The sequence below is a fragment of the Pleurodeles waltl genome, chromosome 4_2, assembly GCF_031143425.1.
Source record: "Pleurodeles waltl isolate 20211129_DDA chromosome 4_2, aPleWal1.hap1.20221129, whole genome shotgun sequence".
In the NCBI taxonomy this organism is placed as follows: domain Eukaryota; kingdom Metazoa; phylum Chordata; class Amphibia; order Caudata; family Salamandridae; genus Pleurodeles; species Pleurodeles waltl.
The window spans coordinates 321,762,994-321,907,172 of NC_090443.1; the positions used below are offsets into that span (position 1 = coordinate 321,762,994).

Genomic DNA, 144,179 nt, shown 5'->3' on the forward strand with positions numbered 1-144,179 from the left:
GACGGTGTGAAGGGTGTGAGGGTCCTTCCCTCCCTCCATTGACAGATTGACTCGCTTTATGCTAGCAAGCCCCTGGGACCAGGGGCTCGCCTTGAAAAGTACTGTATTTCCCCTTGGAGTAGACTAACCACGTTCTTGGGAGCTGCAACCGGCCTGCTCGATCTCCAGGAAGGAGGAGTTCCTAGCTGAGACCCCCCCCCAATCACAGAGGAAGAGGCCTGCACTGCAGAGGCGTGTTCCCCCAACCCAGGATGGAGCCGGGAGAGACTGAGGGCACCCGGAATGATGGCAGCCGGAATGCTGCATTTCCCTTAATAAGCGCACCGGGGCTCTGACGATCTAGGCAGCGGGGAGCTGCATTGCTTTGGAAACCACATGCGGGACCCTTGAGGAGAGGACGCATGCACTCCCTCTGTGACTACGAGGTCCTGGTGGGCCCTGGCGAGGTGTAGAAATTTCAGTGTTTTGGCCCTCAAAGGGAGAGTCGCTGCTCTACACATTGGATTTACCATATTAACTGCAATAGGCATGCAGGAGCGCTGCATTCTGTGTACAATAAGGGGACACTGTCGGCCAGATGGAGTCGTTCCTTGGTATGGGCCTCCATGATGATGTTTTGGCCTCCTTAATACTAGGATCGCAATGATATGTGCATTTTTGGGGGGACTGAGCAATGTAACAGAGTAATGTTTCCATGATAGGTGCCTCCAAAGTGATGTCTTGGTATTCACGATAATGTGTTCTCTATGACATGTGCATTTATGATAATATTGACAACCTTACTACTGCCTGTGTTGCAGAATCCCAGTAACCTATCTTTTTTCTGACTACTCCTTGCTGTTGCAGAGTACTAGTAACCTGTGTGATGATCTGACAACTGCTTGGGTAGCAGGGTACTACTGATACATGTTGAGTTTGGTTTTATGCAATACAGTTTATTTTTATATAACTTGTTGTGCTTCCTTTGTGGGGTATTTATTGTGTCATGTGTTGTGCAAACTCTTTACACATTGCCTCTGGGATAGGCCTGACTGCTTGTGCCAAGCTACCAAGGGGATGAGCAGGGGTTTTCTTGGGTGTGTAACTCCCTCACCCTGAGTAGTGGTCGGTTGTGCCTGGCATAGGTGCATACCCTAGCCAACCAGAAACCCAATTTCTAACAGTTGCCCAACTCAGCTATGTCTTTATGGATTTCTCTTAGGTATTCCTGGAGATCCGCCTGGATGGTTCAGATTTTGTCCTTTATTTCTTTAAGGGAAGGCCTGCTGCTGGCTGTTTGAGTCAGGGGCTAGAGCTCTATAGCTTGCAATGTGGAGGCCTCAATGTGCCTTTCCGTGTGCAGGAGTGCTGTTGCTGCTTACCGGGAGCACCAGCGGGGGACAAGGTCCATTCTGCCTGCAGTTTGTTGTCCTCCTACTGTCTATAACAGTACTACAGGCAGTGCAGTGGTGCTGGCACCGCCCATTCCAGATGGCACCACCGCAGGCTATTCCATTACATTAAGGCCACCACCGCTCCAGAGACCAGAATGGAGATCCCAGCTACTACCCCGATCCATGAAGAATGCTGGGGAGCCGTCTAAACAAGAGATGGGCATCAAGGTGATGCTGTCTCAATGGGGCTCACTGGGGCTGGAGCGGAGCAAACTGGACACAGGTGTACTCCATTCCCTAGGCTGTGTTATTTGTTTTAAGATAATAGTGGACATTGGGAGTCATGCTTTATTAAGGAAAGGACAAAGCAGTTAAAATTAAAGGACACATTGTATTTTCTGTTTGGTGATAGCATCACATCCACAGCCTTTGACAGAAGGTCCCTGTTTTAGGAGCAGCCAGGTTCACGGCAGACCAAAGTTTTTTTTTTTAAACAGATATGATATTCAGAGCCTAACTAAATCTCAGAAAGTCAACTTCCAAGCAAAGGATCTTTCCTTCTTTCAAATGTTGTATGAGTCCACGTGGATGGCGGTTCAAATTGGGAATGGATGAGAGTTCATAAGGCTTTTACCAACTGGGGTGAAACAAGGTTGTATTTTGCATTGTCCATATTTACAATTCTTTGGAAGGTCCAGCGAGATTGAGGGGAGGGCAAGTTACACACGGAGTGTTTTGACTCAAATTGTTTTATCTACCAGCTTTGATGGAGAGTCTTTTTTAGGTGCCTATCCTTAGGCTTCTGAATGTGGATTCAAAGTGGTGAGTAGCAGGGTTTTTAACAGACCACTGCCATAAGCATTGTTATTCATACAGACCACGCAATGATAGAAAATACATCTTACAGATTAACTGTGATTTCAAATGATGGTCCAAGCATACTGAAAATATTTCTGATGTTTTATAAGGAACTGAATATAATCCAATGGAGGTGATTGTCCAGTTGCATACTCTGGGTATTTTCACTTGTATGTGTTGGGTAATTTCATCTGATTATTGGACATTTTTGTGGGCATATGCTGGAAATGTATGTGCATAGATTTTGGCCATGCCATTGTGCGTTATTCGGAAATTGTGCTAACTTTGACAATTTTCATGTGACGATGCTTGGCAAATCTGACTGATACTTCTAAACAAGGATACCTCACCTTTAGACTATCCCTAAGTAACAGATTAGGGGCCAGATGTATCAAGGTTTTTTGCATTCGCAAACGGTGCGAATGCCTGTTTGCAAATGCAAAAAGACAGTTCAGAATGTATGAAAGACATTCTGAACGCAATTTTAAGGAATCGCAAAAATAGCGATTCCTTAAAATTGCGACCCTGTTTAGAGAGTCGCAAATTGCGACTCTCTAAATAAGAAATCACAAATAAGGATTCCTTATTTGCGATTTCTTAGCACATGTATGAAGCCATTCCTAAATGCGATTTGGGCATTTAGGAATCGCTATTTACCACCAGGTTGAACCTGCTGGTAACCATGTGCAAAATGTAAAAATGCATTTAAAATGCATTTTTAAAATGTACATGTAAAGCACACATGCCCTTTTGGCATGTGTGCACCTTACATGTCTCCAAAAAACGTTTGGGGTGCAGCAGAGGGGGCCTTAGGCCCCCAGCACCCTGGGGTTTTGCATTTCCAAAATTGCGATTTCTGGTTAAGAAATCACAATTTTGGAAATGCAAAAGATTTTCAGATATGGGCCAACAGGAACTGTATTTTAAAGTTAATTCTTGCAAACATCATATCTTTATTACTGTATGTTGGATTGTTCTCATTTTCTACTTGTTTTACATAGATAAATATTGGCTATTTTTCTAAAACTGGAGTGATGTCCTTTTGTAGTGTTTTCACTGTATTACTATGTGTAATGTGTAAATGCTTTACACATTGCTTCTGAGATAAGCCTGACTGCTCGTGCCAAGCTACCAATGGGGTGAGCAGAGGTTATCTGAGCTGGGTATCTCCCTTATCCTGACTAGAGTGAGGGTTCCTACTTGGACAGGGCGCAAAAAGTGACATTTAGCTTATAGGTACCTGGGTACACTTTGTACACAGACTAGGGACTTCCAGGTAAGTCAAATATGTCAATTACGGGTATACTAATTTCACTACATTGAAAGGGAGAGTACATGCACTTGACGCCTGCTTACCAAGGGTAAAGTGAACTGAATTCCATGTGCTCTAGATGCTGTACTGAGCGGGTGGATTTTCTCCATATGGTTTGGTCTTGCCCAGAGATGCAGTCCTACTGGGACACTGTGGCACAATACATTGCTATAGCCAGTGGCCGGCACATTCTAAAAACCCTGACTTATTGTTTGCTGGGCCTTTTTCCTTGACCCTGGCCAAGACTGCTGAAAACTAAATTCATTGACTTGGGATTGCTGTTGGCACACTTGCAGGTAATGATGGCCTAGAATACCCCTTGAGGTCCGAGCCTTGCCCTGTGGCATTTGGAGGTAATCAAATAAGCAGAGTGCAAGGACACAGCCCTGGAGAGGTAAGCATGGCATGGACTCCGATCACTGAGCCATGAGCAAGCATGGGACTGCCCCCAAGTGGATGACTTAGATGGTCTCTGATTGCTCCCGGACAGTATGGAGGGAGACAAATTGTGAACCTGTGAACCCCTTCCCACTGACTTTGCATGCTCACAAGGTTTACATATATCCCCTTTTTGCTAACCATACTACAGCCTATTCCATTTGTGTTATTGCGCAAAATAAAGGTAATTTTCATGGAATGACCCTTCTAGTGTGCTCCTTTTGGAGCTTTCATGTACATCCGCTGGTTAGCATATTTCAGAAATCTAGTTTGATATGCATTTTTTCCTGTGGTCATATTATATATATATATGGAAAATGTCACTTACCCAGTGTACATCTGTTCGTGGCATGAGACGCTGCAGATTCACATGCTGTGCACATCCCGCCATCTAGTGTTGGGCTCGGAGTGTTACAAGTTGTTTTTCTTCGAAGAAGTCTTTTCGAGTCACGAGATCGAGGGACTCCTCCCCTTTCGGCTCCATTGCGCATGGGCATCGACTCCATCTTAGATTGTTTTCCCCGCAGAGGGTGAGGTAGGAGTTGTGTATTATAGTAATAGTGCCCATGCAATGGAGTAAATATGTATGTACATAATGTGGTTTAAAGTGATATATTTACAAATTTACAAATGTTCAAGATGAACTTCGAAACGGCTACAGGCTCCCGGGGAGGCGGGTGGGCGCATGTGAATCTGCAGCGTCTCATGCCACGAACAGATGTACACTGGGTAAGTGACATTTTCCGTTCAATGGCATGTGTAGCTGCAGATACACATGCTTTGCACAGACTAGTAAGCAGTTATCTCCCCAAAAGCGGTGGCTCAGCCTGTAGGAGTTAAAGTTGTTTGAAATAAAGTTCGTAGTACTGCTTGTCCTACTGTGGCTTATTGTGTTGTTAACACATCCACGCAGTAATGTTTGGTAAACGTATGAGGCGTAGACCATGTGGCTGCCTTACATATTTCAGTCATTGGAATGTTTCCTAGAAAGGCCATAGTAGCACCTTTCTTCCTAGTTGAATGTGCCTTTGGTGTTATAGGCAGTTCTCTTTTTGCTTTGAGATAACAGGTTTGAATACATTTAACTATCCATCTGGCAATGCCTTGTTTGGATATTGGATTCCCTGTATGAGGTTTTTGAAAAGCAACGAACAGTTGTTTTGTTTTCCGTATTTGTTTTGTTCTATCAATGTAGTACATTAAAGCTCTTTTGATGTCTAATGTATGTAGTGCTCTTTCAGGTACTGAATCTGGTTTTGGAAAGAACACTGGTAGTTCTACAGTTTGATTTAAGTGAAACAGTGATATGACTTTTGGTAAGAACTTTGGATTAGTTCGTAAAACTACTTTATGCGTGTATTTGAATAAAGGGTTCTTGTATGGTAAATGCCTGTATTTCACTTAGTCTTCTTAGAGATGTGATGGCAATGAGAAACGCAACTTTCCACGTTAAATATTCTATCTCACATGAGTGCATGGGTTCAAACGGTGGACCCATGAGCCGTGTTAAGACAATGTTGAGGTTCCACTAAGGAACTGGTGGTGTTCTTGGTGGTATAATTCTTTTTAGGCCCTCCATAAAAGCCTTTATGACTGGGATCCTAAAGAGTGAAGTCGAATGCGTAATTTGCAGATAAGCTGAAATTGCGGTGAGATGTATTTTAATGGATGAAAAAGCTAGCTTTGACTTTTGTAAGTGCAGTAAGTAGCTTACTATGTCTTTTGCAGATGCGTGTAAGGGTTGAATTTGATTATTATGGCAGTAATAAACAAATCGTTTCCATTTATTTGCATAGCAATGTCTTGTTGTAGGTTTTCTAGCTTGTTTTATGACCTCCATACATTCATGTGAAAGGTCTAGATGTCCGAATTCTAAGATTTCAGGAGCCAAATTGCTAGATTCAGTGATGCTGGATTTGGGTGTCTGATCTGTTGTTTGTGTTGAGTTAACAGATCTGGTCTGTTTGGCAGTTTGACATGAGGCACTACTGAAAGGTCTAGTAGTGTTGTGTACCAGGGTTGTCTTGCCCAAGTTGGTGCTATTAGTATGAGTTTGTTTTGACTCAATTTGTTTACTAGATATGGAAGGAGTGGGAGAGGGGGAAAAGCGTGTGCAAATATCCCTGACCAACTCATCCATAACGCATTGCCCTGAGACTGATCCTGTGGGTACCTGGATGCGAAGTTTTGGCATTTTGCGTTTTCTTTTGTTGCAAATAGATCTATTTGTGGTGTTCCCCATCTTTGGAAGTAAGTGTTTAGTATTTGGGGTTGAATCTCCCATTCGTGGATCTGTTGGTGATCCCGAGAGAGATTGTCTGCTAACTGGTTCTGAATTCCTGGAATGAACTGCGCTATTAGGCGAATGTGGTTGTGAATCGCCCAATGCCAAATTTTCAGTGCTAGGAGAGACAACTGTGTTTAGTATGTTCCTCCCTGTTTGTTCAGATAATACATCGTTGTCATGTTGTCTGTTTTGACAAGAATGTGTTTGTGTGTTATTATCGGTTGAAAAGCTTGCAACGCGAGAAATACTGCCAGTAATTCTAAGTGATTTATGTGAAACTGTCTCTGTTGAGGGTCCCATTGTCCTTGTATGCTGTGTTGGTTGGGGTGTGCTCCCCACCCTATCATGGAGGCATCTGTTGTTATTACGTATTGAGGCACTGGGTCTTGGAAAGGCCGCCCTTTGTTTAAATTTATAGTGTTCCACCATTGAAGCGAGGTGTATGTTTGGCGGTCTATCAACACTAGATCTTGAAGTTGACCCTGTGCCTGTGACCATTGTGATGCTAGGCATTGTTGTAAGGGCCGCATGTGCAATCTTGCGTTTGGGACAATGGGTATGCATGAGGACATCATGCCTAGTAGTTTCATCACTATTTTGACCTGTACCTTTTGTTTTGGGTGCATGGCCTGTATTACATTGTGAAATGCTTGTACCCTTTGTGGACTTGGAGTGGCAATCCCTTTTGTTGTGTTGATTGTTGCTCCTAAGTATTGTTGTACTTGACACGGCTGAAGGTGTGACTTGTTGTAGTTGAGTGAGAAACCTAGTTTGTGAAGGGTTTCTATGACATACTTTGTGTGTGTTCCTGCATGTTGGTTTTTATTAACCAATCGTCTAGGTTCGGGAACACATGTATTTGCTGTCTTCTGATATGAGCAGCCACTACTGCCAGGCATTTTGTAAAAACTCTTGGCACAGTTGTTATCCCGAATGGCAACACTTTGAATTGGTAATGTACCCCTTGGAATACAAACCTTAAGTACTTTCTGTGTGAGGATGTATCGGTATATGGAAGTACGCATCCTTTAGGTCTAATGTTGTCATGTAATCTTGTTGTTTGAGCAACAGGATTACGTCCTGCAGTGTCACCATGTGAAAGTGATCTGATTTGATGTAGATATTTAATGTTCTGAGATCTAATATAGGTCTTAGAGTTTTGTCTTTTTTGGGTATGAGAAAGTACAGTGAGTAGACTCCTCTTCCTCTCTGATGAATTGGTACTAACTCTATTGCATCTTTTTGCAACAACGCCTGAACTTCTAGTTGTAGAAGATCTATGTGTTGTTTTGACATGTTGTGTATTTTCGGTGGGACATTTGGAGGGAATTGTAGACATTCTATGCAATAACCATGCTGAATAATGGCTAGGACCCATGTGTCTGTTATTTCCTCCCAGTTTTTGTAGAACTTGGTTAGTCTCCCCCCCACTGGTGTTGTGTGTTGGGGATTTGTGACATGTAAGTCACTGTTTGTTTTGTGGAGTTTTGGGACTTTGGAACTTCCCTCTATTCTTTGGGAATTATCCCCCTCTATATTGTCCCCGAAAAGTTCCTTGCTGGTATTGGCTCTGATAAGTGGGCCTTGTTTGTGAGGTTGTGGGTTCAGTGCTTTGTCCTCGAAACCCCCCTCGAAATTGTGATCTTCGAAATGTACCTCTGCTCTGTGGGGAGTAGAGTGCACCCATGGCTTTGGCCGTATCAGTGTCTTTTTTAAGTTTCTCGATAGCAGTGTCCACCTCCGGCCCAAACAACTGCTGTCCGTTAAATGGCATATTCAGCACGGCTTGTTGTATTTCCGGCTTGAATCCAGATGTACGCAGCCATGCATGTCTCCTTATTGTTACTGCTGTATTGACAGTCCTAGCAGCTGTGTCTGCTGCATCCATTGCTGACCGTATCTGATTGTTCGAGATACACTGTCCTTCCTCTACCACTTGTTGCGCTCTTTTTTTAAACTCCTTGGGCAAATGTTCTATAAAATGTTGCATTTCGTCCCAATGAGCCCTGTCATATCTCGCCAACAAGGCTTGTGAATTGGCAATGCGCCATTGGTTGGCTGCTTGTGCCGCCACTCTTTTCCCAGCCGCATCGAACTTACGACTCTCTTTGTCTGGAGGTGGTGCGTCTCCTGAGGTGTGTGAGTTCGCCCTTTTGCGTGCTGCACCTACTACCACAGAGTCTGGTGTTAACTGTTGTGTGATGTACACAGGGTCTGTTGGTGGCAGTTTATATTTTTTCTCCACCCTTGGAGTTATTGCCCTTCCTTTGACAGGCTCTTCAAACACTTGTTTGGAGGGTTTTAGCATTCCAGGTAGCATGGGGAGGCTCTGGTACTGGCTATGTGTGGACGACAGTGTGTTAAATAGAAAGTCGTCTTCAATTGGCTCTGTATGTAGGCTAACATTATGAAACGCCGCTGCCCTTGACACCACCTGTGTGTAGGCGGTAGAGTCCTCAGGTGGTGACGGTCTGGCTGGATAACAGTCGGGACTGTTATCTGACACTGGCGCATCATAAAGATCCCACGCGTCTGGATCATCCTGACTCATCCCTGTATGAGTTGGGGATTGCATCATTGGTGGAGTGGCTACCGGTGATGGCTGTGGAGAGCGTTGTGGAGATGGTGGCGGGGTTACTTGTTTAGCCACCTTTGCCTGTGGCTGCTTGTCTTTGTCTTGGAAGGCAAGTTTTCGTTTCATCCGAATAGGAGGGAGAGTACTGATCTTCCCTGTTTCTTTTTGGATTTGGAGCCTTCTTTGTGTGTAATCTGGCTCCATTGACTAGTTCCTGTCCAAATCTATGTGTTTTCATTTGTGAGGACAGGCCTTGTTCCTCTGTGTAGGAACTTGTTTTCGGTTCCGAGGCCGGATGTTTCGGTACCGAAACTTTTTCGGCTGCCTTTTTCGGCTCAGACGCCACTTTTTTGCTCTTCGGCGTCGTGATCTCTCGGTGCCGACTCGCCTCTGTGCCGCTCTCTCGGTGCCGAGATTGCTCTGACCAGGTGTCTCGGGTCGTGTCTGCTCTGTGCCGGTATCTCGACCGGAGTCGGATGACTTCGACACATGCATGCCCTTTTTCAGTGCCAATGCTTGGTCACCTATTTTTCGGGTTAAGCCATGGCCTGCTGGCGGTGGCGTCCCCTGGGCTTTTATGGTCTTTGCGTGAGTTTTGTGTATCGACGTCTTACTCACGGTTTTCAGCGTCTGTTCCGGTTCGACCTCTTCCGAGTCCGAATCCTCGATGGAGAAGGCTTCCTCTTCTTCTTCCATCTGTTTTTGTCCTGTCGGCACCGACGCCATCTGTAGTCTTCTTGCTCTTCGGTCCCTTAAAGTCTTTCTGGACCGAAATGCTCGACAGGCCTCACAAGTATCCTCCTTGTGTTCTGGAGACAGGCATAAATTACAGACCAGGTGCTGATCTGTATAAGGATACTTGTTGTGACATTCGGGGCAGAAGCGGAATGGGGTCCGTTACATTAGCCTTGAAGACGCACGTGGTCGGGCCGACCAGGCCCCGCCGGGGAATCGAAAACCCAGAAGGGCCACTGGAGCTCTTCCAAATTCGGTGTCGATCTGTTGTAACTAACCCGATACGCAAACAATACCGTTGAATTTTCCAAGATTTTCACTAACTTTCGGAACCGAAGCGCGGAGCGAAAAGGAACACGTCCGAACCCGATGGCGGAAAGAAAACAATCTAAGATGGAGTCGACGCCCATGCGCAATGGAGCCGAAAGGTGAGGAGTCCCTCGATCTCGTGACTCGAAAAGACTTCTTCGAATAAAAACAACTTGTAACACTCCGAGCCCAACACTAGATGGCGGGATGTGCAAACCATGTGTATCTGCAGCTACACATGCCATTGAACATATATATATATATATATATATATGTTTGGCATTGAGGCTGCATTATCTCATGGCTTGCACAGAAACACCAAGCTGAACTGAGGTATGTATTGCGAGGAGAGCTCGGCCTAATGCCGCCTGAGCTGGTCACTTCTGTGTAGCTGGAGGGAGAGCTCGGCTGTCTCTGCCAAGTTATTGTACTAGGCAGCATAGGTTTGCTGTTTGTTCCAGTAATGACTGTGTAATTCAGGGGATAGTTCTGCAGTCTGACCGAGCAAGACCTCTTAACATTGGGGTAGCTTTATCTGTCTTTGTCAGTGTAACCTGACAGGAAGTTGTACTTGTCCCAGTGCTTAATTTGTGCTAATGTTTGAGGGCCGGGGCTTATTCTTCTGCCTCAAGCATTTGCTGCGAGCAAGACACATATGGGAAAGACGGAGAAGGGGAAAAACGAAAAAGCGTCATGAAAGGGAGAAATTAGAAAGCTGCAAGAGTGAGCTGAAGGGGCAGGGAGTGGCTTTATATGGATTGAAAAGGCCCGAGATGGTTTCAGAATTACACTGCTCCAGTATTCTGTGCTCTCACATTTAACTGCTGCAGCCGCGTGTTTAAGAGGAGGGCTTTGAGCACCGGCACCTTTTTATTTACAAAATAAGCACTGAGTCTTGTCCGAGACCTCAGCTAATAGAGCGTGTCAAAACGGGGAGAGCTCTGTTGTATGACTTTGCACCTTGAGGGTCTGTGCATCCACTTGGGTAGCCCTACTGTCTTGTGTTTACAGAATCTCTGTGTTGCCTAAGAGATTACTCTCTTAAGTGAACCATGAGCCTTTAAGATCTGAAATTCACCAGATATAGTTCTATGTGAAGCTTGAGCTTATAGGATCTGGGTAGCAAGTGGAACACTGCTGTCTGAACTCTTAATATCTATGCGACCTGCTATCTGATACCTGAGCTTATAAAATGAGCAATGTGAGGGAAAGCTCTGCTGTCTGGAGTCGCTTCCAAAGCAATTCTCTACACAGGCAACACCAAACAACGTCTAGGTTTTAAATATTTTTATTGTTTATATCTTTTGTATTAATTCATATTCTTTTCCCTGATGTCCCTTTCAGGGTATAAGGAAATGCTCAATCATTTACAAGAACAATAATCTGTAACATTTACACCTCGATTATCCGTACAAAAATCTATGTTTAAATTAATTACATAATATATTTGGGATACACTGAGGATATGTAGGGGAAGGGGGCTTTGGCTGAAGCCATAAAGCCTAGAATTACCCCCAGCCCCAACATCCTCTTTGCTAACCCACAAACAAGATTAACAAAAAGTATTCCAGCTTTACGTCGAAAAAATATGGAAGGACATAATTTCAGACCTTTCCCCTCAGCATTTCCTGAACTCTGTCCTTTCCACCCTCGCCTTACAGCATGCCCTCACGCTCATATTGCCCCCTGCTTTTGCCCCATCCCCTCAAAAGCCCTTCTGTGACGTCATCTATTGTTGCCCCCCCTATCACCCTCAGTCATTAATGCCTGCCCATGCTTCTTTATAGCTCTCTTTTCGCCCCTTGGACTTTCATGCTCTTTGTCCTCAGGAGTTAGTTCTTGCCTTCCCTGGCCACATTTTCATATTCTCTTTTTTCCTGCTTTCTCCGATATTGTCATGATCTTAGCAGTCCCTACTTTCGATGTTTCTTCTCCCTTAGCAATTCCTGCTTCACCTATCTCCCTCTTCTGCAGTTCATGCTCGCTGCTTTTCATTTTTCCCTTCTCCTTTCCTGCTCCTCGTTTTGATTTTGTCTTTTCCCCAACAGTAGTTAACACGGTAATTATTTCCACTACTCTAGCTCTCGTCCTCTCCCTTCTCTTCCCTACTGCCATTAGCAGGTCATTCTTTCAGTCACTCCAATTCGCCTGTCTTCCCAGAGTGCCCTACTTGTTTCTATTCATTTAACAGTCCCTTCAGTCATTTTACCATTTTTTTCACTACCCTCAGCAATCCCTGCTCTGCAGTTCTCTCTCGGTTTCTTGGGATAGTAATTACGGTTACTTGACCGGAGGCCCTTGAAATTTCTCCAAGGCAAGTTTCTACTTTCTGGAAGAAAAAAAAACAGAAGAACGAAATTGAAGGGTCTGCAAACGTGAACGTCCTGAATTCAACCGCCCCACCACTCAGGAACAAGCCAATGCATTCTGGGATACTTGCTATAAATGGTGCAGACGTTTTTTAGGGGTCTTCTAGATTTTTTTTCAGTGACAACCAATTCAATGGCAACCATTCACTGCAAACGACATTATTTTAACTTACCCAGGTGAAGGGAATAAACTAAATTCAGTGGTTATGCCGAGGAGTCAGGATGGCTGTGCCAGTTTTTGGCAGAGGTTGAAGTGCTATATATACCTTTACAGGTCAATATAATTTTACCCGTTAAACATGGATAACCCGTTTCTGTCATGAAGGCCATTAGGCCACAGTGATGCATCCAACTGACATTAGAGAAAATATTTCGATACCAAGATTGCCACTGCATTGTCAAAATGATCTACACTGGGGGCGAGTCAGGCATCCTAATGTTAGAGCAATTTCCCTAATCACTAGATGGACCCGCATTTGAAGCATGTAGCTAGTAAAGAGACGGAATCCTCCATATAGCTTCTCATTGAAATCAGCCCAAACCCTCCGTTTCTAAGATGACACCGTATTTCTAACATAAATATTCTGGAATAGCGATGCATTTCCATACCATTTCAAAATGGCTACTCCACTTTCAGCACAATGATTAGAAAACGCCAAGATTTTCGATTGAAGGAAGTGCAAATCTAATTCCAAAATGCCAGTCCGTTTTTTTCCAGATGCCTGTGTTTCTAGAGTTAATGAAGTTTTGCAAGTGTGTCACTTTGAGCAGATATCATCCATGCTCATCAGAACAGTCACACGATGTTTTTAGCAGATCCACTCTCGTGGTGTGGCTAAGGCACGAGTGGGCTGTTCGTTACTCAGTACATATTATCAGAGGCACCCAGAACTGTCTAGTGCTGATGGGAATGGCTGAACCAGTCCTCTTTTATCCCTGTTAACTACTCCCTGGCTTGATAATGGGGGAATCAAAGCTGAAGGGACTCTTATTGGGAGAGCTACTTGAACTGGGCCAACTCCAAAAATCTAGAACAGAAATTTAATGTTTAGGTTAGTGGATTTCACAAGTTGGTTTAAATATTCGCCTTGGTTAGTGTGTGTGTGAAGGGGCTGGAATAGCTGTTCTACTTTTATTCAAAGCTGTTCAACTAAAATTGACCCGCATTGTATAACATTTTTAACTTTGTCCCAGGTAGTCTCCTTCATTTAAAATTATTCCAAACCAAGGTAGACAAGCCCTTGAGAAGTAGATCTCCCAGCACCTTCCATAGATGCACATGCTGAAAATCCCATCTGGGCAACAAAGTATAATTCAAGCACACGAATCTATAAAGGATACCCATCCTGGAGAACTTGAGTTACAGATAAGTACAATATTCTTCACTTCCAGTGAGTACTGTTAAACACTTCTAAACCCATCCTCAGAATGCATTGGTAACATTAAAATCAAAGTCCTTTCACTCAAATAAATAACAACACTTAAGCTTTCAGTTGTCAGAGCAAAAAAATGCCTTGAGCTGCTGCACCCTGCCTGTTGTGCGGACGAGGGGACAGTGGTTTCCCTTACTTAAATAATTTGTTTTTGCAGTGCTAAGTTTACCCGGCACTCCTTCAGTGTGCGAGTTACAGCTGCCACGAAAAAGGCCTGAATCTGCTATTTTTTTTTTTTAGGCAGATCAATGCATCGAGAATGCTTCCAACTGCGCTCTGCCCACACCCAACACAAGGAACTTAAGGGGCAGTTTCTCTCGTTTCCAGCCTCCGTGATGCTCCCTCTGAAAAACAGCCTTTCACCCTAGTTCTGAAAAAAGTTGGCACTTTGCATCTTTTTTCCACCCTTCAAGTCGGCCCTTGTTTCAAGCCTAGACATAATCAGTGCAATTCATGCCATTGGTGGGATTGAGGATAAACTGTCCCCCACCAAACACGGTGACGTCCCGGTCTCTCCCGACCCAAATTCACAGACATAAGACAAAGAACAAAATTATTTTTCCCATTTTTTACCAGTTCCCTGTTGACGTGACTTCTCGGCAAACCTCCACCAGGAACCTAATTAATGGACGTACAATAATATATTTTGCACAAATAGAGTAGAAAACCGGAGAAAGAAACCAATGAGGCAAATCCATAGTCTCCTTAAAAAGGCAAACAAAAGCAATAAGTTAGAAAAAAAAAGACATTATTTTGTCCTTTCATTAAAGGTGTCGGAGACAGAGCAAAGGCAATGTGGGAGAGTAACATGTTTGACATCTCTCTCGAACAGTGTCCTCTGTAGCAGCATTCGCACGTCCTGTGGCCTCTTGGAAGTTTGATTCAGTTCATAAGAGGCTAAATAATGCACGATGGACTGAAGGAACAGTCTCCAGTGGTTAGAACAGGGAATTGTGGGACAGAGCTGGGAACAGGAACATACTGTGGAAACAGCAACCTACCAGCATTGTGGAACGGCTAGGCCTGGGTACAATACAGCACAATAAATTATACATAAATATGTCATTCATGCCATCGCGAAGAGTGTCGGCTACCCCCTACTTTGCAATATCACCAGATGCCACAACGTGCAGCATTTTATCCCACTGCTTCTTATTTATGATGGAGGTGGAAAGGCCTTCACCAAACCCCACACTCTATTTTCGCCCCCATTTCTGACAAAGGGAGCAAGGGTTCAGTCTAAATGCTCATTCACTTTTATTTTTCCACTTCCTTTGGACGGTGCACACTAGTACTATTGTCAAAACGTTTAGCGTCTTCCTCTCGATCCCACAAAACAGTACCTCACAAATTCGCTATTGTACAAAATGAAGAGCGTTTTGAGGGGAGGGGATAAGGAAGGAGAACGCTGCCATCCCACACAAAAAAAACTATTACTTATCAGGCGGTTTGCAGAGTAGCTCTTTTGAGTAGTAACTGTTTTGTGCAGTAGCTGTTGGTGAGAGCTAGAAATGTGTAGATTTTTTCTGGTTCCCTTTTTTATGTGAGTTGTAGCTAGCGGGAATTATAGGATAAGCTATTTTCAAAGCAAATCTTACAAAGCGGGGGAAATGCACAGTTCCATCCCATGCCTCTCAAATTATTGCTCCTCTTGCTAATTACAGAGGAAAAAGAGTGGTATGGATGGTCATGTAAGGAGACCGAGAGGGAAGCTATTAAGGTTCAGTTCAGACATCTGGTCTCTTTTCTAAATACTGTCCCTGCCAGCCTCATGTGTCACATAGGAAGAATAGAGTGCTCATACTCCAACTGCTGTCCTGATTTTGATTTGACCAGTTCTGCTACCAGGTGGCATGTTTAAGCGTGGATCCCTTTCCTTTTATTGTCATGACGATAAATTCTGCTACATTTTTTAGGACAAATGTTGCCCCAAATAGTATAATATACAGTTATCAAGATCCCTGTTGGAGAATCGAATACAATGACTCCCTTTGTGGTGGTGGGACACCCATGTTCTTTGTGAGGGTGAAATGAACAAGCTTCCAGTGTGTATGCTCAGGTTTCCAATCTGAGGAGGAAGTGCTCAGTAGTCCTGTGGGTAAGAATGACATGTTGGGACTCTGTTGCATGTGTAAGCTGCTTGCGCTCCCTGAGTGTGAAACGTGTAGGCTCGATTAGTTTGTGTGCTCTGTGTGAGGGTGAGACACTCAGGATTATAGGGCATTAGACTGATTGTGCTACTAAGGCAGGCAGCCTGTCAGAAAATTTCTAAAGCGTCTCTAATGTGGCAGAGCCCATGGCTTATGTGGGATATTAGGCATCTACATCAAAAACAAACACATCCAGGAGCAGATCGCCTGTCCCTACCACTTGCTCTTTTACATTCCAGAAGAGGATACTTTTTCACTGGTGTCACAAGAAGAGACAGAACAGTCAGGGAGGGAGCACTGGGTAAAGGAGGGCGGGTGAGAACCTGGGCTACAGGATTCAACTGTGACAAAGTCACAGCACAAAATAAATTAGGTAAACTTGCTTAAGTTTAAAATGGTACTTTTTAATGTTTTTGTTTGAAGGGTAATCTTTGTGGAGTGGGGCGGGGAGTGTCACATTATGTTGTTTGTAACCTTCTACAATCCTAGGACCCCAGTGCTCTTCTCCTTTTAGGGGGAGATTGAAGTGATTGGGAGAGCCTCGCCTGGAATCGCGTGCCCCATTTCTAGATATTTCTTCCATCCTTCCCCTCAGTCTACCTCTCCTTTTCCTACCTATCTCTAGAGCAGGACTGATCATGCATGTGCCAGAACTTGCTCAGAAAGGGACAAGACAGACAGGTGAAGCCTTTCTCAATGGGTGAGAGCACCACCCTTTGGAACACAGTCTGGATCTTGGTCCCTTTCAATAGGCCTGTTGTTTCAAGATGTCTTATACCTGGGGACCACCTTGATCAATACAGTTTGATCCGAATACACCCCATTTCACTCATGTTGGACTTGAGACACTGGAGCAATACAGAAAGAAAGTGGATGAAGAGAAGACCTGCTGCAGGCCAGGACCAATTCCATCGCTTTTCAATGACTTCTGCTTCACCTCGTGCAGCAGTGCCACAATTAGTGCCACAAAGGTAGCATGGACATCTTCATGTAGTTCTACCTACACACCGCAGTTTTAACCTGCAGCACCTCCTCTTATTCACAGGGTGCCCAGACAGATTTGTCAATGGACCTCAATTGTGATCTGTAGCACCCGTTGTGACCTGTAGCACCCACTGACTATTCCAAAACTGGGATCCACACTGTGCTGGTGCACTTCGGTCCTGAACTACACCACCCATCAACTATTCCAGCTCCGGAACGCACACACAGTTGTGCTAATGCTTCTCCAGCCCCACCCACACTCCTTGCTATCCATCACTGAGAAGTGGACAGGGCTCTTCTAGTGCACATTAGTCATGCCCTGCAGAACCTGTGCTGTTTCTTTACAAGGATCTACAGACAGCTGTGACAAGGCACTGCGAGCCTGATCAACAACCCTTGCTATTCTAGTACTGTGTCCCTCTCAACACGGTCAGTGCACCTGAATCCTGGCCAATGGCACCCTTGCTATTTCAGAAAGTGGCCCACATTCATCTCCATCTTGATTAACAACCCCTACTGCTTTTGGGATCCGCACAAGACTCTGCCTGTGCACCTTAAAGGTATCCACCAGTACCCCTTCCGTGTTAGTACTGGGACCTACGCACAGGTCTGCCATTGCACCTCCATCCATGCAGACTTGTCATATTGAATTATTTGCAAATACGACTGAACATGTGTGATGCAGCTTCCAGGATTTTGGGGGTTTCAGTCAGCACCACCTAACTTGGCACGGAGGCAGATTCCACTCTGGATTCTCCAGTCAGACCGGGATTCACTGGCAGACCATTCCGTTCTTTCACCGTCAGTGTGCCCCACCTGAAGTTTTTGTTGCGATGGACGGAATGGACCAAAAAGAACAGCCCAAAACCCTTTAATCCATGAACCCACTGCTGGTTCCCTGTAACTCCTCCCACCTTCCTGTGCACCAGGAACTGGTCACCCTCCAGGCTCGGCCTTCTCATAAGGGTTCTCCAGCAGGTAGCGGAACCGTTCGAAGTTGGTCAGAAAGTACTTAGGTGCAAACATGTGCTCTTTGGGGTCAGCTGGGGGATACTCCTGCGCGGTGCCGTCAAACCAGCCTCCAGTGCGGATGAGCTCACGGATGTAGCCAAGGTCCCGCTTGTCAGCATAGTCCCCCCAACGTGGGAAATCACCATTTTGGGCCGAGATCAGTTTGAAGTAGATGCCCTCTGGTGTGAAACACCAGGAGCAGTGCCAGCCAGCAAAGTGCAAAGCGCTACCCAGGGACCACTGAACTAGGATGTGGCCGGTACGGTTTTCGTATTGCCGGAAGCCTGGCATGGTATAGTACTCTCGGCGTCGAAGCTTGATGCCATCAGTGGCGTAGACCTCCCGCAACATAGCCACCGTGCAGCCAGAGACCACCTCCAGGGTACCCGGCTGCTTCCAAAAGAAGCCATAGAGAGATTTGCGCATGTGGAAGGCAAACGGTTCTGTCCAGCCGTCGTAGAGCTTCAGGAACAGCACGCCGTCTCGCGCTGGAATCTCGTCAGCGTCGTCAATGATGAAAATGTCGTCATCACGCAGATTCAGCAGCCTGCTCATTCCATTGTGCGTCAGGAAAGTACGCAGGTAGTCATCGGCGATCCAGCCATCTTGCCGCCCCCCATCGGGGAAGTGGTCCAGAAAAATATAGACCACCTTGCGACGTATATAGTCAAAGGAACCGTTCAGTAGCATCTCCCGGAAACGCAAAGGCCGGGGTTCACCGTAGGCTGTGAAATTGGACTCACACACCAGGAAGGCATCCACGACATCAGCCAGCTCATGGAAGCGGGCCGCCAGTAGGTCGAACTCATGGTTTACATTGATGGCGTTAATTACACGGCGCGGGTGAGCCCGCGGCGTCAGACGGTCCTTGGTGGGCAGGTTGGAGTACTGCACCACTGTGGGCACGCCACAGCTGGGTCCGTGCCAGCCTGGCAAGCAGGGGCACTCCACGTGAGTCTTCCGCTTGGTCCGGGAACCACTCAGCTGCCTTCGGGCAGGTTGGCGGCCAGATGGGCGTTCATTACGATCCTCTCCATGCACCCCAGTAGGAAGCCGATCGAGCGTCTGAGTGCCTGGCTTGAAGCAGAGGCCCCCAGCCTTGGTTCGCACAAAGTACTCGGTGGTGTCCTCTGGAAGGTAGAGGTGTGCCTTGTGCAGGTCCGAGAAGGCAGCAGGGTGCAGGGGTTGCAGGAGTGGGGGATTTGGGTACAAGGGTGTTCGCAAAAACTCTGGCCCCACTGGGGGTGGGTCCGGCTCTGCTTGAGGCGTGACTGGAGCGGTCAACCATAGGAAGCCAAGGTTGGGGCTGAAGACAGTGAGATCACGGGGCAGGCGGACGTAGGAGAGAGCTTTGAGGAAATGCAGGAAGGAGATGAGGCTGAGGCCTGCCATGCAGAGGACGAGGAACCACTTGTGCCGACGCATCTTCATCCTGTGGAAGAAGCACACAAAAGGTCATGGCCAGAGAAATAACAGTGTCGCTACACAGACAAGCAAGTAACACTCGGAGAAATAATATTTACAAATTGCGCTCACGAATAACATTCTGACTTCAGAAATGTGGAGAAAGGGTGTAAACAGACTAGCATCAGCCTAGCAGCCATCGATATTGCAACGTCTATAACATCCCTTCTTCATATGGACTCACCTAGTGTAAGAACTGCCAATTCGAGTGTATTAAATAATTACTTCTTTATTTATTCAAGAAACATCGCAGAAGGGAGACAGCGCTGCCGTTCAATCCTCTCCAAACCGTCTCTCTGCACACCGTTCTCGAATACCTCGTAGCGCGTGCAGAATCCCCAGCGCGAGGCAATCGAGAGCGGTGAGCATTCTATAATACTACCGACACTACATATCTTCTCTCTTTACAGTAAAAACAATATGAGGATAAACAATGTATGTATTCCTATAAATAAAACAATTGCCTACAAATGAACAGTAAAACATTACTATAAATAATAGTCAGTTGAACATTCCAAAACGCGTATATATAGAACATTGCTATGAATAATAGTCTTTTAATTTCTTTGGTATCACAATTTTCCTGCCAAATCTACTACACCTTCCACTCCTATAGCCGATTGTATCCAAGCCACTAGAGTCTCTGGAACTGCCAGGTGATCTCAGGTCATTCGATGGAATATGGCGATCATCAGAGCTCCCTGAGTCCACTCTATGTTGATATTGATGAACATGTTCTGCTCTTCCCTCATTCCCCTCTTCCAACCATTCTTTCCACATACGACTCTTCGGAATACCAATCACCGTTCCTGAGTCAACTCTGGAATTCTTACACAGTGACAAAGCAGATATATGCCACACTTTACCATCATTGAGTCGTGCTGAATTATTGTACACAGCAATTACTCTCATGGGGGAAGAAAATTTACTTTGTCCTTTAATAGTGTGTTTATTGCTCTTGACTCTCACAATATCTCCAACACACAACCTAACCTCTTTGCACTTGTGTATGTCATCATAATATTTCTTATATTTATCCTGAGCTTTCCCAATATTTGTCTTCACCTCTTCCGGACTCCATTCTACTCTTTTTGCAGCTTTAAGCCAACCAACATTATCTTTTGACATGGGAGTTTTTCCCCTCATGAGTTCAAACGGACTAGAATTAGTACTGTTACATACAGCAATCCTAAAAGCCCACAGTGTTTTCCATAACTCTATTTTCCAAACTAAATTATTGCAATTGGACCACTGAATCATTCCTTTAAGTACACGATTGAACCTTTCTACCGAACCATTACCTGCAGGATGGTAAATTGAAGTAGTATGATGCTTTATCCCATTCCTTCCCACATACTCTTGGAAAGCAGAAGACGTAAATTGTGTCCCATTGTCCAACACAATACATTTTGGTAAACCTTCTCTTACAAAAATGTTGTCCATAAATTTGATGATACTGCTTACATCAGCCTTCTTTACAATTCCTACCTCTGGCCACTTAGAAAAGTGATCTACAAGTACTAACAAGAAAGTCTGCTCTTCGCCTTCACCAACTGGTCCCATGACATCAATACCTACTCTTTCCCACGACATGTTGGGAGAAGGAATGGGATGTAAAGACGGTTTCAGCATCACATGCGTTTTATCTGCATTTTCACAAACAGGGCAATCTCTCACCAACCTTTCTACTTCCTTATCTATCCCCGGCCACCAGTACCACTGTTTCACTCTATTCTTAGTTTTACCGATGCCTAGATGGCCTTCATGGCTAATCTCAAGAATTTTCCCTCTTAAGGTGAAGGGAGGTATTACCTTCCCATTCCTAATAAATAGACCTTCTTCCATAGATAATTCGTCCTTTACTTCCCAAAAAGGTAACACATTTTTATTAATCATTTTCTTTAACGGCCACCCTTTATTAATTAAGACACTCAATTCTTTCATTACCTCATCCAAATTCTGCTCTGTATTCCATTCATCTCGCGTGATACCTTTGCATATACCTTCCTCCACAATAGCCACCCACATGTCTTCTTTCCCATCTTCAACAGTGTTCTGAAACTCTTCAATATTGTTGGATGGCAAGGGCATGCGGCTTAAGAAATCTGCGACCGTATTCTTCACTCCAGGTAAGTACTGTACCACATAGTTGTAATCAAACAAACGCACAGACATTCTGGCAAGCCTAGGCGAAGCTTTACACAACCCCTTCGTGGTTAAAACTTTCACCAAAGGTTTGTGATCACATCTTAAAATGACTGTAGTACCCCACACATACTGTCTAAAATGTTCCATTGCCCATACACATGCAAGCGCCTCACGCTCAATAACTGAATACTTCTCCTCAGATGTAGTCAATGAACGTGAGGCAAAAGCAATGGTATCTTCATACCCCTCCTTATTAATTTGGGTGAGAACTGCTCCTATTCCTTTGCAACTAGCATCAGTTGTAATAACACTGCTAAGACTTGAATCAAAGCCTTGCAAAGGTGGAGCATTGCAGATATCATTTTTCAACATGTCAAAAGCATTTTGACACGCATCTGTCCACAAAAACTTATTTTAAGCAATTGCCTTAAATCATACGTTTTCGTGGAAAAGTTATTAACAAATTTGGAATAGAATTCCACTAAACCCAGAAAAGCACGGACCTCATCCTTATTGTGAGGATTAGGTGCCTTTCTTATTGCAGACAATAACTCTTCCTTTGGTTTAATTCCCTGAGCAGATACAACATGCCCCAAGTAATTGACATGGTCACAAGCAAATTTGCATTTACTAAATTCTGCCGTCAGACCCTTTTCATCCAACGTATTCAATACTTTTAATAAAGTTTGGTCATGATCATCCCTTGACCTACCCATCACCAGGATATCGTCTTGGAAGACCATTGTATTATCTATTCCTGCAAGGATTGAGTACATTAACCTCTAGAACATGGCTGCTGCTGACGCCAAGCCAAATGGTACTCGCCGGAACCTGTAACACCCAAAGGGTGTAATGAAAGCAATCAAGTCCCTGCTACTGGGATGTAACCGTACCTGATGATAGGCTGCTTTTAAATCAATAGTAGAAAACCATTTCATTCCTCTAGTGCGTGATAGCATTTCACTAATATGCGGTAAAGGGAATTGATCAACTAGTATATACTTATTAAGAGCTCTTAAGTCAATGCATAATCGTAAACCCCCGTTGGCTTTCTTCACCACAACTAACGGGGCCACCGACTCAGAAGATTCAATGGGTTCTATAATTTTCTCTTCTTGTAGTTTGTCCAATTGCATCTTAACATCTTCCTTTAGGGGAATTGGAATGTTTCTTACTTTATGCACTTGTGGGACAGCATCTTTTTTTTAAATGAATAAGGTGCATAAAGCCTTTCATTTTTCCAATCTTCCCCGTAAATACTTTAGAGAATCTCTGCAGAACCAGTTGATCAATTCCTGATCCCTTTTCTATGGACAATACAGGTTCAGGATTATTTGGATCCAATATTATGCCCAATTTCCTCTGATCAATCCATCCCAAAACGGAAGGACCAGTGACTGCAATATACAACTTTCCGGTCATTTGTCTGTCCTTATACTGGAATTCCAATTCCTTGTAGCCTAACAATTCGATAATTTCACCAGTAAATGTCTTGATAGTTATGTCCGGTGAGCATAACTCTTCACCCACAACAAGCTTGAAACTCTTTTCCCACACATTTTGATTAATAATAGTATATGGAGACCCTGAATCAACTACAATATGCAAAGTCACACCTCCCAGCATAATCTCACAGCTTGGTTTTTTCATTCTATTTTTCTCTTCTTGTTTCGTGCAAAGAATAGTATCTTCATCAGAAGAATTTACACACAAAATACACATGTTCAAATCATCATCCTCTGAAGAGTTTGTGTCTTCGAGATCCAGGATTTTGCTACCTCCACTCTTCCTTAGACACACTTTTTGGAAATGACCTACAATTCCACATTTTAAACATTTCTGTTTCTTTGCCGGACACAATTTATCATTCGCCAAGTGGTCATAACTGCCACATCTGTAACACTTCTTTCTATCATTCGAATTATAATTCTTAGATTCTATTCCTATTCTTCTTATGCTTCTCTTTTTAGAATCTTTACTGTGTTTTTTAATCCTTCACTCTTGCAATTATGGTCTCTTCACCTTTATTTTCACTTAAAACTTCTTTCGCACACCTTCCCGTTAATTCGGCTCTTTTTACAATATCAATGACTTCCTGCAAAGAGCTTTCTCCTTTGGCCCACAGATTGTCTTGAATATTCGAGTTTGACGATTGCATAACAATTTTTAAAACATTGTTCCTAGTGGTGCAGTTTTAAACACGTATTTCTATTGTAGGGATTGTGTCATAGATGCCTTGTGAATGTGGAACACCACCCTGACATGTGAACCCTTTGTAGCCCAGAACATATAATACACACTATGCCCAAGTAGAAATATTAATGCAACGAAAATATGTTTGTGTAACACACTCTTGCTCAGCTTGAAACAACATTGAGCCACAGCATTAGTGATGCTCATCACAGAAGCAATGATCAGATGGTAGTGGCTATCGGAAGTACTGTGCTGTGGTTCAAAAACACCTTAAGTATCACATAACTCAACTGCTGTGTTCCAAGAGTTAAATGCCACAAAGTAGTTTTTTGCTGAGGAAAATGCCCATCAGAATATTTAGTTTTATGAAAAAAGTTCTCACTTCAGAAAGGAAACGGGGTGGTAAAATCAACAATTAATAGTAAAATCCAGGAAAGTATAGTTAGAAAGCCTAGAAAGGTGAAGGTGTTAGCTACAGGTGCACACTGGTATTTATTAAAACTTTTATACAGCAGAATACTCCCCTATGGAAGACTGTGGCTTATCATATTGGGTCTAGATCATGTCCACAGGTTAGCTGGTCATAGAATTTGCCATTTGTGGAATCAGAATATTGTGTGGTAATCACATTCAGATAATTTTTTTGATAGTCTTGTATCTTACTTCTCAAGTCACCGTCCTTGTTACTTGATGGCATATAACTAAGTCTTGCATATTCTTTGAAACATTTTGAAAATATTTATTTAAAATCTGCTTTTTTTTTTATATACATAGGCACAGAAAAAATGGCCATTGCTTGCACAGCATATCGTGCTTTTGTTTTTCTAAACGATAATACTACAACTTTAGTCTTATTAAAACACTGAGTCACTAGTTGCTCTTCTCGATAATTGCCAGACTCGTCAAAAAGCCCAAATACTCTCAAAGCTATGTCTCATGAAATTCAGAGGAAGAGTTCACTTTTTAATAACACGTAGAGTTCCTCAGAACTCTGTTCTTGACAATGCATAGACCAAATCAGAGCTCCTTATCGATAGCAAACATACTTTTGAGAAGGTATGAAGCTGTCCATGGCTGGAAGGATGCAGCATGTAGAACGTCCTTTATGTGATATGTTGGATAAGGTGTGCAAGAGTGAGATACATGCTTCCAACATGGTGTTGGGTGTGTGATTGTGCATAAACATGAGAGGTTGCAGAGAGAGCAAGAAAGTAGTTATTTGTGTGTGCCTGCTTTCTAACTTACCCAGACAAGCCCCAAGCAGGTTCCCAAATTCTCTGCTTCAAAGGAACATTTGGCACACCAATTCTTTGTAGTATTCTGCAACTGATAGAGACTTCTAGTTTCAGATTCCTTACCTTAGACTTTTCCCAAGGCGTCAGATTGGATCCGGAGATATTTTGTCTAGCAGTACCCTTGTGCATTGGCATCGGTCGACCTCTGCGCAGTGACGTCCATTCTTTCTTTCCACGTCACATGCTGATCCGGAGAGAGCGACCCTGGTCATTTTTAGACCAATTTCAAAACTTTTGTAAAGTTTTTGGTGATATTTTTTTTGGTGCATTTGGGATGACTCCTAATACCAGTTTCAAGCCTTGTGAGGCTTGTCACCGCTTGATGTTGGAGATGGATCCGCACTTGGTCGGTTTATTGTGCCTGGGGTGCAAACACGACCTGAAGTCGTGCTCCGTGTGCCAGGCCATGCACCCGAAGGTCTTTAGGCTTGTGGCGTCACGGCGCTCGACACAGCATCGCACCCGCTTGAGAGGAAGGACTCGAGACCGCTCGCAGTCACCACCACTTGTCGTCCTCCAAGTCTACAGGTCACTCTGGTAAGAAGAAGAAGAAGAAGTCGAAGAAGGCTAGGCATTCTTAGGCTTCATCCTGTCACACGGCTGATGCAACACTGGAGGAGGAATGACGTTCAAGGCCTCCATCCTTGGAGCCTACTTCTGGACACGCTCCGTGTCGACTTTCCGGGAGCCGGGGCTACCCCTGCCCAATTAAAAGAATTCATGTGTCCCATATTTGGGCAGTCCGAACCCCCTTCGTACCTATGTGCCCTGGTGGTTAGGCTGTGGGTGCTTCAGGTTCAGCTCCAGCCTTCGAGGCCTCCTCCGGATCTGCTACGAGATCCGTACCGGCACCGGTCGTACCTTTGAGACCTTCCCTGGCACCAGCTCGGTCGTCGACGCTCCAGACAGCGCTTGTGCCCACGATCAACATCAACCCGATCCCAATCCCCAAGGACTCTAAGTCAGATCGCCACCCTCTTCTTCGATGGGGTCTATTTACCCCAGGTTGGATTCAGACTCTTTTCTACATGGGTATGAATATCAGGAAGAATTGGAGGGGTCCCTGGACCCTTATGAATACCGAGATTACCCTAACATGGACTAGGCACAAGATTTGGGCGAGGCCAGTGGTCTGGATACTCCTCCAGATGCTGGCATGCTTTCTCCTCCTACCGTGGATATGGCAGAGGGGTCCACATATTCTGTGGTGATCAGAAGGGGCGGCCCAGTCATTGGCCTCAAACTGCCTACTGTTGAAGTCAGGCCTAATCTCCTTACGGAAGTGCTTCAAACCGGGGCTTCCACATCTGAGCCTCTCCTTACTTTCAATGAAGCCCTCACTGATGTCTTTCTGGGTACCTGTGAACAGGACGATCCCTTGCCCTCAGCCCACCCCAAATGACCCACAATTCCTGTCCCAACACCCCACGCCTGAGAGCCTTGTTATCCAGGCATCCTCGTCATCTGGCGCATTCCATTCCGCACCTCCAGAAAGGGAATTAAAGAGACTGGACCAACTTGGGAAGAAAATGTTTCTTCCTCCAGTCTGGTGTTGCGGTCAGCGAACACTGCATGCCTTTTGGGCTGTTATACTCACTCCCTGTGGGATACGGTCGCACACGTATTGCCGCAGATACCGGAGGAGGCCCAGGCTATCATCTCCAAGGCAGTAGCTGATAATAGAAACGCTTCAAAGTTCACTATTCGATGTGGGCCGGACATGACCGACTTTCTGGATAGATCGGTTGCGTCCACGGTGGCCTTGAGGCGCCATGCCTGGTTGAGGACATCTGGTTTCTCAGGGATGTCCAATAGACCCTTATGGACATGCACTTTGATGGCACCTGTCTCTTTGGAGAAAAGGTGGACTCTGCGCTTAAGAGGTTCAGGGACTCCCAAGCTATGGCTCAGTTTCCTCAGCCTTCCAACTGCACCTCATCCCCAACAGTCCGCCTTTCACCTTTTTTGTGGCCATAGAAGGGGCTCCCTATTGCGTCCCTTTCCCAGCCACTGTGCACCCATGCTGTTCAGCCCCTGCGTGGCCAGGGAGGTGGAATCCCACAGCCTCGTGGGACAGAGAACCAGAGGTCTGCCCAGTCCACCCCAGCCCCTGCTGCAGCCTCCAATCCTTCCTAGTACACCCCCCTCATCCCAGGCTGGTTGGCCCCAGGATTCGCCATCACCTGCCCTACTGGGAATCCACCACTATGGACATGTACGTTTTGCAGATCGTCCAAAGGGGCTACTCCCTTCCTTTCAAGACTGCCCCTCCAGCTATGCCTTCATCCCACGGCTACTTATCGGAGGATCATCTGGCAGATGTGTCAGGGCATGTATTTATATTCTCTGAAGACTTGAGCCTTGGCCAGTCGTAATTGATGGAAATCATTGTGTGCAGAAAGGACAATGCCAGATTGGCATCCATTTATGCTTACATTGCTTAGCTAATGAACTGGGACCAATGTTATATTAATTGTGATTATAACATTATTATTTTAAGATTTCTCTGAATGTACTTAGGGCTAGGGAGTATGTCTCCTCTGTCTATTAAGGCACTGGGTTCTATTGAGGGAGAGTAGAAGTACCTGGTAACTTGACAGGCTACAGCATAGTGGAAACACGTTGTGTGGTTTGTGCCATCAAAGCAGAATACTACGAAGAATTGGTGTGCCGGTTGTTCCTTTCGAGCGGAGAATTTGGAAACCTGCTTGGGACCTGTCTGGAAGAGACAGCAGATGCAAGCTGCGTCAAGTACTCACATCGTCTTGCAAAAGCGTCTTTCTCACTTCTTTTGCAGTTTATGCTGATGTCGCTCTCACCACCTCAGAGAACTTGGATTTTGGCCTGCTGACACAGACAAGATTGTGGTAAGCAGGACTGCTTTTCGGGGTAGTGGTTGAGTGCCACAGCTCAGGAAGGGTCGGAACACTCACACAACAGGACTGTCTCCCTCATGGCCTTCCAGTAGCCTAGTTGCCAACATCTCAAGTCGGTCGGGGACGTACAGCTTTACGGATAGAGGTGAAGGTTGAGCAGAATATTGTCTATGAGCTGACTCAAAAGATTAATCTGCTGCAATATAGCATATTACTCATCAGCTGTGGCATACAAATATTCTGGCAAGCAATGGGGCTGCACTTTGGAAACAGAAATGCAGAGCATACCAACAACCGCAAACGCATTCACAGAAAATAATCAAAAAATAACTAATTACTTTCTAGTCGCTGCCAGCACAGCACATATCTCATTTTAGATCCCATGAGTGAGCAGAGGAGTTAGGTTAGGGGATCTTTTCTAATGTAAACTGGTAACTGGTAATGCTCCACAACACCATAGTGCATAAGGTCTATTATCAGTGATTATCTTGGAGGAAGACCTTTGGAGTCCCTATATTGTGCTGACTCCATGTTCTATCGTATTAACTGCTTTTTGGTTTGTGCAGGCCTTTCTTTCTGGAACACGACTGATCGGGAACAGAAACGCAAGATAGTTGCTCTCACTTTGCTAAAAGTTTGAACACTGAACTACCAGTGATCAAGAGAGCAGGAGTTCATTGTTCAAACAAACAGTCAGCCTTCATGAGAAATTGGTGAAAAGAGAACTAAATAAATGGAGGGAAATTACTTCATTAACCAACTTTATTGAAGTAGGTAGAGTACCCCATAGTAGCAGAATATATATTATTCCTACTTTTGAGAATCCCAACCCAGAATTATTGAAAGAATTGGCAGCATTTACGAAATCCTCAAAGGAAATGATTGAAATGCTCATAAAATATGCTAAAATTGTTCTTGACTATACACGTCAGGAACTGGAGAAAATACGCGCTATAACTGAGCAACATAAAGAGGAACGTTTGAACAAATAGGAGGAAATCAAGTTGAAGAAACAGCAACAAATTTGAAGGTAGCTTTGATGGATTAAAACAAGACCTAAAAGTTAGCCAACAGCAGTATCAGGAACTTATTTCCACTGGCTCAAGCTTGAATATTAACTTGGATTCTGTAGCTCAAGCAGAGAGTGCCCCTTTACAGTTGCATCCTCTGACCTATCAAGAATTTCAATTCTTAAAGCGCAGACAGGAAACACCACAACTAAAGAGATCAGGAGGGCCAACAATGTGGCAATAACATGCTTCATCAACTCCCCATGCGCCGCAAGATTTACAAATTGATCCCCAGCGACTCCAGAAAAACTGTCACACAGGCCACCATCCCCAGCAGACTGGATTAAGGAAACACCCTGTACCTGGGTCTCTCTGCACCGTTGCTCTGCATTCTCCAAACCACCCCCAGCCCAACAGAGAGCTCAGATCAGCCAACCTCGCCCTCGCATGTATCCCCACAATCCAGCGCACCCGAAGTGTGGGGCGTGCCTTCTCCTACATCCCAGCCAAGAACTGGAATGAACTACCCACCTACCTTTGAACCACACCTCACCCTAGCTGGATTCAGGTGGAAGCTCAAGACCAGGCTATTTGAGGACGAACCATTCTACCTGCAGAATCATGTCACAGCTCCTGGATACCTCCCGGGGTGATAAGTAGCGCTAGTGCACAGCTTTATTCTCCCAGCAAATAAGACGTGGCTAACTCTCAAACCAGTATTTTACCTATGTGGGTCGTGCAAAGCTGCAACAATTACAGTTTCTACTTATCACCCACAGGCAGGAAACAAAGTATTACCAAACATATTACCTGCACTATTGATTTTGTAGTGCTTGTATTGGTGTGCCCGCGTAACCTGAAATATATTGGTAGCACAAAACTGCAAGTAAAGCGGAGGATTCTTGAGTACAAACATGCCATTACCAACAATGATCCCAACTGCACAGTTGCTAGACATTTTTACTGGCACCATAAAAATAGAAGTGATCTCTTAAGGTACTTTGGAATTGATATGGTGACCAAAAACAGAGGTGGTAATGAAGAGAAAGCCCTGAGAGTGGAATGGAATCACAATACATCATCAAATTGAATTCCCAATACCCATTCGGCCTGAATGGGGATGAGGAATTAACTGTACATATAGGTAATTAACCTATTCCTGTGTTTTAGATGTTCCTCATGTTTTCTGGTTAACAATAATCACTAAGAGCACTCATTCACAGTTTTGCACATAGTGGGACACAAAGGGGTTTTAACCACAGGATGGCCATTTAAGGTAGAGTATGGACTGGTGATTGAAAGACCGGCACCAACACAGTGACATAGAATACAAACTAGTAAAATAATTTGAAGAGATATACCATAGGGGCTTACATGGTATCTATCCCAGCAGTGAATCCCACATCATTGATTTATAAGGACATTGTATGAGGGACATAATTGGTGTACCAAATTTTATTCAATGGGGTGGAAGTAGTGATTATAAGGAGTATGCCCAGATATTATTTGATGAGTTGGAATTATCCTGTTTTTTTTACCTGGCTGTCACGCAGAGAATAATATGGGATTATGCTATGCAGACATTGCTTGGAAAGTATCTAGGGTGATTCATTATCAAGTAGTTAACAGATTTGCTTTTATTTTTATTACATGTCTTCGATCACATTAACCGGGCACTTGCCCGATATGCACTCTCGTACATTTTGGAATTTATGTGTCCCTCAGGCCGTTCTCATACAGGCCCTGACACATCTGCCCCTTGGTTGAGTTTTGGTATATACACATCTTTGTAGTGGATATTTTTTGTTTCCAGTAGAGGGGTACATGTGCTGCCTGTGCCCATTTTGATGGAGGGATCTTATTATTTATACAGGCCCAGTAGTTTTCTAGTCATTCCTGGGTCTACACCCCCTTTTCCCTTCTTTTAAAAGTCAAAATTATGAAACATGTACACATGGAGTTGGACTAGAGTTCACATTTCTTTACACATTTTTACCATGTTACACACAGGGTCCAAAAAGCTCCCCGACATCTGTATTGTATATTCTGTGAAGACTCAAACCTTAGCCGATTGTAATTGATGGAAGTCATTGTATGCAAAAAGAACAATGTCAGATTGGCATCTATTTATGCTTACATTGCTTAGCTAATGAATTGGAAACAATATCATACGTTTTATGAATTGTGGTTATAACATTATTATGATTTTAAAATCTTCCCTGAATGTACACAGGGAGAGGCTAGTATGTCTTCTCTGTCTATTAGCACAATGGGTTTTATTGCGGAAGAGTGGAAGTACCCAGTAACTTAACAAAGGCTACTGTGTAGCCGAAACGGATTGTGTGGTTTGTGCCATTAAAGCAGAATTCTGCAGAGAATTGGTGTTCCTGTCAAGCAGAAAATGTTGAAACCTGCTTGAGACCAGTCTGGGGGAGAAAGCAGATGCGACCTGCACAGAGCATCCACGTCATATGGCATGAGTGGCTTTCTTGCTTCCATTACACTTTCCAACACATAGGTAATCATCTGCAATTGCAATATTGGTGGGAAGAGCAATTTATTTTAAGTGTTCTTCAGAATTCAAGGAGATTGATTATATTATATGTGCAGGAATTAGGTTCACATGGACGAAAAAAAGAGAATCCATCTGTATGCTACTTGTTGACCAGTGGTACAAGGCCTCACAGAACGCAAAGTTAGGATGGCTTAAGGTGGTCTCCGTATAAGTCGAGAAAGGTTGTCGGTAAATGTCAGGTTATATAGTGAGGATCTGTATGTCAGGAGAAATGTGCACATGTATGTCAGCAATGGGGACCATTCTAGTGATGGGCAGTCCTCCATCCATTTGGTGCAAAAGGGAATTACTGTGGACAAAAGCTAGATCGCCACCAGTTTTTGGTTTTTATTGTTTAATGTATCTTATGTCCTGGAGGGATCACTTCATCTAGAAAAGGGGGCGCGCCATCTCAAAGACAATTGTCCTTGATGGAGTAACAGCTGGTCAGGGCTGGGGTGAGATATTTGTCTGGCTTTTGAGTTTCTTTCCGATTTGTTACTGTAAATTGTTCTTTATCTGTGGAGCACCAAGATTTGATCTATCAGAGTCCACTTACTTTGGTGGCTTGGTGTAGGGCATCTGGAATCAACCACCAGATTACACCTGTATTATTATAAAGCGTTGTTTTATGTCTGGAACATCTTACACCATCAACGTCAGACTTTTAATTATCAGCTGATTGTTAATTAAAGATATGATTCGTGCTTCTGCCGCACAGATTGCAAGAAAGCATCAGAATAAAACATGAATACCACAGAAATATGGTAAAATAACATAGCAGTAGATCTGCCAATTGTCATAAAAATCCACTTGTGGGACTGTATGTGTCATTGTCAATTGAACGCACAGTTAATAATAATACAGAGTGGTGCCGGCCTTGTTCGTATCACATGAAGTAAAATAAATGTCATAAGTTTGCTTTTTCACTCCATCCAAAATATTCGTTCTGTCACATGCAATGATTAAGGCGAATGTAGGTCAACCAAGTGCCTTAAAAAAAAAGTGATGTGCATAATAAAAGCAGTGTTTGCAGTAGAGTCATCCTGGTATAATTACACAACCTTTAACACACTGTAAGCAGGCGAAAAGCTATACGAAAAATTATTTAGTGGGCTTCATTACTTGCCAATATTTGGTGGAAACCTCTCAAGACTATCAGGGTGTTCTGCAGCCCCTGCCCACCACTGCTTCCAGCGCCTCTATCCTAGAGCCAAAAACCTCGGGCGCAGGAACGCCGGACCACTTGTGATCCGACAGAGCTATATTCCACCTGCGCATATTTTTCCTTCAGTCTTAGAATCGAGGCCAATAAACTGAATTTTCTGAAGAGCGTTTCAACTTGAGAGGACCCGATGCAATTATGGTAACCAAACCACGGTAATTTTTTTTGACACTGTCCCCAAAAAAGTAGCCGTATTTGATTTTTTTTTGTGACACTCTGGCCCCCGGTTGCTGCTGGCACCAGACCTGCTTGAAAAGAGGGATGGCGTTTGTTCACAGGACCCCTGGAACTGTGGTCAGCCAAGTATAGGAGGATGCAGAAATCTGAGAAGCTGAACTCCCAACCAGCAGCTTAGAGCAGTGGTCTTCAAACTTTTTTATGCCATGCCCCACCTCCCAGTGGGTGTGGGGGGGTGGGTGGGAATTTGAGCCCTCTTCAAATTTTTCACAATTATTCTAATAAATTGCCATTGTTTAAATATGTCTAGACTTATTTAAACATTGCGGCAAAGTTCTGTTACTGTTTTAAAAATACAATCAAATACATGACACCTAACATAATATTCTCGTCAGGCAGGCCTTATTAACTTGTAAAAGTATCTACAGTATGATTATTATTTTTTTGGGGGGGGAGGGTTGATGACTATTTGGAGCCCCTTCCCTTTTGACACATACTCCCAACTTAGATATATATGACAAAACATGTTAGTGATGGACCATTACAGAGTGGTTTGGTGATCATTTTTTCAGCTTCAAATAAAGACCTGATATCAGCATAATGCTACTTTTGGCCAGAGCCTGGCGTCGGCACCTGCCCCTCCCCAACCTCCCAGTTTGAAGGCCCATGGCTTAGAGGCTCCTCACGTTTAGTGTCCACTAAAAACCCAAGGCGCCTAGTACTTAGAAAGAGATGGGGTACAGCTGCCCCTAGCACATGTAAACAGTAGGCTATGGGTATTTGTCTGAGAGGCTGGGCGATGGAAGGGGAGTGGAGAGAGGAGGATGCACTTCCTCACTGTCGTACAGAAAAGGAACGAGAGGCTCTATGCCTCCAGGATCTGTATTAGGGTCTAGCCCCAACACTATTTCTTTTAACCTCTTTTGTATGGGTACATGGACTTTTCATCTACCTAAGTGATGGTCTGCCAAGACCGCAGTAGAAAAATCCGCCATGTTTTCAATATTTAGGATTTGTTACCAGGGTACCAGAGGTTTCTCCATCGAAGTGGGGTATTTACAATGGGAGGAATCACTTTGGGGAGAAAACCTCTGGTGGAAATACCATCAATGACCATCACTTCTGATGGGATTCATGTCACCAAATGTGGGCACTAGAAACGCACACACACAGTGCGGAGTGAATCGTCAGTGCCCATATATCTTGTCAACCTTACATGCTGCAGGCTGGTTTATTACATAAATGTTTAAGGCACCTGCACGTTTTCTTTGGGCAGATTCTCTGTAGCACCGTCCGCTCACCAGGCCATTTATTTTGTCCACAGCACAGTGCACAGATGCACACCCCTAGATACCATGGAAAGATCTCACCACCCTACCAGCCAACCACCCTGATTACAGCTTGCCTCCCTCAGTCTACTAGCCATCTAAGACGGATTGGAGGAACATCCCTCAGTTTCCGAGACTCAAGCTTGCGGATCTTCCCCGACCACTCTTCACCCAATGTTGTTCATGCTCGATGACTGAGCCGAAAAACGCGTTATCCACACTGTCTTCGGCTGTGCAATGAACGAAAGAAATCCCAAGCACACTTTGTTGCAACGACCTATATATGCCCTTCACACTCCATCAGCAGTTCAGGAAGTGCTCTGCAGAAGCTGAAAAGCAGTATGGGAGCTTACAAGTGACAAGTTACGCGACATAACACAGGAAAAGGGAAAATAAGAACAACATTTAAAATAAGTAAAGCTCCAGTTGCTGCCAAATGAAGCTTCGTGTTCTTCAACCACAGCACCCACATAAAACACTAGCACTCAAATTATTAAAAACTCAACCATGGTTATTAAATATACTATTTAGAGCGCATAATTGCGTTGTAAAACCTTCATAAAAGTGACAGGGAAAAAAACATGGTCACCCTGCCGTGCACGACTTTAAAGCGTATAGTTTTTATCATAGCACCAGGAAATGCCACGCTCTAGTCCAACTACCCTAATTTACAGCCTACAATTACCGCATCTAACATGCGTGGTTCTTCTGCCACAAACTGACTGGCAGCCGCAGGCAGAAAATGTCCGGCCGGCCGATACGGCGCTGCACTAATGTGAGCCGAGAATATGCGTTTCCTGCTCTAGGCTGATCTCTCGCAGGTTTTTTCTATCTGGAAGGGTCCTGCAGTTGGCTTAGTGTAAACGAACAATGACGACAAATGCCGGTCCCAGGAGACCGTGAAGTGCTAATGTCTACAGAAGTAGCTATGAGGAAAGTATGCGATTTCAGTGCAAGGGATTGGTTGAAATGGCTTTGATAGAAACGTTTACATGAAAACAGGGACCATCCACCCTTTACATTACATGGCCTTTTTTGGCTTGTATTTTTGTTAGAAACAGTCGAGTTTGACGCCACTGTTGCTTGAACAATATTTTAGGACTCCATAAATTATCAATTCTACTCCAGTCCGACAATACTTGTGATTAGATGTCTTTCACAGATCCTTGATAAGTTATTAATGCTGTTTTTTTAAAATCAATTGTTTCATTGAACATTTCAACCAAAGGAACGGGCATGAGACAAGGAAAGTCTGTATTCTAGGCAAACAATGACAATTTTACACGTTATTAAAAAAAATCCTGTGGTTTATTGTCAGATGCATTCTGACATTAGGATGTCAAAGGTAAAGATAGGACTACTGGATTTGTGTGGCAGGGTTGACTAAATTTTGCTGCAAGAACAGGCAAAGTATGCGACATAATGCAACATTTTTGATAGTATTTTAATTCTTTATTTTGTAATTTTTACACATGGTAATACTGTCTAAGGGTTCACCTCATTATTACCAGTTTAACAACCAAATACAAAATAAGCAACTGAAAGAGAACCAGATATCCTTTGCAGAGGACCTTCCAACGCACATGAACAAATGCCTGCCTCCATTTTTAGCAACTTTTGAGCCCTCTGGACTGAAATAGTTTTATGGGGTCAAAATCTTCAGATGATGCAGCAGAAACAGATATGTGGCAATTATGTGAATAAGGAGCAGAATTGCAAAGTTCTAGTGGACCCGGGTAAAGGTATAGGTGAGGTACGAAATACCTTTTGAGACTGAGTGTAGAAATTACCCATCTCCTGGGATAAAAGTAGCATTACTAACAGTAGCTTTGTTGTCGGAAAGCTCAGAATGGACTAAAATGCTTAAATGAAAGAAGAAAAAGATAATTATCAAGTGAGATAATAAAACAGTATGTGATCGATCAAACAGAGGAGAGACAAGCATTGGCAGAACAATACGTCTTGCTTTTGAGACCTATTGGCTTTGCCAATGGTTTGTGGCCACGCTGCACCGCATCATTCATGCTGTGCAGCATGGCTAAATTGTTAAGTAAAAATAGTACATTTACATGGCTGCCTGCAATACTACATGCCTACAAAATAACACAGCTGCTTTTTTCATGTTTTTAGTTGCCAATGTAAGTCGGATTCGTAACTAAAAACGAAATAAAACGCATAAAAACGTGTTTTTTTACCGGCTTGTCAGAAGTCTTTGTCAGGCTTGCAGCACATATTTAACGCAGGGCACATGTGGGGTACCCTTAACTCTTTTAGCGTTTTTTGCCAGGTGTACTACGTACTTGTTTGTAAGTATTAAAATTAATATAGTCAAAAGAAAGAGTCAGCACGGTATCTGGTGCCATCTAGTGGTATGGCCAGATATGCTGCCTTATTTACAAATCTATAAATTGGAAATGCTGAGGAAACAGGGCCCTGGAAATAGCTAGACCTTGCCAAGGACAGGATGTTCCATCCCTCCCTGCAATGAAGGAATAGAACAGGGGCAACCTGAAGGTAACGTTGAAACATAGCTTTAGTATTTGTTAGTGCTTGCGGACGTTCCACAAAACACTACCAAACCATGACCGGGCATATTGTATTGCCGCCAAGTCCTGGAACTCTCTCCCCACATCTCTACGCCAGACCCAGGACCTCCTCACCTTCAGGAGACTCCTCAAAACCTGGCTCTTCGACCGCTAACTGCAGCACACCTCCACCCCCCCCCCCCTTCCCCCCAGCGCCTCGAAACCCTGACCGGTACATAGCGCGCTTTATAAATATCGTGATTGATTGATTGCAACTTCAGGAGCAAAGTAATAGTGTAATTCCACTTCTATGATTTCTCTAAATGGACTTTGTCAAACTTTGACATTATGTGCATCGATGAGCCTCTGGCTGATTGACAATGCCGGCACGTATAGAGATCAGAGAGGCCTAATATTTTTTTTAATGGCAATCCATGAGGTAAATTGTATTTACCTCAATCTGGATCGGGCAAATGAGGAAGGTATTTATGGTTCAAATGGAGGTTTGAATATGTGGTTAGTGCCCAGAATGTCTAAATTCAGATGTAGATCTTTGATCCAACTTTTTTTAATTGTGATGTTGAAATGTAGGTGGGGGCGTGGATGCACTTGTAGATTGCAGATGATGGGTGCTCTTTGACCAGAATGCGATCATGAATTTTGATAGTTCAGTTGTTGTGTGGGAGATTTACACATTACATTTTGTTCTTAACTTGTCACATTTGTGCGCATTCAAAGACAGAGGTCAAATGTCAGACTCTGTCTTCTGAGGAAGCTTGGTGTTTACTTTTCTGTCTGATTTTAAAGTGAGATGACGTGACAATCTTGTGGGTTTAGCATGTTATTATTTCTAGCAAACAACACAATTTAAATATCTGTATATTAACTTAGCAAATATTTCAGACTATATCACAATTAGAAAAGCACAAATGAAGCACCTTTGTATGTAATTTTGAAGTGTGGTAGAAACATTTAATACGATCAAAAATCAGTGCTCTGCATTTCCACACATTATCGTTGCTGCGCTGTATAGTTTTCAGGAAAACTGTATGTCTATGCAAATGTAATGATGATTTCAATTGAAAATGTTTTGTGTGTAATGGCAGTGCACTATCAAACAATGAATACTCCACTCTGCACCACTCTACTCCATGATACTTCACAATGCTCTGCGACACTCCACGCCACTCTAAGATTCTCCACTTTACAACACTCTATGCCACTAAACTCTACACCTCTCCATGCTACAACACTCTACTACTCAACACTACACTACTCCATGACACTTCACTCTGACACTCCACAACACACTACACTATACTCCCCTCCATGCTATGCCACTCCATTCTACAACACTCCACACCATGCTGCTCCACAATACTGACACTCCAATCCACTCTACGATACTCCACTGTACAACATTCTGCGCCACTATACCCCACTCTTTGCTGCACCACGCTATGCCACTTTACGACACAGCACTCCATGACACTTCACTCTTGGCCACTCCACAACATTCTGCGCCACTATACTCCCCTCTGGAATTTTACTCCACTCTATGCTACTCCACTCCACTCTATGATACTCCACAACACTCTTTGGTACATTATGCCACTCACAATAGGCCACTCTACTCCACTACACAATACTCCTCTTTGTGACACTACTCCATGACACTCTATTCCACTCTGCGACACTTCACTCCATGCCACTTCGCTCACCACTCTATGACCCTGCATGCTACTCCACTCTACAGCTCTCCATGGCATTCCACTTCACTCTATGCTCCTCCATTCTACGACACTATGCCACAGTATTCTACCCTCCGCCTCTCCACAACACAACAGTCTACGACATAACAACACTCCCTGGCAGTCTATGACACTCCACTGTATGTCTCTCTACTCTACAACACTTTACTCCACTCTGTGATAGCACCACCCCAATATACAACACTGTGTCCCACTCCACTCTGTGCCACTCGATGCCATGCCAGTCGTCTCTAGGAACAAAGTTTTAGCCATGCAGAACAGCAGCCACGCTGGAATACAACATGGCTAAAATACATTGGCAGAGTCAATAGCTCTTGCATTGGTGAGACCAATTGGCTTTACCAATGCTGGTGTACTGTTGGTTTCCTGATATCACCACAAGCTTTGCCTGCTGGAAGCACAAATGCATTCAGTCTTCCATACCTTGGAAAGCATCTACATACCATGTCCTTACAGGTTCAAAGCTGCCCCGAATTGCAAATGTGGTCCACTGTGTTTTTTTTCCTGTTTTTGTTATTTTTTTCGCTATCCAATTGGCTTATGAGGGCCACTTTAATATTGGTGCATGGGCTTATGTTGTACCCTCGTCTGACCTTGGGTACGGGCGATGCTCCCTGATGTCAGTGAATCACTCTTTCAGCGTTCGATGCAGAAACTAACCTTCATTTTCTTTCATGGCAGCCTGCGTGCCCGCTTCCCTTGAGATAGCTGGGTTCAGTTTCTTTACAGGAAACGAGTAACCCACATCCTCTGCACAGGTACTACAATAGACTATGGTGGTGCTGGGGCCTGCAGCGCAGTGCTGCCCATAGTTTTTTGGAAAGCATGATAAAAGCTTCTCATTCTTTAAAAGATTTTTTAATTCGTTCCTAGAATTTTTCTGGAGTTTCCAATATGAATATTTTTTCCTTCAAACAACAGTAAAATGTAACCTCATGACTGGGCATGTATGAGGGCCGACTGGATCGTTGCATTTCCTCCTATGATGTGCATCTTTTGGTCTGGGGCACAGATGGCAAGTGTAGCATTTTGTGAAAATCCCAAGCAGTCAACACCATCTGAGTGACTTTTAGTCATGGCATCAGGGCAACCCGATGCAGGAGTTAAGTAATAGGAACTGGTCTGCCTTCGCGGAGGCAGGATGGATAGCATGTCTATGCCTGTTCTCGAACTCTGAAGAGGACGCCAGTGGCTTAGTCTTTTAATCCCTTGCACGCCATGGACGTAATGGTTACGTCCAGGGCTGCGCCTGTGAGGTGCCATGGACGTAACCATTACGTCCATTTAACAGCCCTCGGGGAAAGCGCTAGCGCTCCCCAGAGGGCCGCTCCCCCCAGGTCAGGGCTGGAAGGGGAATCCCTTCCAACCCCCGCACGCCCATGACATCAGCGCGCAATCGCGAGCTGACATTATGAAAGGGAGGAAAGACGCATTGGAAGCCATTTGCTTCCAGCGCATCTTTGGGAAAGGAGGTAAGTTTTAAGTTTTACCCCGGGGTGGGGGGGGGGGGGGTGATCCCTGTGAAAGAGGCATCGAGGGAAAGGAAAGGGTTTTCCTTTCCCACAATGTCTCTTTGAGCATTCCTGCTGCCCAATGGTGATGCGATCGGGCAGCAGGTATGCCCACTATACAGCAGGGAATTAGTGTGTGTGTTTATTGAATGGGAGAGCGACCCCTTGGGCAAGGGTCGCTCTCCTTTAGGGGGGCAATGCATTGGCCTTATTTTTAGGCAGAAAGCCACTAGACACCAGGGATTGTTTTTTGTTGTTAGTTTTTTTGTGTTGGGGGAGGTGCCCCCTTGGGCAAGGGTCTCCCCCCAAAGGGCAAAAAGTACTATTGGCCTATTTTTTTAGGCCTTTCTGCCCGCCTTCGGGGGCAGAATCCACTTACCGCCAGGGATCATGTGTGTGTGTGTGTGTGTGCTTTGTGTGGGGGAGGGTGGCCCCTTGGGCAAGGGTCGCTCCCTATAGGGGGCAATGTAATCTAGGCCATTTCTGCCCCCTTTGGGGGCAGATTGTCCTCGTTTTTGTAGGCCCTTCTGCCCCCGGGTGGCAGAAACCATGAAGACACCAGGGATTTTTTTGTTTTTTGTGTTGGGGGGCGCCCCCTTGGGCAAGGATCACCTCCAAGGGGCAAAAAGCGCTATTGGGCAGTTCAATCAGCCTATTTTTTGTTTTTTTCAGGCTCATCTGCCCTCAAGGGGGGCAGAATCCACTTTGCGCCTGGGATTATGTGTGTGTTTTGTGTAGGTGGGTGGTTCCTTGGACAAGGGTCTCCCTCCAAAGGGGGCAATATATTCTATGGCATTTCTGACCCCCTTTGGGGCAGATTGGCCTATTTGTTTTAGGCCCATCTGCCCCCAATCAGAGAATACTAGACACAAGGGAACATTTACAAATGGTTGGTGGCGGGGTGTTTGTCAACTGGCGAAGCATTTGCATTTATGATAATAACAGTTTATTTCTCCTTTTTGTTCTAGTTCAAAACTTTTGCTTCCTTTGCTGTGGCTTGTTGCAGTTTTGGCAGTGGTTGTCCTGCGGTATGCGTAGTTGCATGTTTTAGGTAAGTAAATAAATTTACTCCAAAGGAGTATTGTTGCTATGCATGAATGACATGTTTGTAGGTGGTGTACTGAATGCAGGATTGTGTGTCTTTAAATTTATGCACAATGATTATTGTGTTGTCTTATGTCTGATTTGCTTTTTTTCTCTTTTTAGTGGGATATCATTGGTGATTGCTGTGGCTGTGCAAAGTAGTTGCTGGTGAGTCAAGCTTTTTCAGGCAAGTGAGCAATATAATTTTTGAGTTTATAGCTCTTAGTGATAAAGCTACACTTTCTTTGTTACTTATCTTACACAGTGCTGGTTATTGGTGGTGCATTTGTCCAGTTAATTTCTTTAGGCAGGATCATGGCCAGCCGTAGGATGGCCGCTCAACAGGTTGTTGGTGTGCTTTTTGAGTCGTCTTCTGACCATGATTATGAGAATGACTCTGCATTTGAGGCAGAGGAGGAAGTGCAAGATTCTGGAAGTGAACTTTCTGTCAGAGAGGAATAATCTGATGATGAAGCCACTCTCAGTGCTGATGAAAGGCCTGTTTTAGAGGAGGACACTGATGTGCCAATGGTACAGGAGCCAGTGGCTGAAAGGCTTCCCATTGGAAGACCTGACACGTGGGTTGCACTAAACATGGGGCAGCCACAATTGCCTGCGTTTACTGGTTTCTCAGGATGTCTAGTTATTACAGAAAACTTTTTGCCCGTCAACTTTTTTGAGTTGTTTATGGACAATATATTTTGGAAGAGATTGTTTAGCAGACTAATTTGTATGCAGAGCAGTATTTGAGGGACAACGCTGCCAGACTTAGGCCACACTCTAGAGCTAGGCGGTGGATTCCCACAAATCTGGAAGAGTTGAAAAAGATCTTGGGTTTAACTTTCTTGATGGGGCTGATAAGGAAGCCATCACTTTTTTCATATTGGTCTGCTAGTCCTTTGATGGCAACTGCTATATTTCCTGCCATCGTGAGTCGTAACCGGTATGAGCTTCTTCGGATGTTGCATTTTGTAGATAATGCTTTAGCCTAGCCATGAGATCATCCTGATTCTGACCGTCTTTTTAAGATTAGACCTGTCCTTGATCATTTGGTAGATCGTTTTTCAGAGATCTATGTTCCAGGCAAAGAAATATCAGTAGATGTGTCTTTGGTCCTGTTCAAGGGTTGTTTTTTTTTTAGGCAGTACATTCCTAGCAAGAGGGCACGATATGGCATTAAGATGTATATGCTGTCTGAAAGTAGTACAGGATATGTTTATAATTTCCGGGTCTACACTGGTAGGGATTCGAATATTTACCCCCTGGTTGTCCACCCACTTTTGGAGTTAGTGAGAAAATAGTGTGGGAACTTGGTAGACGACTGTTTCACAAAGGTCACCATTTATATGTAGATAACTTCTACACTATACTGTAGTTCAGTTGTTCAAGGAGTTTTTCAGAGTGGACACTGTTGCTTGTGGCACAATCCGCTCTAATCGGAAGGCTATCCAAGAGAGCTTGTCTGTTAAAAAAAAAAAAAAAAAAAAAAAAAAAAAAAAAAAAAAAACTTGAGAAGGGACAGTGCAGTGCCTTGCAGAATGATGAGCTACTAGCTCTGAACTTTGTAGACAGGAGGGATGTGTACATGCTAACTACCATCCATGATGAGAGTCTTTCACCTGTGGCTGTTTGGGGTCAAGCTGCTGAAGTGTGGAAACCTGTGTGCATTTTAGACTATAATAAGCACATGGGTGGTGTTGATAGAGTAGATCAGAGGTTGGAACCTTACACTGCTGCTCGTAAGTATTATGTTTGGTATAAAATTAGCGGTTCACCTGTTCCACTTGGCAAATTTTAATGCTTTTGTTGTGTTCAAGGATAGTTCTCCAGAGTCAAGGATGACATTTGTGAAATTTCAGGAGTCTATCGTAGCGAGCCTTGTGCTGAAACAGGCAGGAGTTACTAGAGAAGCAGTGGTGGAGGATGTGGATATATTGAAAGATCGTCACTTTGCTGAGCACATTCCTCCCACAGCCAAAAAACACTTTCCTGATAAGAGATGTAGTGTCTGTGCTCGAAGAGGTATCAGGAAGGAGACTAGGATGTACTGCCCTGATTGTCCTTCCTTCAAAGCCTGGGCTGCGTTTGGGTGGCTGTTTCAGGAGCTACCACACACACACACACAATAATGATTGGGAAACTCCGTGAGCGTAAACTGCTGTTTTATATTTTTGTATGTTCAGTTTCACAGTTGGCATTACTGTCATGTATTTAGTTAGAGCTTTTATGTTTGTAGTTTTGTACTTATTTTTAATTAGAGGTTTCTTTGTTGTTTAAAAACAAAAAAAAAGTGCTGGTGGTTTGAGTGGGGTGGGGTGGCGCTCGGCTGGCGGTGTGCGTGGGGTGGTGCTCGGATGGCGGTGTGCGTGGGGTGGTGCTCGTCTGGCAGTGCCAGCCAAACGCCAGTCCACACACTCATCAGCTGGTGCGATTGCTGTATCAGGCATGTGGGCATACGAAAGTGATGAGCCCTTGAGTAGCGCTGTCTGTCGATGCGAGTGTTGTAATGTGCTGGTCCCGTGGCTGGCGACGTGAATGGTCTTGTGCATGTCATGTATGGAAGGTGTGTGAATGGACTGTAAAGCGGTTGGTGCCTTGTTGTGGCTTTACACTCACGAGCTGTGAGTCATTGGTTCAGTTTTTTGGCCTTTCAGTTATTAACAGTGCATTTCATTTTTGTGAAATCTCTTGTTAATGAAATTTGATCCACTGAACCATCACTCACCCTCGTGCCAAATCCAACCAGTATGGGTGGTAAAAATGACAAAACCTGCTCCTCTGTAATCAGGCGTCACAGCACATCTGTGACACGCTAGGTGTCTCAGTGGGACCCCGATGATGAAGCATGCCACCAACTTGTTTGGTGGGTGAGGGGTCTTTTTAACATAACCAAAGTGTGTCTCTTTTCACAATTTTAGTGTTTGGAACAACACATAAGTAGGTGGACACATCAAATTGATCTATTGCAAACCTACCTGTGTTTTGGGAGTGGGCACCTATGTTTTTGGTCCCGGTTGCGGCCTTTATCTAGGGAAACCTACCAAACCCAGAAATGTTATAAAAATAAACACCCCTAGGAGTCCAAGGAGGTGTGGTGCCTGGATCCCCCAACACTTTCTTACCCAGACTCCTCTGCAAACCTCAACATTTGCTTAAAAAAGCATATATTCCTCATTTTTCTTTGTAGGATCACCGCTGCGGCACACATTTCCTACCTTCCAGAGTTCCCCTCAGTCCCCCAAGTAAAATGATACCTCACTTGTGTGGGTCCCCAAAGCAGAGTCAGCCTAAAAGATGTATAAAAGAAAAATATGTGCTTATCAAGTCGCTGTGCTATCCCCTCAATCTCTACAGGTTTTTGGCATTTTTCTGCTGCAGGCACCTGGGCCACCCACACAAGTGAGGTATCATTTTTATTGGGAGACTTGGGGAAACACTGGGTTGGAGAAAATTTGTGGCTCCTCTCAGATTCCAGAACCTTCTGTCACCGAAATGAGAGGAAAAAGTGTTTTTGTGGCCAAATTTTGAGGTTTGCAAAGGATTCTGCATAACAGAACCTGGTCAGTGCCCCACAAGTCAACCCATCTTGGATTCCCCTAGGTGTCTAGTTTTAAAAAATGCGCAGGTTTGCTAGGTTTCCCTACGTGCCAGCTGAGCTAGAGGCCAAAATCTACAGCTAGGCACTTTCCAAAAAACATGTCAGATTTCAATGTAAAAATGTGATGTGTCCATTTTGTGTTTCCTGTCACGAGCAGTAGGCCTAACCACGCAAGTGAGGTACCATTTTTATCGGGAGACTGGGGGGGAAATCAGAATAGAAAAACAAGTGTTATTGCCCCTTGTCTTTCTCTACCTTTTTTCCTTCCAAATGTAAGACAGTGTGTGTAAAAAGACATCTATTTGAGAAATGCCCTGTAATTCACATGGTAGTATGGGCACCCCGAAATTCAGAGATGTGCAAATAACCACTGCTTCTCAACACCTTATCTTGTGCCCATTTTGAAAATACAAAGGTTTTCTTTATACCTATTTTTAAGTTTTTATATTTCAGCAAATTATTTGCTGTATACCTGGTTTAAAATGAAAACCCATTGCAAGGAGCAGCTCATTTATTGGCTCTAGGTACCTAAGGTTCTTGATGAACCTACAATCCCTATATATCCCCGCAACCAGAAGAGTCCAGCAGATGTAACGGTATATTGCTTTAAAAAAAAATCGGACATCGCAGGGAAAAGTTACCGAGTAAAACGTGGAGAAAAATTGCTGGTTTTTTTACCTCAATTTCAATATTCTTTTATTTCAGCTGTTATTTTCTGTAGGAAACACTTGTAGGATATACACAAATGACCCCTTGCTGAATTCAGAATTTTGTCTACTTTTCAGAAATGTTTAGCTGTCTGGGACCCAGCATTGGTTTCTCACCCATTTCTGTAACTAACTGGAAGGAGGCTGAAAGCACATAAAATAGTAAAAATGGGATATGTCCCCGTAAAAGGTAAAAATTGAGTTGAAAAATGGGGTTTTCTAATTCAACTCTGCATGTTCCTGAAAGCTGGGAAGATTGTGATTTTACCACCGCAAACCCTTTGTTGATGCCATTTTCAGGGGGAAAAAAAAAAACCACAAGCCTTCTTCTGCAGCCCTTTTCCCCCCATTTTTTTTTTTTTTTTAAAAAACGAAATTTTCACTGTATTTTGGCAAATTTCTTGGTCTCCTTCAGGGCAACCCACAAAGTCTGGGTACCTCCGGAATCCCTAGGATGTTGGAAAAAAGGACGCAAATTTGGCATGGGTAGCTTATGTGGAAAAAAGGTTATGAGAGCCTAAGCACGAACTACCGCAAATAGCCAAAAAAAGGCTTGGCACCTGAGGGGAAAAAGGCCTGGCAGCGAAGGGGTTAAAAGAGCCTACTTTGCGGTTAAACCTTTGAGGTATATACCCCTGGAGTAACTGGCTCTGGGTCTACACTTTATCCATATTCCACAGACAGTGAAGCAAGGACCTGTAGCAGACACAAACCAACCAAGCATTGGCAAAGGCAGTAGGGTCTTATCTTCATGACAAATTGGTTTTGACAGTGGCTTTTAGCCAAGCTGCACACAGCATCCCGGATGTTGTACAGCATGGCTAAAATTGGAATATTAAAACTTAAAAAAATAAAATAAAAAAAAATGCCTTTGATGCGAGCTCTGCGTCATTTTACAGGCACATGCACACGCATGCACACTCCTACAAACTGATGCAGGTTTTTTTTCTTTTAGTTACTGATCGATAATTTAAAGTGGAGATGGAGCGGGGGTAGGTCGACAACGCATTACGGGTAGGGCAGGAAGCCAAAACATGGGGGGGTAATGGGGGTGGCGGGGGGGGGGGGCCAAGGGTGGGAATCCAAAGCAACACAGGAGAGGGTGAGCCAAAGCAACATGGGGGAGAGTTAGAGGTACGGAAAGTCAACGCGGAACTCGCAGGTGGGGAGAATCACCTCTGTGGGTGCAGAGACAACAGAGAGAAGCACATGGGTGAGCACAGAAGGGGAGGGTGTGGGGAGAAGCACTTGGGCTCAGAGCTACAAGGAGTGCGGAGGAGAACAAGGGAGAAGGCTCAAAAATACACACACACACACACACACACACACACACACACACACACACACTTATGGAATACTAAACATAAAAGAAAAAAATCATTTGAAAAGCAAGCAGTGGAAGTGGAGATATCAGCCAATCAAAGCAATGATAAAGAGGCAGTGCTGCATGGGAAGGACAACTACAAGACTGACAAGCTGAGACACAAGCAAGAAGCAGGCTCGTAAGAGAGACAGGAAAGCCAAATAGGCGGTCTTCAAGCCCTTCTGTGAAGTTAGTAAGCTACATTATGCCTCGCAACACGGAGTATGCACGGTCTAGTTGGCTCGACCTAACAACCCAGCAGTTGGACATCTGTATTTACAAATGTTGAAGGACGTGAGTAAGACCTGTTTATGCAAGATGCTAATTTACACCCATATGGCCTCTCAAAAATTGAGTAACTGGTGTCCTTTACCACACTCCTCCGTCACTGGCACCAAAGTCTTACATGCTAAAAAGTGTAGGAAATGCCTGTTTGAATGTTTGTGGAACTTTGCTTTTGCTACAAATGTCATAGGTTTTCCCTGATCAACCAACTAAGTTGGGGGCAACCCCTCAAGGGGAACCATTCAGCCCAAGGTCAATGAATATCAGAGATTCAGGGGCCCCTCAATATATTCTGGGGAGGGGAGTCATCATTTTGCGTTACACCACTGCTGGGGGCGTTTACTTGTAAAAGAATGTGAAAACTACAACTGTGCTGACTACTCAAGAGTGAGTAAACAGCTAATTATTACCCCCCGTGAATTTATGCCTGTTTTAACTGTATGAATCAGGTGTAAATGTTGCTGTGAAACTTCTGACTCCTTCAAGGCATGCTTCAGAATTGCACTCTTACACCTCGAATAACCCTTTGCAAGTTCAGTTCTGATTTTTCCGATGTAGTGCTTTGATCCCGTCATGGAATCAGGTCCTGTGTTAGCGGGGAGCCCTACTGCGGTGTAGAACAGTTCTGCCCTCCCTCTCAAAGCTTGGCCTCCTCTTCCTTAAAGCCGCACTGCCGGTATTCCTGGAGAGGCAGAGAGCATACTGGGATTGGGTAGACCTATTGGCGAGGGGTCACTCCGGTGCGTGGGGTGCCAAGACTCCCGAAATAGGGCAGAAGCAGTCGTCTGCCCTATCCTGCCCCACCCTTCTTCCTCTCGCTCACATTAGTTGCTGGTCTCTACTGGCCCAAGGGGGTTTTGTGGTCAAAGAAATCGGCGTGACCAACTGCACACTGCACCATCTTAGTGCATAGTCTTGGAATATATTAACTTTTTACAGTGCTTAAGTAAGAGCGCTCTATTAGGAAATAAATAGACAAGGAGAAATCGCAGAGTTTATTGTGGAAAAAAGTTTTGTTGTTTTCTTTTTTTTAAATACCAAGACTTTTATTTTGGTTTTGAGTTTCCCATGGGTTTTTCCGTCTTTGTCATTTCCTGTTTTTGCTGCTGGTATATTTTTGGCTTTAGGAATGCGGGGGCGGTTTCCCTCAAACTGGAAGTGTTTTTTTTTTTTTTTTTTTTATACATAAAGATTGGACAGCTGTTTATTCTATAATTGTTTTGAATCCAGGAATCGAAACGAAACTGTGGATTTTTTGTGCGAGCGCTCTTACTGCAATCGCCATTTTGTTGCTTAAGAAGGATTTTAGTCAGCACGAGCCTTTTTCATGCAAGTAGCACTGTTTCGACAATAGAGGCAGTCCGTTCATATAGGAAAACCAGAAAAATTCGAGAGAAAAAAAGGCAAAATACATGGTAAAAAGGAAGGGCGCAGATTTGCTGTCATGGTGTCCGAATATAGGTAAAGTCGTGGAACACAAGTTCTGAAAAACGGATAAAGCAGTGGGTGTCCGCTCCAATTGCCGTGTGGTGCCCTTGGACCCGACCTTGAAATCCGTGGGTAAATAAGGCAGCAGTAGTCCTTGGGGTAATGTCGTAGATTATGCAGGCGCTTGTGTGGCGCTATGTTTTGCGGTGCACTCACAAACTCACGGAAAATGAGTGAATCGACACAATGTTTCCCGCCATATCTGAACATTAACCTGGCACTCTCCGGACGCAGCAGACAAATGCTCCTGCTGCTTCTGTCCGTATGACTCTAAATATTCATTTCGAGCTTAAATCAGACAGGATAATATCAAATAAACGTATCCAGATGAACATTTCCCCACGCAGCACAACCACGGCATAAGGAGAGGAGGCCCGGAATAAGTATCCGACTGCTCTCCACTGCCTTTTCTGTGGGAGCAACAGAGGAATTATAATGCTTGTCCTGGAGAAAAGTAGCCAGGCGGACATATGTATTCAGAATTGTTGGAAGACACAATGTGTTGCCTGCTGGAGAGCATGTTGTCGGAGCCCTTCTCCGTTGCGCGACAACCCATACGGGAATGCATGAAGGTACACCACCATTATTGCTAATACACTTTTTGCTGCCTTGGAAAAGGTCAGGAGCCCGAGAAGGCTCTCGTGGAAGAGACATGGGCAGTGACTCAGCGCACAACACAAAAGTACGAGGCCAAGCCTTCTGGCTTGCGTGAGGGTAGACAACAGCAGGACACCGACAACACTAAGAGGATTATTTAGTGCCAGGAACACAAAAAGAAAGAGGAGCCTGCGCCTACTACGTGAGGAACAAGATCCGAAGCCCGTGGGCTGCCACGGTACCCGACAGCCTGGGGAGATGGCGATCCGGAGCAGTGAGAGGCATTCATGCGCGGTGACAAGGGATCCTCTGTGCCGAGAGGACAGAGGGGTGGGGAGGGTGTGGCTGCTCTGCGGGCGACTGTTGGAACAAAACACGAAAAGCAAAGGCTGGAAGGAGTACTCGCGCGCCATACAAATAATACATTTACCTAAACCTTAGAGATAGGGCAGAAGCGTAGTGTTCAGGCAGGCGGACAAAGAGCCGAGTGACTCATTCATACCACAGAGCAAGAGCGTGGGACTGCAGGGGCGGATTATGCATTCATTCAGTCGACAACGTGCCAGGGCCAGCTACACCTGGAAGAAGAGGCACTCTGGGCCTAGCTCCTCAGAGAGCTAGCATCAGCCTGTTTGTGACAGTGACAGCCAATACCTACTGGGTATTCCTCGGGGAGCCAGTAACAGCCTCCATACGATGGAGGCATAGCAAAGGTGTACTGTGTACTCCTCAGAGAGCTAGTAACAGCTTGTGTTTTGTAGGGAGATAGCCAAGGTGTACTATATACTCCTTAGAGAGTTAGTAACAGCCTGTGCGTCATCGGGCGATAGCCTAGGAGTATTGTATTGTATTGTAATCGTATTTATATAGCGCTTACTACCCCTGACGAGGCGTCAAAGCGCTTTTCGATGAGTAGCACGCTACTCCGGTACCCAAAAGAATTAGTGATGGATTAGTATAATTTAATAAGGAGTACAGTTTTAGTATTATTATGAGTTAATTTGAGTTGCGGATATGAGAGTTTGTTAGTTAGATTGACTGGAGTAATGGAGGGGTGGAGGAGGAAAGAAATCCAGAAGTGTTAATTGGGAGTTTATCCTTCATTTACTCTATCCAAAGGCTTGAGATGAATAAAAGGGGGAGCGGAGGGGAAAGAGGATGTGGAAGGGTTAGGGAGAGCATAGTAGGAGGGTGAGATGAATGCAGGAGAATTTAGTAGGGTTGTGTGGGAGGTCACAGAGGTACAGTGAGGTTTGGTGAGTTAGATGTGGAGGTGGAGGGAAGAGCTTAGGCAGAGATGTTTAGGAGATGAAAGTGGTCGAAGGGATTTGGGATGAGTCCGAGTGAGAATGGAGGATAGTTTGATAGAGACATGACATAAGAGTGATGAGTAGATAAGTGTGATAAAAGAGAGCAGAAATTCATAGATATCTAGTATAACAACCCAAAAAACCAGGAGCCATGCAAAGATCCACAAACATGCCAGGCACAGAAACAACATATACACATATATCTATACATTTATACACACACACACATATGAATACAACACACATATGCACATATAATACATAATTAGAATCATGGGTAAAAAAGACTTAGTCATCCATCCATCATCCTGGTAAAAGGCGGGAATTCCTTTACCTACTTTGAGGGTGGACGGGGTGTGGCTCAGCGGGCGGAGCTTACAGGTGCTTTATAAAGGGAGAGCCTTCTACTCTGTGTCTCCAGCAGAGGAAGATAGAACCCGCGCGTCTCAGTCATATACAGATTACGCTCCAGTACATCCTCAGTTCACCTCCAGGAAGGATTCTAGATCTTTTCTGCTATGGGATCTCTGAGCGCACAGCCTTGCTTTATCTTTGCCAAGTCCAAGAGTTAGGGTGGCTTGTCCTTTCCAGAAGGTGAGCTTCAACTGCGGCATCTGCTGCGTTTATATTGTACACTAGGGGTACGTGATGGGCCATGGGGTAAAACGTCTCCAGCAACCTTGTGTGCCTTTGGCAATGTTATTGTTACTAGTGCGTCTTTGTGGAGATGTCCTCGTGCTTCTGAGCATCAATAACGCACCACGTGAATCGGCGGTAAAAGCAGTGGGGTCGTTTTGGAAAGATGACCATCATCCTGGTAAGAGGCGGGAATTCCTTTACCTACTTCGAGGGTGGACGGGGCGTGGCTCAGCGGGCGGAGCTTACAGGTGCTTTATGAAAGGAGAACCTTCTACTCTGTGTCTCCCGGAGAGGAAGATAGAACCCGCGCGTCACAGTCTGATACAGATTACGCTCTAGTACATCATCAGTTCACCTCCAGAAGCTAAGCTTCAACTGCAGCACCTGCTACGATTATAATTGTAAGTACTTCCTTTGAGGATTAGTTTCTGTAAAATGAGCATCGTGGCCTACTCAACCGGAGTATTTTCTACGAGTATGTCAGTAAGCGTTACCTAGCATGTTTCATACGCCCGTTTATATTGTACACTAAGGGTACGTGATGGGCCACGGGGTAAACGTCTCCAGAAACCTTGTTTTCCTTTGGCAATGCGATTGTTACTAGTGCGTCTTTGTGGAGATGTCCTCGCGCTTCTGAGCATCAACAACGCACCACCGGAATCGGCGTTAAAAACGCATTGGGTCGTTTTGGAAAGCTGTCCATCATCCTGGTAAAAGGCGGGAATTCCTTTACCTACTTCGAGGGTGGATGGGCGTGGCTCAGCGGGCGGAGCTTACAGGTGCTTTATGAAGGGAGAAACCTTCTACTCTGTGTCTCCAGGAGAGGAAGATAGAAACCGCGCGTCACAGTCAGATACAGATTACGCTCCAGTACATCATCAGTTCAACCTCCAGGAAGGATTCTAGATCTTTTTCTGCTATGGGATCTCTGAGCGCACAGCCTTGCTTTATCTTTGCCAAGCCCAAGAGTTATGGTGGCTTGTCCTTTCCAGAAGCTGAGCTTCAACTGCGGCACCTGCTACGTTTATATTTGGAAGTGCTTCCTTTGAGGTTTAGTTTCTGTAAAATGAGCATCGTGGCCTACCCAACCGGGGTATTTTCTACGAGTATGTCAGTAAGCGTTACCTAGCATGTTTTATACGCCCCGTTTATATTGTACACTAAGGGTACGTGATGGGCCACGGGGTAAACGTCTCCAGCAACCTTGTGTGCCTTTGGCAATGTGATTGTTAGTAGTACGTCTTTGTGGAGATGTCCTCGTGCTTCTGAGCACGAACAACGCACCACCGGAATCGGCGGAAAACGCGGTGGGGTCGTTTTGGAAAGCTGTCCATCATCCTGGTAAGAGGCGGGAATTCCTTTACCTACTTCGAGGGTGGACGGGGCGTGGCTCAGCGGGCGGAGCTTACAGGTGCTTTATAAAGGGCAAACCTTCTACTCTGTGTCTCCAGCAGAGGAAGACAGAACCCGCGCGTCACAGTCAGATACAGCCTACGCTCCAGTACATCATCAGTTCACCTCAAGGAAGGATTGTAGATCTTTTCCTGCTATGGGATCTCTGAGCGCACAGCCTTGCTTTATCTTTGCCAAGCCCAAGAGTTACGGTGGCTTGTCCTTTCCAGAAGCTGAGCTTCGACTGCGGCACCTGCTACGTTTATATTTGGAAGTGCTTCCTTTGAGGTTTAGTTTCTGTAAAAAGAGCATCGTGGCCTACCCAAACCGGGGTATTTTCTATGAGTATGCCAGTAAGCGTTACCTAGCATGTTTTATACGCCCCGTTTATATTGTACACTAAGGGTACGTGATGGGCCACGGGGTAAACGTCTCCAGCAACCTTGTGTGCCTTTGGCAATGTGATTGTTACTAGTGCGTCTTTGTGGAGATGTCCTCGTGCTTCTGAGCATCACCAACGCACAATCGGAATCGGCGGAAAACGCGGTGGGGTCGTTTTGGAAAGCTGTCCATCATCCTGGTAAGAGGCGGGAATTCCTTTACCTACTTCGAGGGTGGACAGGCGTGGCTCAGCGGGCGGAGCTTACAGGTGCTTTATGAAGGGAGAACCTCCTACTCTGTGTCTCCAGGAGAGGAAGATAGAACCCGCGCGTCACAGTCAGATACAGATTACGCTCCAGTACATCATCAGTTCACCTCCAGGAAGGATTCTAGATCTTTTCTGCTATGGGATCTCTGAGCGCACAGCCTTGCTTTATCTTAGCCAAGCCCAAGAGTTAGGGTGGCTTGTCCTTTCCAGAAGGTGAGCTTCAACTGGCATCTGCTGCATTTATATTGTACACTAGGGGTACGTGATGGGCCATGGGGTAAACGTCTCCAGCAACCTTGTGTGCCTTTGGCAATGTGATTGTTACTAGTGCGTCTTTGTGGAGATGTCCTCGTGCTTCTGAGCATTAACAACGTACCACCGGAATCGGCTGTAAAACGCAGTGGGGTCGTTTTGGAAAGCTGTCCATCATCCTGGTAAGAGGCGGGAATTCCTTTACCTACTTCGAGGGTGGACAGGGCGTGGCTCAGCGGGCGGAGCTTACAGGTGCTTTATAAAGGGAGAACCTTCTACTCTGTGTCTCCCGGAGAGGAAGATAGAACCCGCTCGTCACAGTCTCATACGGATTACGCTCCAGTACATCATCAGTTCACCTCCAGAAACTGAGCTTCGACTGCGGCACCTGCTACGATTATAATTGTAAGTGCTTCCTTTGAGGTTTAGTTTCTGTAAAATGAGCATCGTGGCCTACCCAACCGGAGTATTTTCTACGAGTATGTCAGTAAGCGTTACCTAGCATGTTTTATACGCCCGTTTATATTGTATACTAAGGGTACGTGATGGGCCACGGGGTAAAAAACGTCTCCAGAAACCTTGTTTTCCTTTGGCAATGAGATTGTTACTAGTGCGTCTTTGTGGAGATGTCCTCGTGCTTCTGAGCATCAACAACGCACCACCGGAATCGGTGGTAAACGCAGTGGGGTCGTTTGGAAAGCTGTCCATCATCCTGGTAAGAGGCGGGAATTCCTTTACCTACTTCGAGGGTGGACGGGGCGTGGCTCAGTGGGCGGAGCTTACAGGTGCTTTATGAAGGGAGAACCTCCTACTCTGTGTCTCCAGGAGAGGAAGATAGAACCCGCGCGTCACAGTCAGATACAGATTACGCTCCAGTACATCATCAGTTCACCTCCAGGAAGGATTCTAGATCTTTTTCTGCTATGGGATCTCTGAGCGCACAGCCTTGCTTTATCTTTGCCAAGCCCAAGAGTTATGGTGGCTTGTCCTTTCCAGAAGCTGAGCTTCAACTGCGGCACCTGCTACGTTTATATTTGGAAGTGCTTCCTTTGAGGTTTAGTTTCTGTAAAATGAGCATCGTGGCCTACCCAACCGGGGTATTTTCTACGAGTATGTCAGTAAGCGTTACCTAGCATGTTTTATACGCCCCGTTTATATTGTACACTAAGGGTACGTGATGGGCCACGGGGTAAACGTCTCCAGCAACCTTGTGTGCCTTTGGCAATGTGATTGTTACTAGTACGTCTTTGTGGAGATGTCCTCGTGCTTCTGAGCACGAACAACGCACCACCGGAATCGGCGGAAAACGCGGTGGGGTCGTTTTGGAAAGCTGTCCATCATCCTGGTAAGAGGCGGGAATTCCTTTACCTACTTCGAGGGTGGACGGGGCGTGGCTCAGCGGGCGGAGCTTACAGGTGCTTTATAAAGGGCAAACCTTCTACTCTGTGTCTCCAGCAGAGGAAGACAGAACCCGCGCGTCACAGTCAGATACAGCCTACGCTCCAGTACATCATCAGTTCACCTCAAGGAAGGATTGTAGATCTTTTCCTGCTATGGGATCTCTGAGCGCACAGCCTTGCTTTATCTTTGCCAAGCCCAAGAGTTACGGTGGCTTGTCCTTTCCAGAAGCTGAGCTTCGACTGCGGCACCTGCTACGTTTATATTTGGAAGTGCTTCCTTTGAGGTTTAGTTTCTGTAAAAAGAGCATCGTGGCCTACCCAAACCGGGGTATTTTCTATGAGTATGCCAGTAAGCGTTACCTAGCATGTTTTATACGCCCCGTTTATATTGTACACTAAGGGTACGTGATGGGCCACGGGGTAAACGTCTCCAGCAACCTTGTGTGCCTTTGGCAATGTGATTGTTACTAGTGCGTCTTTGTGGAGATGTCCTCGTGCTTCTGAGCATCACCAACGCACCATCGGAATCGGCGGAAAACGCGGTGGGGTCGTTTTGGAAAGCTGTCCATCATCCTGGTAAAAGGCGGGAATTCCTTTACCTACTTCGAGGGTGGACGGGCGTGGCTTAGCGGGCGGAGCTTACAGGTGCTTTAAAAAGGGGGAACCTTCTACTCTGTGTCTCCAGGAGAGGAGGATAGAACCCGCGCGTCACAGTCAGATACAGCTTACGCTCCAGTACATCATCAGTTCACCTCCAGGAAGGATTCTAGATCTTTTCTGATATGGGATCTCTGAGCGCACAGCCTTGCTTTAGTTTCCAAAGAAACTATAAATAAATAGAAATATACAAATAATCTGAAAAAAATAATTATCCACATAGGCATATGCAGTTCATAGTTGTTTGAAAAAGGTGGTTATGAAGGAAAGAGCCAACTCTTGAGTGGTTTCCTGAAAACAAGAAAGTTATCTGTGGCTCTTATAGTTGGGGGTAATGAATTCCATAGTTTGGCTGCTTGGACGGAGAAGGATGTACCACCTACGGTCTTTTTCTTGTATGGTGGTGTTCTAAGGCGGGGTGCCAGTCTTGAGCGGAGGGTTCTTTGTTGGATGTATTTGGTAATTTTCTTTCTGATGAAAAGCGGTCCTGTTCCATGTATAGCTTTGTGGGTGATACAAAGCAGCTTGAAAGTGCATCTTCTGGCAACGGGTAACCAGTGTAGTGCTCTCAAGGCAGGGGAGATGTGGGCTTGCGGCTTTATATGTAGTAGTAGCATGGCTGCGGAATTCTGGATACGTTGTAGTTTTTTCATAACAGATAGAGATGATCCATGGTAGAGGCTATTGGCATAATCCAGCTTGGATAATACAAGTGAGATAGTAGCTTGCACCTTGTGTGGAAATCCGAGGTGAGGGAAAATGCGTCGTAAAGTCTTTAAGGTGATGAAGCTTGTGCGTGCTAATTTGTCTACTTGGGTATTCATAGTTAGTTTGGAATCCATGGTGATTCCTAGGTTTTTCACTTCCTTGGTGTATTGTCCAGGTGTATTGTGTACTCCTTGGAGAGCTAGTAACAACCTGTGCGTCATGGGGCGACAGCCAAGGTGCACTGTCTAGGTGTTTGTGTACTTCTCGGAGAGCTAGTAACAGCCTGTACATCATGGGGAGATAGCCTAGGTGCACTGTGTACTCCTCAGAGAGCTACTTACAGCCTGTGCGTCATGGGGAGACAACCAAGGTGTACTGTCCAGGTGTATTGTGTACTCCTCAGAGAGCTAGTAACAGCCTGTGCGTCATGGGGCGACAGCCAAGGTGCACTGTCTAGGTGTATTGTGTACTTCTCGGAGAGCTAGTAACAGCCTGTGCGTCACGGGGAGATAGCCTAGGTGCACTGTGTACTCCTCAGAGAGCTACTAACAGCCTGTGCGTCATGGGGAGACAACCAAGGTGTACTGTCCAGGTGTATTGTGTACTCCTCAGAGAGCTAGTAACAGCCTGTGCATCATGGGGCGACAGCCAAGGTGCACTGTCTAGGTGTATTGTGTACTCCTCGGAGAGCTAGTAACAGCCTGTGCGTCACGGGGAGATAGCCTAGGTGCACTGTGTACTCCTCAGAGAGCTACTTACAGCCTGTGCGTCATGGGGAGACAACCAAGGTGTACTGTCCAGGTATATTGTGTACTCCTCAGAGAGCTAGTAACAGCCTGTGCGTCATGGGGCGACAGCCAAGGTGCACTGTCTAGGTGTATTGTGTACTTCTCGGAGAGCTAGTAACAGCCTGTGCGTCACTGGGAGATAGCCTAGGTGCACTGTGTACTCCTCAGAGAGCTACTAACAGCCTGTGCGTCATGGGGAGATAGTAGCTCTCCGAGGAGTACACAGTACACCTAGGCTATCTCCCCATGACGCACAGGCTGTTAGTAGCTCTCTGAGGAGTACACAGTGCACCTAGGCTAACAGCCTGTGCGTCATGGGGAGATAGCCAAGGTGCACTGTCCAGGTGTATTGTGTACTCCTCGGAGAGCTAGTAACAACCTGTGCGACATGGGGAGACAACCAAGGTGTACTGTCCAGGTGTATTGTGTACTCCTCAGAGAGCTAGTAACAGCCTGTGCGTCATGGGGCGAAAACCAAGGTGTACTGTCCAGGTGTATTGTGTACTCCTCGGAGAGCTAGTAACAGCCTGTGCGTCATGGGGCGATAGCCTAGGTGTACTGTGCACTCCTCAGAGAGCTAGTAACAGCCTGTGCGTCATGGGGAGATAGCCAAGGTGTACTGTCCAGGTGTATTGAGTACTCCTCAGAGAGCTAGAAACAGCCTGTGCGTCATGGGGCGACAGCCAAGGTCCACTGTCCAGGTGTATTGTGTACTCCTCGGAGAGCTATTAACAGCCTGTGCGGCATGGGGCGACAGCCAAGTTGCACTGTCCAGGTGTATTGTGTACTCCTCAGAGAGCTAGTAACAGCCTGTGCGTCATGGGGCGACAGCCAAGGTGCACTGTCCAGGTGTATGGTGTACTCCTCAGAGAGCTAGTAACAGCCTGTGCGTCATGAGGAGATAGCCTAGGTGTACTGTCCAGGTGTATTGTGTACTCCTCAGAGAGCTAGTAACAGCCTGTGTGTTCTGGGGCGATAGCCTAGGTGTACTGTGTACTCCTCGGAGAGCTAGTAACAGCCTGTGCGTCATGGGGCGATAGCCAAGGTGCACTGTCCAGGTGTATTGTGTACTCCTCAGAGAGCTAGTAACAGCCTGTGTGTTCTGGGGCGATAGCCAAGGTGTACTGTCCAGGTGTATTGAGTACTCCTCAGAGAGCTAGAAACAGCCTGTGCGTCATGGGGCGATAGCCAAGGTGCACTGTCCAGGTGTACTGTGTACTCCTCAGAGAGCTAGTAACAGCCTGTGCGTCATGGGGCGATAGCCAAGGTGCACTGTCCAGGTGTATTGTGTACTCCTCATAGAGCTAGTAACAGCCTGTGCGTCATGGGGGGACAACCAAGGTGTACTATCCAGGTGTATTGTGTACTCCCCAGAGAGCTAGTAACAGCCTGTGCGTCATGGGGCGACAACCAAGGTGTACTGTCCAGGTGTATTGTGTACTCCTCAGAGAGCTAGTAACAGCTAGTGCGTCATGGGGCGATAGCCTAGGTGTACTGTCCAGGTGTATTGTGTACTCCTCGGAGAGCTAGTAGCAGCCTGTGCGTTAAGGGACGATAACCTAGGTGTACAGTGTACTCCTCGGAGAGCTAGTAACAGCCTGTGTGTTCTGGGGCGATAGCCTAGGTGTACTGTCCAGGTGTATTGTGTACTCCTCAGAGAGCTAGTAACAGCCTGTGTGTTCTGGGGCGATAGCCTAGGTGTACTGTGTACTCCTCGGAGAGCTAGTAACAGCCTGTTTGTGATAGAGTGACAGCCAATGCCTACTGGGTATTCCTCATGGAGCCAGTAATAGCCTTCATACGATGGAGGGATAGCCAAGGTGTAACGTGAACGTGTCAGAGAGCTAGTAACAGCCTGTGCGTCATAGGTTGCAGCAAAGACATGATCACTCCTCAGAGAGTTAATAACAGCCGTTGTGTGATGGGCGATAGAGGCCCTCTGGACACTCCCTGGCTAACTAGCAGCAGCCACGCGATGGGCCGAGTGAGAAGACCTTCATTTGCCTGTGGAAATCAGGGCTGCCTCAGAGAGTGAGGGAGTGTAGGCGTAGCAGAGAGCGCGAGGGATTGTCGCCGAGGCTCAGAGCGCGGGGGAGTGTCACCTAAGCAGAGAGTGAAGTAGTGTAGCCCAAGGAGAGAGCGAGGGAGTGTAGCCAAAGCACCCTGAGATAGCTAGTAAAAGTCCACTCATGAGCTGGCAATAGCAAAGGCATAGGGAGAGACTGTCCGTAATGCTAGTAACAACCTACGTGTGATGGGGCAATATTAGATGTGTGCCGGGTGTACAGCCCACAAGGGATGGGACCCTGCTACCAATGAGAAATGTAGGATATACAGGGGTTGGCTTTTTCACCCGGGATCTAGTAACACACATGACAGTGGAAGCACACCTAGGATCTAGTGTCAGATTTTAAGATGGAACACTGGGACAGATATGTTCGGAGCACACCTTGAATTTAGTAAGGTGTAACTACACATGGGGTGCAAAAATGAGCAGAGAAAGGCACCCCGAAATCTAGTGACATGTCTGTGTGAGAACACACTAAGATGTCTTGCCTGATATCAGGGCGCACGCCCACCTGGGATCTAGACACAAACAGGAGCTGGAATATGGTGACGTACATGGGTAATTAAACGCAGACAGAGTCTTTGAAAGGCATTAGGGCGAGAGAGCACCTGGATTCCATTTCTAGAGACCTGGATGAAAGCACATCTAAAACCTTCGGATTGAGTTACAGACATTGTGGCTTAAGCATAGCCACCAGAATATCCTGCCCCATCCACATCGGGGCTGCTACTCTTTTCCACTGTCCCAGACATAGAGCGTTATTCTATAACAATACAAGTGTAATCCGGTGGATGATTGCAGATGCCCCACACCAATCCACCAACCCAACTGATCTCTGATAGACCAGCTCTTGGTGCTCCACAACTAAACACTTTACAGTAACAAACAAATCAGAAAGTATGTCAGCCAGACAAATATATCACCCCAGCCCTGACCAGCTCTTCCTCCATCAAGGACAATTATCTTTGAAATGGTGCACCACCTTTTCTACATGAAGCCATCCCTCCAGGACATAAAATGCATCAAACAGTATGGATGGAGGACTACACAGCGCTGAATGGTTGCCATTGCCGATTTACAAGTGCGCATTTCTCCTCATTGCCAATTTACCAATCTGCATTTCTCCTGACGAGTACAGCCTCACTCTATTACCTGGCATTTACAGACAGCCTTCCTCGACTTTTACTGTGACTACCTTAAGCCATCCCAACTTTGCGTACTTCAAGACCTCGGTCCGCTTGTCAAAAAGCTGAAAACAGATTGTTTCTCTTTGTCCATGTGAACAAGCTCTGGAGCTTAATTCCTGCACATATAATATAAATACTCAATCTCCTTGAAATTCAGAGAACACTAAAATAATCCATTGCTCTCCCTATCAATTTAATTACAATATGCAGATAATGACCTGGGTAGGTTGGAAAGTAGGAAGGTGCAAATAACTATTCTTGCACTCTTAGCAACATCTCATGTTTATGCACAATCGCATACCGAACATGATGCATTTCGAACTCACTCACCTTATCCAACAAATTGCATATAGGACATTCTGCATGCAACATCCTTCCAGCCATGCACTCCAAGGAGGCGCCCAGGTACCGGATGCAAATTTGCCCAAACCCCTTTCCTCATCTCTTTCTCCCTCCGGCAGGCAACCTTAGAATATACCACTAAGAACTAGAGCAGCTACATGAATAAAATGCTTAGTGAAATAATGCAATGACCCGCCACTATGGTATCTCGCTCTCACTTTATTCAGACCTCATATAGTACTGACTGCTGTGCTAGAGTGTCCACAGGGTATAGGATTTTGTTGCTCCAGGAAGACGGAAATTATTTACTGGTGGATTAGAATTGCTGTCAGGGTATGTTTTTTTTTTATGACTCACGGAGGACTATGATCAGTATTTACCAGCAGTTCTACAGTGTTTCTAGGGTTTGGCTTCCATCACTTCCTGAGTGACTCTGAATAATCTTTACTGAGGGGTTAACTGTGCCTTTTATGATTGGGGTTTCATCAGTCCTGTTTAAACAGAAATACGAATCGGAGGGGTCCTGGGCTGATACATTCTCGAGGCTGGGCATGTATTCCTTCCATTACAGAAGATACCGAGTAGCTTAGCAGTGCTTTTCAGGACCTGGCCTCATTAACTGCTGGGTGGTCTCTATCAATTCCGGGTGATTTAACAATCCCTGCAGGGCTCTTGGGTGAACACATTACCTAGAGGTGGCTCAGCATTGCCTCCAGTGCTATGCTTCTTTCACTCCTGGGTAGACTCCATGCAGTATCACTCTCTTTAGGTACATCCACTGCCTCGTCACACACTCTCTGCAGCACTTCGTGTTTAAGTGCAACTAATGACCCAAGTATTTGAACACTGCGCACCCTATTCAATATCTGCCATATAAAGCAAACTACATCCAATACATGGGGATGTTTGCCAGCCTGTAAGCAAATACAATTACACTATCAATACATCAAGGTCCATGACAAATCAGAAAAGGAACTTATTGCTCTTTCAAGGACTTGGCCCAGGAACTCTGCCCAAGCAGAACTCCTGAAGCTCTTCAACATGCTTCACCCAGCAGCAGATAACAATACACTTAAGAGAACATGTACATACAACGCCACAGCAACAAATCAAGTAAACTCTAAAGCAACTTTGAAAACAAAACTTTTGAGACTTCTAATAATTCACCGAAAAAAACAACAGCACTAGATATAGACTAGAACAATATAAAGACAAAGGACCCCTAAGAACTTTCTCAGCTCAAAATATTTGAAGTCTTCACACTTCCTGATCACCTCAACCAAAGACACTTTGTACAGAAACACCACCAGCAAAGGCTCCAACTGAAGGGAAGCACTCTCAAGTGGTAAGCACTGCTTTCATTTTCATGCCTGATCTATCAAATCGATGTTCTCTCGACATCGATCACCTCTTCACCAAGAAGATGAACAATTTTAGAACCTCTCTGAGAAATACCAACTAGTGATTCACCTTGCCTACAATCTCACTGTGACTTACACCCAAATAGGTAGCTTCCAAACTCCCTCTCACACACCACCCTCACCCACATCCTGGATGCCATCAAGTGCACCACCTACGAAGGCTGTACTTTTGCCACATCCAAAGCTGGGCTTCAGTAACCAAGTAATGAATTGTTTGAAAGGCTGTCAAAGTCCAATCGTTATACGAGGGCTGTAAAAGCCTATCAGTAATGTGAAATGAAAGCTGCACCAATGACCTGACCAATGGTGTCACAACACGACTGTGAGAAACGAATCCAAAAGACACCAAAGAGTGTTGTGTGCATTCCAAGTTTAAAATGGCACTGGCATTAGTTACCGGTCCAAATGACCTGAAAAACACATGAAAAGAAAGAACCTGAATGGGTGAGTCTAAAGTTTCTGTGTGAACAATGACAGATTGCTTGCCAAGAAGATCTGGCATGAATTTATACCATCATTGGCACCTGGCTGCCTGAATGTTTCTTTGAGTTACAGAACTGCATTTGTCTTGCCATCTGTAAGCGACTTTGTAGGGCAGTAGAATTTCACAATTTCCTTTAACTTATTTGCGTCGAGGCTTTGCTTGATTTAAAGATGATACATAGTGTTGAACAACATCCTGGTTTCTTCTGATGCAGTCAGTGCGAAGTCCACCTCTGAGATGGTCTTGTTTCCCAAGGCCGTAGACTATATCAAATGGACATTTTCTACACTCATTGTAATTGAACAAATGCGATAGTGCACTAACAAAGGGGATTTCTATAATCAATTTGAGAATTCTCAATGGATCCGGTGTATGTTGCTCGAAGATCAGGGGACCATATCGATGATTTGTTTTACCTGAAATAGTGAAGCATGGTAAATTTCTCAGTAGTTTCACTGTTGTTTAGGTAAACCCTTACATATTTATGTCTAGCGTCCAGATAGCTTTAGCTGACTCATCACACTCAGGGTTTCAAAAAAATCATAATTAAAAAAAAACATAAATCCAAACCTGCTAAAAAAAAAAAAAAAAAAAAAGTCACTGTGTGAGGAGGGGGTGGGTCGTTTTTCCGAGAATTGCCTGTGGAGCACTTCTTGCCCTTCTCCCAACCAACCCTTAACCACCCACTCCTTAAAAAAACAAGCATTTGCAATGCAACGGGTCTCGCATTAAGTCGAGTTAGAGCTATTAGCGTTGCAAACTCCTAACTGGATGATTGCGCTGCGAAATAAAGAGAAAAAGTAGTCTAGAAACCATACGGAAAACATGGAGCCTCGAATGTTTCCAGTAGTTTACAGTTGCTCTTGAGGAGGGTTAAACACCGGAAAAGGCATGATGTATACATGCCTTTCACAAATGAAAACAAGCGGATTTTAAAAGGCAAGCCCACAAACCAAAAGTGACTGACATAACATGGACGTGGTTAAAATCCTGCTAAAGAGAGATGGAGCGCTTTGACCTCGCCCCTAAAAAAAATTTAAATTTTTTAAAAAAGAGCTTTCTGAGACTGCTGCTGCTGTCCTGCAGTGTTTTCATAACACAGCATCTGCTACTTAGAACATACAAAGACGAGCCGGAAACCCCAGTCAGAGTGGGGATTTCCAGCTTGCCTTCCCTTTCACCATGTGATATCGGTTCTTCATTGGGTGAATGTATGAAAGAGGCAGTATTGTGTGACACATGGTGGAACAGGGCAGGAGACGGTGCCAGGTTTGAAAATATGTAAGTCTGTACAGGGGATTTTGGTCAGCCCTCTTTATCCATTGGGCTGTTCAAGTGTCAATCGTATTTTTTCTTCCACCGACCACAGCATTCAGTTTGAGACAATAGATTATTTACTTTATCCTGTGGTTGCCATGCACTGTGAGTGATGGCATTTTGCAGGAACCCATATACACAGCTACCCGGAAAAAGTGCAGTACCCATGGAGAAGCTGGGCCACTTCCTTTTGCTAAATTATTTCGCACACAGCAGGTTTGTAAAAATAAATAGAAACCAATATTGCACTTGTACCAAGACAAGACCAGTTGGCTTTGCCAATGCTTGTTTTCTGTTGATTTGGGTACAGTTTAGTAAATGTTAAATTAATTTGCATAAATACATAAAATTAAACGAACATCACAGCAAGAGTAGTACTAGAGAACGGGGAAAGCAAGATGACCACCAGAAATTGTGTCACTGCCTTAGCAATTTCTCTGAAGACATATTGTACCATGCATCCCATAGATGCTGCCACAGAAGCCACTCAAAGTTCCAACAGGTCTGAAGTACCACCTCCAGCCATGAACCTAGAACACAGTGTCCTGAGGAGATGGAGCGATGCAGTGGGTCACCCCGTTGTTGCCAGAATACAGTTCAGTCTCTGCGGCCTAGTGCACAATGCCATCTATAAAAACAGTCCACTGTGTACAAGTTGCGGTTGTCTGCCAGTAATTCCTCTGGCCTGGAAATATATCAATGCCTACCCTAGGATACCACGGAAGGCACACTGCAATGGACCAAGATGAAATATGTAAATCAGGTTAAGTTCAACATACAATGTAGAGCGAAGGACTTTGAAAGGAGTCACCCATGACTGCTATGAAAGCAAGGAAAGTATGCAGCGAGAATTACTCAGTGCTGAGTTGAAATAAAGCACTTTTCGCAGATCTATACTGAGGGCTGATGGGGCACCAATCATCATGGAATAATCGCTAAGCACTTGCAGTGCTGAGAAACAGCACGTCTTGAATCAGCTTTCGGCAATAAACCCTACAGTATGCCTTAAAAAAGGCTCTCAGACGCCTGGTGTTACTGCGGGCATCTAAACAAAACTGGTGATGAAAGGAATAGGCGCTCCGACAGCAGGCATTGCACAGTACGCAATCAGAGCTCAAGTACTCAAATGATAGCACATAGGCTTGTGGGAACCATGCCTGTGACTCAAAACCAGCACAAGTGGTCGAAAGGTCCCCTGCAAACAATACAAGTACCACACCTATACCCTGCCCAATTAAAAATGGTGGAAATGCCCGTTGTGCTCCCCCTTTTCCTACCTCTCCTGAGCTTCTCAGAATGCCATGGAAAGTGTCAGCAGTGAACCTACACACATCACTCCTCAAATGCCAGTTAAGCCTTAGTGGTACGAAAAGGTCACCAGCACCCAATGCTTCCAGCACTTATGATAACCATGAATTTCAACAGGATGGCACAGCTATCATTTCCATGCGTCTTCTGCTGTCCACGAGCATGCCGCCTGTTCCACCTGTCTTTTGGAAGCCTAATCCATGCCTCGGAGCATTCTCGGAGTTCTAGACTACTTTCCTCGGGAAGGATCCGTTTTGCTAATTGCCATAATACATTGGAATGAAAATCGGAGAATCCAAGCCCATATCACCTGGCCCTCTAGAATACAAAAACAATGGTTTCATGGAAGAGGATTTGTTGGGGCACAGAGTTGAGTATGAAGGGAATGTGATGTGTTTGTAAGCTGTTACCGGGATGAGCTTGCAAGAAAATATTAGGTGACTGTGCCACTGCAGAATGAGTTGGGTTTAATAGTCTGGCTTGACAGCACAGCTGTTGCTAGACAATTATATGAGAAAGCTACATTATGTTATCAGGATTTGTAAAGCACCTATCATCCGAGGGGTATGCAGGCGCTGGAACAAGTGTGAAGGTCATCTGCAGGGTGCTAGTTGAAGAGACAAGTTTGCAGCTTCTTGCAGAAATCTAGAAGCGAGGAGGAGGCCCTTATGTGTAGAGGGAGGCTGTTCCTTCTTTTAGGTGCGAGGAAGGAGGCTAGGCCTCTTGTTCTGCCTTTAGGGATGTGAGGTGTGTGCAAGAGTGTGTGATGCAGAGCCTAGGTCTCTGGTATGCTGGATGAAGTGGAGGCGGCAGCTGAGGTAGGCTGGTCCAATATTGTGCAGTGCCTTGTATGCGTGTGTGAGGAGTTTTAATTGGCAGTGTTTGTGTATTGGCAGCCAATGGAGATCTCCAAGGTGAGATGTGATATGGGTGGGGCTTTGGCTCCACCCACATGCTTGCAGCCGGAACATGTTTTGACTGGGCAGACGTTGTGTGCTTCCACAAAAAAAGTGCTTGCCTCCCACAAAGCTCATTTTGTTTATTTTTCCAGCTTCTTGAGCTTGAATTTTCAGGGGCACACACATAGCATGGCAGTGCTATTAAATTGACTATGCCAGTACTTGCACTGATTTATGTTTACACTTAAAAGCGCATCTCGACCACTAGCCATTTGGGCGATTTACAGTGCAACAGGGTTGTATCTAATGTTGAAGATGAAGAACCATAGAATCACAGAGGCAGTTTCTGGCGTGGATGACAAGCTAGGTCGAAAATGTGTGCCATCAAGTGGACACTAGGTTAGGAATTATCTTAGTAAGTCTGCTTTGAGTTGTCTGAAAACTGTAAGTGGACCTGGTGTTCTTAATTTGGAGGGCATAGAGTCCCATCCAGAAATTGCTGCTTCAGAGAGGTAGATTTTCTTTTTGGAGAGTGAAGTTTCTGAATTTTGGAACTTTCAGTAGCAGGGAGTTTCGACTTCTAAATCATGTTGAACCTACAGAGTTCATGAGTAGGTCACCTCTGCATGGTGGCCTGTTTTTGTGAATGACAAATGCAAAAAGAACAAATGATGGACGGAATGCTTAACAATGCAAACATTCACCCCAAGTCACAAAGATCTGGGTTTAATCCATCGTGTTTTTTTGCTCACCACGCTACCCCAGTTTGGACCCAGCCATATGCAAATCAGTCTTGACCCTGTTCCCCATGGGAAACAGTCCAGTCCGAACTGCCAAGCCAGGTCCTCCTTGGACCGGAAACAAGCATCCTAGGACCAGTTTACAGGGATCACCCTTCATCAGGTAGGCTAGCTTGAATCTGGTGGCGCAGTGAGTATGGGACCTTCGTCAGGGCATACCCTTTCCACTAGGGGGACAAGTAAAAAAGAACAAATGATGGTCGGAATGCTGAACAATGCAGACTTTCACCACCAGTCACAAAGATCTGGGTTTAATCCATTGTTTTTTGCTCACCACACCTGTTTTTTGTGGACTAGGCCACAGAACATGAATTGTATTCTGGCAGCAACGGGGAGCCAATGGGTATCCCGGCCACACTGGATCAGCGCCTCAGGATATCATGTTTCTTTTCCTGGGTGTTTTTGTTACAAAGCATTTTTACCAGGTGTGTTGCCAACTGGGGAATTTATAGCAAAACAAGACTAAAACTCAACTTTAAAAAAACTCGGTAGTTTGTCCAATGGAAGCTTGAGACTGGTAGTATGGCCGAGTGTCATGCCTAACTGGGACCTACTTGTGATGGGAACAAACGTAAGGGTAACAAATGTCCATTGGCGAGTATGTGAAGGACCTAAAGGTGAATGTTCAAAGGAACAAGAAAAGTGAGTGTGTGCGCGTGCGCACAGTCACCGTCAGTATGCATACAATATGGTAGCAGTGTGTGCGATGTTACGTATGTGCAAGAAAAAAGTGTTCAGTGTACTAAAGGATTGAGTGCGCGTGTAAGAAAGTAGCTGTGGGTACTCTGGGAGGTCAAGGGTAGTTTTTTCAGAAACAGGGGAGTTGAATAAAATGTGAGTATGTGCATGGGTCACATTCTGTCAGTAACGGTGGAAAGGCTCCTCACTGTTCTCGAGTCACGCTGGACGTGTAACCTCACTGTTAAGGTGATCAGATGACTCCATGGCACTGAGACACTACCTTTTCATTCCTGGCCTTTGTGATTACATATCATTGTTATCGGGTCCAGTTAGTTCAGCCTAAATAAGTTAACTGGTCACCCGTCTGACTGTACTAGAGGTGCACTCAGGACCTTAGCGTCGGGGGGGGGGGGGGGCGTTTTAGGTGTTACACTACACCCCTCTAATAAATGTGTTTATTGGTAAATAGTTGGGTTCGGGTGCTTTCAGTCCGGTACAGTGAGGTGTCTGTCGGATTTCACTAGGAATGTTTACATAAACGTACACACACTCTACTCTCCCTGTCTGTTTTAAAAGGCTCCAGATTGGTTAATTGACAAATTATTGTATTTTCTCTCACTTGGAACTCCTAGCAATACGGATCCGTCTCCCTTTCCACTGTTCCATAAGGCCCCTCTCATGCGCCCTGCTTGTTGTATAATTTAATTTAACGTTGTGTGCCAGTGTGATTGTTGTATAATCTGAAGCTCTCTCACCCCAAATCCCCAGTGTTACTGATCAATCTACGTCCCTGGGCGCACTCGGAACTGAGCGAGGAGCGGCTCCAGACGGTGTGGTGGGGAAAACTTATCTCTGAGCCCGTATTTTGCCCAAGAGAGCCACCCCCTGCCTCCTCTCCTGCCTCGCACCTGAAGGCGCCCAATGCCGTGGGAGGTGGAAGTAACCGATTGTGATAAACCTTCCCCAAACCCTGGGTCACAGCTCTCCTACAACTTACTTCATGGACCTGCTTGTCGCATTGCGTCGCTTGTTTGCCCATGACAATGTGTCCTTGCCAAAAACGCGCCGCATTAACTCGAATTCAACCACCGCTTCCATCTTGGCGACTGCCTTGGGTGTTTATTTCACTCTGGCATTTAATTTGTACCACTGACAGTCGCCCCTCGGAAGTTCCACCCTGTCCCCTCCCAGTTCAGCACGTTACATCCACGAGGCCTCACGTCCCCAATCAGGAACGTGGTCCAGAAAAGCCGCGACAAATTACCCTACACCTGGCACCAGGCAAATGTGGGCACCTCTCAAAGTGCTTGGGGAACGAAATAGGTGTTCATGTTGGAAAAGGTTATCGGAATTAAAATGGCCAAAATCAAAACAAACAGTTCAAGTTTTTCCTGTGCCTCACTGTTGCAGAAAAATAAACGCCACGAACCCTCCTTTCAGTGATAGCCCCGTCACCTAATCTAATTAATTTCATTGGAAGCAAAGCAAGACTACAACATCCAGAATGCATTAGGTGATCACACAAACGTTCAGGACTAGAAACATTGGCCGTGGCGGTGGAGGTGGTCAGCCGAAGGGGATTGACTTTAATGGGATCATACTCATGTGTCGCACTCCACACGCATTCAGGGACCAACGGGTTCACAACTATGCATATAATCTTTCGCACCAACGCCCACTTAACCACTCCAAAACCCTTACCTTGCCCACAGGCACCCCCGAGACGCTCTGCACATTGTCCCTATGTCCAGTTGGAAACATCAGGGTGGTCCGTGAGAGGTGGACTGAGCAGACGTCATCCAAGGCAAGAGGCAGGACAGCGAAGCGATGGCTTCCATGCGGAAACATGTCGAGAGGCGGCGCGGCACTGCAGTGTGAGCCCCGGGTCGAACTTCAGTTTGGCCCCGGACTTCGGATTGGCTGATAAACCATAAAACTATAGACAAGCAGTCTTCTTTTATTGCGGCAGCCGGTAAGTACAGCAGCCAGCTCGCAATAGCACAACCCTGCAAGCGCCTTCAGTAACCAGGAGCGTTTTCTTGTTCAGTAGCTCCCAGTTAAAAAAAAAATGGGTTACCATTTCCTCCAGACGCTTTGCGATCTTCAGCAGTGATGATTCTCCTAGGGTGGAAACGAGTGGACCACCTATCTGCTGTTTTAATACCAAAACGCAGCCAGAATTGGAATAAAGTGGGCTTAGGTGCCACTGAACCTGCTGCGCTGTTGTCAGATATTCCCAAGAGAGAAGGAAATGGCGTGAGTGACAGTGAAATACACTTTTAGCATCGCCCAGAGGGGGTAGCGCTAATGCCAGAGTTCTCCAGTTTCCCAAACGCATATATAAATAGCTCAGCCCGGGAAAGGGAAGGGGGTGTTGCTTTACAATCTTGGACTTGTATTCTTGTCATCACATTAGAAACTCAGGACTACAAGTCACAGAATGCAAAGCAAAAAACGTGGACTGGCGGGCTCAATCACACGCCAACTGGGAATAGTTCAGAGCCCATAAAAACATCTATTTACACAGCCAATTCTTTGTAAAAGACAGGTCTAGCCCCAGCTGTATATTTCGTTTCAAACTCGGGTTCTTCCATTTCCTAGCGCCTCCACTTTTCACAGGTGTTTAATGGACCGTGTCTAGGGTGGCCACTTCTTTCCATGTCATTATCTACGCTATTTCCAGTTCTGAACGTTTGTATTATCACCTGATGCATTCTGGGGTCTGTAGTCGTGATTTGCTCCATTTGAACTAATTAGATGAACACACCAGTATGTAATCATTAGATGAGCAAACGTGCAGGACTGGCCACAGTAGCCGATATGGCCTGGAGTGAGATGGTAACACTATCCATGCCACGCAGACTACCACCGCCACCCGCGCCTTTTCTGCCAGATGCGCAAAGCATGCTGGGCCCAGTAGTCTTACATTTCCTATTATAAATACGGTCCCAAGAGAGCCGCCGAATAACGCGCGACTGCTCGAAAGGGAAGACGTTGTCCCGCGTGACCTGCGGCCACCTAGCAGCTGAGGGAGATTAAGTGTCCTGTCCCAGGATCACACGTGTCAAGGGAGCGGCCGACTTTATCTTGGTGCTGAAGTACTTGTGTTAATATTTGTTCGGTGCTTGAAATGAGAATTTAGCACACGCCTGGGATTTAAGCAGGTGTTTGAGCTCTATCACGTTCCTCGGGAGTCACTGCTGCCCTGCGTTTTCTTTCATAAGCATGATGATTTCCAGGTACTTCCCAACTACTCCACCGGCCCCCGCGAAGAAAGAGGGGTGGTTGTAAGGCTGTAGATCCCCGTTCTTTGCGTTATAATACGTGCCTTCCTGAGGACCCTTACGTTCACGCATTTACGAGCCATGAATGTGAATACGGCACGCACGATGGAAGCAGGGATCCCCAGGACGGGCTGCTGCCCCCCGCTATTAAAGTTAGGGTGGCACAGATCTCCAGGTCACTGGGACTTTCTGCCCCGTCCTGGTATTAAAAGTAGGGAGGCACAGCTCTCCAGGTCACCAAGACCGGCTGCTCCCTCCTGGTTATAAAGTTTTTTTTTTTTTTTGGTGGGGGGGGGGGGGGGGGGGGTGTACAGATGTCCAGGTCACTAAGACTCTGCCCCTCCTGTTATTAAAAATAGGGAGACACAGCTCTCTGGTTACAGGGACTGACTACCCCCTCCTACTGTTAAAATTAGGGTGACACAGATCCCCAGGTCCCTGGGACAGGCCTGCTACATTGTTAGAGTTCTCAAGCTCCCTAAATCCATGCCTGGGTAGCTCATCCAGGGTTTCACTTTGTATGCTGAAACCTATATTACTATGCATTCTGGACCTTATAGTCCTACTTTATTATATTACAAAACTATAGCTACACGGCCCAGAAGGCAGATCAAAAACCTGGAAAGGAGGAGGCACTTCAACTGGGGAGGCCTTGGAGCTCTGTTCCTCATATTAGGGGCACACAGCTCTAGGGGCCAGATGTAGCAAAGGGTTTTTCCCACTCTGTGTCAATGGGAAAATGTGTTCGTAAATATGGCCCCAGGTCACTAAAACAGCGGCCACTAGCCCTGGTCTGAAAGGTAGGGAGAGCTCAGAGCTCGAGGTCACTTGCAACCGCTGGCCTAGTCAGTCACTAGGAAACAGGGCACGCTTGGTATTAGGGAGCAGAGCACCAAGTAAACTGAAAAGATGGTCTAGTCAGTCACTAGGACAGAGTCCACACCTGGTGTTAGTACACAGAGCAGACCTTGAGGTCACTTGGAACAGCAGGCCTAGTCAGTCACTACGACACAGTGCACAACTGGTGTCAGTACACAGAGCTGGAGGTCATTTCGAACATCTGGCCTAGTCACTAGGACAGAGTGCACCCCTAGTTATAGTGCACAGAGCAGAGCACTGGGCCTTGCGCAACAGCTGGTCTAGTCAGTCACTAGGACAGAGTCCACGCCTGGTATTAGTGCACGGAGCTGCAGGGCATCAGGGCCGCTTCCCGGTGTTACAGGTAGGGGGCGCACAGCGCGCGAGGTCGGAAGGGGGAGGCTAGGCCGCTCTTATTAAAACGCTAGGTTACTTATTGTCTGAAGGCAGTGCGAGCACACGCCCTTTGGACTCTATAATAACCAACCCTGGGCGGGAGACTAACCAGGCCTCACCAGCAGAAGCCACTTGAAGGCGGATAGAAGACTAACCAGGGAGGCGCGCCGGAGTCCGGGGCCTCGGGAATGGGCTTGGTTGTCGTCATTGCCACGTTAGAGGCAGGCGATTGTGCCAGAGGAGGCTGCAGGGTAATTCACGGCTGTTGAAATTTGAGAAGAGTTACGACAGTGGTGAAGCGTGCGAACTGCCCGTACTTAATTTGTAAAAATGAAAGTGCCAGGGCCCTGGGCACTCTGCTGCAAACCAGCAACACCCACAGCTCCTGCTGGCGAATGGCAGTGCGAGCATCACCGACTCGCCATCGGGTTTGAAGTGTGACGTTGTGCACTATTGCAGGTCATCCCAAGCTGCAAGGATGCCTGGAAGTGCGAGTTGCATCATGCTGGATAATAAACGGAAGTGTTACACAACCGTGCCGAGCACCGACAAACACGGCACAAATTAAGCACTGCGAACGGCCAGTGATGCGAGCAAGGGGTTCCCCCCGTCAGTTAGCTCAGTTTCTGCGTCCTTCATGGTGTAAAAAGCCCAAGGTTGTGAAAGGGCACTCACTATGGAGTCCAGACGCTTCGCCGTGGTCCAAGCGCGCGGGTCCCTCGCTGGGCATTTTTTGGGTTGCCATCCCGCAGACAACTGAAACTGTGGGGCAGCTCTGCACTTTTCAGACCAGTTTCACTGAACACTGGGGGTAAAAACGCACGTATTACAGGCAGTTCAAAAGGTCTGATATTGTAATGTAAATAGAGTCTATTAATTTTTAAAATGTATATGGTATCTAGTTTCTCTACTGCACCCCCCCTTGCATTTTTCCATTCTGTTTATTCCCCTAGACTGTCATAATGACCTTCTTGGCGGGGACAATACGAAGAAAAAATGAGAAGTTCCACAAAGCTCTCACTCTTAGGCTGCAGACACAGAGCTAGACAGGTCACAGAGATGCACATTACCGGCTCAGATGGCAGTGGTCTTAATGTCATCAAACGCATAATCAATTCAATTCAAGATGATTGCTTACAGTGAATAAAACCATCGCAAAGTACCACATCAAAAATATAAAACCATGCGTAGATTAAAAAAAAAACAAAAAAAAAAAAAACATTCCCCGACCAGCGATTTTTGGTTAGGGCATAAAACCAGTTAGTAAGTCATGATTAATATTCCAAATGTAGAATTAGACATGCAAACCAATATCAAGTATCTATAAATACACCCCCAAAAATGCTTATGGGCTGATTATGTTCAAAATAGGAACTCAATGTTCCATAAAAACCAACCCAATGGGAGTCTCACAGACACCTGGTTCATATCTATTTTAGCAGCCCCCTCCTTAAAATTGTGGCAAAAAGCCACTAACCAGTACATCAGGATATCCCTAGCCAATCGTTTTTAGTTATATAAAATATGTTACCCTGTTACCTACAGTTTTTAGAATGTTTTCTAAAAGTGAGTGTGCGGAAGAGTCGCAGTGTGCATGCAGAAAGTGTCGGCCTGCTTCCTCCAGCGGTTAAAACGTTTTCTAAAATGTAGGGCTACAAAAAGGGAGCCTAACAAACGCAGAAAGAGTCAATGTGCTTCGATTGGGATAGAACAAAATTGGGGACAGCATGGAAAGGACGCCATTTCCACTGCCTGACTCCGTAAATCATTGTAATGACATTTTAGCGCAGACGTGTGCAATATATTTTACAAAATGGCATGAGAGTTGCGGGTGGTTCCCGATCTGTCATATACGAAAGTTTTGAAGTGTGATTATAAGAAATATCTGCGCGCGTCAGTCAAGTTTGGGCAAACGCACAAAATGTATGTTGTTGATTCTTTCTGTCTGGATCGACGACTGAATTGCATTGTCCATCTGAACGTCCAGAGTGGAGACAAGTCCTTTGAGGGAAGTTCACCCATCCTTACCCTCGTGTATTTTACCTTCTAGTAATATGAAAACGTGGCGTTCAGATGAGTCTGTGGTTTTAAACAAACACAAGTCATTTAGCTTCCAGGCCTGAGCTTTCTTGGATTTTTACCCTGTGGACAGGAGTGTAACTGACCTGTTTACACTTGCTTAAAAGACGGGCCTGTGAGCCTGAGCGCCACAGTGGAGATAGCCCGGGGCACAGGATAAATCCTCTAACCAAGGGGGTGACTTCTTACCGAATCTGACTTCGGCCCTGTTAAGTGAGGCCAAAGAGGGCTCGGGCGCTTGTTCCAACTTTTTGCATAAATGTAACAGGCTTGGCTCACTCGGCCACATTCCAGGCGAACTTGTGACAAATACAATATGATATAGGATTATTTTTTCTTTGGTAAAACAATACAATGTTTTGGAAGCAAAACAAGCCTAACCAACGTAGTAGATGAAGCACCCTCAGGCGTTATGAAATAAAAGGAATGGCATGAAAGAGAATCTCTCAGCAATAGGTCTTCAGACCTCTACCTGAATTTCAATCAGTTTGGGCCAGATGTACAAAGCAATTATGCAATCTCAAGCCCGGCAGTTTGTAAAATCACAGGGTTTACCATGCAAAATGTCTGCTTCCTATTTACTAAACTCATTTTTTGAGTCCATAAGGTCTTTCTGACTCACACAATGGATTTTTCGATCTATTCCTAATCGCAATTAGAAAGGGGATTGAAAGGGGCTTCTCCTAGTTTCGAGCTGCAATGGTATAGATCGACAGTTTGTGACTGCAGTTGCGCTTGCTAACTACACTGTGTAGTGGAACAGAGGCGGACCAGCTCTGGCCTGGAAGCGGCACCCCCTCTTACATGTGCAAAGATGGCGGGCTCCTAAGTGCAGCAGGCCATTATAGCGGAAAGCTCAGATTTGGGGTTCCTTTTGGACTGCACTGGGAGGCTCGTTTCTGTAGTCGGAGAACGAGCATGCATGCGTGGGCTGGAAGAGGCCCACCTCCCTCGTCATACGCATGAGTGCTCTGAGCTGTCAGGTTCAGAGGTTTCAGCATGCACACGCGTGACGTGGCAGGGATGTCACCCCCACACACACAAGTCCGCATGATGCTGCTGGCAGTCCAATACGCGATGATCGAACAGTGAATGCAGCACGTGAGTGCCCTCGAATTTGATGTGTGATGCAATACGCATCCTGGTCCAGCAGTGCAGTAAAGAGACATAACGTCTTCACTCAGGTCATGTTATGAGGGTGATGTCCGGAGACGCCGCAGACCAGCCCAGAGGTATGCGATCCAGGAAAGGAAAGATCAGGAAACTAAGAGCTACATGTCAGAAAGGCGGCCTGGTCCCCTGTCAGTGGGCTCTCCCCCACACTTCTCTTATAGACTCGCCCCGAACTGGACTGGGAGTGCGACAAGGATGGGTGGCAGCTACGGAGAGCGTGACGGGGACATAGTGATGCGCACGACGAAGGTTCTGGAAGCTGAGTGTGCCAGGTATAGGGAGGGTGACTGGGAGTGTCAGTAGCGTAACAAAGGCCCCCCGGCGCGGGGAGGGGAGCAAGCTCTAGGTGGGGCCTAAGCACAGCGCCTGGCCCGAGTCCGGAGGACACCCCTCCATGTTTTGTGCTGGGGGGGGGGGGGGGGCACGTTCCAGTTTCGTTACGCCACTGTGGAGAGTGTGGCACGCACAGACGTACGGCAGCCACGGACAGAGTAATGGCGGCTGTAAGTGTGAAATTGATGAGGCGGGAGAAAGGCTGGGGGGAGGTGGAGAGTGAGAGGGACGGGAGAGTGTCAGCGAGGGAAAGGTGGTAGGGGCTGGGACTAGCATAGAGTGACAGGGATTGGGGGAAGTAGGGTTACGATGGTGTAGGAATAGGATTGTGACAAGACTTTTGAGTGGGTAGTAAAGTAAAACAATGGGACCAGAGTTTGCAACATCACTATTACCCCCCCCACACACACACACACATTCCTAAACATTTTGATCGTGAGTGTTTGAAATAAACACTACAATTGCTACTTCTGGAGAGAGACAGCCATGTCTTATCGGTAACAAACCCCCCTCCCCCCACATACAGCTGCCCATCCACCACCCATTCACCGATACTTCTGCCACTTCCTCTTTCAGACTCCTCTTTCACCCGACAAGCCTGCCCTCGGCCTGGCCACAGTACCGCCTCTGCTACTGCGCCCTGCCCCACGCAGCCTAGAGCACTGCGCACTACCTGCCTGCCATACTCCGCAGACCAGGGCCGGAACCCATAGCTCTGCCACACCTCACCTCCTGCCCAGCTACCTCTGCTCACGTACCCCACCCGTCACCACTCACCGGTTCCCAAACCCGCGCCCCACATCACCACCCACCACTGTGCCAAAGCACTGCCCCACGGCAGTCACAACCCACCGCGTCTGTGCCACCACACACCCCTGCCCCACCAATCCTTATCCATCTGCCACACACAATGCCCATAGCCATCGCTGCCCACCTACTCCTGCCCCCCGGACTGGAGTTCTGTGCCTCTGGAAAGGGACTCTACGTGAGCCTCCGGAGGAGAACGTGGTGCAAATCCAGTCCTCTGCGGGTACCCATGAGTGCAAGGCATAGCGATCCCTATTGTACAGATCTGAGGGTTTTAGACCCACCTGGCACATACAGTGTCCGTCAAGAGGAGCAGGACAACCAGAACCTAAAAACTGCCCGACTGCCCTGCCTCAAAGCGACAAAACGACCTGCTTTGTCTTGAAAACGTCGAACCTATGGCTGTCAACTAATGCACCATCACAGACAGAAAGGTTCTCACTCCATCACTAGCGTGCCTTGCACCCATGGCTGCCAGCCCACACTGTATACAAAGCCAGACATGCCATCCTCCTTTCTTGCCAGGTCTGGCTTGATAACGCAACTGCAGCAATGCCTATTGGTAACTACAGACATTGAGTAGACTTTGGCTCCTTTCGGGAGTAGTTCTCCCTGACATGCTACATGCTATTGGCAGTTTGGTGTATCATTCCACCTCCTACGGATTACTTAGATTGTAATGCGCGAAGGACTATTTTATATCTCAGAAATACCTTGAATTCCCACACAATATTTTTTTTTTTTTATCCTACAGCTGCACTGCATACGGAAAAACAATTGTTTTTGGCTTTGCTTCCCCTGCAAGTATTTTAATGTTGTAGCTAAGACTCAAATTAATAGCCCGTTCTATTGGCTTTACCAATACTTGTTTATTTTAGAAGGCTGAATAGCATAGCGCTCCAACTAGTTCTAGTTAACTCACTCACATGACATCATGTCGGACAATAAGCAAGTGAAATAACCATGACAGCACCTAAACACTCTGACATCCCTGTCCACACCCACTAAACTCTAGGACACATCAACCTATCAATTATTAAAGCACCCCTGTTGTAAACAACAAAGAACCACAAATGCGGAACTCATTTTACAGCTCATAACCTTAAACAAACCCCGGGTACGGCCGATTCAAAGAAATGAGGGCGAAAAGGTACCAGACTCCGCTGGCACTGCCAGGCCATCATAATGGCAGAACGGACGCGATATAAATGAGTCTAACATAACATAGCTTTGTTGCCACTTGAGCGCTAGCTCTAACCTGGCCAATGTGCTGTTTGGAAGCCCAGCAATAAAAAATAAAAAAAATACATTATTTTGCATGTGATTCATTGCACTTTAACAAGATGCCAGGAAACCATGCTGCGTTAAAAGGGATCCAAAAATTGATAAATAATTCTCTTTGTTTCCATTGACCTCTAAGCGCCTTTGTTCCCTGGCTTAGAAAACTGCAGAGCAGCTTCCTTTCTGAAATTTGATATATCCTGACTCCAGCACAAAATACAGTGCGCCTCGCAACTCTGACGTGATCCTTGAACAGGGCTGCGCGGAAAACAGAAAAAATAAACTGAACTTGAAGGCGACTGGGGTGTCAGTAGTCTACACCACACAACATCTAAAAATACATGAAATTCACGAGTTACACGACTGCCTTATCTTAGGCTCCCAGCCATGGAATGCTACTTTAACCTTAACCCTCCCCAGGCTATACACTGCTGGTAACTAATTGATTATATGTATACAATACATATTTGTGTATTTATTTTATGGTTATCTTTTGTTTTGGGACATAGAAGGGTTTTTTGATCCCTGTGACCCTTTGTCATGATTTCCATGCAACTCTAAAACACACATTTGTCTATAAATAGGATCTGCTTGTATGCTTTTTTAAGCTATATCGACAGTATTGACCTACAATACCTCATCAGCTACATCTAAAGCATCAAAGCAAAACGTACCTCAAGCCCCATCGCCTACACAGAATATTTCCAGGGACACCGTCCCTTTCCCCTAGATGTGGCCATGACGCCACCTTTATTCATATGACATCGGAATGCCTGCTGCTCCAAACCACCTGGTCCCATGTAATGGAACATATCTTGGAGATAACTGACACCCCACTCCCTCAGGATCCACTCCTTTGGTTTCTAGGGGTCACAAGGAGAACTAAACACACCAAGCACTAATTACAATTTGTAGGCCTCGCATTAATTTTGTTTAAACAGATGATAGCCATGTCTTGGAAGGTGCTCGAGCCTAAAGAGATTGATAGCTGGCTACGAATGACCTCATGATGGGCTGCAACGGAGGCTAGTGCTCTGGCACATGATCGTAGGCTTCGGGGAAGCGTGGCTACGCTCTGGGACACGTACTTGCTGAAGTTATCAGATAAACTGACCTCCTGCACCACAAGGGGTGCGGGCCCCAGTGTCCCACCCTTGGTTGTTGAGGTAAGGGCTCCACCCCAACCATTACTCCATCACCACTGAATGTTTCTCACTACTTCCTCCCCACCTGACTGTGCCCGAGAGTAGTTTGTTGGTGACGACCTCTGTGCCTACTGCCGGCCACCTGGATGTACCCCCCTGATCTCCACCACCTGCTTCATAATAAGATTAATCTCTGACGCGGGTTACCTCATGCGATACAGCATTGATATCATTTTATAGGATAATGCAGACGAGACACTATCAACTGTTACTTACCCCCCTTGTTCTTTCCCCTTCTCCCCCAGCATGAATGACATTGTCTGGCAGTGTCGTAGCTGTGTACATACATATGGTAAAATAATTGACAGGTGTTGTAGTGATACATCCTCTGGTGGTACCTCCTAAGAGTCACAAGAGTCGGATTTATACCCCCTGGTGCAATGACTTGGTCAATATGCCAATACAAAAGAGAAATCTAGCTGTACTACAACCCATACATGGCCTAATGAGCAATACTGTGTAGGAAGTGTTTCTTGGTAATAAGTCCCACAACGTAAGTTCAGTAACACACGTGAACTTCAAACCCTCTTTCATTAATGAATAACACACACAGGTAGGTATTGAAACAGGACATTTATTTTAAAATGTTTATTTTAACATCCTAACCTAGTGCATAAAAATGCATTGTAAACCAGCAGGATATAAAAGGGTAATGCAGCGAGACATATCATGGAAAATTAAAACAAGCAATACTAACACATTGATTTAATATTGTCCTAACATCATTGAGGTATTTCTAAGTGCTACGCTAACTTTTTAGCCAAAGCCAGTGGTTCCCAACCTGTGGTCCGGGGGCTCACAGGGGTCCGCGAAGCCTCCTCAGGGGGTCTGCGACTGCTTAGAAAATTATATAATGTTAACAATTTGGGTCTCCAGCTTTCAGTAACGACTCATTGGGGGGGGGGGGGGGTCCCCGGATTCCAAAAAAGATTCAGTTGGGGTCCCTGGGTTCCAGTAATGAAAAGTGGGGGTGCACAGAAGTCAAAAGGTTGGGAATCACTGGCCTAAGCCCTAAATAGTCAGCCTGATCGTGAGTTTCAGAGAAAGTTTGCGAACCGTTTTCTTTCAGAAATAGCAAATATTGCAGCTTGGAAGAGGCTGGAACATAAACCGCAACCAGGTGATGCTGCAAAATGGTGCGCAGCAGCCCAGGTGCGAATCCCACTCTAAAATATAGTCCGAAGAGAGTCCTATACCTTGGTTTTTCAGGATCTGATTCTCGATCCTTGCTTATATTTTGAAAAGAATGATGGGACTAGCAGATACTAAACTAGTAATTACTCAAAACAATCATGGCAAGAAATATTTCAGCTCAATTATAATTTTGATAACGCAGGTGCATACACTTGTACGCATGCTAAAAACTGCACGCTTTCAATTAAAGAAATTCAAAAGTCAAAGTCAAAACAAGACCGTGAATGTATAACAAGCAAGGAGTTATATGAAGAGGTTGCCCTGCTTAGGCCAGTGACTACCCCCCGTTCCTGCGACCAATAACCCCACTTTCTACAGTCATTCTCGCTCATCCTTTAAATAAACCCCCCACGTGCCCCTTCACCCGCCAATCCATCCTCATAGCAGTCAGCTAGACCATGTCATGAAGGTGACTTTCAGCCAAGCACGGTTTTAGACCGAACAGAGCGACACAAGCAGTACCTTGTAGTTCATGCTTATGAGAACAGTGACGATGCTGGCGGAGCTGAAGGACCCTGGGGCCTGCACTCATTCACCTAACTCAACCCCTTCAGCCCTGCCAAGCTGCCCACATCCATGTGTGCTGAGCTGCTCCAGTCCATTTTTTTCTTAGAATTTTGGTACTTGTAGTCCTGTCTTATAATGGAATAAATACAAGTCAGACATGCCAACAGACCCGATTCAGGTGAGAGATTCCCGCTTTTTAAGCCAAAAATTGGCTTTATTTTGGATACCTTCTGCCTAAAATTGCCTCTTCAACAATAGTAGTTAATGGGGAAAATACATGTCCCCGATTTTCATTTCAAAGTCTCCCACTTGCCAGTTATAAACTGTTGACATGTATGCAAGTCCCAACATTCAAAGAAGAAACCCTGGACTAGAGCAGCACATCATCACACCTGAGAAACTATCGCGCTATGCCTTTTAAGGGATTGAGAAAAGGAAGGGCTAGTGGGCCAGTTTGTAGCAGCCCCTCATCAAATGATTCACCATTCCTCCTGTAACTGGGCATGCATTAACTGTTGAAATGTGTGGGGTTTATATTGCTCTACAGCAGGGGGTCTTCTAACTGTGGGGCACGCCCCCCCCCAAGGGCAGCCTCAAGTGATCCAGCGTGGGCACCAGGGTCCAGCCAAAAGAAGCATTACACAGATAGATAGCAGTGCTTTGTTTTAGGCAGAAAAACATTTATTCAAAAAGGTAACAGAACTTAACTACAAAGGGATGGGTGTTAAGTTTGAAAATCACTGCTCTACAGATAACCAAAGAAATATGCACCTCCTCTCAAAAATATCCGCACCTACTGTCCGTTTCTCCACCCTCATTGTGAAGAGATGGGTGGGAGTAATTCCAATATTAAACATGGGTTTTCTTGGTGAGCCCTCGCACCCCTCCAATATGCCACAGGGTGCGCTTTCCAGTCACGTGGCCCTCACCCCTTCTAATGGAGGGGAATGTTCGCTCTGCAGTGACTGAGAAACATACAAGGAGGTAACTCACTATTAAATATGAAAATGTGAATCTGAAGACTACGTAAACCAGAATGCACTGGTGGTCAAAATGAAACCCCAACAGCTGTAATACTTTAGAGCAACGGTACTCAAAGTACGGCCCACGGGCCGCCAGCGGCCCCACGGACCTAACTTGGCGGCCCGCGAGACGCACACCAAACGCAATAAACAATGGCCGCCATATGTAAACATAGAAGAGGGCCGCGGGAGCATGCTCCCGCGGCCCTCCTCTATGTTTACATACGGCGGCCATTGTTTATTGCGTTGCCCTGACGATCGTGGAAGCCAAAGCCCCATAAAAGTCATCGCTTGCAGCTAACTTTTACGGGGCTTTGGTCGTCTGCTTGCTGTCACCGGCTCCACGTCTGCTGCCCGCCTGCCTGCTGTTCCAGATTTGTGACATCTTTACAGTGCTTTGAGTCAGGTAAGGCTCTTTGGTTATTTATTTATTTGTTTTTAATGTAGTGTGTGTTACTGGGGTAGGGGTGAGAGCAGATGGCGCTGTGTGTGTGCGCGCTGTGTGTGTTACTGGGGTAGGCGTGAGAGCAGATGGCGCTGTGTGTGTGCGCTGTGTGTGTGTGTTACTGGGGTAGGGGTGAGAGCAGATGGCGCTGTGTGCAGATGGCGCTGTGTGTGTTACTGGGGTAGGGGTGAGAGCAGATGGCGCTGTATGTGTGCGCGCTGTGTGTGTTACTGGGGTAGGGGTGAGAGCAGATGGTGCTGTGTGCAGATGGCGCTGTGTGTGTTACTGGGGTAGGGGTGGGAGCAGATGGCGCTGTGTGTGTTACTGGGGTAGGGGTGGGAGCAGATGGCGCTGTGTGCAGATGGCGCAGTGTGTGTTACTGGGGTAGGGGTGAGAGCAGATGGCGCTGTGTGTGTGCGCGCTGTGTGTGTTACTAGGGTAGGGGTGAGAGCAGATGGCGCTGTGTGCAGATGGCGCTGTGTGTGTTACTGGGGTAGGGGTGAGAGCAGATGGCGCTGTGTGTGTGCGCGCTGTGTGTGTTACTGGGGTAGGGGTGAGAGCAGATTGCGCTGTGTGCAGATGGCGCTGTGTGTGTTACTGGGGTAGGGGTGAGAGCAGATGGCGCTGTGTGCAGATGGCGCTGTGTGTGTTACTGGGGTAGGGGTGAGAGCAGATGGCGCTGTGTGTGTGCGCGCTGTGTGTGTTACTGGGGTAGGGGTGAGAGCAGATGGCGCTGTGTGCAGATGGCGCTGTGTGTGTTACTGGGGTAGGGGTGAGAGCAGATGGCGCTGTGTGCAGATGGCGCTGTGTGTGTTACTGGGGTAGGGGTGAGAGCAGATGGCGCTGTGTGTGTGCGCTCTGTGTGTGTTACTGGGGTAGGGGTGAGAGCAGATGGCGCTGTGTGTGTTACTGGGGTAGGGGTGAGAGCAGATGGCGCTGTGTGTGTGCGCGCTGTGTGTGTTACGGGGTAGGGGTGAGAGCAGAAGGCGCTGTGTGTGTGCGCTGTGTGTGTTACTGGGGTAGGGGTGGGAGCAGATGGCGCTGTGTGTGTTACTGGGGTAGGGGTGGGAGCAGATGGCGCTGTGTGCAGATGGCGCAGTGTGTGTTACTGGGGTAGGGGTGAGAGCAGATGGCGCGGTGTGTGTTACTGGGGTAGGGGTGAGAGCAGATGGCGCTGTGTGTGTGCGCGCTGTGTGTGTTACTGGGGTAGGGGTGGGAGCAGATGGCGCTGTGTGCAGATGGCGCAGTGTGTGTTACTGGGGTAGGGGTGAGAGCAGATGGCGCAGTGTGTGTTACTGGGGTAGGGGTGAGAGCAGATGGCGGTGTGTGTGTTACTGGGGTAGGGGTGAGAGCAGATGGCGCTGTGTGTGTGCGCGCTGTGTGTGTTACGGGGTAGGGGTGAGAGCAGAAGGCGCTGTGTGTGTGCGCTGTGTGTGTTACTGGGGTAGGGGTGGGAGCAGATGGCGCTGTGTGCAGATGGCGCAGTGTGTGTTACTGGGGTAGGGGTGAGAGCAGATGGCGCGGTGTGTGTTACTGGGGTAGGGGTGAGAGCAGATGGCGCTGTGTGCAGATGGCGCTGTGTGTGTTACTGGGGTAAGGGTGGGAGCAGATGGTGCTGTGTGTGTTACTGGGGTAGGGGTGGGAGCAGATGGCGCTGTGTGCAGATGGAGCAGTGTGTGTTACTGGGGTAGGGGTGAGAGCAGATGGCGCTGTGTGTGTGCGCGCTGTGTGTGTTACTGGGGTAGGGGTGAGAGCAGATGGCGCTGTGTGCAGATGGCGCTGTGTGTGTTACTGGGGTAGGGGTGAGAGCAGATGGCGCTGTATGTGTGCGCGCTGTGTGTGTTACTGGGGTAGGGGTGAGAGCAGATGGCGCTGTGTGTGATAGACCGGACCCTGCAAGGGTAAGAACTGTGCTGCTGTATCTTTGTCTTGTAATGCTTAGGCACCAAGTTAGACCTTTGTTTGTACAACCTCTAAACAATAATGCTTACTTTTATAACGCATACCCACCAACCCAGTACAGCCAGAGAGAAACCATCCACCCATGAAAACTACCAAAAATCAGATGACAATCCCAATATAAATCAAACCATTTGTGAAGTGTCCAGTGGGGTACACTTTGTGTGATGGGCAAACACCTTCAGCTTACTCCTCCTCCCAGGGGTGCGGATGATAAATGGCTGCTGCATCTAATTAAATGTCTCTTGTGATTAGGATAGGGATATACTCTGGAACATTCCCATTTGGCTCTTGTGATTAGTGTAGGAATATACTACTAGAGCCATGGCTGTTGAAAATGTCTTACAATAATACACTTTTTTTTATCTGGCCCCTGGCATTTCGCGCACAGTTGATTTCTATTGCTGTGTGACCCAGCATGCTGAAAAAAAACAGTTTCTAAAAAGAGGCCCGTATACCATTCATTGGCCTCATTATCACTCTAGTATTCCTAGCAGGTTGCAAGCATAATTGCAAAAAATACTTTTTATAACATGGTCCTCTGGGAATCGGCAAAGGCCAGCATGTGTGTTGCCAATTGTTAGATTACGGTATGCTTTGTTTCCTTTTACACATCACTTTATATTATTTTGCTGTTGTGCACAGAGGTCTGTAGCGAGACGCAGTGTTGGTCTATTGGTCGTGAGGCGGTGTCGGTCCATCGGTCGCTCATGAAGTGTTGTCGGTCGTGAAGTGGTGTCGGTCCTTTGGCTGTGAGGGGAAAATCTGATTCCTGACCCTTGAAAATCATTGCACAAACTTGCTGAGACCAATGGCCTACAGTCCAGTTACCAAGCCTTGCAAACGACCCAGATCCATACAGAGTGAACACAGATCATTCCAGGCAGCATGGGAAGAAGAGTACTTGTTTGTTGAATGGCCAAAGGATAAAGCTACCTGTTTGCTTTGCAAGGAGAAAGTAAATGTTCTTAAGAGATATAACCTGGAACGGCACTACAAAACTCGACATGCAAGTTATAGTGAGAACTTCCCATTGCACTCACAACTGCGTTCAGCAAAAGTGGCATTGTTAAAGCAAACACTTCTTTCCCAGCAGAAGCTCTTCTTTTGCCAAATGAAGGAATCTGAGGCTGTTACAGAAGCATCATTCAAAATATGCTACCTGCTTGCCAAACATAAGAAGCCATTCACGGAGGCAGAGCTGGTGAAGAAATGTTTCCTTTCAGCAGCTGAAACTTTGTTTGAGAACTATAGCAACAAATCCAGCATTTTAAAAGAAATTGGTGCCTTAAAGCTATCGGATTCCACTTGTGCACGCAGAATAGAGGCAATGGGTGAAAATATCCAGGAGCAGGTGATCAAAGCTGTCAGAGAGTCACCGTTCTTCAGCATTGCCATGGATGAGTCCACAGATATAGGCGATGTGGCCCAGTTATTAGTTTGGGTGAGGTATTTGGACCAATCACTTCATCCCAAAGAAGAGCTCCTGTGCCTTCTACCACTGCACGGGCACACAAGAGGAGAAGATATTCTGGACAGTATCTGCAACTACTTCGAAACACATCACATACCACTGTACAGTCTTGTTAGCATCACAACAGATGGCGCGCCTGCTATGGTAGGCCATGACAGAGGCTTTGTATCTTTGCTTAAAAAGAAGCTCACTGGACAGCCTGTAATAGACTACCACTGCATTATTCATCAGGAAGTTCTGTGTGCAAAATTAAAGCATGGAGAACTGAATAACGTCCTAAAACTTGCAGTGAAAATTGTTAATTTTATTCGTGCCAAAGCCCTTAACCATAGACTTTTTAAGGCTATGCTGCAGGATTCTGAAGCTGAATATACAGACCTCTTGATGCACACTGAAGTGCGATGGCTAAGCAAAGGGAAAGTTCTGGAGCGGTTCATTGCTTTGCTTCCTGAAATTGAACACTTTACAAACAGCAGAGGTCAAACATTCCCAGAACTAAAGGATGTGAAATGGCTTTTAGTGCTCCATTTTCTTTCAGATCTATTTGCACACTTCAATGCTCTTAATTTGATGCTGCAAGGCAAACAACAGCTTGTGTGGTCCATGATGAATGGTATTTACTAATTTGAAAGTAAGCTTGTGCTATTCAAAGAACAACTGGATGTTGCTGACTTCACCCACTTTCCAAAACTGTTGGCTGTGACTCAGAGGTTTCCAAATGCACAAGAAATGCTGCCAACGCTAAATCTTGGTGCATGTCTTGAGGAAATTTCTGGGGAGATCAAAAGGCGATTTTCTCAATTCAGAACCCTCACCCCCCTATTCAGGCTAGTTGAAAACCCCTGGATGGTGAGTGCACGAAATCTTGATGCTGTTGAACTTATTGGCGTGAAAAGACCGCAAGCACAAATGGAGCTGATAGACATGCAGCATAACTCAGCTCTTGAAGCATCTTTTTTGGGGCAGGCACCAGAAGAATTCTGGAACACTGTGCCTTCTGACAAATTTCCTGTTCTTTTTACAGTGGCCCAGAAAATAATTTGCATGTTCGGGTCAACATATGTTTGCGAAAGTTCGTTTTCCACAATGGGACTTTTGAAGAGTAAATTCAGAAATAAGCTAACAGACTTACATCTGGATCAGCTCTTAAGGCTTGCCGTTTCAGACATAATACCAGATTACAGAACACTAATAAGAGACATGAAGTGCAAAATAAGTTTGTAGTATGTCTTCCTTTGACATACCTATTTTCCAGACTCAGAGAAAACTGTGCTGCATTGGGCCTGTGCTGAATATCCTGTTCACAAGAATTACCATGCCATGCCTCTTAAGATTACTATTGTCTGATAATAAAAATGTTTTTCAAAATGTCCCCTTTGTAGGTTTGTAGTTATACCTGGATTCAAAATACAGCATTGTTTAGAAAAAGGGGGTGGGGTGGTTGTTCCCCCTCTAAGCCCCGCCCCCTCTAAGCCCCGCCCCCCGCTGTCACTTCAGTGCGGCCCTCGGCCGCAAACCATACTGCAATTTTGGCCCCCGAGAAAAAGTTTGTGAGTACCCATGCTTTAGAGCAATGTAATTTGAGAATTACTCACCCCTTAAAAAATTTACTTGCTGTCCCAGAGCTGGTTAGGGTGCAACACATGCCCGCTAGCATTGGAACCAAATTTTAGTATGCAGAGCTTGATAATACACCTTAACCAGGTTTATTTCAGCTACTCCAGCCATCGGCACAGAAAGCAAACTCCACGCTGTCCATGATGAAATATGACATTGAGAATTTGAAGTCCACATGTTATACAGTGCTCTGGGGTCACATTCAAGATGCATCATTTGTGATACTTTCCAGTCATGTCATAAGCTGGTGTGCAACTTACAACTTCTGCAAAAAAGAAAGAAATAGACACGAGCAGCGGCAAAGCCGGTACATTCGGATTTTTCACCACTGGCTTTGCCAATTCTTTCAGGATGCGGGTTGGGGTGCCTGCCAGTCTGGCTACAGCCCAAGCTACGATCCACTTATATGTCAACATTTTGAAGGTTGAAAGAGGGAGAGTATGAAAAGAGACAAAAAAAAAAAAAAATCGAGGATAGTTATTTTTCCCTATTGACTTACGTGAAAACCGAGGTAATTTTAGGGGGGAGCCACCTGAATAAAAATCCGTTTTGAGCTTTAAAAAAATCGGGGGTCTCCCGCCTGAACGAGACTGTTGGCATGTATGGACGCCGATTGTGCTCAAGCGCCTGTGAGATCTATCGAGAGCTTGGGATGCGCACCCGATCTCTACATTTCAGCTCTTTGGCCTAGCAGGAGAAGCTGGAATCTGGCCCCTGTAAAGGTTCTGTAGCTCCTGCTCAAGTGGTCATGCTTGATTGTCCTTCCTTCTTCATGGGGTGTGTTTGATCAGCAGCAGGCAGTATTGCTGCCTTTAAAAAAAAAAAGAAGAAAAATAAAATGGTACTTAGCCACTGCTTATGTCACCAATTCCCATTCTTGCCCTTTTGGCATTCCTGTATTCATTTGACACCATCTCCGCCTGGCACATGTTGGATTATCAAGCCTTGGTTTTTGGTGTACGCACACAAAGCCTCCCGCTTCCCCTATGGCTGGGCTGATGATGTCCTTATTACAATTATAATTTGCACATCTGTCTCCTATGTACCCTCACCCATCACACCACCAGGCACAGTGCCCCATGGTATGACACCCTTTGAACGACCACCCCTACACAATGTAGCTTCCTACCCAAGTGGGTAAGGGCTTCAGTGCCCCACATTGGTGCAGTAAACAGTGTAAAAATGCTGCAATATAGTACAATCCACGTGGGCTGCTTCCTTCAGCAAAGTAAAGTTAGATACCCCATCATCAGCAATTGTATGAAAATATGTGCTGCTGTGGCACCCTCATTAGACCCAATTACGGGAGTTGTGATTAACTACCATATGTGCAGCATCTCTCCTTACCCTACAAATTGCAGGTACGAGCAGTGTGATAAGAACCCCCACACCACAATCCCCCATGCTCATGATACATTTCAGAAGTTCAACCCTGCTGAAATTTACCAGGAAGAGAAAAACCTCACAAATAATGGGACAAATATTTTTGGGTGAAGAAAGCACCAAAGTCTGCACATTATTGCCCCTTTTGAGGGCACTACGCGTAATCTGATTCCCATTTTTCGCAACTAATAAATTCCATCCATGAGGACATGGAATATATATTGGGAGTAATAAGTACTGCAACCTTTTCCAGACAAAATGCAATCAGGGGCTATAGGCTCATATTTTTATGCCACGCACTGGTACCCGGCTTCAGAGGAGACAATTTGTCGTGCAAATCATAGAGCGCGAGTGATCGGTCCAAGTACATCCCAGTAATCCACAGCGTAACTACTGGGCTCCATGTTGGTCAGGCTGGTGCTATTGAGTGGTCTACTGTGCTCATTTATGCAGGGCTCAAAGTAAACGTCCCTGTGGAAGGCTTTGGTGGTGCCACATCACTCCATAACAGTGGTCTCCAAACTTTTTGATGCCACGCCCACCCCCCCCAGTTGAAAAATAAAAATCATTGGGGCCCCATGAGAATTTTTCACTATTATTTTATAAAGATGGCAATGTTTAAATATGTCTAGACCTATCTAAACATTGCAGTTAGTACTGTTATTTTTTTTTAAAAATGCAATAACCTGATTCTGCTTAAAACAAAGGCCTGTTATCTGTATAATGTTGCTTTTGGCTAGAGTCTGGCGCACCCCCTGGGATCACTTGAGGCCCTTTTGGGGGGGGGGGGCGCCCCCCAGTTTGAAGACCTCTGCTCTATAGTGACAGTGGGTTGCCCTAAAAATAGGGCGCCAAACTTCCCCATCGCATCGACCTTATCACATCTCCACAGATATAGTCCAGAAATGCACTGAGCTCAGACCATGCTCCTGCATAGTATCGGTGCTTGAAATGGAATGATAGAAGTGCAGCTACTCACCAACCCAGAGAACGTGCTGGTTACTAAGTGCCGGTATTCTCCCATTAACAATTTAGCTGCTGAGAAGTGCTGATACTCTCCCTTTCAATTTCGAGAAACGCAGGTACTCTGTTCCTATCAGTGCTGGCCCATTTAAACCTGTAATCAACTTCTGAAAAAAGCTACACCAGCTTCCTGCAGAGTGGGATGTAAGGTGCAGAAGCCCCCGCGGATGGTCCGCAGCCAGCTACGGGGAGTATGATTCGATATATCAGAGTAAACGGCTCGTGACTGTTTCACGCCCACTCCAGGGATTTTGTAATGATTCAGTTGGCAAAAGTGCAAGGATATGTTGCATATCTGTTAGTGCTCGCACAGGAACACACACATAGGCAAATAATACATACACCCATTTTCTTCACATCCCCCCTCAAAAGCAAAACTAACTAGCATTTTCAATGCAACGGGGCTCGCATTTGCTCGAGTTGGAGCTATTTACGTTGTAAACTCCTAACCTAACTTTTCTTGCCACACAAATAAAAAAAACACAGCGCGATAACGGTATGTAAAATGCAGCACGATTGCGCTGAAATTGAAACAAAAAAAAAATGGAGTGCGATCGCAGTATGTAAACCCCAGTGTGATAGCGCTGCGGAGAAAATTAACAGATAAAGTAGTCAAGAAACCAGGCTGAAAACATCGAGCCTCGTATGTTTCTAGTAGTTTACCTGTGCTGTGTAGGCGGCCTAAACACCAGAAAAGGCATGACGTATGCAGGCCTTTCACAAATAAGAGCAAGTAGACATTAAAGAGCAAGCCCAGGAACCAATGAAAGAGACTGGCGTGACCTGGGCGTGGTTTGAAGCCCAAAGAGAGATTACTTTATGGACGAAGCGCTTTGCGCTCGCCCATAAACACAAAAGAGGTTGCGGCAGCATGCTCTGTGTTTTTTTTCTTTTCTTTTTTCTAGAAGTCAGAACTGCTGGTATAGATGTAGGATGAGAGAAATGGAACCACAAGCACCTCTTTAGGGTAGTCTGCGTGGAAATCAGCTTGGTCTTGTGTTAAGTACAAGGGCGTAGCTTCTATTGGTGCAGCAGGTGCAGTGGAACTGAGGCCAGAGACCTTAGGGCCTTACTGAATCCTGATGCTTGCTGTTTTATTATTCAGATAGTAGCTAGAGGGCCAATTTTATTCCTTGCACTAGGACCCATGACCAGGGCCGCTGTAATGACGTGATTGTGCAGCTGCTGCGTTTTTCACATAATTATGGATTTTCTGCATTATCTGCCACATAATCTGCACATTGTAATAAAACAAAAAATGTTCTAGCTCAAAGGGTTCAAATGGTACCAGAAAAGCAGCAATAAGTGCTGCTGTGCAGTAGAAGGCCCTTTGCAAAGGTTGATTGGTCACCTTTATTTTGCTTTTTGCTGTATTTGGGTGTCAAACCGGTACTGTACTGTACGGTACTAATGACGTGCAACCTATGCCCAGACAGTGTTAACAACTGTACAAGCATTTGCAAAGCAATGGGTTTCGCATTTGCTTGAGTTAGAGCTATTGGCGTTGTAAATTCATAACTGGACTTTTCTTGCCACATAAATTGGGCAACCCTGCCAGCAAATTAATGTTTCTCCAAATGAAACATTAAAAAAAATATATATATATATATATATATAAAATGCAACTATGAACAAACCTACACTTCAGGCAATCTAATCTCATTAAGGCCTTTGTAATAAAGTCTTTGAAGCTTATTTGCCGCTGGATTGAAGACCGTGACAAGGAAATGTCGGCATTTAATGATGTCATTCAATTTAACTTTCAGTCAAACAATGACTTGTGACTGAAGGTAAATAACAAGGACTGAGGATGGCAGACATGAACAGGAACAGGCTGTCCTCTTCTCTATAACACCCGAATGGGACAGCAAGACCGGAGACCTCAGCAAGCTGAGTGCATTTGTGAATAAGAGAATATTATGCTATTTAAGGGTATACACAACAGTAATATATATCACATTATCAGTAAGGGGGAAGAAATTGATGGATAATGCAGGCATTAAAAGTGTGCACCTTTTATTCTGTTTCTAAGATGCACTAAAGTCATCACCTTTTGGAGTGGGAATCCGGGGTATATTAAGGACAAAAATAGAATAGAACATGGTCACCTACTTCCGGTGAAATTTGCAGAATTTCTCCTTATTAGGACCCAAAGGTAGTGACTGAAAACATCTGGCACCTACTGCCTGCAGCAGCAATCGCTGGGTAGTAACCAACCTCTCCGTGTTTGGTAGGAACGGTCCGACAGGCGGGCATCTGCCTGTACCTTTGTGTTTACCAGCCGCCTCTGTTTAACAAGCCCAATGGAGCACACTTAAAGTGGACAGCAAATTATACAGCACACAAGGCAAGCTTTCGACCAATTATAAATGAGCTGTAATAAAACAATTACAATGTCTTTGTTTCTAAGATGAAGGAAATGAAAAGGACAGGTTAGAGGGCTGAAAGGTAAAGGGAAGGCAGTAGCGGAAATGATGGCAATAACAAGGGGAGCCACAGATGCCCAGAAACGGAGCAGGGCCTGGCTGAGGAAAGATAACGTTGCAAGAGTTTACACAAACACCACACAAATTAAACGCCAGATGTTTGGGCCCTGTACCAGGGCCTGTAAATTAAATGCTACTAGTAGGCATGCAGCACTGATGGTGCCACTCACGTAAGTACCCCTGTAACATGTCTGAGGCCTGCCACCGCAACGGGTGTGTGCAGTCCCATTGCCACCTTAACTTGCCATTCAAAACCTCTTGCCAAGCCTTAAAACTCCCCTTTTCTTGCATATGTCACCCCTAAGGTAGGCCCTAGGTAGCCCATAGTGCAGGGTGCCCAGGGCCGGCTCCTCCGCTTGGTTGGAGGAGCGTGCCCCCTTGCCAGCAGCAGCCCCTGCAAACCTTTTACAACAAAATGATAATAAACCATGTTTTTTTATTGTTTCATTGTGGAAGGGGCGGGGCATTGAGGATGAGGGGAGTGCATTGTGCACTTCCCTCAGTGCTGATGTATGTTCGGCCGGCCAAACACACATGCGCAGTAGGCTCTCTCCAGCCCAGCATTGTGTTGCCGGGATGAAGAGAGCAAGCACAGGCCCCCAGTCTGCCTGGGACCACCCAGCCAATCCTAACGCTGCTCTGAGCAGCATCAAGAATGGCTGCAGGGCCTGGGTCTCCTGTGGGGAAGAAGGAGCGACGGCACAGTGAGGAAGGTAAGTTATATATTTTTTTAATATAATGTAATATTTATCCTCAGCCCTCCGTGCCACCCCTTTACAGCGCAGCGAGCCGCGACTGAGGGTGCCATGTAAGTAAAAGGCAGAACATGTACTTTTAAGTCTTTAATGTCCGGGTAATGAAAAACTCCCAAATTCATTTTTCATTATCGTGAGGCTTGCCCCTTTCATAGGCCTGCATTGGGAATCCCTTAATACTTTTAAGTGTGGCTTCATTGCGGCCTGCTGCTCAGCTCATCAAGACTTCTTCAGCATGGCTTAGTTGCTGCCTGCCGCTTATCTCATCAGGGCTTTGAAGCGGGACGGGTGGCAACTGGTCGCCCGTCTCAGCATGGCTTCAGAGCAGTTTGCGTGGGCTGTTGCCCGTGTTACCAAGGGATGGACATGTGATACAAGCTCTCCTTCCCCAACCGATGACCTGTGCTCAGGCACAAACCTGCCTCACGCCCTCGCACCGGCCTGACTCAGATCACTTTGCCCTTAACCCACAGCTACCGCAGTGCATTCCTGGACCATGAGGGCACGAGCAGCCTTAAAGTTTCAGCAGCGCTCTCTGCATTACGAAAGTAACACACCTTGTAATCTCTCCCCAGGCCAGTCCCGAACAGCCCTGATCAGTCTGCGCAATATTCCTCTCAGGACACCCCCTCATAAAATCAATACAGACTCTAAAACAAGCCCCTTACAAAGTGAGCTTAATATGATACATCTTAAAACTGAATGCTCATTGCTTTTTTTGTCATTTTGGTCTTAATTTATTCTGAGAAATAAACTCTATTTTTAAATACACATATATGAAGTACTTTTGTGGTGTTTCATTTGTATGTGTGTTGCACAAATACTTTGTACATTACCTTCAAAGTTAAGCCTGCCTGCTCTGCGCCAAGTTACCAGAGGGTGAGCACAGCTTAATTTAGGTTGTGTAACTGACTTACCCTGACTAGGATCGTGGTCCCTACTTGGACAGGGTGCCTATCCCTACCAACTAGAGACCCAATTTCTAACAGACAAATATCGTGATTTAGTGGAAGTAAACGCCTCTTAGTTGAAAGATGAGTGGTCCCATAAAAGTGACTTTGAACAGACTCCCCAACTCACTGAGCCATCTTACTTGAATTGTGTTGCTTCATTATTTCTGCGATTCTGGTGCTAGCACACATTTCACATGAGAAATAGGTGCACCAAGGCAAACGTCCTGGTATCTGTGCCTGTGATGTGTAAATTACACACGGGACTATACAGTAGGCACATTAATCTACCGAGGTACTCTATTCGGATTCCTATCTGCGACTCGACATTCGTCCGTGTAGCATGTTTAATAACAACTCAACTGACCTTTTTTTTTTAACCTGCCATTTCAATATGCTATTTTAAACTAATACAAAAAATAAACTACAAAAGGCACATGAACTCTCATCAATAAAAAAAGTTGAGATTGTAACCTTTGACCTGCCATACATTGCCATACACTGCAGCAGATACATCATTCTTCTGGGCCATTTTACTGGGATGAGGATCTGTGCCCCGAAGAACTCTCCAGCAAGCAGGCACTGGGACCAATTCCGCCATTTTTTTCCAGGATTGAAATATGTGTCCTGCAGATGTCACAGCATTACAGACAAACGTGCACGTCCGCTTGTGCCCTTCACTGCAGCCTGTGCATTCCTTCACTAAGCTAACTGTTTTTAGCCCCACTAAGGGGCTGCATATTTCGCTCATCACCTGCCAGCTCGGGCAAAGTTCTTAACACCCGCCCAAAAAATATACGCCTACCCTTTTGCCGTATGCCCCCACTAACACAGTGCTGCGTCATGCAGGCCTGCTGGGAAGGGCGGAGCAATCACCTCTCCTCTCTCCCGTCCGCTACATGTGGATACTGCGGGGTCTCTGATGCCCCCGAACCCCATCTGGATTCCTTTACCACCTATGAATGCACAGGACCAGGCTTCTCATCTCCATAGCCTCGCCAGCACCCAGCCCTTTCAATAGCAACATGTGGTAACTGAAAGGTCTCTGGGAGCATTAAGGACAAAAAAATTACAAAATGTAATTCTAGGGTAAAATTGCTTTGAAAATGATGTGCGTTTACACGATGCTATGGTGGTTTAAATAGCGCCCAGACGTTGAGAAAGGAAGATACGCTGACTAGTTTACATATTAGGCGCTAACATAGTGTCCTTTCCAGTTTCAGTAGGGACAGTTGCCGTTACGGTTTGTGGCAAGTGCGAAGAACGGGACACGTCTGACAGCCATCACCATAACAATTAGGCCTGGTGGTAGCCATGAAGGCAACCTCAAGAAATCTTAGGACAAGCACTGGTTCGAGCCAGTAATCCATATCGTCCTCTTAATGGCTTGAGCAGGTGGTGGGGGCGAATGATGTCATGTTACAAGCATGAATATAGCGCCGAAAGATGCACATTTCTGAATGTACAGATAGGGGGGGAAAAACTCGAAATTCAGACTTTTTCAAATATATTATCTTGGCCTAAAGGTTGCGGTCAGGAGAAAAGGAGCAACTGAAACAGGTTACAGTAATTGATATGCAAAGATGTTCGGGAATAGGTCTTGTCGCGGTTCCATAAAAACAAACACAAACGCGTTTTCTAAGGCCCGGACAGCTGTGGCGACTGGTGGCCCTCCCTGTTCATTAGGGATCATTTAATTCTGGGGTGAAAACCCCCGGTGAAGGACTCGGTGCAGCGCGGGCTAAGCGATAAGCAGTTCCATCGCCCCAGCCTCCAATTAATGCGTTTTAGTAACGATGTCACAGACATAAAGGTCATGATCGATCCAGTATTGGTTCTGCATAAAGGGGGCTGAGCGCAGTGGCGAGGTGAGCATCTGTCTCCCTAAACCCCGAGGCATCCACATCTCATGTTTTACTTTTAAGACTCCGCAATATTAAATGTCATTTGGGGGGGGGGGGGGGGGGCGGTGGGGGTGAGTTGGACAGTATCAGGTAATATTTATTAGGTACATGTGCAATGCAGGCTCGGTGATGCATGATGTCTACAACGATGTAAGAAGCAGAAACGCGGAGGTCACTTTGGCCCACATTTCTCTCGCCGCATTGCCTCAGGTCTCGGCTTCTCCCAGTTCTCGATTAATAGCGCGCGCTTCTAATCGCGATGTGTTTTACTCACCCATCGTCCGCTCACAGCCGGGGTGTCACGGCGCTAAAGAGAGGGGGTGCGGGGCGCTGCGTAAGTCCCGGGGCGCCGGGCCTCGCCCTGCCCGGCTGCGGCGTCGAGGCTAGCGCCATCCTCACCAATTCCGGGGGTCCAGCCTCGCGGTGGGGGCGGCGGAAGTGCTCCGTGCCAGTCCGTGCGCTCCCGGTTACGTAGGCGCGGAGACCTCCCCTCAGATAGCGCTGAGAGGTGCGCGGGTGGAGGCAGCGGTCGATGGAATCGCCGCCACAGGGGGGCCTCCGTTTTCGAGCTGTCTCTTCCTCCCGATGGCTCTTAATTGAGCGGTCTCTCGCCTGGTGGTCCCTTCATGTGTCTTATCAGCTCTTTGATTCTGCTGTCGGATTTCTCGTCGCTTATCTTGGACTCTTCCGTGGCTGTCTCTTCGTTCTCTCGACACACTCTTATTTTTCGCGTTGTCTTTTTACAGTATCTTACTGTAGCCCCTTTTCCTGTTTGTTCGTGTCCCTTTGCTGTGTCTGTTCGGGATGCCTAGTTGTATTCTCTCGTCTGCAGCACCGAGGTCTCTTCTCGCTATACCTCCTCTGTAGTGGTAATCTCGCTCAACAGTACCCTTCTCCCAGTGTTCTTCTTTGGCAGGAGTCCCTTCCCCGCACTGGCAGTCTCTTGAAGTAGTCCCTTCCCTGCAGTGCTCTTGACACCTCTTGAAGCTCTCGCTCTCTTCTGTTCAGTGCTTCCACTTCACCATTCAGAACTCTCTCTTGCCGGCAGTCTCTTCCCTGCAGTGTTTCTGTCTTCTCTTACATCTCTCTTCTGCAGTGTGGTCTCTTTCCATTCCCGAAGTCCACCCTAGGCATCTTGCAGTGCTCGTATCTCTTTTCCTTTACAGCGATCTCGCTCTCCCAACACCCCCTTCCTCGCAATGCACTGCACCCCCCCTACAGCCGTCTCTCGTCTGCCAGGCTCCTCTCTCTAGTCCCTCAACGTGCTAGTCTCTTGCTCCAGAGGTCTCTTATTTTCGCCTGCGAATTTCTCTGCAGTGGTCTCTCCCGCCCCTCCCCTCTGAACACTCTATTATGCTGCTGGACCGACAAGCTCCGCCTCCACGCCCCCCTCCCTTCCCTCCTCCTCCCCCCATCTCCTATCAAGTAGAGTGCAAAAAATATCCTCATGCAATGACTCCTGCGCAGAGAACAGGGAAGCCGGGCTGTTGGGGGGGTCAGAGGGTTTGTGCGGGGTCACCTACGCTACACCATGCCCCGTCTTTCCCCATCCCCCAAAAAATGTAATAAAAACAGTTACTCCCCGACCGCTACCAAAAGACAGATCAGGCATTCCTAAGAGGCGCACGGTACGCTGTCACGCTGCAAATACCACCCCTTTGGACTTTGGGGGGGAGGAATATCCAGACCTCCTGGAGGATCGCGTTCTACGATCACCCCCTCCTCCCTGCCCGGACTATCCGGGGAAGTCAGACAAAGCTAGCTATTGTCCCGGGCAGTCTGGGGAATGCCGGGAAGCGAGGGGACAGGGCTGGAAACTGCGGAAGGGGAGATGGACAGCCCAAACCTCTCAAAGGTGCCCGTATCAGGTGTGGTTTATCACGCTGGCCTGTCTGTTTTTTGCCTTCTGGAACTTGTAGTTCTGTTTTGCGGGTGCGAGAAGCAGAGGAAAGCACTTGCAGTGCTTTAAATGGAAATACAGACTGCAAGTACTCCCTGTTTAGAGTTAGTTTTCTTCTTAAAAGTGCAAGTACTCTTCCACTAAGGGTATTGCACAAGAGCCGAGAAGTGCAGGTACTCAGTACCTGCACCGGGGTTCAATGTATTGGGTTACCCTGTAAGTGCATGGCGTCCTTGCTCCCCGTGTGAGCACACACTGGCTCCTGCAAACACGAGCTGTGTGTGCAAGTATGCATCAGTGCTGTATCCGAAGCTAGACCAGCATTGCAAAGAGAAATACATTGGGGTGAGAGTGAGACGCTTGAGCTCCATGGAGAAGTACAAGGCACGCTGGGTCCCTGGGATGGCGCAGGGCTTTCAAGTTTTCCAGGTTCATGGGTGAGCATCTCGTTCAGCTCAGCTGTTGTTGTGTGTTTTTTTTGTTTTGTTTTCTTCCTTTGAATCCTGGGACTTGTAGTCCCGATTTCGGATTAAATGGACTGCTGTCGGCACGCTTCTCCGTTTTGCCTAACAAATGCACGCCATCTGCTTGGACCGGAAGCGATGTCGTCCCTATATGGACTGGACCCGTATCTAGGTTATTCGCCTGTCCTCGCTATACTCTATATTTAACCCCACGCAGTATTAAATGCCTCCTACACGTCTGCACCCCACCCCTCTGCTCTATTTATACTCGTGGAGTATTTAAATGTCTCCCTTATGTCGCCCACTCCCCCTGCTCCCATATTTTCTCACCAAGTTATTTAAATGACTATTATATCTTCCTTGACACATCCATCTGTATTTAAACTTCTGAAATATTTACATGTCTCCTTCATACAAACCGCTGTTGTATTTACTCAGATATTTAAATGTCTCTCTCATAAATCTCTTTTCAATTTTTTTTTCTACAGTCGCATCTCTTGCGTATTCGCGTCTCATTTGTATTGTAATTGTATTTATATAGTGCATACTACCCCTGATGAGGTGTTGAAGCGCTTTTCGGTGAGTAGCACGCGACTCCGGAACCCAAAAGGAATTAGTGGTGGATTAGTATAGAGAAATATGAGTACAGTTTTAGTATCATGAGTTAATTTGAGCCGCGGGTATGTGAGTTTGTTAGTTGGATTGACTGGAGTAATGGAGGGGTGCAGGAGGGAAGAATCCAGACATGTTAATTGGGAGTTTATGGTAATAGGATTTAGGCTTGGGATGAGTAAAGGGGGGATGGAGGAGGGTTAGGGAGTTCATAGTAGCAGGGTGAGATAAATGAGGGAGAATTTAGTAGGGTTGCTTGGGAGATCATGGTAGTAAAGTGAGGTTTGGGTGAGTTAGATGTAGAAGAGGAGGGAAGAGCTTAGGCAGGGTTATTTAGGAGATGAAAGTAGTAAAATGGATTTGGGATGAGTCAGAGTGGGAATGGAGGATAGATTGATAGAGACATGACATGGTTATGGGTAGACAAAGTGTGATATAAAATGAGAGCAGGGATTCATAAGTATCTAGTATAACAACTTATCTAGGAGTTATGCAATGACCTATGAACATGTTAAGCATAGAATAACAAATATGTATGTATGTATATATATATATATATATATATATATATATATATATATACACACACACACACATGAATACACACCCATATGTACATGCATATACATATTTAAACCATGAGTAAATATAAATTAGTTAAACAGGTTTAAAAAGTGTGTGTAGTTTATTGTTACGACATAGTAGCGATACATATTTTCTCAAGAACTATATATAACTAGAATATACACATAATCAGATAAAAAATATTTATCAACATAGGCATATGCAGTCCATAGCTGTTTGAATATGGTGGTTATGAAGGAAAGAGCCAACTCTTGAGTAGTTTTCTGAATACAAGATAGTTATCTGCGGCTCTTATAGTTGGGGGTAATGAATTCCATAGTTTGGCTGCTTGACCCGGAGAAGGATGTACCACCTATAGTCTTTTTCTTCTAAGGCGGGGGTGCCAATTTTGAGCGGATGTTTCTTTGTTGAATGTAATTGGTTATTTTGTTTCTGATAAAAAGCGGTCATGTTCTGTGTATAGCTTTGTGGGTTACACAAAGCAGCTAGAAGGTGCATCTTCTGGCAACAGGTAACCAGTGTAGTGCTCTCAAGGCAGGGGAGATGTGGGCTTGTGGCTTTACATGTAATAGTAGCCTGGCAGCGGAGTTCTGAATACGTTGTAGTTTTTTCATAATAGATAGAGATGATCAATGGTAGAGGCCATTGGCATAATCCAGTTTGGATAGTACAAGTGAGATAGTAGCTTGCACCTTGTGTGGAAATCTGATGTGGGGAAAGATGCGTTGTAGAATTTTCAAGGTGATGAAGTTTGTCCGTGCTAATTTGTCCACTTGGGCATTCATAGTTAACTTGGAATCCATGGTGATTCCAAGGTTTTTTACTTCCTTGGATAATTGAGGAGGTGGTCTGAGATCGTCAGGCCAGGCACAGTGGGTCATAACTTTTCCAGTCACCACATATGAGTATTTCCGTTTTGGAGACATTTAGTTTGAGATGGCTCCAAGTCATCCACTGATCAACGGCTCTGAGGCAACTGAAGATTTCTGAGTTTTCAATGTTTTTGGGGCATTCTAATTTAAGAAGTATTTGTGTGTCATCTGCATAGTTGTAGCATGTAAGATGAAAATCATTGATCAGTTCTAGTAATGATATCATGTAGATGTTGAAAAGCAAAGATGAGATGATTGATCCTTGGGTGACCCCGGCTTTTGTGAGGTAGGGTTTGAACGAGAATGGGGGCGAATAGATATTAGTTATTTTATGAAGGTAGGATGTAATCCAGTTGAGAGCAGTCCCTTCTATGCCGGGTTCGTGGAGTCTTTGAGTTAGGGTGTCATGGTCAACCGTATCAAAGGCAGCAGAGAGGTCCAAGAGAAGTAGTGCAGCAACTCCATTGCGGTCGACTGTGTTTTTAAGCTCATCCCAGATTGGTATGAGTGCAGATTCAGTGCCTCTTACTGGGCGGAATCCAGTTTGGAAGTCTGAAAGTATAGAATTGTCTTCAATGAATTGTGACATCTGGGCGAATGCTGCTCTTTCTATCAGTTTGCCCAGGAAAGGTCCATTTGTGATTGGTCTGTAGTTGTTGGGGTCTTGCGGATCTAGGTTTGTTTTCTTTAATAACGGTTGTATGTATGCCTTTTTCAGGTCTACAGGAAAAGTTCCTGTAGTTAAAGAGTTGTTGATGATTCTTCTTACAGGTGTGGCAGCAGAAGTAGATAAAAGAATGTTCTTGAAGATGTGTGGTGGGCAAGGGTCAGAAGGGCAACCGGAAGGTCTGATTGCTTTGACCAAATCCATAAATTCACCTTGGGGATATTTGTTTGAAGGACTGTAGAGGCTGGGTTGGTTTATTCTTAGAGGGTATTTTAGGAAAGGGGTTCATGCTAATGTTTTTTTTCTGTTTTAAATAGGAGTCCAATGGGTCTGCCTTGGTTGTGTAATGAGTTGCCAGTTTGTTCGTGAAATCTTGAATAGTGGGATGACTTCCTTCCATGCATGTAGGTTTTCTAAATTCATTGAGAATTTTATAAAATTCTTTGGTTGCAGATTTAGCATTTTGAATTCTGTCTGAGTGGTACCTTTTTTTTAAGTTTTTTTGATTGATGATTTGTATATTCTGTTAAGTTTGTGTAGCTGCAGTTTGTCTTGACTGTTGTTTGTTTTGAGCCAGGTCCGCTGCAGCTTTCTGATTTGTTACTTTATCTTTTTAAGTTCTGTGTTTCTCCAAGGTGTTGGTTTTCCTTTGCTGTGTTTAGTTTTTCTGAGTGGTATTAGGATATCAAAAGTTTCCTGTAGCCACTCATAACATTTTGGAACAGAATTCATTGTATCTAAATCTGTGTTGGCTGTTAGTTGTGTTTCTAAGACATCAAAATTGAGTTTGCTCCAACGTCGATAGGTGCATGTAAGTAAGTAGTTGCGGGGTGTGTTAATTTGTGGAGTTTTATGTCGGAAAGTTATCAAATGGTGATCTGACCATGAGATTGGCGTGATGCTATGAACGGTAACTAGCTCAGGCTTAGCAAAAGTGACATCTAAGATGTGTCCAGCGATGTGTGTGGGATTGTGTACAATCTGATGTAGGTTCAATGCGACTAGGCCAGTGGTAATAGCTTTTGGATGGGGCATATTGGGTTTGTCAAACCAAATGTTTAGTTCCCCAAGAATGCATAGGTTTTAGTATAATGTAATAAGGTTTGAGACTGTATCTTGAAAAGTGTCTAGGAATGTTAAGTTGTTAGGTAGAGGTCTGTAAAGGAGGAGAAAGTTTACAGGAGGAAGTTGGAATAGGGTGGCATCTGGTGAGGAGGCCTTCACAACCTTGTATGGAAATGTTGGTGTTTTACTGATATTTATTGCCTGTTTGAATATAATAGCTAGTCCACCTCCTCTCTTTCCTATACAGTTTTGTGTGATGGTTTGATAGTCTGGAGGAAGAGCTCTGTGCAACACTGGGGCCTTGTCATCTCCCAACCATGATTCCGTTAGGAATAGTAAGTCAGGTTGTGTGTCTGTGAGCAGGTCATAGATGTGGTGCTTGTTTTTTGAGAGTGACTGAGCGTTTATGAGTTGGCAGTTTAGAAAAAGTGTGTTAGTGGCAGTGTTTTGCTTAGGAGAAGGGTAAGCTTTATAATTTGAGCTTGTAGCAGGTGTGTTGTTACTTGTGATAACTGTGTGAGGGTCACAATTGTCTTGTTTATTCAATATATTGTTCCTCTTCCAGCAGGTTTAGGAGGCATTTTGTTGGGTCTGTGTGTGTGGGTGGTGGACTTGGTGGCTGAGAGAGACATGAAAAGTGTACTGTTTTTTTGTAGGGTAGCCTTATTATGTGATAGACAAGGGGATGCAAAGTTGTTAAGAGTGGCATGTTTATTTTGTTTGCGTCTGTTTAGTGTGGATGGAGTATGGGTTAGGGGTGGTGGAGGAGCATGTAGATCATTATGTAAGGCTTTAAATTGTGCAATGGAGGAGAGGCGGGTGAATGAAAGTTGCTGGGTTGGGGTGCTTGTGGTAAGTGTTTGTGAAGAGTGAGAAAGTAGGGGGTAAAGATAGGATGGGATTTGTATTCTTTGTGTAGTCATGAGGGTGGGAGTGGGTGCGACGATAAGTATAATGAAAGTTTGTGTTGATTTGATGTGCTGATGTGTGTGGTCTGTATTGTTTTTGTGGAATAATGAGAGGGGATATTGATGTAGTTGTTTTTGGTGAGGGATTTGTATGTGAGTTAGTGCTGGTGAGTGGAATTAGAGTCTTACAGGGGGTGTTGATTTGTTTTGGAGATGAATGTATGAGGTGTGTAAGAGGGGATGGATGTGCGTCAGTGGAGTTTGTGTTAGTTGTGATAACTGGAAGAGGTGACGTGTGGTGGAGTGTGAGGATTGTATGGTTGTGTGTAATTGGTGAAGAGAGGGGAAGGGCGTTTGTAGATGGTGTGTTGGAAGGCTGGATTTGGAAATTGTTATGATAAAAGGTGGTCTGTGTGGAGCAAATAGAGGATAGTGTTGGTTTGTATGAACAGGGAGTGTGAATCTGGAAGGCTGAAAGTAATCTATAGTGTGGTTTTGTGTTGTGTGGGTGATGGCAGGTTGTATTAGTGGGAGTAGACAGAGTAATGTTTACTGTGAGAATGTAGGCGTTTGACTGTTGTAGTTGTGGTGGATATGTGTTGTATAAGAGGTATCATGTTGGATGATGGGACATTAGAATCTGTCTGCGGTCAGTTGGAGATGCAGAAGTTGGATGTCTTTGCAGATAATGTGTTTGCATGTTGATTTATGTGTAGGATGTAAAGTCCTTTCTGATAAATGGTAAATTGGACAGCAATTCTGGCCCGAGGCCCTACCCGTCCTAAACAGGCAGCGACCCTTGTTCTCTCCGCCCTTAGCCACGACACCTGGGCTGAGACACTCTGAGCCCTAGGCTTAAAAAGCCCTATTGGCCAATAGAAACCTAGTTCTAACCCTAACCAATCAAATTTGTAACCCTAATTCAAACAACCAATAAAAGACCCAGCCCTAATCACCAATCATGCCCCTAATCCTGACAACCAATCATAACCCTAAAACCAGGAACCAATCAGAATCTCGGCCCTACTACCTCACAAGCCCAGCCTCAAAAACTAGGAACCAATCAGAATCTCAGCCCTACTACCAATCACAAGTCCAGCCCTAGAACCAGGAACCAATCAGAATCTCATCCCTACTACTAATCACAAACCCAGCCCTAGAACCAGAAACCAATCAGAATCTCAGCCCTAAGACCAATCACAAGCCCAATCAGAATCTCAGCCCTACTACCAATCACAAGCCCAGCCCTAGAACCAGGAACCAATCAGAATCTCAGCACTACTACCAATCACAAGCCGAGCCCTAAAAACCAGGAACCAATTAGAATTCCAGCCATAATACCAATCACAAGCCCAACTCTAATCCCTAAACCAATAGAAAAAGACCCTGCCCCCAACAACCTATCACAAAACCATAGGCAACAACCAATAGGAACTTATATAAGGGGCAAGTTAACTGAAGCCCAGCCCTTGTGGGCAGGGAGGAGGCAGCTGCTGCTCTATTCAGAATCTCCTTGGACACAGACAGGCTGAATCCCCACTTCCAAACCAGCAGAGTTTACTTTCCAGGTAAGGGAGAGATTGTTTTTAAAAAAAACAAAAAAAACACTGAAATACTGCTTGTTGAGCACTCTGAAATGTGGCTTTTTAAAGGCAAAAAACAGGGGATGCAGACAGTTTCTAAACACAATTTATATCACAGAAACAGATTAAGCAGTCTCCTAAACACACTTTGCAAGATGTATGTAGCCTGTTTACTCAGAAAAGTGTGGGGTGGGGGCTTTTATGCAGTCTTATGCCACAAACTAGAAGGGAAATTTCACACAGTCACAGCTAACAAAAACACCACTTAAAAGGCCAAGCTGCCTGAAACAGAGTTTACAGTAAACAGGCACAGGTAGCTCCATCCTATGTTTTATTTACACCCAGAGGTATTGAAGTGAAGAGTCCCACGAAAGCGTTGAAGTGAAACAGTCTTTAATAGTAGGAATACAAGCTTTAAGTTTTAAAAGTAGTACAAAAAGGGCACAGAGGGAAGAGAAGACGTACACCTCAGTCCGTTGGTATCATGTGGAATGCCGAGACATCAGCAAGCTGTGTCAGAGGATTCCACATGACACAACGGCATTCTATGCCACATCACAACATCTCCCCCCTTCCTTTAATTTAACATTGTTCTTAATACATTAGAAAAATAAAACAATACTATTAATATAAACAAAAGTGTCCTACTGAAATTGAAACAAGAGTAACTTATAAACAACACCTAATAAACTATGTATAATCAAAGTGAAAAGTAACAACCTACTAAATAAAAGATACACATAAATCACTTTCACGACATAATATAATCATGAAATTTAACAGGTTTGCGGCGTTCCCGCTTATCCTTCTTCTTAAAAGTTTTGTGTACATTCTTTCTCATACATTCAGGAAAATGACTAGAATCAACTTCTTTTCCATTGGAATGGTTGGACAACTTGTGATTACTTCCAGACTCACTTTTAGAATGAACACTGGGATCTAACGCCAAATTGGAATGGTTGAACAACTTGTGATTACTTCCAGACTCACTTCTAGAATGAACACTGGGATCTAACGCCAAACGTGAGACACCCCACCAATTCCCATCAGCCAGCCTAGCTGCATTTTTACGTACCTCTAAAATTTGCTGCGGTTCTCTAAATTTTGACAAGCCTTTTTTGACTAATAAAGGATCTTTAACTCTTACCCAATCTCCAATCTGGAGATCATGATTTTTTTTTCCTTAACGGTATTGCCTTCAACCTTCTCTTTCCCATTAGATCAGAATTATCTTTTGCAATTTGCCACTCCTTCTTAAGATCACACCCCTCATGAAATAAATCAATTATCCAAAAAGGACATAATTCTGTCGTCGCGATCCTCCCCCTCATTAACTCAAAAGGAGTCTTACCAGTAGCAACATGAGGTGTAGTGTGATGAGACCAGATCAATTCTTTAATAGCTTGTCCAACAGGCATATTGTTCCTAAGGGTTGCTTGTATACACTCCACAAGTACACGATTGAAACGTTCAACAACACCATTACTCTGGGGATTATAGAGAGGAGTTCTGATGTGTTTAATGCCATATCTGTGCAGGAATTGACACATTTCTGTGGATACAAACTGTACCCCGTTATCGGTCATTATTTGTTCAGGCAAACGTTCCCGGCTAAAAACTTCTTTCAGACATTTAATAACACTTTGAGTGGTGGGGACCCTGATAGGCAAAACCTCAACCCACCTGGAAAGGTGATCCACTATAACCATGAAATACCTCATGTCTGGCAGCAATACATAATATGGTCCAAGAAAACCTAAACCAATTTTCTGCCATGCCCGAGCCGGCGATGGAACAAAGGAATCAGTCATTCCCTGGGTAACAAGAACCTTGTCACTTACACAACACCTAGGACAATTTTTAACCGACTCCTCAATTTCCTTATCCATACTAGGCCACCAGAAATTTGATCTCAGTTTCCTTTTGGTAATAGTGGAACCAAGATGTCCTACATGTGCTTTAAGAATCAAATCCTTCCTGAGACGCTCTGGAGGAATAAGTTTGTCACACCTAATGAGCATGTCACCTTCAACAGATAATTCTTCCGATACTTTCCAATAAGGTTGTAATTCAGGCGGAAGAGTTCTCTCTCTTGGCCACCCAGCCTTAACATATTGCATAACTTCACACAACCACTTGTCATTTTGCAATGACTTGATCCAAACATTTTCATCCAAAGTTTCAGTGATACAGGCTATTAAGCACTCTTCTACTTCAGTCTCCCATTCTTGTTCTTCTTCATCTAATATGGGAAGACGGGATAACCAATCTGCTCTACTGTTTTTTCCTCCCGGAATATACTCGACAGAAAAGTTGAACTCTAATAATTTAGCAGACGAACGAGCAATTCTAGCAGTGGAACGTTTAATTTTCCTACCAGATAAGATTTCCACCAGGGGGCGGTGATCGTTTTTTAAAATAAAGTGTCTACCCCAAAGGTACTGTTTAAATTTCTCAGCACTCCATGCACAAGCAAGAAGTTCCTTTTCAATAACAGAATACTTCCGTTCAACTTCCCGCAAGATCCTAGAAGCAAACCCAATGGTGCTTTCCTTGCCTCAGTCAGAAACTTGTGTCAAGACAGCACCTAATCCATACTCACATGCATCCACTGTTATGATAGTTTTTCTTTCATCAGAAAAAGGTTGTAACACAGGAGAATTGACAATTTGTTGCTTAACCAGCTCAAAAGCGTCATTACACTCTTTAGACCAATGAAACACTTGTTTCTTTTTTAAGAATGGCTCGAAGACACTCAGTGGTCTTGGCAAAGTCTTTTAAAAACTTCGCATAAAATTCACATAAACCTAGGAAAGAAAGAAGCTGCTCCTTTGTTTTAGGTGCAGGAGCTTCTAGAATGCTTTTCACTAACTTGGGCCTCGGTTTAACCCCCTGTTCCGATAAAACATGACCCAAGTACTCGATCTCCCGCGTCTTGAAGAGACATTTGTCTCCTCTCAAAGTGACTCCTCTATCTTCCAAAGTTTTCAAGACTTCTTCCACAACCCTGTCATGTTCCATTTCAGTGTCAGCAAAAATCAGGATATCATCCTGAAATATGACAACTTTGGAATTATTAGGAAACATGTCAGTCATTAATCTTTGAAAGACAGCAGCAGCTGATGCCAAACCGAAAGGTAATCTACAAAGTTGGAAAGTACCATCAGGTGTCACAAAAGCAGTGAGATAGCGTGAGTCAACATCAAGTTCAACCTGATGGTACGCCGATTTAAGATCTAACTTCGTAAACCAACTGGCTGAACCTGCTTTAGCTATGAGATTGTCTATTCTGGGCAACGGGAAACTAACAACCCAAATTGCCTCATTTAGGCTTTTTAAGTCCACACACATCCTAAGGTCTCCAGAGCTTTTCTTCGCTAAGACAATGGGGGATAACCATAGAGTTGCCTCAATCTTTTCTATTATCCCCTGTTCGCACATGTCCCGTAATAAATTGGATAATTCTGCCCTCACACTAAAAGGAACATTCCTCAATTTATGCTTAACCGGGGTTACTCCTTGTTTCAACCTGATTTTGTGTAGTTTGTAATTTTACCTAACTTGCCCTGGAACAGACGTTTGAATTTTTGTTGCCAAAAATGCTCTGAATCATGTAATGTGTTAATACAATTGGTGTTGCTATGGTCAATCGAGACAGGTTTCTCCCTTCCCGGTTTAATGACCAATTTAAAATGCGCTTGGTGAATTAAGCCCAAAACATTAATGCCTTTTCTTGCTACATACACCTTGCCATGGAGGGTCTTACCAAAAACAGACAATGAAGTCCAAAAGTACCCGACTAAATCAATTTTGCTCCCCTCAAAGGCTAATGTAGTGACACCAGGAGGAAAAAGAATACTACCACTCCAAAACTCATTTAATTTTTCTAATGAAACAATAGTAATGCGTGCACCAGTATCTACTAATAATTTGACAGGCACACCACCCACCAGTACCTCAACACCAGGGTCTATTAACACTTTACTAACAGAGGGATTGTCATCTTTGATAACCAAAACAAACTCATTGTCATCCTGTTGTGCATTTTCCTTATCTCCATCAAGTACACAACGGACGCTACTCCTTTTTCCACCTCTACATACACATGAGAAATGACCCAGTTTATTGCAGTTCCTGCATTGTTGATTAACTGCTGGACAGTTCCTGAAGGATGAAACGTGATTCAAAGAACCACATCTATAACACATAGTTTTAGAGTTGCTTTTGAAAGGTAAAGTATTCCTAGAAGGTGGTGAGCAATCTTGTTTTTTTTCAATACAAAGCAGTCTCTTGTGATCAAGATTTTGTGTATTCATCACTGCACCTGAAATAGAAATGTTAGACATAGACAATTCCAAATGTTTAGCATCCTCCAATGAACATTCAATGCTTTTTGCTATATCAATAGCTTTGTCTAATGACGGATCTTTACATGTTAATAACTTTTCTTGAATTCTTTTAGAAAAACACCTTGCTACCAGTTGGTCACGTATAAGTTGCGAAGTAAAGTTTTTCAAATTCACATTTGGCCGCCAGTACTTTTAACGCAGCAATGAAAGAATCAACACTCTCATTAGGATTTTGTGCTGTGGTAAAAAATTTGTACCTATGGACAACTACATTCTTAGTCTTAGTGAAATGTTTGTCCAGCTGCACAACCGCCATCTTAAACTCATCCTCACGTAATTCATAAACTGGAAGATGATCAAAAATGTTCTGTCCTTCCACTCCTAAGTGATAGTACATTAAACTTTTTTTTCTTTCTGGCCTGAATTTATGACCGTGTATAGCTCCAAGGTATGCCTTGAATGAACGTAACCATAATTTCCACTCTAAAGGAGGATCACCTGGATCTTGCAAAAAAGGTGATGGTGGTAATACGTTCTGCATTTTTCTAAAACAATCTCTAAAAAAGAAAAGATAAATAAATAAATAAATAAATGAATGTTAATACAAATAATATATATATGTATGATAGACCAATGAAAGATGGCCGTATTCTATGTAGAAGGGAACAAAGTACAAAAAATAGTCCATCATCTGTGTCAATAACAGGCAAAGTTTCCTTCTTCTATTTCCATTAATCAGCAAATGACGTGAAAACAAGGCAGCGTTGTTTCAATATTGGTGGTGACTCGAAGGAAAAAGAAAAACAAACCGTCCCGAGCTGAAATACCGTTTAACACAAGATAGGAGACAACCTTGTGCTGTGCGCGCACGTTGAAGAGCTCGTGTCTTCAGATACACGCGCGCTGAGATACTCACGTCTCCGGACACGAGCTAAAACACCTGTGCCTCGCGTCTTTAGACACACGCGCTAAGGTGCTCGGGTCTCCAGACATGAGCTGAAGCACCTGTGCCTCGCGCACTTCGCGCGCGCTGCGAAGCACCCGCTGGAAATACCGTTATACTAGCGGTATTCTCCTTAGTACCCTCTGTGCCCTCAAATGCATACAGGATCGCAGCGATGAAGGAAACACCAAAGAAAACAATCCCGGAGGTGCCGTAAAATATGTTCCACATTAACCAGTCAAAGAATAAACGATCCCAGGAACACCGAAGTCTTCTTAGAAAAACACACAGATGGAAATGGGCTCGTCATGGACCAGAAACTCGTTGCCAATCTTGAAGTGAAGAGTCCCACGAAAGCGTTGAAGTGAAACAGTCTTTAATATTAGGAAGACAAGCTTTAAGTTTTAAAAGTAGTAACAAAAGGGCACAGAGGGAGGAGAAGACGTACACCTCAGTCCGTTGGTATCATGTGGAATGCCGAGACATCAGCAAGCTGTGTCAGAGGATTCCACATGACACAACGGCATTCTATGCCACATCACAACAGGTATTTAAATGCTGCTTTCATAATTCACAAGTCAGGCCCCTTACTTGTTTATACACACCATTGAGGTATTTAAATGTCTCTCATAATTCCCATCAAACTTCTTTATGCCCTGGAGTACCAGGATATTTCTAGATCACTCGTGAATTCTGCGTTCAGACCCACACACTGTTTTAAATTCTTTATCATATTTTCCATATCACTCATCTCCATTTACACCCCTGAACCATTTACACGGTTCATTCTTACCTCCCCTTATTTATATATGCCGTGAGGTTTTAAATTGTCTCTCTCGTGTCTCCCTGTCACACATCCACATTTACTCGTTTGTGGTATTTACATGTCTCCTTCATACTGCCTTCTGTCCTCTTTATTTGCTCCCTGAGGTATTTAAGTAGTTCCATAATTCACCTGCCATACCCCTTCTGTGTTTACATCGTTCAGGTATTCAAAATTCTCTCATAATTCCCTTCAAACTTCTTCTATATTTATGCACTTGAAGTACAGGGGTACTTAAAAGTCTCTCATAAATCTCTTATTGCACCTCTCCCGCGTTTACCACCCTGACAACATGTATTTTCTCTCATGTATTTTCCCTTCCACATCTCTTCTGCATTTACACTCCTTGTCATACCTCTTTTTAAATTCACACCCTGAGCTATTCTGATTTCTCTCTCATATTGTCCGTTTCACACCTCTTCTGCATTTACACCCTAGAGATATCTGAATGTCGCTTATCTAATTCTCCTTCAACACTCGTTTATTTGCACCCAAGGTACTTAAGTGTCTCTCTCATAATTCCTATGTCTTATCCATTCTGTATTTATATCCCTCAGGTATTTAAGCCTCCCCCTTATAATTCTCATCACATTTCTTATGTATTTACACCTCTGTGCTATTTATAGGCTTCCCTCATATTTCTGCTCTGATTTCCTTGAGAAAGCCAATCAGATTTGCGAAACACTCCTCTTTGCCCCCTGGAACCTGTAAATTACCGTCTCGATAAATAAATAAGGAGTAATTGTTACCTAGAATTCTTCCAAAATTCCCCACAAAACCCCTTCCCCCACTCCCACAAGAAGGTGCCCTGCTTTCCTTGGTGTCTAAGGTGGAGTGGAGCTTTAAGGTGAGCATACATCTTTTCTCATTTGTGAATTTCTAGCTACATAAAAACACCCAGGGTTTGAAATCAGAAATACATTTAACATTTTATGTCACTCAGAAATTCTCTCCCATGCATTGAGGATTGCCTTTTATTACTCTTTAGAAACTGCGAACAGCAGAATGTAAGATGCTCCAGCTTCAACACCTTATTTAGAGTGCTGCCCTGAGGCCTTCAAAGATTTCTCTTATCTCCCCTCTTTCCTCTAACGTATTTGTTCTTCTGAGGTATTTAAAGTCCCTCTTACATCTCTCCTCTCACTTCCCTACTTTATTTAACCCTCTGACGTATTTAATTGTGTTTCTCATTGCTTCTGTCTTCCTTGACTTCATTTATACTGATGCTGAGATTCTGCTATAGTTACAGTTTTCTTATAGCTCCTCCCTTCATAGCTGCATTTCTGCCGCTGAGGTCTTTAATTGTCTCTCACATAGCTTCTTCCTCTCTCCTTTGCCATTTGCATTTATATCCCCAAAGCATTTAAGTCAGTCTACTCCTCTTCAGACAACACAGATTCATGTTCTCACATCTCTTTTCTTAAAATGGATGTTTCACATCTTCTATCATCTTTCTGCCCTAGATTATCTAATGTGCCTTAATTCTTTTGGCAATGCGATCTGAAATAAAAGGCACAATCCTCCAGATCAGGCCTCTAGAGCTGGACACAATACTACGTGTATCACCCGCAGAAAATGACAGTGTCCAAAATGTGCCCTAAATACCTAGAGGCAAAAGCTCAAATGGGGATAACATAACTGGATAATACACCAGATGAAGCCCCCAGAAATTGACTCACTGCGTCAGAGGTGGCCTGCAGAACTGGATATGGTACCCCGTGTTCATGGCCTGAACAACTAATCAATATGGGGTCTCCCACATGGAACAAAATACTATAGAAAGGAGCATAAGAAGCGCACCTAATACTTCAGATGTGGCCACCAGAGCTAAGCACAATTTTGTAGATGAGCTCTCTAAAATGGGACACGATTTTCCTGTTATAACGGCCAGGCCAAGAAATCGTAGTCCAGATGAGGGGATCTGAATTGGCCACAAAATTAAAGATGTGGATTTCAGAACTAAACAGAGCACTGAAGATGAGGTACCTAGAAATGGGAACTTTACTCCAGATCAGGCTTCTGTAATTGAACAGATTATTTCTGAGGAGTCCGGCAGAACTGAACACAATACTCCTGTTAGGACGTCTAGCTCTGTACACAGTAATCCTCTTGAAGCCTCCTGACCAAAACAAGATGCTCCAGAGATGAACCCAGCAAGTGGACACAGTACTCTAGTTCTGGCGACCAAAAGAAAATACATTTCTCCAGATGACGCCTCTAAAAAGAGGACAGAACACTCCAGAGTTGACCACCAGAATTGATCATAGTACTGCAGATGAGGATTCTAGAATAGTCATGACATGGAACACAGAACTGAACACAGTACTTAAGAGATAACCTCAGAAGATGATCACAATACTCTTGAAGGGGCCTCTAAAACTCCACTCGGCATTGCAGATGTGTCTTCATCTATAATTTGTATTCTGCTAACATAGCTTCCCTTTTGTATCTGACTTGACAGCACAGTTGTCGCCCCACATGATCAACAGAAAGAGATTTAAGAAGCATTGCTCAGAAAGGTGGTTTGGATTTAACCTTCATGCTCCCTGCTAGGTTACTTTAGGCAAACGCTGTATGCTTCCAGTGGAAAAAAGTGCTTTTTTGAACAGATAATGCTCAATACTGTAGGCCCGAGTTACTGATAGTGAGGATCCAAAGAGCAAGGCAGTAGGCCTGATTGGTCCACTCAGAAAGCTTTGTCAGTTTCTAAATATATAATGTTTTATCATGGAAAGTTACAACAAAGATAGTAGGCCTGAATTACTTGTGGTATAAAGGACATGTTCAAGCCAATCAGTCTTAACTGGTGGATTGATAATACACTATATGACAGCCTGTAGGCAATTACTTTATCAATAGATTTGAAGAGATTACTATAGTAGGCAAGGTTTTTGTTACCCTCTTTGACAAACAATGTCATTTTGGAATTTTATTGGCATTTAAGCCTAGTCGTAAGCCTTCACCAGAAAAAACAGCTATAAGAAGTAATAAGAAAGACTACGGCTGTGCCCACATGTTGATCTTCTTGCATACAAGTCTTTCTATTACTCATAATTTACAGGGGCGTTGTTAATGCAGACCCTCTGTCTCAAACATAATAGAAAGGAGCTTTACATGTTTTAACCCTTTGAGCAATGCGGTAGGAAGAAGTTTAAAATTGTGAACTCTCTGACCAATATCATAGGGAGGTAGTTGACATTGCATTGTTTCTTTTCCAAAAACAATACAAACTAGCATTACGGTGTGAGCTCTTGAGCAAATATGATACAGATGGGTTCTACTTTCTGAGCTTCTTGCCAAACACTATAGGCAAGAACTTTACATTGTGAACTCTCTGACAAATACAAAAGGAAAGAGTTTAGAACATGTAGTGATGGTCCTGCAACTGAGTGACCCGGTCATTCATTTGAATGCAAATTTGTGAATCCCTGGAGATTCTGGAACTTTTCCTCATATAAATGGGGGGAAATGTGAGCTTTTAGCTAAAGTTTGAGTTTTGTAAGCACTTCTAGGTAAGAAAATGTTGTGAGGGCCATGCAAGCCACACCACCAGGAACTTCCTCTGGGAGTCTAGTACTCAAATTTCTGGGTTTGGTAGGTTTTCCTGGGTGGCTGCCAACCCCAGGCCCAAAATCCATAACTACCCATGCTGCTATCAACATTGGTAAAAAAAGCTTGGATTTTGAGTGGAAAAATTGGATCAGTTCATTTTGAGGTCTGTGGCACTTCCTCTTGTGGGCGCTAGGCCTAGCCGCACAAGTGGAGTACCATTTTTATTGGGAGGCGTGTGGGTACACAGAATACTAGGAAAAATATTTTTACCAATTGGATTTTTCTGCATTTGTGGCTTCCAAATGTAAGCCAGTGTACAAGAATGAGTACTTTTTGCAAAGTGCCCTCTGAATCACAATATGGTACGAGTAACCCCAAATTCATTGGTATACAAATAACCACCATTCCTAAACTCAGTATGTTGTGTATATTTCAGTAATACATAGGTTTCCTTCACACCCATAATACTATCATTAGATCTTACCATATGAAATTGGTGTATGTTCTGTACACAATGAACAATCATTACAAGCTGCAGCTCAGCTATTGGCTCTGGGTATCAAATGTTTTTGGAGAAACTGCAAACCCTATATGTCCACATGACCAGGAGGTTCTATCGAATGTAACTGTATATTGCTCTTGTAAATCATCTTTTGTGGCAGAAAATTACAGATGAAAACTTTGTCCCAAATGGTTATTATTTCGTACTCACTTTTATTATTTCTTTATTTCAATGATCTTTATGAAAACCTGGAGGGGCCTACATAAATGATCCCATGCTGAATTCATATGTTTGTCTACTTTTCAGAAATGTATAGCTTTCTGGGATCACACCTGTTTTCATCATAAACTGCAAGTAGATTGAAACCACACAAATGAGGAAAAATGGACTACTGATTAGAAAGATGCAAAAACAGTGGTAATTTTCTTCATATAACTCTGCTTGTGCCTGAAGGCTGGGAAGATGGTGATTCTAGCACAGCAAACCCTCTCTTGATACAATTTCTAGAAAAAAAAAGAAAATATGATTTCTGGCATACCAATTTTCTCCCTTTAAAAAAAAAAAAAAAGAAATTGCCATATTTGGGCTATTTTCTCAGTTCACTCTAGGGTAATCTACAAACGCCGGGGACCTGTAGAATTCCCCTGATGGGAGACCACAATTTTGGCATGGATACCTTATGTGGAAAAAAAATTGAAAGTTTAAGCTCATAGTAAATCACACATACTGTACAAACTAGCTTAGCACCAGGGGAAAAGGTTAGCAGCCAAGAGGTTAAAGAAAAAACATTGGTTGGGTGTTGGTTTATTGGGTGTTGATGTGTTTTTGCATGCTCCTTATCTAGCCCACAGCACCACTGAGTCAACTTTGGACTGCTCTGCCTAGCTGTCCATTGTAACAAGTGCTAAAATGAGGATGTGGTTTTACATTGTAAATATATTGGCATACATCTTAGAAAGGGGATTTTAATTTTGAACTATTTAACAAATGTTATAAGAATAGGTTTACTTTATAAACTCTGTAACATATGCAACAGAAAGGGGTTTAAAACAGCAGTCCCTTTTTAGGGTCGAGCCTGCGTTGCATGCGCTCGCGCATGTGTATTGCAGCAAGATGCTTTAGTATTTAGAAAAGGGCTCGGAGCCCTGTCAACTTCACGCCAGTGTTTTCCATTGGTTCGTGGGCTTGCCTAATAAAATCTGCTTGCTTTCATTAGTCGAAGGCACGCATATGTCATGCCTTTTCCGGTGGCTAGCCCTCCTCCAGTGCAGCGACCAAGTACAGAAAACATGCGAGGCTCGCTGTTTTCCATCGGGCTCGTGGACTTCTTTTTCTCTAATTTACGAGCGCGATCTCGCTTGCAGAAGTCGAGCGCTTTGCATAGTTAATTTCACTTTTTCGGGTTATGTACATAAATGCACTTTTTCCCAATAGGTGAAAAGTCGGGTTAGGAGTTTACAACGCGATCAACTCTAACATGAGCAAACGCGAGACCCATTGCATTGTAAATGCTTGATAGAAATGGCCACTGGAAATGTTGTATTTTGGAAAGCAACACTTAGGGGGTCATTCTGACCCTGGCGGCCGGTGGCCGCCAGGGCCACCGACCACGGGAGCACCGCCAACAGGCTGGCGGTGCTCCCACGAGCATTCTGACCACGGCGGTTCAGCCGCGGTCAGAAGCGGCAAGTCGGCGGGCTCCCGCCGACTTACCGCTGCTCGGGGGAATCCTTCATGGCGGCGGAGCGCGCTCCGCCGCCATGAGGATTCTGACAGCCCCTACCGCCATCCTGTTCATGGCGGGAAACCCGCCATGAACAGGATGGCGGTAGGGGGTGCCGTGGGGCCCCTGGGGGCCCCTGCCGTGCCCATGCCAATGGCATGGGCACGGCAGGGGCCCCCGTAAGAGGGCCCGCAAAGTATTTCAGTGTCTGCCTTGCAGACACTGAAATACGCGACGGGTGCAACTGCACCCGTCGCACCCCTGCAACTACGCCGGCTCAATTCTGAGCCGGCGTCCTCGTTGCAGGGGCATTTCCTCTGGGCCGGCGGGCGCTCTTTTGGAGAGCGCCCGCCGGCCCAGAGGAAATGTTAGAATGGCCGCCGCGGTCTTGTGACCGCGGTGCGGTCATTTGGCGGCGGAACCTTGGCGGACGGCCTCCGCCGTCCGCCAAGGTTAAAATCAGGGCCTTAATGTTCTTGGTATGTATATATCAGGTCTACCTAAAATATGTGAGGGTCTCTTTAGACGACAGTGATAGTGTTACGGTGAGCAGGCTCACACTATTCATTTTTAAATGTTGTGACAGTCACTCTTTTTACATTATAAGTAACTTAACAAAGCCTGTAGGCTTTATCTTTTTGATTGTGAAAATTCTCATGCTTTCCAGTCGGCCTTCCTAAAACCATTGCTGTTTTTCATGATAAGACCCTGCTGGTGGCTCAGTTGTCTAATGGCACCCCACAGATAAGGGGAGCAAACTACATTTACAGTATTACTTTCGACCCACTGTGATACTTACTCAGAGTCCACATAAGAGAGCATCCAATTTGTAATTCTGCATGAAATAGTATACATATTTTGCAGTTTGGTATTTGGCTGTGTGTGCAATAAAGAACCTCTCAATGAAAAATAAATACTAGCTGGACATTGATTTATTGAGTGTGTTAATGTTGTGTTTTGCTATGTACTGAGTTCATAGCCCACAGTACCTACGTGAATCAGCTCTCGACTGCTCTGCCTAAAATTAACATTTAAAGGAAAAGTATTAAAATGGGCAATTACTTCCTAGTCCAGAGGTGAAAGATCCCCATTGACACAGTTGGGACTAATAATGTCCTACTGCCAAGGGCCCCTTGAACTAGCTTTCCCAAATACAATAGGGAGGTCTTTTATATTGTGAACTCTCTAACAAATACAGTAGGAGGGGTTTTTACAATGTGAACGTGTTGCCCAAGGGCACAGGAAGGGACTTTACATTTTGAACCCTGTTACAAATGTAATAGGAACTGGTTTTGCATTAAACTGTGAGCTTGGTGAGACATGCAGTACCAATGGGTTTTATGTTGCCCTCTGCCAAATCTCTTTGCAAACACTGCACAATTTAAGTAATTGAAGGCAAGATAAAGGTCTAAATGAAGAGTAAATCCTTGTTGAATGTGGAAACCTAATGTTTTATTATTTCAATATTTTCAACCATAAAAAATCATTTATTTAGTGGGCTTCATGACTTTATAACATCAAAAAGAAGATAAGCCGACATATTTCATGACATATTCTTAGAGCGCTTTTTCAGGGCTCTAACTTTTTTAGCTTTATTCAAAACACAGTTGAAATTTACCCTGTGACTCAGTAATATTGTAGAGATGTGGCAAAGCCATATAGGATGCTATATGTAGTCAGTTTCTCTGGTTGCTATCCATAACATTGTTCGTTAAAATGTGGGCATAATAACCCCCTTAGTGCACAGTAAAAGTGGAATGTGGCATAGCTGTTCCACACATCACCAACATCAATACCACTTGTTACCAAACCATCAAGCTGAGAAAAGCACTCCTCAAGGAAGTCAAACATTGCATTAACCCATTACAATCCTCAACCCACAGCACGTTTAATCAACAAAAATCTTCATTGACAAAACCAAGAAAATTGATACAGCATATTGGATCCAGCATCCAGACCTCTAACATTTCACACAGTTGCTTACTTACCTCTACAATTCATAATCACTTGAAAGTCTCTCACAAGCGAAACCTTATTGGATATCTTGGCCTCGCGCAGTGCATTGTTGAAGGCCAAGTTCACTCCTACCTCAAGAGAACCACACTGAAATCAGAGGAATAGTCACAGATTTTTTTTTTTTTTATAGCTTTCTTGCATTCAAACTAGTCTATGTAGGGTGTCAGTACTTTACACCCTATACATTACTTCCCAATTGCTCATCCCCAGTCCCACAAAAAGATCCACAAGAGGGCAGGAGAAGGGTGCCACGTCAACATGTACATTTTGGAAACCTTGCCAGACTACATTCAGCTATTATGTTAATCCATGCGTCATGGTGCTCTTACAGCTCTCTGAGGCCTTTGATATCCTGACCCATCAAGCTCTATTAAACATTCAGTCCATCTGGTTGGACCAGGATATAACAAAGTCTTAGAATGGTTTTACTCCTCCATGGGAGACCAAGGAAAATTTCTTCAAAGGACCTGTCCATCCATCCTGCCATACTGTCAGACACCTGTGCCTAGAAGCTATCCTGAACAGCGATAACAGAGGACTTCTTTTACTGGCTGCTTGAGTGGTAAATTTATTTACTCTCTCCTAGGGATACCATGATACATTTTTTTAGTCTCGCCTATGTTCGTGTGTGGTGGGTATTTGGCTTCTTTGGTTCTCTTTTGGCAACTGGTTAAGGTGGCGTGTACAGTTTTCTTTAAGTCCGTCTCTAAAACCCATGCATATCAGAGGTGGAAATGTAGAAAAAACACAGGACCCTCCCAAGTTTGCCCAAACACTGGAACCTGGGTACATGCAAACAAAGAACAAATGTTTCCATGGGACTCACTCCAGTCATCCCATGAGGTAAATATGCATGTTGATACTATAAATCCTGTACAAAACTCACAATTTTATTATATTCGCTAACCAATAGTGCCAATTAATATATTAAAAAGGTGCAGATGGCACAGTGCTAAAAAGTGCAGTAATTAACATATGATACATATATACTTTATCATATAGGTGTCCGTGAATCAAACATCAGTCCAGCACAATTGCTGCTCCAGAAAATGCAGTTGTTGCAAATGATTGACACATAACTGTTGACGTTTCGACCCACAGTTCTACATATTGGCGGTAAAAGCCGCTTACCGCCGTGCAGAAGACCGCCAACACACCGCCGTGGGATTCCGCCACAGCTATTATGACCCACATTTCGGAATCCGCCAAAATTTAGACACCCACACAAGTCTGCCAACCAAAGGTCAGTGATAAACTGGCGAAAACAAAACTGACACCGTCACGGCAACAGAAATACGCCCACACTATTACGACACACGAATCCACGTGGCGGTCTTTCAGCCGTGGTATTCCATTGGCGGTACACACCGCTGCGCTCAAAATAAACACACATTTACAAAACACAGCCACATTGGACAATTAAAAATACACACACCTGAAACACATACACACACCACTCCCACACACCCATTACAATATAAAACACACACCCACATCACCCACAAACCCCCACGACCAGAATCACTGAGAGAAGGCCAGAGAGAGACACCACCATCAACAAACTAGAATCCACAAGCACACAACACCATCACCCACACAACTTCCACGCACCTCACACAACACACCACTACATATCACCACACTTATCACCACACACTCCACCCCACACATCACCTACACCACCCCATGGCACGGCAAAGACACCCCAGGTTCTCGGAGGAGGAGCTCAGGGTCATGGTGGAGGAAATCGTCTGGGTAGAGCCACAGCTATTCGGAGCACAGGTGCAGCACACCTCAATTGCAAGGAAGATGGAGCTATGGCGAAGAATAGTGGACAGGGTCAACGCAGTGGGACAGCACCCAGGAAATCGGGAGGACATCAGGAAGAGGTGGAACGACCTACGGGGGAAGGTGCGTTCCGTGGTCTCAAGACACCACCTGGCGGTTCAGCAGACTGGCGGCGGACCCCCACCTCCTCCCCAACTAACAACATGGGAGGAGCAGGTCTTGGTGATTCTGCAGCCTGAGGGCCTCGCAGGAGTAGGTGGAGGAATGGACTCTGATAAGTCAAAGCTTTACTATTACATCCCCCCACCCTACCTGCATGCTATCACAAACCCCAACCCTCACCCCCAGCACCCCAACTCCTCACATATGTCCCAACATCACAAACCACCCATCCCAACACCAAGCCCTGCATGCAACAACAAAGCATGGACACCCAGCACCAAAGCATGCCCACTGCACATACCCATACACCCCCCAAACCATCATCACACAAGGCCCCACACAGGAATGCTAGCACTGGGGTACACGGTCACCCACCCATTGCACACCATTACACACACAGATTTAATAAACATCCTTTTATATCCCTGTAGGACCCATACCCAATGTCACCGTACAGGAGGGTCCACACATGTCCACACCACCAACAGAAGAGGCCCACAGTGATGACAGCACCTCTGTCCAAATGGATCTAGATGACCAGCCCGGACCATCGGGGACCTCGGGACAGTCGGTTCCCCTCACACAGGCACAGGCCACCACAGACCTTCCCCCCACTGGAAACACCAGCACAGCACCCACCCAGCGGGCCCATAGCTCCGTCCCCAGGACACGTCAATCAGCAGTGTGTCCACCACTACAGGGAACCCAGGATAACCCACCACCCAAACAACAACAGGGACCTGGGGGCAGTGGTAGTGGGTACACTGTCCAGGGGACAGAGGCCCAGGAACACAAGGGAACTGGGAGGGCTGCTGTGCAACAGGGGGCGGACAGGCCAAGGGAACCCACTCTCCACGAGGCCCTCTCCTCCATCTTGGGAGCCTACCACCACTCCCAGGAGACAATGGCAACGGTACTGGCCAAGTTTCAGGAGACCCAGCGCATGAAGGAGGAACAGTATATGGGCTTCAGGGAAGAACTCGGAACCATCAGCTCCACCCTGGGCACCATCGTAGGGGTGCTGAAGGAAGTACTCAACACCATGAGGGACACTGTGGCACTACAAGGGGCCCCTGACACTAGCATGGACGATGAACTGCCCACCACCTCCGCCGGCGCTAGTGGACAGGATGCCCCGCCACAGGACCACCACCCCACCCCCTGCAGAGGGAGAACCACCCTGCAAACGGTCCCTGAGATCCAGGACAAAGACAGAGCATGATGCCAAGACCCTCGCCAAGAACTGAGACCACCCTGATTGTCATCTTACGGTCCCACTTTGTCACCCTGTCCATCCTCAAACTGTCCCAGCTCCACTTCCTATGCCCATATGGGCAATGCACCTGTGAGACTAATAGACTGGGCTCTGCCATGGACATTCCTCCGCCATCACCCCTCACCATTTCACTACCCCCTCCAATATTGAGCACTTAAATAAACACACCTAAAGCACAAAATGATCTGGAGTCTGTCTGTGATTTCGAAATAGTGTATTAGCAATTACAGTGACAAAATACTTTTTAAATAGTAATGTCAACATACCTATGCCACACACCTCTAGTCCATGAGGAATCTAAGCAGATGTCACACAGTGGGACCCACATCTGTGAAATCGTAAGGGAAAGTGACAACTCAGTGACCATACACAGGGTGAAAATGACAGACAGTAGAGAGGTAGTAGTGTTAAAGTACATGTAGTAGGCAGGTTTGTATTCTTACGTGTGTCTCAATGGAAATATTGCAGGATCACTGAGTCCCTGTTGTGCATGTCTTCTTCCTTTGCTTCCTCCTCTTCACTGTCCACAGGTTCCACAGCTGCCAAAACACCGCCATCTGGACCATCCTCCTGCAGAAAAGGCACCTGTCGTCGCAAAGCCAAGTTGTGAAGCATGCAGCAGGCCACGATGATCTGGCACACCTTCTTTGGTGAGTAGAATAGGGATCCACCTGTCATAATGAGGCACCTGAACCTGGACTTCAGGAGCCCGAAGGTCCGCTCGATCACCCTCCTAGTTCGCCCATGGGCCTCATTGTAGCGTTCCTCTGCCCTTGTCCTGGGATTCCTCACTGGGGTCAGTAGCCATGACAGTTTGGGGTAACCAGAGTCACCTGAAAATGGCGAGGGACAACTGTTAGACACACACTAACCTGTAGGAAAAACCCCAGACCCAGACAACCATTCCCAATGACTTGCTTCCAGGTGCTCACCTAATAGCCACACACGGTGCCTCTGGAGTTGACCCATCACATAAGGGATGCTGCTATTCCGCAGGATGTAGGCGTCATGCACTGAGCCAGGGAACATGGCATTCACATGGGAGATGTACTGGTCGGCCAAACAGACCATCTGTACATTCATGGAATGATAACTCATCTGGTTTCTGTATACCTGTTCACTTCTGTGGGGGGGGGGGGGGACCAAAGCCACATGTGTCCCATCAATGGCACCTATGATGTTGGGGATATGTCCCAGGGCATAGAAGTCACCTTTCACTGTAGGCAAATCCTCCACCTGAGGGAAAACGATGTATCTCAGCATGTGTTTCAGAAGGGCAGACAACACTCTGGAAAATACGTTGGAAAACATAGGCTGGGACATCCCTGATGCCATGGCCACAGTTGTTTGAAATGAGCCACTTGCAAGGAAATGGAGCACTGACAGCACCTGCACTTGAGGGGGGATTCCTGTGGGATGGCGGATTGCTGACATCAGGTCTGGCTCCAACTGGGTGCACAGTTCCTGGATTGTGGCACGGTCAAGCCTGTGGGTGATAATCAAATGTCGCTCCTCCATTGTCGACAGGTCCACCAACGGTCGGTACACCGGAGGATGCCGCCATCTCCTCACATGTCCCAGCGGACGGTGCCTATGAAGGACAACAGCGAGCACAGAGTCAACCAACTCAGAGGTACGTACCCACAGTTTACACAGAACACCATTCATACACAAAAGGTGGCCTGTATGTGTGTTGAGTCTAGGCCTAGGTATGTGTGACGCAGTTGAAAATGAAGCCATGTGGGCCCCTGTAATGGCGGCTGCCTGACCTCTAAAGTGGGACAATGGGATGTGAGGTAACTGCGCTGGCGTAAACCGTCGCGGTAGGCGGTCGAAGACCGCGGCGCAATGCTGCATTGGTTAACATTGGACCCTATGGGTCCCAGTAGCCAATGATGATGTACGCCGGCGGTGACGGCACGCACCGCTGCAGACATGACCGCCATTTTCTATCTGTTCAATCACTCGATACCTGATCTTCGACAGGAGAGGACCTACACTGCAAGTGCTGCTGTGACCTCGGTCTGGAAGAGACAATGGCTCGAGTGTCTGGGGAAAGGGCCCCTGCCTTCACATCGGAGGAGTTGGAGAAACTCGTTGATGGGGTCCTCCCCCAGTACAAGCTACTCTACGGTCCTCCAGACAAACAGGTAGGTACACAGGGAGCATGTTGTATGGGCTATGCCTGTGTGGAGAGGGCTGGATGTAAGAAGGAAGGGGGCAGAGTGCTGCGTGCATGAAAGACGATGAATGCATGTGCCACATGGCAAGGGTAGGGATGGGGGCCAATCACTTTGACGGTGCAGTTGGTAATGACTTCTCTTTTTCCCCTGTACATTTCATGTAGGTCAGCGCCCAACAGAAGAAAGATATTTGGCGTGCCATCGCCAAGGATGTCCGGACCCTGGGGGCCTACCACAGACGGAGCACCCACTGCCGTAAAAGATGGGAGGACATTCGCCGCTGGAGCAAGAAGACGGCGGAGGCTCAGCTGGGGATGGCCTCCCAACGTGGGAGGGGTGCCCGTCGCACCATGACCCCCCTGATGTTCAGGATCCTGGCGGTGGCCTACCCAGAGTTGGATGGGCGCTTGAGAGCATCACAGAAGACACAAGGGGGTGAGTACACTCTCATTCAGCTGACTTTGCGCGCATTATGAGGTGTCTGGGTGGGGGATGTGGGCTGTGTGTTTCCCTAGGCCAGGGCGAGTTCCGTAGGCAAGGCCCCTCCGTAAGGCAGGCCATGTGGCACCCCACTCCACCTCTGTAGAGTGCCAAGTACAGCTATTCATGCCCCTGTGTCATCTATGTGTGCAAATGTCGTCCATAGCCTTGTAGGCCATTTCCCAGGAATTGAACAGTGGAGCCCTAGAGCGCGGCGTAGTGCAGGGGGCTTCTGTGTCTGTCGTGTCCGCCAACTGTAGCGGTAATGCATGCACTCAACATGTCTTTCTTCTGTTTTCCCCCCCTTTTTGTGGTTTCCCTGTTCTTGTGTGCATTAGCATCATCAGGCGGAGGAGCAGTGGCACCGGAGCACGAGGGAGCTGCATCCCACATGGCCCTGGAGGGCGACACTATGGAGTCTGAATTCACCAGTGGGACGGAGGGCGAGGGGAGCTCCATGGCGGGGACAGGAGCTGAGACCAGCGACATGGACTCGTCCTCTGATGGGAGATCCCTTGTGGTGGCGGCAACATCTGTGCCCCGCATCTACAGGTACAGCTGCCACCCCCCCACCAGCACCGCCCTCCCAGCAGCCCCTCAGCCTTTGCCCCATGCCCGCTCACCCAGGAGGGTGGGCATCACCTACGCCCCAGGCACCTCGGGCCCTGCCCCAGTCACCCCTGCTGCCCTCAGTGAGGAGGCCATTGACCTCCTCAGGTCCCTCACTGTTGGGCAGTCTACCATTTTGAATGCCATCCAGGGTGTAGAGAGGCAGTTGCAACAAACCAATGTATTCCTGGAGGGCATTCATTCTGGTCAGGCGGCCCTTCACCAATCTTTTCAGACTCTGGCCTCAGCACTGATGGCAGCCATTGTCCCCGTCTCTAGCCTCCCCCTCCAACCTCCTCCACCCCGACCCAATCCCCTGTACCTCTGCCTATCCCAAGCACACCATCAGACCAGCCTGCACCCACGTCAACACACAAGGGAAGCTAAGGCAAACATAAGCACCACACATCCCACAGGCACTCACACAAGCAACACACACATGCAGACACACCAACATCCACTGCCTCCACTGTGTCCCCCTCCTCCTCGTCTCCCTCCTCCCTCCCAGTCTCGTCTACACTCACACCTGCATGCACTACCTCTACAGCCACTACGTCCCTCTCCAGCACACCCACCACCACACCCCGCTCATGTGCAGTCACCACCCCCACGACCTTTCACACATCCCCTGTGTCCTCTCCCAGTGTGTCTGTGACTCCCCCTCCCAAGATACACCAACGCAGGCACACACCCACCCAGCAGCCATCCACCTCATGACAGGCTCCAGCGCATGCACCTTCACCCAAAGTCACCAAACGTACACCTCCTACAGCCGCCACCTCTTCCTCCACTCCCAAACCCCCTCCAGCTACCCGTCCCAGTGTGTCCCAAAAACTTTTCCTGTCCACCCTTGACCTCTTTCCCACACCTCCCCCACCCAGTCCATCTCATAGGTCCCAAAGTAGCACCTCAGCCACAACATCTCTGGGACCAGTGGTGCCTGTAGTCACCGGAAGGTGGAGTGCACCGGCCACCAGGACAGCCAGTGTGGCACGGAGCCACAGCACAGACAGTCCCCCCACCTGTGAAGCATCAGAAGTTGGCCAGTGCCTGGCGGGAGAGGGAGAAGACTCCAGCCACCAAAGCCGCTCCCAGGGGTCCAGTTGGGAGTGTGGAGTCAGCTGTGACACCTTCCAAGGTGGGGAAGGGCCACAAGAAACCCAGCAAGTCTGGGAAGAGCAGCACGGCGGAGAAGACCGCCATCATCCCCACTGCCCAGGAGGCCACCGCCAGGCACTGACGCATCTGGGTCCGTCACGGGGTGAATGATGCACTCTGGGCACCAGTCCCCCTCCAGAACCAGTGGAGAGATCCATCCACTACCTCTGTCCTTAACAGGATGAAGCATTCTGGGCACCAGTCCCCCTCCAGAACGAGTGGAGAGATCCATACACTACCTCTGTCCTTAACAGGATGAAGCACTCTGGGCACCAGTCCCCCTCCAGAACCAGTGGAGACTGTCATCCACTTGAGAGACTGTGGCTTTGCACTCCCCAGGATTGAACAGTGGGCAACCCACCCACTGTAGAGACTTGAGAGACTGTGGCTTTGCACTCCCCAGGATTGAACAGTGGGCAACTCGCCCACTGTAGAGACTTGAGAGACTGTGGCTTTGCGCTCCCCAGGATTGAACAGTGGGCAACCCACCCACTGGAGAGACTTGAGAGACTGTGGCTTTGCACTCCCCAGGATGGAACAGTGGGCATGTGGCCCCCTAGTGGATTTGGCGTTGTGCACTCAAGCGGCTGAGGTGCCCCCCCTTTCCCTCCCCCTGAGGTGCCTGTTTTCTTGCTCTCTGATGCCCCAGCAGTGTTCTCTCTGTCATGGTCGGGGATCTTGTGTGGTCCTCTCCCATACCGTGTGGTCCCAGTGTTCCACAGACTTTCTTTGTGCAGTACCTGGACTACTATGCCTGGTATTTATTTTGTACATTGTGTATATATATATATATATATATATATATATATTTCTGCCTACTTATTTTTAATATATTCCGATGGTTACACTCATTTTCTTTGGTCTTTGCATTCTTCCGGAGGGGTTTTAGGGGGTGTAACTGTGATGTATTGATATGCATTAGTGTGTGTGTTGTGGTGGGTGAGGGTGGGGGTGTTGTGTGTGTGTGTCCCTGTTTTTTGCCTCCCCCCCCTCCCCTGTGTTGTAGGTGCTGTACTCACCGTGGTCTTCGCCGCCGGCGTTCGTGCTCCTGGTAGAGGAGCAGGAAGACTATCGCAGGGAGAATTTGGAGTTCCGGTTCCATGGTGTCCACGTTCCTCGTGGAGTGTGTAGAGGTGAGCGTTTTCCCTTCGAAATTCCTGTTTCTGCCGCATTTTTATCCGCGCTGAATCCGCCCCGGAAAAGGTGGCAGATTGGTAGGTTGTGATACTGTGGGCGGTACATTGTCTCCCGCCTGTCTGTTGGCAGTGACCGCCACGCTGTTTGTTTGTACCGCCGTGGCGGTCTGAGTGTTAAAGTGGCTGTCTTTGTTGGCGGTTTCGGCCACGGTCGTAATTGCAATTTGTTTTACTGCCGGCCTGTTGGCGGTCTTACCACCGCTTTAACACCGTCCGCCAGGGTTGTAATGACCACCATAGTGTCTCCTCAGGACCAGAATACAGTCTGACCCGGCACCTAACATTGAATAAGAATGTCCATTAACCTCATGAACCTATTCTTTTTGTACAATACCTGTCTAAGTGGAAAAAAGCATGCCTCTCAATTGTATGTAACTTCCTTATATGGAGGTCTTGTTCAACGATATCAAAGTTCTTTTCTGTAATATAATAAACACATATGTATCACCCTATGTCACTTCCAGTGAACCAGCTTATACATAGTCGAGGGCACACTGCTTGTGTAGCCACCCTATATACCTAGTGTGCATCAGAATAGATTGCCGTCAAGAAAGCAAACAGGTGATGGAAAAAATACCACTACCTCTAGAGTGCAAAAGTCACATCCATCTTTATCGCCCAGTATGTGTGATACATCAGACAATCACAAATGCACAATGTAATTGTATCAAGTTCAAAATACCATCCATCATATACCCCCTGGTTTGTTTAACTTCACTAATAATCATGAGTGCACAAAGTAATTGAAAGCACGCTACAGCATGCCACCAGTCATTGTACAGCATATCTCTAAGTGTGCTGTCATCCCAAGCAGTTCATGCTAAATCACTAGTGTCTCACGTTAGATCACCTATTCTAAAAAGCTTTATTAGGGGGTAAAGTATGCATGGTTAGAGAAACCCCATAGAAAACCTCCATCCCTGATGTGCTTACCTCCCTAGCATTCTACGACTGTGCTAAACTACATGTTGATTTGGTGGGAGATAGCACGTAGATTCAAGCTGAAAGCGTCTCCCTGTTCACGAAAATCTGGTTAGAATAGATATGCAGTGGTTGGGCTATAAATGGGGAAACAATTAGAACGCCACCTGTGATGGCCATCTAGAGCTGGGTCAACACGTGCTTGCTGTGAGCCCACTATCATATATTCCTCAAAAACGACGCATACCAACTGAAACAAATACTGGCAGCCATCATGTCACTATGGGGTGGGGATCAGGATTGTCTGTGCTCCTAATTCACCAACCACTTCATGTAGAACAGTCAAACCAAGGGACCAACTACACTGTCAGCTATGGTGGCCATCTTGATTAAGGTAAACGCATACTCACCGCTAAGTACTCCTCAAAACAATGCATTTCAGCAGATGCACACAACGGTGGACATGTTAGCACTATTCTAATAGATGGCTCATTCCTAAAAAGAACATGTCTGCCTGTGGTTCACCCCCTTCACCACTAATTGGTTTCCTATGTGCAATTGGCATATGCGTGGTCATACTAGAAACAACTCTGATTTAGGATTGCCCTCTACGTTCTATCCTCCGCAACCCTCATGTCAACAGATATTCTCGCCTTTGAGAATTTAGTAATGAAGCAAATCCAAACGTTAGAAGAAAGGAATGATTACGTACATTATAACATCACAAAAAATGAGAAATAAGCACTTATGAATTTAAGCAAGAGTACCTGATTACAATTAAGTCTGTGGGCAAAGGAGGAGCGATTGTTATAAAGCGCATAGTAAAATATGAGCAGGAAATCATGAGACAGCTCCTTGTAGAAGAACACTAAATGAAACTACAAAACAGTCCCTTTAAAAAAAAAAATGTTTTATTAAACTTTTGTTATGATGCATTACAGTACAAGTATCATTAATTCAAGGTCTGTTCTGTTGGATATGCAGGTGATCAATAGTCCTAACAGTGGTCTCATTGTTATGGCGAAGTAGTAAAATCATCTGCGTATCAATATCTTTCGACTATGTAGAAAAAAGTAATTAAGTCCTTATGCCTTCATACATACTACCTCTCTCCCTTCTATCAACAACCATGCAACATTTTCCAACTTGTGGTGAAAACCAGGTATTCCCCCCCCCCCTCCCATCCCTCCCACTGTGCCTAATGTCTCCCCAGTATTGTAGCTGTGTCTTTCAAGTTATAGATGAGTGTGTCCCTGTGATAGGTCGTCTATTTATCTTTAGCTGTCCCAGGTATCTTGTATATGTGCCACCATGCTGCCGTAATGTATAACAATCTCTGCCCTGCGTGTGCCAGGGTAGCTCTTTAAGGAGATGGAGGGTCACCCTCTGAGGAGTTCGTATCTTGTTGGTCAAGTGCCATGACCAGTGCTTCCCAGGCTGTGGCTCCATCTGTTGAACCATGCCCTCTTCTGACTTCCTGTAATGTAATCACACTCTCATAGCCTGCCCATTTTGGTGCCTCCCGCCTCCAGCTCTCGTGGGACGGTCCTCAGGAGCTCTTCCATAACCGTGCTATTTCTCTCCTGGCCAAGATGAATGCCAAGTCTTGGAATGGACTCGTAGTTTTTGGTTTGGTGGTGTGGGGAAACCAGCTAAGGAGACAATTCCCCGGAGTGCAGGGGATCTTCCTTTCTATGACCGAGGTTAACATTCTAGTGATTCTCCCCCAGTATTCTACCAGCTCCAAAATGTGTAAACTCCACTCGGGGCTCCCCGCATTGGGGACATTTGGTCTCTTCTTGACCAAAATATCGTCTGAGTTTGCCTGGCATAAGAAATGCTCTGTGGAGTATATAAAGATTAATTAGCTAAAAGCAGGCATTGCAAGGTATCTTTGGCACACGCTCTAGGATGTGCTCCCAGTTCTTGTCCTCAATAGGGCTTCCCAAGTCCTGTTCCCACTGTGACTTAAGGGCCATAAATGGGGTAAGTAGCTTGTACCTCTGTCATCTATAAAAGCAGGTGAACGCCTTGGATTTCCCAGTCGCTGTGACCAAGTATTGACACACTTCAGCTGGGGGTGGTTCCACTAGCCCCTATTTCCAGTAGTGGCGGATATTGGCTGTTATACAAAATAATCCCATTTAGGAGATTCAGGAGGAGATGAGGGATTTAACAGACATTGGTGTGGGTTCAGGTTTCATAACAGAGAAGCAACATGTGTTCCTGAATAAACCATACCCTAGGATCACAGTGATATACACATTACCAAAGATACACAAAGATAGTCAAAATCCACCAGGACGTACAATCATCTCAGGGTGTGGGTCAGTCTTAGAACTAATATGTAAATATGTGGACCTATACCTCAAACAGTGTGTACCTAAGATTACCTCTTAGGTTAGGAATAGCACTGATTTTATAAAATGTATTAAAAACACTGATTTTGATGTGAGACAATACATACTGGTAACTCTGGACATTGAGTGATTATATACCAATATCCCAGAAAGAACTGCCCTGGACACCATATGTAGAACCTTTGAACTTGACCAGAAACAAAACTACTCGATAGAATTTCTTACACAGCTGAGTGAGATTGCCTTGATTAAGAATTATTTCATATTTAACGGTGATTATCACTTACAAAAGGACATGGAAGTGGGAGCTTCATGTATGGCAAATTTGGATGTTGTTGATTTTGAAAAAGGTCATGTCTAACTCCGATCCATAGAGGCCCTACATCAGAGAAGATATATAGATGACGTGTTTATGATATGGCACGAGAGGAGCTAAGCCCTCCTTCAGTTGTAAAATGGTTCAGTTTACAAGACCCAGACTTAACATTTGCACATCAGTACAATAAAGCACAGATAAATGACTTGGGCATACCGGTAAAACACAGTGAGGGGATTATATACACCATATTATATAGAAAACCCATTGACAAGAACTCTTTACTAGCATACAACAGTTTCCATTCAAGATCTTTAAAAGATAATTTGCTTTATGGACAATTCCTTCAAATTCAGGTTAGCTGGAGCACCGTGAAATGTTTGACCAGTGCTGCTCCCTCGGTGTGATATCTTATCCTGGTTCCGTGCTGTAGGTCCTCTGCTTTACCATTTGACTTGTTTGGCCCACATATATTAAGCCACATGGGCAAATGTGGACATATTACATTCCTACTACAAAGAGGATATGATAAGGTGGTGCATGATCAGATTGGACTCCAAAGGAGGAAATTTGAAAGAATTGCTCAACCTTGGGAATGCTGATGGATGGACTGCCTTGAAAGTATGACCCATGTACTGAATGAAGTTTGTGAACTGAGAGCTATGGCTGTCACCGTAAGCAAAGTGTAAAAATTATGTGTAGCATTTGGAACTGACTGCACTTTTCTACTGCTTTAAGTACAAACAAGCCATACATGTATGCAAGGTTTGGTTTGCCATTTGTATTACATTTCTGGAAGTTGTATATGAATATATATGTACCATTCCTCTTTGTGATACTTTCCTATGCTGGGGAATTTATGAAAATAATGGGTCAGAGATGCGCTCCAGGCACTGTATCACTTTCCCCTCATGAGAGGGACTTTATTCTGTATTGTTGAAACCTATCAATTAGGACTTGTTTGATGCATAAGGATGTGGGCACTTGTTTCACTGATACACTTGTTGGTCTGCCGCAAGACCTATCAGGATCGCATCTAGATATCAGTACTGTTGTATATAATTGCTACATGAATAAGGAACTGGCATGAGACCACTTTTATACCATATAGATCACATATATGGCATATAAACATAGGAAACCAATTGGTGGTGAGATGAGGTGAACCACTAGCAAAGACGCACCTTCCTGTAATCAATGAGCCATCTATTCAGATAGTGTTAAGATGGCTACCGTTGTCTGCTTCAGTTGAAATGCTTTGTTTTAAGGAGTACTCGGCAGTGACACAGAGTATGTGTTTACCTTAATTAAGATGGCCACCATGGTTCACAGGTTAGTTGTTCCATTGGCTTGACCATTTTACAGGAAGTGGTTGGTGGTGTCGGTGAACTATCAGCAGAGACACACCTCTCCCCTTCATAGTTGCATGATGGCTGCCACTGTTTGTTTCAGTTGGTGTGTGTTGTTTTGTGAGAAATATATGGTAGTGGGCACAGAGTGAGCATGCATTGACCTAACTCAAGATGGCTGCCATGGGTGACATTTTAGTTGTTCTCTATTTATGGCTTAAACACCATGCGTCCTTTCTGACCCGATTTTTGTCAGCGGGGAGACACTTTATGCTTGCAATAAACTACATGGTGATTCCGTGGGAGTACAGCGTAGACTTGGTTGGGGAGGTAAGCACATCAGAGGTGTGGGTTTACAATGGGGCTCCTCTGATCATGCATGATTTGCCCCATATTGAGGTTTTTTAGACTACGTGATCTGGCATGAGACACTGGTGATATAGCATGATCTGCTTTGGATTTGTTGTATAATCCACAACGAATAGTGGCATGCTGTAGAGCGCTTTCAGTTACTTTGTGCAACCATGATTTCTGATGAAGTTAAAAACACCAGAGGATATATGATGGGTGGTATTTTGAACTCAGTGTGGTGACATTGTGCTTTCGTGATTTGGTGTTTCACATGTACTGGGTTATAAAGGATGGATGTGACTTTTTCACCCTAGAGGTAGTGATGTTTTTTTCCATCACCTATTTGCTTTCCTCACAGCAGTCTATTCTGATGCACACTAGGTATATATGGTGGCTACACACATAGTGTGCCCTCGACTATAAGCTGGTACACCTGTAAGTGGCATAAAGGGATACATATGGGTTGATTTTATTACAAAAAAGAACTTTGATATCATTGTACAAGACTGCCATATAAGCAAGTCACATACAATAGAGAGGTTTGTATTGTTTCACTTAGACTACTAAGTAGTGTACAAAAGGAATGGGGTCATAAGGCTAAAAGACAATCTTATTCAATGTGTGAAGTCAGACCAGTCGGAGTTATGGTCCTGAGGAGGCACACTATAAGTAGAACTGTTGGTTGAAACATTTAAAGTTTTGTGGGAATCATTTTCAACAGTTTATTTTCTGGAGCAACATTTGTGCTGGATTGATATGTTTGATTCACGGACACCCACATTCCATATATGTATCATATGTTAATTACTGCACTATTGCACTCATGAGCAGTGCACCATCTACAATTTTTTGTATATCGATTGGCACCATTGATTAGTGTATATAATAAAATTGTGATTTTTGTACATGATCTATAGTATTGACATGCATACTTACCTCATTGGACGACTGGAGTGAGTATTGGAAAAGACCATTGTATTCTTGGTATTCCCCCAGTTTTGCTTTCTGTAACTGAACTCATTTCAATTATGAACACTTTACTCCAGCTAACCAGTGGTAAAGTGCTTGAACGCTCCCTTTTATGAATGATAAAAATTGGCAAACACCTAATTCACACATTTTATTTACATACAAGTCCCCAGTATTTGTTACTATACATACCTACAGCATGTAAAGTAAATGCTACAATTGGGCTTCAGCGCTCATTGAACCACCCACTAAAGTAGCACTGCAAAACATGTCACAAGGACTACCTTTGCAGCCCGTGTGTGCAGTTTTAACCTTCCATCTTGACCTGACATAATAAACCTTTTGCCAGGACTAAAACATCTTTTTTTAGTACTTATAAACCACCCCATCCTTAGGCCGTAAATGCACACAGGGGACGGTACGTGGTACCCAAAAAATGGGATATGTATATTTAATGTTTTACATGTCCTGACAGTAAAAACCCTCCAAAGTTATTTTCACAGTAGCAAGACTGGCTTTCCCATAGGCTTATAGTATAAGAACCTATAATGCTTAATTTCATTTTGAGAGCAGTTAGAAAGATGGTTTTAGGTCTCGTTTTAATACTAATTTTGAATCCAACAGAATGGTAAAGTAGGATTTTATATTATTGTTTTCAAAATTACACTTTTATCAAGTTGTCATTTTCCTGTCTAAGCCAAATGTGCCTTTTTTTTCCAGTGGTCAGTGTCATCTGACTGTTGAATGGCTTCTCTGTAGTGACACGTGGCTTGCCCTCAGACAGTGGACAAAAGACTTTGCATTGGAGAGGTGCTTTCTTCTCCTTGAGCAGCATGTCCTGAGGGGCTGTGCCCAGCTGTGTCTTCAGCTTCATTGAGTCTTGACCCTCAAGTGTTGTACCTAAGGTCTTGGACTCTTTGCTGGTGTCAAAGTGTACTCCTCCTAAAGTTTCCTGAAACCTGGGACTTAAGAACTTTTTGACAACCTTTTGTTCTGAGAACTGACCGGGAACTGGGACCAACCTGCAAAGCCAATCCGACAAAGGTGCATCACCGCTGGGCCTAAGATTTGGGTAGCCCCCGCTACGTTCTCCGCAGTCAGCAATCCGATCAAAGCCGGGACTTTGCGAAGAAGGTTGCTGGCTTGTGAAGCTCTCTTTATCTAAAAACTGCAGCTTTGCCTCACTGGAGAAATCAGAGGCCCATAAAAGTGACTAAGGGCCTGATTACTACTTCGGCGGAGGGGATTACTCTGTCCCAAATGTGACGTATATACTCTGTCCGCCGAATTACGAGTCCATTATATCCTATGGAACTCGTAATACGGCGGGTGGGATATCCGTCACATTTGGGACGGAGTAATCCCCTCCGCCAAAGTTGTAATCGGGCCCCAAGTCTGAAGGTAAAAACCTTCACCGGGCAAAGGCATAAAAAGTATCCAGTCGGCAAGGTACCTTCTTTGGCCATGAAAATCAAATTCCTCCCATTCTAAGCGATCCTGCCAAAACTCAGCAGTTTCACAGATACCTCATCCAGCGGCTCACCGATGACATGGGGCTCTCTTCAGCCACACTCTGCTGCCTTGTCTTTCTGAGGATTTTTTATGTCCATTCCAGAGACTAAGGGCCTGATCTATATATTGGCAGAGAGGATACTAAGTAACCTCCCCACTAACAGAGGCGGACCTTAGGGGTAATCACGGCAGAAACTACTCTGTCTCTGCCATGATTAATCTCCACCAAAGGCTCTGGCGAGTCAGCTCCATCTGAGAAATGGCTACATGTCTGGCCATCCAATTTAGATGGGTGGAGAAATGTTTACTGTTCCTTATTGCCAGGTAAAACCTTGCATTTAGGAACAGTAATAATGCTCCCCTTGCCATGGGGGAAGCCTCCCTTGGCAAGGGGAGCATGATTTTTTTTTTTTTTTCCGAAGAGAAAATCCAGTTTTGGTATTTTCTTTTCGCGTAAAGAAAAAAGAATACTGTTTACTGCCTTTTTGACGCAGCCCTGTAGCAAACAGTAAAATGCAATGACAGGAACCACTATGCCTGTGTTTCCTGCCAATGACTTTATAAATGACCGCCAAATAGGCATCATTTATAAATCTGGCAATGAGTAGTCAATGGAGAATACTTTGTCCCATAGAATATAAATCAGACCTTAGGTCCAAAGGTAAAACTTTTCAGCAGGATGAACCTGGGCTCTATATCTGACCCATACTCCATTGTGATCATCCCTACCTTTTGATTTAGTCCCGGCCGAGCTCAACCAGATGACCACAGTTGTTGCTTAACGCTTTTTGCCGCTATTTTGAGCCTTACATTTTAAAAATGTGTACCTTCTGTCCTACTCATTGAATTCTTCTTGTTCCAGTGCCATTTTATTTATTAAAATATTGTCTCTTTTTCTAAACTGGTTTGGGAGTTTCCTTGTTGGGTATTTTCACATAATTACTGTTTGAGTACTGCATAAATACTTTAAACTTTGCCTCTAAGGTAAGCCTGACTGCTTTCATGCCAAGTTAGCAAAGGCTTCAGCACGGGTTTATTTAGTGACTTTTGTGGTTCATCCTGATGATGTGATTATTATTTAAGGTAGCTTCTCACCCCTTTAGACTAGTATTCCCAATTCCTTACATGCTCTATATGAAAAATTCACTTGGTGACTTGCTTTCACGGGCACATGGTACTACGACCAACTGCAAACTGTGCAATTTTGCATATACCCCTTGTCTCACACAATTGGCCTCTGGCCACTGAAAGAACTCTGCCCCTAAGAATGACTTAACATTTTCTCCTTTTTGTTCACTGTTGTACACCCACTAATAGACACAACACCCTTCCTTCAATAAAAGGCCTATATTGCAATGTACATTTCCTCCCTAAACAGGTCATTGAAATATGGGACCTCATTTTGACCCATTTACTAGACCTGTGTGTGTTTTTTTTAATTTTTTTTTTTTTTACTGAAACTTGGTTTCACTTATTAGTGACAACCTGGATCCATTCTTACAAACTACCATCTGATAAAAACTAGACAGGAAGACTAAAAAACGGGGTGGAGTTGCTACTGAGTTCTGTGACCCGGTTAAAGTCACCTCAAATAACACACTTCGGGAGGACTGGGTGGAGGTCGGTTTGTTCAATATAGAGACTCCAACTGGAAATGGAAGGGTACCCTAGTTTGTCACCCTCCCGGACCAAAGAAAGATTTCAGCCACAAACTCATGGAACGTCTTGCCCCCCCCTCCCCATGTGCTTGCCTCTAATAAAGTCCTTTTAATGTGGGACTTCAACTTCCATGCTGAACCGGACTCAGATCCTGAAACACAACTAGTGTTTTCCAATATGGAGATCTTAGGGAAAATAGATAGCCCCACTTGTATTGCCGGGCACACCTTACATCTTATATTCACAAATGGCTCAGACATACAGGTGGATCCATCCTCTGCCCTTATATGGTCAGACCATTCCTGCATGATCTTTCATATCCCCATCAAAGAGAAACAGTCCAGCATGAAGAACAATACCCAAAAAAGAAAAGGCCTTGGAAGAAAATCTCCGACTCTACCTTCTCCTCCATTTTTCCAACCCAACATGTCACAAGGTTCTCTGGTATAAACTGTGGCCTCACAAACGCCCAAGAGTAATTTCCCCTGGCCTTGGATAGAGTTTTTCCCTTCAAATGTAATCATTGTAACTCTACTAAACCCCATTCTTCATAGTTCTCACGAGAACTAAAATAGTAGAAAACAACCTGCAGAAAAATGGAGAGAAGGTGGCACACCTCCAATCACTCACTGACAAATCCACCTATAAATTAGCATTCAACTGTTTCACAACATTAATCACACCTTGTTGCAGAATTGACAGCGCAGGCAACTCAACCAAAGATCTATTTTAGCTCTAAACCACTTTACGAGCCCCCCTGCACTTACATCTTCCATCCCGGCCTCCCTGGAACTGTGTGACGTCCTGGTAGAGCATTTTGAAGAAAAGAGCGAGACTATAGGAATCTTTCCCACCACCCCTTACCCGCCACTCTCCCAGACACCAAGCCTTCCACTTCAAACCCATTATGCTGGAACTTGCTCTGGAAATAATGAACACAATCAAATCAGACTTCCCTTCCAACCTCTCCACCCCTTAAATTATGGTGACAATAGCTAACACTCTGCTTCCAGCCTTCACAGGACTGTTTCACCTCTCCCTAAACACTGCGACCATACCTCAGGCTTGGAAAACAGCACAAGTTTTGCCAGTTCTGAAACAATCCCATGCAGACCCATGGGAACCCATGAATTATAGACCTATATCACTTCTTCCGTATCTAAGCAAAAATGTAGAAAGCTTAGTCCACCAACAGTTCTCCTGCTATATGGAAATGAATGCCATCTTAGATCCTTCCCAGTTTGGCCTCGGAGTCTCACACAGTACAGAGACTGCACTGATGGCGGTGCTGGACACCATCAGACTTTTCCTTGATGATGGTTTTCCAGCCATGCTGGTGTTACTCGACTTATCTGCAGCTTTCAACACCATCTCTCATTCCATCTTGGTCCACAGACTATCAGAGCCTGGGGTCAGTGGCACTGCTCTGGGTTGGTTCCAGAGCTTCTTAAACAGCCACATCCCAACAATAAACCTAGGATCTTTTAACTCCTGTGTACACCACTGAGCCCAGCGCTCTTTCAGATATATGTTGACCCACTGCCTCAAGTAGTAGGATCTTGCGGCCTAGATGCCATCTCATACACAGACAACACACAATTGATAATTTCCATGGGCCTTAACCCCGAAGCCACAAAACTCAAATTTGGAGAATGCATGAGGAAAATAGCATCTTGGATGTCCCAGAACTATCTGCAGCTAAACAGCGGCAAAACAGAGATTCTCCTGTTTGGCAAAGCCCATGCGTACTGGTTGGACGACTGGTGGCCATCGATATTGAGCATTACCCCACAACCTAAAAAGGTTGTAAAGAATTTAGGTATTTTAGTTGGTGATGATCTTACAATGAAGGAGCAGGTGGGCTCCACTTGCGGCACCTGTTTTGGAATAATGTGCAGGCTTGGAGAAGCGTTTCAGTGGCTACCACTTCACTGAAGAATCCTTACACAGGCTCTTGTGGTTAGCCACCTGGAAACTCCTTCTTGGTCGCAGTTAATGATTCACTGCTGTCAAAACTTCTGGTAGTCCAGTACACTGCCGCACACCTTATCTGCAGTCTCAAACTCCCCGCCCCAGAACTCCCTCAGAGCATACTCTAAGATCTATTCACTGGCTTCCAATCAGGAAACGTGCCATTTTCAAACTTTTATGCCTGGTACATAAATCCCTATCAGGCAAGGGTCCTGCGTACCTGCACGACAAAATTCACTGCTATCATCCCACAGGAAATAATAGATCAAAAGATCAGCTCTTGCTCTGCACTCGCCGTAACCACGCAGCCAAATACGGCGGTCGTTCTTTTTACTGTCTTGGCCAAGATCATTGGAATAAACTACCTGTACACATTCGTACTTATCTTGACTTTACCCATTTAAAAAAAACTTCTTAAAACATGGCTTTTATAATTAACATTATACCTCCATTTCCTTCCCTTTACTGGGTTTACGCCTCTGCGCCAATATACACCTTCGGTTTTGATTCGCAGCACTACACTAAGCGTAATTAACTTTACGTAACAGAAACCCTCACTTAAACATAATTTATTTAAAGAAATACCGGATCTATTTGTTTAATTTATACCTTTTTAAAATTAAATTAAAAATGCTTTTTCTTGGTGTGATAATTAAGTATGGATTATCTCTCTTTTAAGAAAAAAATACATAGCAAGGAAGATAAGCATTCATGGCCTACTTCTTGTGGAGAAGCCTAAATTAAAATTCATAGTTATTTTTTTAAAAAGACATATTTATGAACCTTGCCCTTTTATTATGTTATCAGTAATTCAGTACGTTGTATGTACTGGATGGTTGTGCATTTAATTAATATCATTAATTTATTCACATAAATATTAATTGAGAGAAAGTGGATTATTAATTAGGGTGGTTGTGAGACCTCACCAAGTAATATTGTCACTATTCTGTATGAGGCCCAGTTAAGTTTCTTTAAATTAAACTATAGCTCAGTCTTGGGTGGCTGCAATGCCGTGTCCATATAGGCCAGTATGTCCTTAGTGGTCGGTTAGGGCGGCCTGGCCCCCTTTGGTTTCCCCATCATGCTGTGCATGTAGTTTGTGCTGCTTAAGGTCTCAGTGCTGCAGGGGTCGGCAGAATGCCTTCACCCCCAGCCTTCCAGCATCCTCCTCTAGAAGTCATCACAACCCTGCCCCCTCATCGTTCCACCCTCCTCGAAGGCTAAGTCCAAGAATGTGGAATCTAGAGGGCTCCAGTTGTGTGGCCTCCTCTATATTACCACACTGTGCACCTCCTGTGAAGGGATCGCACCGCTTCCCCCCCCCCTTGACTGGAGGCAGAAGCTAAGTAACCACGTTCCATCAGGGGTGAGGGGGTTGTGCAAAGGCGGGCAATAGAAATCACTTTTGGGAGCAAGGCCTCCTTACTCCAGCTCGGCCACGATCTGCTGATAGGCAGCCACCTCAAACAGGGCCGCCTCACTGCCAAGGCCTGAGCTCACCGAAGCCTTGACCAGCGGTGTTCGCCACAAGCTTTGCCATTGGCAGCGGCCATGCCCTCTAAGCCCACCTGCTACGTGCAGCCAGGAGGCACTGCAGCTCTAGTTGGGCCCTGCCCTTCCACCTCCCCAACCAGCCGGCCTCAGGGACACTCCAATGATATCCGTCGTGCTCACCAGCTAATCCCCTGTCTGGGGTCGTGTGGACACTCCATCCTGCCGCAACACTGCCACGGTGGGCCGCCCCTAGCCAGGACTTTGGTCTTCATGGGGCCTCTTTGCCCCAGCTCGTCTACGATCTGACAGGCAACTCCAACGGGGCTGCTTTTCTGTAAATGCCGGCCGTGCACTGTAGGATCAGCAGCAGCCAGGAAGCACCACAGTTCTTGTCTCACCCAAGCAGCGCTGTACCCGCGGCCAGAGTCTCCAGGCTGCAAGCAATCGGCCTGTAGTTGCCGAAAGGCGTACGGCCGCCCCTCACTGTTTGTTCACATTATGGCCACATCCCTGCTCTCACTTTTACCTTTACACTTAAAAACTTCTCTGGTTCTTTCTCTTGATGGCAGACTCGTCGGTGGGGGTCCTCTTTAGCTTGAGTCCAGTGTTCTGTTTATCATCGACAGATAGGCAAATTTCAGAGGTCTGGTGGAAACCCTGGTTCTCGACAGGGTTTGAAGCTACCTACGAGCCAGCAGATAGTAGTATCGGATGAGCCTCTTATTCTGTACCCAGAAAACGTTATCTTTTACTTAAGGCTCACAAGTTTCTGCTTGTTGAGGAGAAAGAGTGCACTCTAGCACCAGCCAAGTGTTCAGGACCTAGGGGGCACATCTTGGGGGCTAGGTCTCAATCTCATGGGCAACACCAGTGGAGTCCAGGGCATGTCCAGTGGCATCTGGGCACTGTGCAGGTGCAGTACTTCTTCAACTTTTGTGTTCCTGAAGCTTAACAAGTGACTAGGCAACAAGCCGTTGGAGTCCACTCACTGGCCTGTGGCACAAGGGAGAGAAGGTCCAGTCTTTGGGATCTCTGGGTTCTTTGTCCACAAAGTCAACAGGAGGCGCAGCCCTTCCCTTTCTGAAGTCCTGTCTTGGTTCAGCAGGTGCAGACTTTCTTGGTGCAGCTCCCTTTCTGAGGTCCACAGGTTCAGCAGGTACACTGGAATTGGAACTCCTTGTTCTGCATTCCACTGTATGGAGATGAACAACCTCACCACTTTGAGCTTTCCCCCCCTTATCTGTATAAGCCACATGAGAGGTCTGTGGTCAGTTTGAACTCTGAAGTGTGTCCCAAACATGTAAGTTCTCTGCCTCTTCATGGACCAAACCACAGCATTGGCTTCCCCCTTCCCACTCCAACTCCGCTCGCCTACTAATAAAGGCAAGTGGTTGATCTTGGCCACCATCATTTACCTGTGCCAACACTGCCCAAATTCCATGTTCAGAAGCATCTGTCTGGACAATAAGTGATCTGTTGTAGTCAGGTGCTTTCAGGACGAGTGCAGAGCACATTGCCTCTTTAGGGTGTCAAAGGCTTTCTGACACTCATTAGTCCAAATAAATTTAGCTGGTTTGTGGAAATGAGTTCTGTCAAGGGTTCTATAGTAATGCCATACCTTTTTACAAATCTCCTGTAGTACCCAGTTAGGCCAAGAAAGGCTCTGACCTGGGGTTGGGGGGGGGGGGTGTTCCAAGGCCAGAATTACCAGGATCTTGGCTTGGAGAGGTTGTACATGTTCCCCACCTACAAGGTGGTTCAGGTACACAGCAGCTTCTTGCTCTTTTTAGACACAATCTGGCTTTAACAGTCAGGCTTGCCTGCTGTAGGCCTTGAAGCACCTCCATCAGGTGGGTGAGGTGATCCTGCCAGAAATACAGCATTATCATCTAGATATGATGCCCTAAAATGTCCTTAGCTCAGTCAGAACTCTGTTCACCAAACTTTGGAAGGTGGCGGGGTGTTCTTTAAAATAAAGGGCATCACCCTAAACTGGAAGTGGCTCTCTGATGTGGAGAATGCAGAACTCTCCTTGGCTCTCTCTGGTAGGGCAATCTGCCACAACCCTGAAGTAAATTCAACAGTACTCGGGTATGTGGCAGACCCACTTTTTTTTATGAGCTCCTCAGCTCCTGGGATGATGTGAGCATCAGTATTAGCTACTGCAGTGAGTCCCATTTAGTCCACACAAAATCTTAAAAGATCTGTTTTCTAACCTTTTTGGTTGGGTTTGGGTACCGGCACTACTGGGCTGGACACAGGACTTCTGGGGGGCACAATTCCCTCATTTTAGCAACCTCAGCTTTACCTCATCAGACAACCGGTAGATTTTGCTTTTGACAGGTAAACTGTACCCCTTGTCCCTAATATGGACAGACCACTGGGTCTGACCAGGCGTTGAGAAGAGCAAACAAACATTCTTAACAGGTTTTGACACTTCTGCTGTTGCTGTGCCAGAGTGAAGGGCATCATTACTCCTTCCACTGAGCCATCCTTTGCATTAAGTGACAGGAGGTTTTCTCTTCTTCCTCTCCTCCATATGTCACCATGAGCATTGTCATTTCAGCCCTGTCATTGTGGGGTTTCAACCTGTTTACATGGTTCACCCTTTGAGGGTGCCCAGGTCTACCAAATAGGTGGCCACCATTCTTCTTCAGTATTTGGTAGGACCCAGTCCATTTGTCCCGAAAGGCATTCGTAGTCATAGGCTTCAACTCTCTCACCTTCTGACCTGGCTGGTATTCAACAAAGACAGCCTTCTGGTCATACCGGTGCTTCACAAGCTCCTGACTGGCCTCCAATTTCTTGATTGCCTTTTCTATATACTCTTCCATGCACCACCACAGGCTCAGTACATATCACAATGTCCTGCTTTGGTTCTCTGGGAGGTTTCACCCAACCTTCTCTCACAAAGCTAAAGGGACATCTTACAGGGTGCCCAGGAAACATTCAAAGGAGCTGAAGCCCACTCTGTTTGGGATATCTCCCTGTAGACAAACAGGCATGTCAGTGGGTCACCCCACCTTCTTCTGAGTTTGTCAGGCAAACACATAATTGTGCCTTCCATGGTTTTGTTGAACTAAACCTTTTGTCTGGGGGTGACAAGGGGTAGTAAGCATATAAGTTGCCCCACACTCATCCCACATAGCTTTTAAATATGCAGACATGCAGTTTGTGCCTCTGTCTGATATCGCCTCCTTAGATAACTCTACACTGGTAAAGACACTACAGCTTTTGCCACTGAGGGTGCAGTCACAGTCTTGAGTGGTATTGCCTCTGGGTATGGCACACTACCACTAGGATGAATCTGTTGCCTGAAGCAGGCGGTTGGTATAAGGAACCAACAATATCAATCCCCACTCTCAAAAGGTGCCCCAACCACAAGTGGTGGAATTAAGGGAAACTTGGGTTTTTCCCCCTGTCTTGCCACTGGCTTGACAGGAGAGATGGAACCCTTTTACTTTTTCTGACATCTGGGGCCAATAAAGGTGGCTGACCAACCTGACCCAGATCTTGTTCAGTCCCAGATGCCCTGCCAAGAAAATGTCATGGGCCAGATTGAGAAGGAATATCCTGTACTGTTGGGGGGAACACCAGTCTCCAAGTTCCTTGCCTCACTGTACAAGAAACCATCCTCCAAGTAGACCCTGTGGGTGCCAGTAACATGCCCTTTTTCTTGGACTTCAGCTTGCTGTCCAAGGCCATGAATAGTGGGACAGGTCATCTGTCCTTGGACAAACTCCTTCCTGAAGGAGCTTCCCCTTCAGGCTCCAGGTCCTTTGTTAAGGCCGGGCTCCTTCTGAGCTGTGGCAATTTATGAAGTTGGTTTCCCAAACTTCTTGCCATTCCTCTTGTTTGTAGGGACATTGGAACTATCTCAGGGCATTATTTCAGGCCCCATTGACCCCACCGACATGCTGTTTGGGCCTGGTTAGCCACACATGCCAATTCAAGGTGACCCGACATCTCTGCATGAGTCTTCCTCTTCACATCTGACAAAGCTGAAATTTCAATATCATCTCCGAGCAGACACTTCACTGGAATGGCAGGGAGCATAGTTCCATTGCCTTGGGGTGAAACCTTGCTTCAGTATCAGCATTGACTACACTGTGTAGCAGATCTAAGATGATCTAATCTGGGGAAACCAACCAGTCCACCACAGTGGTCATGCTGGCTCCTGTATCCCTCAGAGCCTCTACTTTAGTCTTGATAATGCCTTTCCATTGCCTGTACTTCACTAGGCTCGGAATTAAGGCTGCCAGGGTCTCAACATCCACTGCACCCATGACTACCAAGGTGACTTCAGTGCACCCGATAGCCTTTCGTTTCCACTGGGCAAACTTCCATCTCATCTCCTACATTAGCAATCTCTGAGAACTGCACACCTGTGG

The 144,179-nt window shown here is 45.5% G+C and overlaps 1 protein-coding gene across 2 annotated transcripts; it reads right to left on the reverse strand.

Moving 5' to 3' along the window:
- Window positions 1-11,159: 11,159 nt before the first annotated feature.
- Window positions 11,160-96,824, reverse strand: MGAT3 (beta-1,4-mannosyl-glycoprotein 4-beta-N-acetylglucosaminyltransferase). 2 transcript variants are annotated; one of them, XM_069231294.1, is made up of 2 exons: window positions 95,745-96,824; window positions 11,160-19,266 (listed from the first exon to the last, which is right to left on the reverse strand). In XM_069231294.1, exon 2 carries the CDS (start codon window positions 19,263-19,265, stop codon window positions 17,760-17,762), a length of 1,506 nt encoding a protein of 501 aa, XP_069087395.1. In that variant the 5' UTR covers window position 19,266; window positions 95,745-96,824; the 3' UTR covers window positions 11,160-17,759. The 2 variants fall into 2 exon arrangements, with proteins under 2 accessions (XP_069087395.1, XP_069087394.1); XM_069231293.1 differs by lacking the exon at window positions 95,745-96,824 and adding an exon at window positions 69,037-69,324.
- Between the last annotated feature and the right edge of the window lie 47,355 nt (window positions 96,825-144,179).

Bases quoted from the DNA above. Each gene is read 5' to 3' on its own strand.
- MGAT3 (XM_069231293.1), bottom strand. From the start codon at position 69,071: ATGTGCAGAGCGTCTCGGGGGTGCCTGTGGGCAAG. The intron at 19,267-69,036 runs GTAAGGGTTTTG...CTTCTTCCACAG, and splicing joins CGGGGGTGCCTGTGGGCAAG to GATGAAGATGCGTCGGCACA.